The 144,179-nt window shown below is 35.6% G+C and overlaps 1 protein-coding gene across 12 annotated transcripts; it reads right to left on the reverse strand.

The window, feature by feature from the left end:
• Positions 1-24,139: 24,139 nt before the first annotated feature.
• On the reverse strand, positions 24,140-68,033 carry LOC104555016 (sodium channel protein type 2 subunit alpha-like). Of its 12 annotated transcripts, none has more exons than XM_062005221.1 (27): positions 67,764-68,033; positions 66,491-66,609; positions 66,008-66,097; positions 65,190-65,318; positions 64,468-64,559; positions 63,419-63,655; positions 61,722-61,785; positions 60,168-60,309; positions 59,117-59,323; positions 57,909-58,199; positions 57,360-57,552; positions 57,175-57,182; positions 55,833-55,965; positions 54,801-55,039; positions 52,949-53,122; positions 51,605-51,961; positions 49,360-49,812; positions 43,005-43,122; positions 40,257-40,411; positions 38,850-39,023; positions 33,640-33,762; positions 33,086-33,367; positions 30,680-30,737; positions 29,753-29,886; positions 26,933-27,037; positions 26,253-26,523; positions 24,140-25,907 (listed from the first exon to the last, which is right to left on the reverse strand). In XM_062005221.1, exons 1-27 carry the CDS (start codon positions 68,031-68,033, stop codon positions 24,724-24,726), a joined length of 5,802 nt encoding a protein of 1,933 aa, XP_061861205.1. In that variant the 3' UTR covers positions 24,140-24,723. The 12 variants fall into 12 exon arrangements, with proteins under 12 accessions (XP_061861205.1, XP_061861202.1, XP_061861203.1 ...); XM_062005218.1 differs by lacking the exon at positions 57,175-57,182 and having other exon boundaries at positions 24,140-24,886; positions 24,938-25,907; positions 29,753-29,890; positions 30,684-30,737; positions 57,208-57,552; XM_062005219.1 differs by lacking the exon at positions 64,468-64,559 and adding an exon at positions 64,659-64,750.
• Between the last annotated feature and the right edge of the window lie 76,146 nt (positions 68,034-144,179).

Consider the following 144,179-nt stretch of genomic DNA (forward strand, 5'->3'; position numbering starts at 1 on the left):
ACATATGAAGGAAAAGGTGGTTATCGAGGGAGTCAACATGGATTCACCAAGGGGAAATCCTATTTGACCAACCTGATAGCCTTCTATGAGTGCCTAACTGCCTAGCTAGATGAAGGGAGAGCAGCAGATGTCATCTACCTTGACTTCAGCAAGGCTTTTGACACTGTCTCACATAACATCCTCATCAGAAAGCTCAAGCAGTGTGGCTTGGATGAGTGGATGGTGAGATGGACCGAGAGCTGGCTGAATGACAGAGCCCAGAGGGTGGTGATCAATGGCACAAATCAAGTTAGAGGCCTGAGGCCAGTGGAGTTCCAAAAGGATCAGTTCTGGGGCCAATCTTGTTCAACACCTTCATCAACAACCTGGATGAGGGGACAGAGTGTACCCTCAGCAAGTTGGCTGATGACACCAAACTGGGAGGACTGGCTGATTCCCCAGAAGGCTGTGCTGCCATTCAGCGGGATCTTGACCAGCTTGAGAGCTGGTCAGAGAGGAAGCTCATGAGGTTCAATAAGGACAAGTGCAGAGTCCTGTATATGGGAAGGAACAATCCCATGCACCAGTACAGGCTGGGGGCCGAACTGCTGAAAAACAGCTCTGCAGAGAGATGCCTGGGAGTCCTGATTGATAATAAACTAACCATGAGCCAGCAATGTGCCCTTGTGGCCAAGACGGCCAATGGCATCCTGGATGTATCAAGAGTGTGGCCAGCAGGTCAAGGGAGGTTCTTCTCCCCCTCTACTCTGACCTGGTGAGGCCTCATCTGGAGTCCTGTGTCCAGTTCTGGGCTCCTCAGCTGAAGCGGGACAGACAACTAGAGAGAGTTCAGCACAGGGCCACCAAGGTGATCAGGGGACTGGAGCATCTTTCATATGAGGAAAGGCTGCATAGTAGCTAACAACAGGACAAGGGGTAATGAAATGAAGCTAGAACACAAAAAGTTCCATTTAAACATAAGAAAAAACTATTTTACTGGTCAGGTGAGGGAGCCCTGGCACAGGCTGCCCAGAGGGGTTGTGGAGTCTCCTTCCTTGGAGGTCTTCAAGACCCACCTGGACATTTTCCTGTGCAACCTGATCTAGGTTGACTTGTTCTGCAGGAGGGTTGGACTAGACGATCTCTAAAGGTCTCTTCCAACCTCATCATTCGATGATTCTATGATTATTTGCTCTGAATCTGAATTTAAAAGGCCCAGACTAGCAATATATCCATGGTCTTTTGTGTTAGGTCTTCCAACACATTTATAATAAACTGCATTTTACAAGGTGAACTCATATATTACCATGTCCTGGTTATAAAGTATTATTATCAACTATCAATCTGTATTAAAAAGAAAATGAAATAAAAATAATAAAACTAATTAATAGATAATAAATGAACTTAACTTAAAACTGTTCATTTTCTAATAAATGATTAATTATTAATATTATTCAATTGTCTCACATACTGGAAAGTCTCAGTGTAATATCTTCTCCAGCAATCATGTGTGCTTCTTAATTTTCTCTTCAGCAAGTTCAAAAGCTGAGTTCTCTAAGCCTGGTTTAAATATTATTGCTAGTCTCTCAAAATACCTTTGTGGCTTTCCCACAATCTGCTAGAAGAACTTCAAAATCTGAAAGGCAGAATATCCTAAAGAAACCTCAGCAGTGCAACGTGTCCTAAATCACCATACTCACGTCCCTACTTCTTGTTGCTCCCCATCCCAGTCATCACAGGATCATATTGGAATTCTTTCCCAGAACATTTGCTCTAAGGTGGTTTTGGCTTTTATATCTTTTATTCTTCTTTTGTTTGAGAATGAACATTCTTACCCTATATTCTCAAGTTGTGATTGTTGTACTTTGCATTTGACTGTATTCAAATACAGTGTTTTCAATTTGAATTTTTAAACCAGGCTATCCAGCTTGTTAACTTTATCCTTCTTTTATACAATCTACAAACTTTACTGCCAAAACCCTTACAGTATTGTTTGCATAAATGACCAAAATGCTAATTAAACTGAAGAAATTCAAAGAAAGCCCTCCCTAGAAATAATATCACTCAGTTAGATACATTCTACTATTAGCAATATTTTAAAATCCATCAGCTCAGGTTGTAGCTTACCTAATATATCGTCTGTTACTTCTAAATAAAGTGTTTAATAAATGCATGATATATAGTGTGTTATAAATCCAAACAACTATGCTTTTGCCTTTTTAAATAGATCTATGATCTTGTCAAAAAAAGAGAATAGTTTGACAAGATTTATTTTTGTGCTGATTACCATAATTACCTCTGTAGCCTCTCATTTTTTGTGTTTATCAAGTCCAAAGATCTTCAGTATTTTACTTGGAATTGACATCCATGTAGCTAATCATTAGTTCTTCAAAATGTCATTTTGAGTGTTTATAAATTTGGAGTAAGATTGGCAGTCCTCCAGTGTTCTGAATGTCACACTTTCTCAAGCTTGCTAATAGTTATGCTAACAATAAGGAACATTACTGTTGTTCATCAAGCCTTCACTGATAAATCTCATTTATTTAAACTTTTGACATACAATAATAAAATGGAGTCCATACCTGATATGTCAATAGAAGCATTCAAAATACCAAAAACTAAATTAGATATTGTTTCTCTCATTTTCTTCTCATTTGTGCTAATGATGTAATGCTTATCTTTCTTCTGCTATTCCAGTAAAATGCAGTCTATCCTTAACAGTCACAAGGACTACTGTGAATACTGTGCTGAAATATTGAATGTGTATGCACATGCTTACATTTGGACCATACTGAAAATTCTCACAAAATACTTCGAGGCTCTCAGACTTTTCTTATACTATAATTTGAGTACATATCTTTATAGAGAGAAACTTTTGGGAGTCACTGTCTCTGCTCACTGCATACTATCCCATTAAGAACAGTATTAACTATCTTACATGATCTTACATGAAATGTGGCAGTTTCTTAGGATGTTGACAGTAGGAAAATGTTTTCTGTACTTTTAGCAATCTTATAACTGTGATTTGAAAGGGGGAGCAAGAAGCAGCTACAGGCCCCTGCAGGTCATAATAAATCTTGATAATTTGTAGTTAAATTATTCTCTACTCTCCCAGTTGTATTTGTGTTGCTGTTTTGTTAATGTTTCAAATTTTTAAAATTGTCATTACAAATAAATCTCAACAGAAGAGTCCTTTTCTGATCTGTCGTGCTTTGGGTAAAATGTGCAAATATACTGTTCTAAAACGTATCACAAATGCCTAAAAATCAAAGGGTTTGGACACTGCCACCATAAGTAGTGCAAGGTGAAGTTTGTCAGTACAACTGAATTATAACTGAAGTGGTTTTTGGTGCATCCCAGGAGTTGTAGAAGAGCAGCAAGACTTTTTTTTCTAAATTTCTTCAAGTCCAACACACAGCCAGCAGGTGCCACAAAAAATCACAGAATGGTAGAATGGTAGGGGTTGGAAGGGACCTTTAGAGATCATCTAGTCCAACCCCCCTGCAGAAGCAGGGTCACCTAGATCAGGTCGCATAGGAACATGTCCAGGCGGGTCTTGAAGACCTCCAAGGAAGGAGACTCCACAACCCCTCTGGGCAGCCTGTGCACTGCTCCAATACCCCCACAGTGAAAGAGTTTTTTCTTATGTTTAAGTGGAACTTTTTGTGTTCCAGCTTCATCCCATTACCCCTTCTCCTGTTATTATCTACTATAGAAAAAAGGGATGCACCAACCTGATGACACCCACCCTTTAGATACTTATAAAAGTTAATAAGATCACCCTTCAGTCTCCTCCAGACTAAACAGCCCCAGTTCCCGCAGACACACAACACTTTGTAATTCTACTCAGAGCAGTAGAATCTTACAAAGCAGAACCTAAAAGGTAGATTCCTAGATGGCATCGCACTACAAAGCACAATTCCTCTAATAATTTAGAATGCATCAGTAATGTTTACCTTGATTCAAACATCTGCCTTGCTCTGCATACTTTATATTCAACAGGAGCCTGAAGTCTTGCAATCATCTATTTCTTTGGCTAGGAATAGCCACTAGAATACATTAAGCTTATGGAACACTTCCAAGATTCCTTCAGCATGCTTCCGGAAATAGCTTCCTCCTGAACTCAAATGTCTTTGCAGTCTATCTGTTATAAATATTTAACTACCAGAGAAAGAAGATTCACACAATCTCTGGATAAATGGTGAGTAACAGACAACTTAATGCAGGATTTTGTAGTGCTGAGAATCCATCATTTATATAGGTTATTTCTTGCTGGTAGAGACAAAGAGCTCTGCATAGCTATTGTGTGCCAAAAGGTATTGATCTTAATTTTTTTATTGAATAGAAACAGGAGAGAATAGAAATAATTATAAACATATAATGTGACAGTCTCCCAAAGGATCTTAGGCTTGTAACAATAACTAGAAAAATAATTAGCAATGATAGTTTAGATAGTTTTCAACCAAAAACCTGCAAGCAAAGTGCAAAATGAATGATTAAATCTATGAAAGAAAACAAAATAATGATCTTTAGAAAGATATGAAAACATGTAGTCTAAAACATTTAAACCCTTTCCAGTGCAGAAAAAATACATTCCCCAAATAATTTTTTTTAAAAAAAAGAAAGATGAATAAAATGCAGTTTATACTTTAGTACAAAATTTGAACATTTAAACTGTAGAGTTACATTGGTTTTGGTAAATTAAAATTCTTGAGTTTTTAATGAAAAAATATATAATTGCATAAAACTATGTACAACTTTTTCTGCATTCTCAAGCTGCAACTCCGTGAAGCTGCCTAGTGTTGCTGCTGTATTTAACTTTCTAGATTGCATTTCTGGGCCAACATCTGAAGCCATCTCTAGCATCATTTTAATATTATTATGCTTTTTCTACATTTTGGCAGAAAAGAGGACAACGATTTTCATTAATAAAAGTGATGGAAGTATACTTACTTGGTTAACAGTTCTTTCAACCAGTGCAGCTGGGCAGCTACTACGTTTGGGAGCAGACATTCCAAATTGAGGAAATTATTTTTTCACAAGGTTTTATCAAATAATAAGCTTCTGCAAAACCTTCTCCCGCCCCCCGCCCCATGCCACAGGTACTCACATCTAGATAGACATTACTCTGACACTTTATGCTCATACATAACAGTTTGGGATTACAAAACCTGATTTCCCTGCAGGTGCTGTAATATGGGAACGTAAGAACTGAGGAAGCATTTACTCTACCTTACCTCTTGGTGTTTCTTTGCCTGTACTCAAACAATTTGGAGATAAAACCTCTCTAAGCCTTATCCATATACAGCACAGAAGATATGCTGGGAATGGGAACTCTAATCATGAGAAATAAGAACTGATCAGAAATACAGAAATTCTGTGAACCTGCAATGAAGACATACATGTATGATTCTGTATAGGAGAGTATACTGAGGAAAGCATATACATGTGCTGTGTTATTTACCATAATAACCTCTTCATCTTTCAAATGGGCCTGGTATCTACATTTCTGTTTTCAAGTTTGAAGTATTATATATTCCAGTAATTTGAAAATCAAACCAAAGGGATTTCAGATGATCTTAGCTTTTGTTATTCAAAATCTCAGTCAGCCAATATGAAGTAACTGGTTTGTTGGATCATCATGTCCAAAGATGTTTTCTCTAACCATTTTGATATATAATTATCAGTGGAAAAAAAAACCCCATACATGTGTGTTGGAATGAAACCTAACCCTAATTTTACAAATTGTCACCTTTTAAAGAATTCAAAACTCTTTTTTCCCCATCATTCTGTAGATGTTGATTGCCTTTCAGTGCTCTGTCTAAATTATCACAAGTAAAGTAAGATTCGTTTACCTCAGTTTCCATTTATGGTGCTCATTTAAAATGGACTACACAGTCAAGACCTTCAAATATAAAGAATACTTTCAGTTGTCTGTGTTTCCATCATGAAATTGAAGTTGTCTTTAGTATTCAGCAACTAAGCTAGTTTTGCTTAAATTGGCTGATAAGTGTCTGAAATATCGATCCTAGTCCTCTTATTTGCTCCTGTGGTGTATTATAATGCACTTTCAGAGTTCACATGGGTTTTTAATTCAGTTATTCACCTTCCATTAGCCAAATTTTGAAAGACACTTTACTTGGATCAGCTTTGTGTTCTTCCTAGCCTATTCCGTAAATCAAATACAAATTTGTCAAGATCCTTTTGGACCACCATTATTGCAATGTATATGTTGATGTTTGTGATGCTTTTAGATTATTTAGAATAGATTATTGATACCTAGACTTGAATACCTCTCTGTAAAAGGGTCTGAATGTTACAGAAAATGTTGCAATGTCATTGAGAAATATCCCATACCTTGAATTGAAAAGTGAAATCATAGTGAGCTGAGTGGCTGCGTCTTAATTTGTCTGAATTTCTCTATCCAGTTCCAGTTGGGACTGGCATTTGTTGGTCTTCAGTTTGGGATTTTGATGAGTGGATGATGACTAGGCAATTCTGATTTAACAGAAGGAATAAGTTACCAACAGGGAAAATATTTAGAACAGTATACATGGAGCATCTGTTTGGCTAAAACTTATTATCGCAAGATGCTTTAAGTTCCTATATATTGAACAGGAGAAAGTTGAACAGCTCCAAACACCTATTGCCCTTCTTAGAAGACAGTCTCTGTGGGATGTGCAGAGAGCCAAGCCAGGAGTCTTCCATCTCGTTTGTGCTGACCTGGTACCTCAACTGCCGTCCAGTTAGGTGCCTCTTCCAGATCCCTTCCCCCCATCTCCCCCTACTATAATTGGCTATGCAATTAAAACAATCAACTCATTCCTTGACCAGCCTACTACAAGTAAAACACACAACTAAGAAACCGTTGCAGAGATGCTTCATGTTCGTCATGATTGGATCACATTTCTTCTTCTATCTCTCTATTTTTTTTTCAGAGCATTTTTTCCTTATTTCTCTGCATGCTTCAGGTCACCCCTTTCCTCTTGTCTGTTTTTTACTTCCCTTTTATCTTTTGTTTTTAGTTACAAATTCCCCCCTTATCCACCCACATCTACACATTTAGCATTTTGTTACTAGTTATGAAGCCTTCAAAAACTAGTGACTATGCTTGGGGTCCTGGAACAAATGAAGTGAAGCAAGCATAACTGAACAAATAAAACCAGTGTGCCATGTACTAATTTTTACCCTATGAAGACACATACAAGTAAAATTGTAACTCATTCTATTTATAATATGCAAAGCAGTGTAAATATTTTCTTTCTTCAAGGGAATGACACCTTTGCTTAACTTGTTAATTCCCCCTTTTTTTTTCTTCTTCAGCAAAACCATAAAACTTTCTTCCATATGGAGAAGGGAACACAGACTAGTCAGAGATCTTCTCAAGTAATATTATGCCTTTCCTGTGTGCATCAACTCTAGTTTGTCTTCCCACACAGAAATTTTTTCTTTCTCCTCCTGAGGACATCAATGTGAAATTTGATAGCTTTCAAAAATGGTTTGAAACCTCGAATAAAAAAGGAAAAGTAGTTGGGACCAATTGTTCACAACAGTGAAATCTGTCACACTACATATAGTGAAGTGTGCTCTGACAGTTCTTTCACTCTGAACTGGGTAATGTGAAAGTCAGTAAAGAAATCTTATGTAACCTGCCTTGAAGACCATATTATCTGAGTTTCAGAGAATTTGAACAAAACACAAAGGAAATGTTATTTGTTGTATAGGAAAAGAATGAGCTGGTTCTGCTTGTCATCTAAAGTCATATCCTCCAGGCAGGGACTACATCTTTGTACTTTTCACTACATCAAGTGTGCTGCAAGCACTTAACAATTAATAATGAATAGTAAGTAAATGCAAAGCTTGTGAGAGGTGCCAGACAGATCTCTCTAGAGATTTCTCCCATCTATTTATATAGAGAACAGGCAGAGCAGCAATGCAGGCTTGTTTACACTGCCCCACAAATCACTAATGCATTTGACATAGGCTGCTGAATGACCGTCAAATGGTAACTGCTCACAATCACTAAAATCCTAGAGAGATTTACAATGCTGGCTTCATATCCTTAAGGTAGAAGTGGGAGTTGTACATTGTTATCAATTAACAGAATGAAGTAGTGTCCCTTACCTTTAATTGGAATTACACTCATCTAGTCAATTAAAGTTTTGTTAGGTACACCAAAAAATATTGAAGTAGGATTAGAGGAACAGCTCTTTGCCAGATGTCTGTTTACATGCTATAAGTGAGTTAAAAGAAACTTGTTTGCATTTTAGTCCCACAACTTTTATTTTATGTGGAATGTCTTGTTATTTTCCACTGAAATGCTGGGGAACATTGGCATAGCATAACTGGCAGGAGTTAAAATTCTTACGTAATATATAATCATCCTCGTTGGACTTCCCTTTGAAGATGCCAATATAAAAAGCTTTTTAAAGAAAATCTGAACAAAGTAGAAAAATATTTAATTTGGTGTTGTACTTACCAGTAATTCTTTGGATGGCAGAATCAGGAGACAGGAGGAACTTCTTGATGCTGTATAGAATTTTTAAAAACAACAAAAAAAAGTTTAATCTGAAATTATTTCCCTGGTTCTGCATCATTCCACAGAACAACAGGTACACTTTTGCATCAGTTGCTTTGTAATTAGTAAAGCAGCAGCAAATCAGGCTTACCTCACAGCCATCAAACTCAAAACACTGTCCTTCTCATTAACCAAATAAAGTAAAGAATGGGAGTAATAGGGCAGCATCCTGTAAAGATACCCATCTGGGTTTGCATTGAGCCTAGGACAGGGATGGGGTTGAGGCAGAGTTAATAGTAACCTGACTGAAACAAATTCCTGCATACCTACTCCCACAGGTCTATGCTCTGAGTGTAATGAGTTCAGGCAGAAAATGGCACAAATGCATTTAGGTCTAACTATGTCACCAAATGCTAAAAGCACTTGGCTTGTCTATATACTGTGTTTTAGGGAAAGATGTTGCACTGCTTGCTACTTCCCATCCCATAGCAGGCACTTCTAGAGGAACAAGCCCTTATTTTTAACACAGAAGTGTTTGATTCAGGCTCTCTGAATCCTGTGTGCCTCACCCCTGATATGGCAGGTAGAAATTAACTCCTCTACAGTTGTTTTTCTATGCTGTTTTTGAAGACAATGTAATTTTAGCCAGTTCATACCTCAGTCTTCACAATGTAAATTTATGCTCATAAGCTTCTAAGGAACCAGGAGTTTACTGAATTTCTCAATCTTCTCTTAAAATGCATCAGCAAAATCAGTAGATTTCTGAAGCCACAAACTGCAAAAAGCTGCTGTTCTAACAACACCTGCAAACTGCTGCAGTGCATGCTGGCTGCCCGCTTCAGAAATTTAACTCCCTGCTCGGCAAGCACACTGCAGAATTAATCCAGTCTCTCTCTATTTCAGCCCCCAAAATCTTGGTATATTTACTGAAGCTGGCTTCCAAGTGAGTAATTTTTTCCATTTTATTAGCTTTTTTGTGGGAAGATAGGCAAGATTTAATTTTTAAGCCTTCAATCTAATCCTGTTGCCATACTGAAGCATCTTGGCAGTGAATCCATAGATGAAGGAGGATGATTCTATTCATTGGTAGAGGGGTACTGCTTTTACTAAATTATTTAAAGTTAAGAAAAATATTTTTACTCTCTAGCATATGTAATTTCTAGACACACATATGAAATAGGTTAATCAATTATTTTCAGATGCATGGCTTAGATATTCATATTGGAAAAAAACAGTTACTCAAAGAAGAAAATGTATGCATTTTTTGCTGCTAAAAGCTGAATTTCTTAAATTTAATGATAAAGATTTAGGAAGGGAGAATTTCTCACAGTTACTGATAAATGTGAGGTAACTCTATTAGGCTGACTTAAAAAAATCACCATCTGGGAATGCCTGCATTAAGTTTAGGTGCAATCTGCTTCTTGATGGCATGACTCGGGTTGGTAGGTTAAGGTAGCCAAAAGTGATAAAATGCCATTAGAGGTAGGGTGGCAAGGTGCTAAAAAGGAAAACATCCCATGGAACATTATGTCTTAATATTATTATCTATCAGGTCAGACATTAAGAGGTGATTTTGACTCTAAATACCTTAAGAACAATTAAAAGAAAAAAAAGGCAACTGCATGGTAAAAAATGTGTACACAGTTTACTTTATAAATAGTCATTGAGATATTTTGCTTCTTAAAAAAGTAAATCTCTCTAATTCAAAGATTAATCTTTAATTGAATAAAAACTCCTTTAAAAAAATCTCTTCTGATCCCTGGCAAACATAGCTATGGCAAAGACAGTTATACATGACACACTTTCAAGCTATGCAAATCCTGAAGACGAAATCATATTAATCCCCAGATTCTATACATTCTCGACTAATCATTTCTCAGGCACACTCAAAATCCAGAAAGGTATCTAGGGAAACGTATTTATTATTTTTTTTCACTTAGGTCTAAAAATTCACAGATCTTTATGGAATAAATAATACAGGGAGACACAATCAAAAGATGAAAGTCAACTTGAAAGTGAAAGTAAATCAACTGAATGGATGATATCTTGTCCCTGATCCTGGATTTTATACAACTATCACATACCAAAATTATCACCTCAGTTGCTCTCAGACATTTTGTAGCTGAGCTGCCATGATGGTTTCTCCTCCTACTTCATTAGGTCACTGCCTCTGCCTTAACCCACTCACCCTGCTCCCATCTCACTGCCTCCCTGCCAAGGTATATTTTCATGTCAGGCAAAAGTAGATATATATATATATATATATATATATATATACACACACACATTCCTCTGCTTGGAAAAGGAGGAAAGTCCTCGTCTAAAATGGAAGTAGACTGTGTTGGCTTTCTCTGTCTCTGCATCCCTTTAAACAGCCATTGTCAAAAAACAGTGTTTTTGAAAACCAGAGTAATCAGAATGAGCACATGATAAGAGGTGGCACTATGCAGTATTTATGGACTCCATTTTAGCCATACTTTTATCTGATTATTTATAGCAAGATTGGGTAAGGGGAAATAACTCCCAAGAAGGTTTAAAAATCACCAGTCAGGATTAAGTGGATCAGCTACACGTCTTTTGTCTCTTACAGGCAAATGAAATGACTGGCTGATTAATCAGCAGCTACATGTGCAGTAGTCTGCTTTGGAGGTGACAACTATAGGGACTACTATGACTAAAATGCTAAAAGAACAAGAAGGCAGTTTTCTAGCTAGATATACAGTAACAGACAATGGCACTTTAAAAATAATCTTAATGGAATAGAAATTGAAATAATAAACTGAAACTTGAAATATTAGGTGTACACAGACAAGTTGTTCATCAGTTATAAAGCATTAAAGTACTGGTACAACAGTGTTGGGTTTCTGAGTTTTCGTAAACTTCTATTGGGAGTTTTCTTTGTTTTTTTCTTTTCTTTTTTTTTGTGGTTTTTGTTTTCTTTTTCCTTTTTTTTTTTTTTAATGAGAATCAGTTTATAAGTTAGAAATGATGACAGAAATAAATCAGAAAAGTATAACAATACACTGCATTAGTTGATGTTTAATCTTCAAGTCAGCAGGCATTTGTTTGGAGGCAAGGAGAGCTGGATATTAAGTAACACACAGTAGTCCTGCTTCTGGGAATCACAGGATCATCAGAGGATGGTAAGGCAGGTGAACTAATGGTGCTTAACTTCTAGCCTCTGCTTATCTGTGGACTCAATGGGAGCTGCTGCATCACACCTTGGTAAAATCCTGCCGATGAGCAGCCTCTCGCTGCTTTAAGAGGCAGCACCTTCCAGAGCACATTCAGTTTCTCCTAGTGGATTTAACTAGGCACCATTTTCAATTAAAGAGCTCAAAATAACTTAATCATATGCCAATTTAAAAACAAATAACATTTTGAGAATTCTGATTAAATTATCTTTGTTGATATAAAAAATATCTGTTTTGGCAAAATAAATTTAATACACAAGGTGAAGTTTAGTTAAGATAAAAAAGGAACTTTCATCTGTATTACAAAAGTGAAAAGCTACTAGGTTTAGCTAAATTTTTAAAGAACAGACTATGGGAAGATTATAGAGTATTATAAACTGAACATGCACAGACTTGTGGTTGTGTTTGACCTACATTGCCACTTCAATATAACATGGGGTCTAAATCCTGATTTTTAATTCTCATAACATAAATATTTTTTAGTTCACTTTGTTATTTTATTTCTCTTCTAGTAGGGAAAGGCTTTAGCATTAAGACCATTAAGAGATATTAAAAACCATAGTTTCACAAATAACAAGTTACGAAAAAAGGGCATTGCTTGCTGACACCTCTCTTCTGTCTACCACAAGCATTTGTGTGGCTGTATAGCAAGTTAAATAGGAAAGTTATCTAGTTTAAAGACAGATTTTGTTCTCACTGAGTTTTTAGTCTGTTGTAGGGCAACAAAAACAGCTGTGGTAACCTAAGGAAAGGGAAGGGCACAGTTTCTTCTTTGACGTACACTGCCAGCTTATAGCAGTTAAATGTGTTTGTGAAACTATGGCCTAATTTAGACCTTCTACTTGACAATTAGTGAGGATGAAACACTTTCAGAGATGTCAGCTGTCAGAAGTGCTACTGAAACAAAAATCACAGTGAGTCACCAGCACCAGATCTTACTCATCAAAGAGCTCTCAAGAATTTTGAGGGAAAGAGAAAATCACAGATATATAAAATATACCACTTAAATGAAATGATCATTGTATGATAACCAGGTTTATAAAAGTTATGGTTGTCAGTGTTACTCATACTATGTGCAAATTGAATCAGGAGATTCTAGGAAGAAAACTAGAATACTTAGAAAAAAAATGATGCAAGACTATAAAATAAGAGCATAATCTTGTATTTATAATATGCAGAGAATTACATTTTCTTCTTAAATCACTCAACTTCAGGAAAATTCACTTATTTGGTAAGATTTGACCCTAAATTCTTTGTGTTCCCTTCATTGTCTAGCAGCTGTGCTAATAAATCTCTTACATAGACCTAACAGCACTGTAACAAATTTTTTTGACAAACATTTTGACAAGGCTTTCCCACACTGCCTTTAACAACTGTGTTCTAAAGAAACTGCTAAATTCACAGTGTATCCTAGAAGACCTCAGCCACCTATAATATTCATCAGTTACATGGAATATAAATGTCCCCATGTTTTAACCTGCTTTGAAACTTTAGAACAATTCTGGAGTTTCCAAAAATAATAAAGGACGGCACTGATAAAACCAATGAGATGATCCACCTCCTCTCCTAGCTACAAACAACATTAGGAAAAGGTAGTGATACAGAATGCTAACTGAAACACACTGCACTGAGAGTAATAATCATGACATGTCATTATATTTGACAGTAATAGATCTAAAGTATTTTAATTTGCAGTAATCTTTTAATACATAAACTGAACAGATGCAGCCCAGAAATTCTTGAGTAGGCATATTTTATAAATACAACGAAAGCTGTGCAATTGCTCAATACACCTTATCCTAAAGAATCCCCTCACTGAAATCAAGTTTAAAAATTTTCATATTTATAGTGGACTCGTGATTTTATTACATTATTTTTTCTTATGTGGATTGCCTACAATTCTATCATAAACCAGTTCAGCTAATTCAGTCTTTGACAATCTGGAACAGAAGTTACTGCTCAGTTTCATCTTGGTTGTGTTTATCCCTTCTTTGTCCACCTCCTCTTTAGCTTTCTGAAGAGAGTTGCTTTTCCTCTTCGTTTCCCTCTCTTCCTTTATTTCCCTCACCTCACACCCTCACAAACAATAAAGAGAGAAAGCTGATGAAGAAAAGCCACCTCATCCACTACAGGGTTTGCCAGTTTCACACTCAAGGATTTCAACACAGTGTGCGAGGTGGAGGAATAACTTGTTAACTGTTGTGCTTCCACAAACAAATATATTGAAGGATTAAGATGCTGTGCTCTTATTTGTGGCCTGCTGAGAGACAGAATTTTCTACCCGCTCAGTAACTATACTACTTATTCAGTGCATCTGCAATGAACAGGCTGGGAAGAATCAGAAAGCAATAGATTAATCAGTTGCTCAACCAGGGAATCAGCTAAGCCTTAGATTGGCTTGGTATTACATTTGGTAGCTTTTTGGTGCTAAAGGCGTCTCAAGGTTTCTCACCACAGGAATAACCAGCAGCTGGTTGCCCTTCAGGTTTTTCAGACTAGTATTTCAGCTGTGCTCAGACTAGAAATATTAGACTAGTCAGATTCTGCCTTTTTTCCCCTTCTTCTTAACATCCCTAGTGCTGTGTAGATTAGCAACGTTTTAGAAAAGTCATTAGGCATCAGGAAAAAACTTTTCAAGTGTTAGAGAAGTTCATAGCTGAAAGTGCCCTGATGTTTATATTCTTGAAACTGTTAAGAAAATGCAGTCAAACCAAAAGAAACTCTTTATTTATAAGCTCATGAATAAACCACATTCTTATTACTTTCATCAGATAGGACATGTTTTAGAAGGATAGAACCAATTTATCTACATGAAAAAAATATGTACCAGCAGGAAGTGAGTTGGTTATGTTTAAGTATGAACTATTACCTGCTTCTGCTTCCAGCTAAACAGGATATTTTAAGATAGAATTTTTGACATGTTTTAAAGTTCCTAAAAGCCACTTCTAGGGTGTTTCTTGTCTCCATGAGACAAGAATGAGTATTGTGCATCTTGTTTTTCAAAGAATACACAAAGCTATAGTTTTACATGGAATACATATAAAACCTAGAAGACCTCAACTTGTCTCTAATTTTTGTTTTCCAAACTACAAAGTGTTCTTTCTTTATTATTCTAATCGCTGATGAAGTCTATTTGCCAACGAGGTTACCTACCTACCATTTGCTGGTTGCTGTCATATGTAAAATAACTGCTACAACTGATGCAATCACTCTTCAGCTTCACTGTCTGAATCAGCAGCTGCAATAAACTGTTTTCTGGTAATCTTGCTTGAAAGGCAACTCTTCTCTCTTCCAGACTGGGAATGGAGAAGGAAAAGAGATGGAGACTGCATTACACTCTAGTCGAGGTACCTTAAAGTCAGAAGGGAAAAGAACTTATGTATAAAGGAACAGGTGTAGGCTCTTAGATGTGGCATTAAAGATAAATGTATTGACCCCTTCATAGCAAACAGGAGCTACATAAATTTTGAAATTGCTCAAAATTTTTCAGCTGTTAAGACATGCATGTCAAAAATTCAGTAATTCAGTGGAGAAGAGTATTCTCAGAATTAAGGAAGATAGAAAACTTACATTAAAGAATTTAATCCAACGTTTCATTCAGTTACAGTTGGATTTCTAATATGTATTTTCAATGGACTTGATATCCTAATATGAAAACTTGTGGACTAAGAAATAGGATCTGAGATGCAGCACAACTGCCTCTTGCTGCAAAAACACACTACTCACCAAGCATTTGTAAAAACAGTCCTGTGCCTTGTTCAACCAAAGCGACATGATTTCCAGTGCATTTCACAAACAGAAATTCAGAGCAAAATCTTTAAGAAAATTCATACTGAGAATGATGCACTTCAGCTTAAAAAATATGCATAACCCAAATGACTGCTCTTGGGTTTTGGTTTGAGGTATTAGGAACCTTACACCACCTATGCACATCTACTGCCCTTGACCTTATGGAGAAAGCCTTTCCATAATAGAATGAATTTCTGAGTTCTTAACTTTTAAAACTTGGCGTATGAGTAGACCTGAGCCTCTTGAGAAGCTTTATTAATCACTTGTGTTAGCACCTCCATGTCTCCTGATCTTTAATCAGATGGTTGCCCACAGAAAAATTCTACTATCCTGAGATAAAGGAGAGAGATAAGACAACAGACTCTGTTTTAACTTTTTTGGTTGTTGTTATCAAAAAAAAAAAAAGAAAAGTACATAGTCTTTCTCCAGATTATGAAAACACAGATATCAGGTCCTCAAAAGTATCTCAATATAGTTATTTTTCAGCTCTCTAACTAATCAAACCTTAGACCAGGCTTCCCAGACTTCAGGGGAATCTTTCTGAAACTTTCAGACATCTCCAGCATATATGAAATCACTGTAAATGACTAAAGGTCAGGTAGCTAGTCCAGACAGTAAAACCAGAATGTATGTTTAATCTGGTATTTTAACTAATGTTATGACAACACACACATTGTTTTAGTCTTAACCATAAGATCATCAACTCTGATCTTTAATTTAGCACTATAGCAAACCTATGGATTTTATTAAATTATGATCTTTCAGAAACTCACATTTTATATCCAAAACCAGGAAGCCCTAACACAAGATAAACTTTAGAGTCACTTTTTGTTTTACGGTAATCATATAATTGCTTAGATCAGAAGCTAAAATAAATTATCACAAAATTTGGCAGTTGACAATGACATTTGTTTTTAAATTTCTATTTGTTACACAGAGAATAGGCACAGTATTACTGTTATTAATATCATGCCAATGTCACGGTAATCTAACCTTAGTAGTCCAAGTGTAGGCTATTTCATTCTTGACTAATTGCTAATGGTCTTGATAGCAGTTAGAAGGGTTTATTTACATTCTTTTCATGCAGAAAGATCCAGTAAATATTATTAATATTTCACTAAAATGATGCCATTTCCAATAAGCTAATTTTCGTCTTTCAACAACTTCAACTATGAAGAGGACAAAAAACCCCATTAATCATCACATATAATATTAAATGAATTATAGTGACATGTTTAACCTTACGTGCAGGAAAAAACATCACAAAGATTTTCAAGATCAACTTTTTAAAATTAGAGAGATCTTTACATGCATTATTTGACTCTGAAATCCCTTCTACTCATTCTTCTACATGCCTGTCTCCCTTCCAGCGCCTTGAACCCTGGAGATTATGCAATACTGTATCACATCATTATTATTGTTACACTTACATAAATAATATTCCAGAGACTTGGCTCTTCAATATACATCTGATTAAATCTCTTAAATTAACTTTCTAATCTCTTCTACCTGCATGATTTACCTTGAAATTACAAGTCTAACGTATCTTTAGCAAAATAATAATGCTAAATTATTTTATATGTTTTATATCAAATATAAGGAGCAATGGCATTTGTTTGTCTTTGTCTGGCAAACATCCTTCCCCACTATGGTATGCCTTGTACTTTTCCATAGACAAGGCAATATGCAAGTGACCATTTTACTGTAAGGTAAAGACTGAGAGTCATTTTGTGTAGAATAGAGAGCTTGAAATCAGAAAGGATAAATACTTGTCTTTAAGAGATCCATAACTGGAAAACAGCTAAGTCAGTATGGCTTTGATTTAAGTTCTATGGAAAGCTGTTTTACAAACCCCATTATTTTCAGTAGTTTTCAATCTGGTTCTAATGTTTGAAGTGGTTATACTACAAAATTAGTTTTCTTTTTCAGGTATAATTGAAAATAAATGGATACTCCTGCTGACACAGCATACCATGGACACTACTTAGCCATTCTTTCTTCAGATTTCTGTAAGAACAATTAAGAAAAGAGTCAGATCTTTTGGCAGTTTATTTTCTTTTATTACACCGGCCCTATGAAGAAATACTGAGGATACCTTTCAAGTTCAGTTGCTTTCACTTAAGAGTCCAGAAACTTTTAGAGGCTAAGAAATTGCACAAGAGACTGGGTTTTGGACAATATCTTAATGAGAAGGCTAGGAAGGCCACCAAACTCAACCTTTCCCCGTCCTTCAGAAAGGAAAAATATTTTATTTTACTTAATGAATTTTTTTAAGGAGTTCACTCACTCACACCACTGCAGTCTGAACTGTCCTGTGAAATCTTCATGTCCTGCAAATGAATTGATACTGGAACAGGGAAAGAGGAACTGGAGTGTGAGTAGGTACCAGGTAATACAGAAAAGGTAAGTCTGCATGTCCTTCTATTACACCTTTCCCCCCCCCTTTTTTTTTTAAGAAAATTGAGATTTTTACATTCAAGAATTGTTAAAGAAATTTATGTAATTACAGACATTAATAATAAGGTACATACACATGGTTATGTTTTGGATATTAGTAGATGTATAAAGGGTTTTTGTTGATCCTAGGTTTTCGTATAAAGTTTTCTCTAATCACAGAACAAAATATACACTTGTGCCATGACAACTCTTTGTAATTGTACTCTGCTGCAGATTTTTCTCACTGTCATATTCTTCAGTACCTTAAGTTTTATAGTGCACCAATTTCCAATAAAGTTCTCCAAAAGATTTTTTTCTTAATAACCCTTCAGTGATATCTATACTGTAATTTTCCTTCCTGTCACCAGTTCTTCTATGTACCCTTTGAAATTTCCTGTGTTTGAAGCTATCTTTAGATGAGGTAGAACTGGGGGTAGAACTGAGTTGTGAAACAAAGGTTTTAATCCTAAAATACAAGTAGAAAAATAATGTTAACATGTATCTTTTCTTCATATCTGCCACTGGTTACTATCCTTTCAACACAGTCAATCTCACTTACTTTTTCTTTTAATTTTCCACACAAAAGTAACAAAATTCTACAAGATTGTTGCAACATAGTAGGTAAATGGAATTTCAAGTAAATCCTTTTGAAATAAATGAGAAAACAAGCACAGCAAAGCCGGTGACTTCACAATGCTCTTATGCGCCACTCTCAAAATAGTTCTTGGATGTACATACAGCTCTGGATAAAGGATGCATTTTTCTTCCCACCTATTAATCACCATATAAATCCTACCCTATTTCCAATTGTGTACAGTTAGAGCAGGAGCAGCTGCTTTCCATTTGTAGAAATAAATATACTGTATATATTTATAAATAAATATACTGTGTATACTGTGGCAATGCTGCATTAATCTTTATACATCCCATTTGACACCTGTCAAAGCCATCAAAAAATTAAGACAAGGTTACAGAGATTCACAACACATATTATTGGAGAGAATATTTTAACTTTTTGCCTGCCTAAGACCATTGCTGTCATAGTCCAGTTTGCCTTATGTGGTCAATGCAGATGCAGTTTTCATTAAACAGTATATGCAGACAGTATTGCAAGTACTGCTGCAGAATATGGGGATAAAGCTACTGTACAGTTTGTCAATCAAAAAGTACCACATGACAGAGGCTGCTATGGTATCTGCAAGCATAACATTTTTACAAAGCAGTACTGCAATAGCAATGCAGCATGTAATTCTCTGACCCTTTTTGAACATGGATGTTACAGATACTATTTAAAAAATAAAACCAGCTAATTATACTTGGCTCAGATATATATTTTCTAAAAACCAAATCATGGGGTTTTTTTTAATCAGCTATCAGATTCTACAAAGGTCAATGTGAAGACTGCCATTAAAGAGAAGGTATCATGCTTTAAAGACAATTGAAGATGCAACTGCAGAGCATGTCTGGCACTTCTGGCACTGCTAGTTTTGATTGTTATAAATCGTTTATGAAGTGTCATTCCTTATTGTCATCAAAAGCTTTTCTTGCAGCAGAGCTCATATGTGCTTCAGCATGCAATTTTTCCTCTCCAGAGGAAAGAAAATGTGCCGCAGTTTGCTTGGGTTACACTGCAGTACCTTTTTTTTTTTTTTAAGGCAAACACTCGAATGTGTCTGTTTCACTGTGCGACAACTCCCACTGAGCAGCAAGGAAAAACAAAATATACTAAGTAACAGAGACTGCATGCTGTATTACATAGGCAAAACCTAGCTGAGCTCAGAACAAAAGAGATGTGTACCATCCCCCAATGAAACTGATGCTGCTAATGCAGAGGTTTGTGAGTCATTAAATATTCCTACACTGCAGACATTTCTCATTTTTTCTCCTAATGCATTATAAAGCATATTTAGAAATATATATTTTTGAATACGTACTTTAGAATAAGTATCATATGAATTTTCTACGTTCCCCAAAACCACTGTGTTTTCAATAATACTTCACGTTTTTCATAAATGTTTGACATGAAAATGAGACATACTTTGAGATGTGATTCTTTTAGAAGGCTAAGGTTATTTCATAGGTGCATCACTGGATTAAATGAATAATATCTATTAATAAACGTGAAGCTAAAGCTATCTGTGGAATGCCCCAGTGCATCAATACCTTTCAGCTATATTTTAGTAAATTCAGATAACTGTGGCAGTTATTAACCAATGTGGTTCCAGCTCCAGATACAGCAGCCACACGTGCCCTATAAGGTACCAGAACTCTAATTAAAAAAACACCCCTCTAGTCATGAAAATATTACCAACACAGCTATCGTTACAAAACAAGCCAAATTATCGCATTGTAGCCTCATTAGTTCACTAGAACAAAAGAAGGATAAAAATCTATAAATCCTCTGGAATGCTACGAGGTATCCCCTCTGCCTGCAGTTCATAATTCTGCATTTTCTGTGGCTGAAGAGACCCATCTGTGGAGTTTCAGGCCCTCTACTGGATGCAGCCTGGTTTAACCATTCATCAGTCTTTTGATGCTAAGATGTACGGAGATGCCCTTTTATGGAATCTGGTGTACTCATGGTAGTCAGCAACATTTTTCCTTTAAAATAAAGCAAACAACTCCCACAACATATTTCATGCCTGTTTATAACAAAAAGTGCATGAGCAACAACCCATCTCTTCCCCCTGTCATCTTTCCCTTCTATATTTTTACAAAATAAGTAATTTTGTATGCTGTATACAGAAGCCTCATCCTTAGAAGTGAAATAGAGCTCTGTTGCAGAGCAAGGCCAAGTTATATAAAATTCTCTCCTTTTATGGTTTGGGGTGGGGTTGTTGGTGGTATCTTCATAAATCAAAACACATTTCTGAGTGGGAAAAGAAGGTACAGAAAGCTCATTTCTGAGAAAATTTTAAGGGAGCCCTTCTTATAAATTTTTTATTCTCTGTAAGCTAGGTGAGTAAGAGTGCAGTGTCCTCCTGTTCTAGGGATTTTGCGTAATGTTTTGCATTATGCTGAAACATCTCTCTTATATCAACATTAAAACATGGATATATTGAATATTTCCAGGTTAAAGAGGAAGGCTGCAAGTCAACTCTGTCTTCCATAAAGGCAAATAACTTCCAGGTATACTGGAATAATTTCAAAGAACTAAAAAAGGATACAATTTTACTCAAATATACAAACTTGAAATCTGCAAATATATTATTCTTTTTGCAAAGGACTAAAAAGTTCAGAATTGGAACCAACAAAAGTGTTGAGTGACTTCAGTTCGATTCTGGTTTCAGTAAACATAACTTTAACAATGATAAAAGTTTTATAGGGCCAAAAGATCCTATAAATGATCTCATGTACTTCTGCACACTGCCAAATTTGTAGAAAAACTATTATATATACATTTCATGCTTATTCCATAGAGAAGTTTTGTTAACTACATATCTGCCCAGCATTGACTTTAAACAAATTTATTTTTTAAACAGCAATTCAAGAGCATGGCCAAGATTTCCTAAAGCATTTACAATATGACTTTGTGTAATTATTCTTAGAAAGTAGGATGTTAAAACAAATAACTATTCTGTGGTTTGGTTTTCTTTTTTAATTCAAAACAGATAGTTACTAAAAACATCCACATTGCTCTTCAAAGCAGAGCGTTGAGGTTTTTTTCTCCTGTTAGCTATATTGGCCCAAGTACACTCTTCACAATAGAAATGAGAATGGGGAAAAGAATGTATTAATTACCCCATGCACAGGTTCAGCTGCACACAGCCTGCATGGTATCCTGCCACCTGTATGTAGCAACTTTCTTGCAAGGAACCATATCTGTTAGGCTCTATAAAGGCATCAGTTGCCTGAAGCCAGTTGTGGACTGGCCGTTAACACTTGTAATAGGTCTTTTCTCCTTTTAGCAAGAATGTATTTCTTGAGGGAGGAAGGAGATTAAAGTGACTCCCTTAAGCCCCTGTGGGGCTATTTTGGTAAAAGATACCAAACCCCTCATCCCAGAGTGAGCAGTGTCTGATGGATCTGCTACTCAGCAGGGCCATCAGAGGACACCAGAGGAACTCTTCCTGAGCAACTTGTAAAAATCTGACAAAAAAACACATAGGAATGGGATTATGTTTTGAATTTTAAAACTTCTCTGCTCAGGACAACATAAACATTTCAACTAGACAGTGACAAGCCAATTTTGAGCTAAGTCATAAAGCAGCATGTGATCTAGAAGTTTAAAACACATTGCCTCACTGCTAAAGTGGTTCCCCCTTAATTTTACCAAACATTACTTGATAATCCACATAAACTTCATACAATAAAACCACAAAGACCAAACCAAATGCCTAAAAAGGTTATCTTTATTCTTTTGGGTTGTTAGCAATGTAGTTATTTTTGGTAAAACAACTTCCTGCATGCAGTTCATCGGTACATTATGAGCCAATAGTTTCTATAAAAGCAGGAGTTCATCTATAGTCTAGTTCTTTTGTAAGAAATGCAAGGCATGGCACTGTCCATTGTACAAGTTAATTCTCATGAATAAAGATTTTTCATAATGAATTCTATTTAAAGCACTCCTGTTGCAGTGTGAATCAACGAGAAAAGCAGACAGTGTGAGACTAACATTGGGGAAAAGCAATGTTTCTAGGACTAAGATTACTCTGAAAATTGACAGACAGGATTATAATTCCACTTGAAACCCTTCTATCTTGTTTCACATACAAACATCTACCTATTGATCAGGAAAAGAACCGTACTATCTATTTCTTTTAAAATTATTCCTTACTAAAATATGTTTAATATAATTAGCAGAAACTTGCAAGTAGCGATTCACATTGTATCTTAGGTTTCCCAGCAGTAATGTGTCACAGATAGACAGCAATAAAAATTACTAACAATGTGAAGGTATGTGTAGTTTCTCACAATAAGTATAAAATACTATAAAATAAAACTGCTTTCAAAATAACAAGAATAGATCAATAGATATATATTATAAAAGTTTTTTTCTAGCCACACATTTTAAGCAACGTATTTGTCCTGTGTAGTTTGGTTATTTACTGCATATTTGCTGATTACAAAACTCAAACAAAATAAAATCTATAATAGCAGCAAACTATTGCTTACTGGTATGAGGAATGATGGTCTCATCAAACAGTTTTTTTTTTCTTTTTACCACATGTCTTCCTATCTTAGCCTTTAATAGCTGTAGTATAATAGCAGCAAGCATGCATCAGTTAAAGCTTTCCAATTATCTGGAGTATTACAGAATATATCATATTTTCTATTGAAATGTTATAAGCTACACTTACTAGGATATATATGTGATGCAATAAGTACAGTACTTAAGCTATTGTCTCTCCATTCAATCAGGTACCACTGTGCGAAACAATTGATGAAATAACAGAAGATATTTACTTACATATATAGCGTCAGCCTTGATGATAAAAAGTTACCTAAATGATAATGCAGGACAAAGCTGATTTAAGTACACCCTTTTGGTCATCTCGGCTTTCTATGGCAGATTGCATTACATACACTGGAAATCTGACTAAAGTGCCATGGGGTGTCAAAACCATCTCCAATGTATATATTTCATGTCTCTTTGGCCTGCCCAGGGAGGTGGTGGAGTCACCATCCTTGGAGGTGTTTAAGGGACAGTTGGATGTTGCACTTAGGGAAATGGTACAGTGGTTGATAGGGCTGGGACAAAGGCTGGACCCAATGATCTTAAAGGTCTCTTCCAGCTGAAACCATTCAGTGATTAAGATAGGACTTTTCCCAGAAGGTACTTTTCTACCTATTATTGTCCTAAGTGGGATACGATCATGTAAAATAACAAATAACAAATGAAATATGGAAGCTGCTCATGGAATTACAGGGTCTATTGTTAAAAATACAAAAAAGACTACCACTATATTTCAGTAATTCCCTGCAGGCACAATTTGGCATTCACAGCTCTTCTGTGAAAAGAACTGTTTAAATTTCTCAGGAATTATGAGATATCTTGGACTCTGACAATATATTTTCTTCATAGTTTCACACTTTTCAAAACAGGAGTTGTATGTTTAGCATTATTTGTTTAAATCACTGTTATCTGAAACAGACTGTATAATAAATTAAAAATTGCTAAAAAGTATTAAACAGAAGTATATTAAAACCAAGAGACTAAATTATCAACCTCTTTTCTGTGAAAATTATTTCTTGGTTCTGTTTTTTAATAAATTCTCTTCCTATATTTTGTTCTTTTATATAATTTATTGTTGAATTGATCTAAGACCTAAGGTTCAATAATCTGGAATCTTGGCTTCTGCTTTTAGAAATGGCTTGAATAGAAGTCTTCTTATATTACGATGTCTTAATTATGTACCCCTGACATCTGTGTTCCCCTGCAACAGTATTTGGGTTTTTTTACTCATCATAACAGAACTGTAAATGGTAGTATGTGAATTAAACCAAATGAGATCACAAAAAAAAATGACACATATATAAGATACATAGGAGGTGAAATGTACACAGTGGATACACTTATTCCACAAAAATATAGGCTTATTAAGACTCCATTAAGGGTTCCTACAGTCTCGTCTCCACTAGTGCCAGCTGATAATAAAAACCATTCTTCTGCAAGGTTGTTTCCCTGTTACTGAGTGAGAGTTTGCTTGTGAAGGGTCGTTGTCTTGTCATAGGCACTGACTGTAACAGTGGGAAAGTATGTAAAAAATCTGTCATTTTAGCATAATCCTCCAATAAGAGTGCTACTGATAAAAATGCCATCTTCTCAGGCTTGTGAACACTCATCGTGGATAGTCTCTTTGTCTTTTACTTTTTATTTCTCTTTCCATCTTTCCACTTGTCTTCTTTTTCCGATTTGTCATCTTCATATTTTTCTTTTTCTGGATTTGTTACACTATCATAAGAAGGTGGAGATGTGGTGGATGCAGAGATATCCATTTTGTCTGGAGGTGAGCTTTCACTTAGCTTACTAATAATCATATCTTTTTCAAAAAGCAGATCAACCCCATCTGTTCGATACATAAATGAAAGTTTCTTTACTGATTGTCTTAAAAGATAATGTCTGTAGGCACGTTGAATTATACTAGCGGACACCTCCTCCTGTTTTCGTTTCAATGTGGTTGTGATCGGTTCATAGGAGACTTTGGAAGGATTGGCTGCCATAAACCGATCTTCCATCTGTATTCTGAGGGCATCCATCTCCCCACTTTCCCCCAGAACACGCTTTGTGAAAGCAAACAAGATGTCAAGGCAGTGAATTCTGTCACCGCTTACCATGGGCAGATCCATTGCAATAAGCTGAATTGTGTTTGGTTTTGGTATGTTAAGAGGAGGATCTAACGAAGCTGCAAAATCAGACAATTTGCTATACTCTATGAACTGTGTTGCATCTGGATCATACTTTTCCCAAACCTCATAGAACATCTCAAAGTCATCCTCACTCAAGGGTTCAGCACTTTCTTCAGTAGCAACACTGAAGTTCTCCAAAATCACAGCAATGTACATGTTCACCACCACCAGGAATGATATGATAATGTAGCTGACAAAGAAGAAAATCCCAACGGAAGGGTTGCCACAGTCACCTTTCACAGAGCTCCCTGGATGGACTTTGTTAGGGTCACAGTCTGGCTCCCCACTGTTAAGAATTGGGGCGAGCAAACCATCCCAGCCAGCAGACGTGGTAATTTGAAATAGGCAGATCATGCTGTTGCCAAACGTTTCAAAGTTGAACATGTCATCTATACCAGCTTCCCTCTTCACATAGGCAAAGCTGGACATGCCAAATATCGCATAGATAAACATGACCAGGAAGAGCAGCAGGCCAATGTTGAACAAAGCAGGAAGAGACATCATCAGAGCAAAAAGCAGAGTGCGGATTCCCTTAGCGCCTTTAATGAGACGCAGGATTCGACCAATTCTGGCCAGTCGTACCACTCTGAACAAAGTGGGGGACACAAAGTACTTTTCAATCACCTCAGATAGAAACATACCTGTGAAACACAAAAATAAAATTAAATGGGCAACATTTTATCACAGATTATATTTTCCACAACAAAGTGGGAATAAAGAACAGCTTTACCTGTGGAATTGGTGGAAATTTTATCTGCTATGGGTAATTTTAGGGTTTTTTTTTCCCCAGCACTTTTAGAAAATAAAATAAGAGTATTAAAATTGATACAAAATTATTAAGAAAAGTACTACTCTAAAGTATGCTTTTTATTTCACAGACAACCAGGAGAAATTTAAATTATTTCCCCTAATCTGAAAAACTTGACAGACCTAAAGCATTAATACATGTCTTACTATATTTCTTCTTGAATATAAGAATTTCTTACCTACTATTGAAAGAATAACAACCACAAAATCAAATATATTCCAGCCAATGGTGAAGTAATAATAACGAAGTGAGAACAGTTTAAAGACACACTCTCCAGTGAAAAGGACAACAAAGACCAAGTTAATCCAGTATAAAATATCTTCCATCAGTTTACTCTGTTCATCTGTTTCTATCATCATGGTGACCATGTTGAGACAGATGAAAACCATAACGGTGATGTCAAATGCTTGTTTTGTTACAATATCAAACACCAGACCTTGCAATTTGTTCTGAGGGAAGAAAAAAGAAAAGGTGATAGTATCTCTTATGTAATGAGCTTTTTCCTCCCTCGTATTTTCTTCTTCCTCCCCCAAAATATGCAGCCAAGCGAAAGGATGGAAAATCTAAGAAAACCATTGTCTAATAATTTCTTTATTTACCAGATCTAAGTTTTGCCCTTAAACCTCTATAGGCTTCTATATTTTTAGACTCTTTGACTCTCTACATTCTCAGGCATAACAAATATTAGAGATTTTTCCTGCAGAACAGAGGTTTGTACATTTTGCAATTCAGAATGGAGGACTTACTTGAATTAAGCCTAAATCATTTCAGAGTTAAGGAAGAATTTTTTTGATAGTTTATATACTGCTGCTATTGTTTCCTACATGTAGATGATCCAAAAACAGCACACATTCTTACCGTAGGTCTAGGTATAGGTTTTTGTGGTTTCTTGGATCCCAGCTTCTTCATTGCATTGTAGTATTTCTTTTGTTCTTCTGTCATGAAAATGTCTTGACCTCCAAGGTAGAAAAATAAAACCAGAATTGATTATACCCAAGCCTTTAAATACATTAATTCACAACATTGCAGAATGGTGTTTTTTTTGTGATCCATGTATTCATTCTCATACATTTATAGCAAATCCAAATTGTAGTAATTATATAAAAGATTGTTAAACTACTCAACAAGTTTTTGATGAGAAAACAAAACAAATTAAGGAATGGAGAAAAATCCCAGACATTCTATGTATTTTTCATTAAAAACCTACATATTCAATTAATTGAATATATACAAAAAAATCCTTGTAAAAATATACATTCCCTTGATACAAATCTAAAATCATGAACTCCACACTGCAAATCAATCAACCAGAAATAATGAAGTTTCAAAGGTAGGAAGATTCACTGAGAGTTACATATCAGGATGCATGTTTTATCATTTGAGTACAGGTATCTCATTTCAGATTTCTCTTTTTGCCCATAATAATACTTCCACGGTGTATGTGAGGTTTCATATGTATGATCAATCCCATATATTGTAGAGAGGTCATCAGAAGCATGGGCTCACTCTGAGGTTTCTTGCAGAAATAGGAGGACAACAGTCTGAGTAAACAATAGTCTGAGTAAAAGGGTATCTAGACTGGTAGGTTTAATACACATTTGGGAAATCTTGTCAGAAATACAGTTTATGTTGGCACGTTGACTTTTTCATGCCTTTGTTTGTAAGTACATTCCAAGTGTGCATGACATCAAAACAGTGGCATCTGGAAATGAATTTGAGAGTCTCAAGTGGTTCTGTGACTTTTTCACCCCAGCTTTGTCTAATGTAGTGTCAATCTCACTGAGAAAGTAATGATGAAACTGGAAGAAGAAGTGCTTGGGTCTTTCAGCTGTGGCTACACATAAACATGAAGGCTTAGAATTCAAAGAAGATCCTGTTTAGCATGCTCTCCTCATAAGCCAAATATTCAAGTAAAATCCAGTTCTTGGAGAGTACAGACTTTAGAAGGAAAACAAATTAATTTGCAGATTATGGTGGAAATATGATGTGACTCAGGAGCTTTTACCCAGTGGAGAAAAAAAAGCACAAGTTATAAAGGAATTGGCATTGAACTGAGGATTTGTGCTGCTGCCTTACTGGCATAATAGCTATCGAGACTTAACAAGTCATCATTGTCTCAGCATGTTGTCCATAGAGAATAGTAGCCCCAAGGTGTGATACACCTTATATGCCTTTGAGGACCATAATTGTTAGGAATTTGACAGATAGTGGAAACTCTTTTTTCTCATGGGAACTAATATACACAGGGACCAAAGAAATGCACACAGTTTAACTACATGTGGATCATCTATCGCAACATGAGGTCTTTCCTATTCATATCCCAAGGACCATCTATTGCAACATGAGGTCTTTCCTATTCATACCTGAGCATCACACAAAATGCAATCTCACTAATGTGAAGGCAGAGCAAAACCAAGAAAAACACTGCTGGGTAGCCACACACTGCATGATCTGCGCACTTCTATGAACAGGGGTGTATCTATAAATTCGAAAGACAGGTGACTAACGTTTGCTGATTTGCAACATGAAACTGAAGTATAGCATGTAGAATTTCCCCCAGCCTAATTGTTGTCTGTTGTGATATCTCCAGCATTTGACTTTTTTGGTGACAGTAACAACTGCTATAAATATACAAGGCATGTATACCAAATTGCCAGAAAAATTACTTTACCAGGAATCCTTCTCTGCTTTCTGAGTCATAATGACTGTAGCAGACAACGTCTGCCAAGTGCACTAAACAGCATTTATAATTTCCTCATTATTGAGTAAGATCATCTTGTTACATACAGACTGCCAAAAATGGTGATAACATGTATATATGATCTTCCTCTCCAAGGATAAGAAATTGAACCACCTTCCTCTTAATTGTTGGAAACCCCTGATATTTATTCCAAGTGAGAGGCAAATATCTTTGAGGATGATGTCATCAGATTTGAACAACTCAGCCTTTCCATTATGTGGGTCTACAGATAAGAGACTCAAAGAATCTGAAGAAGCAACATATGAAGCTGCATACTCCAATCTCAAGAGGAAACATTTACTGGAAATTTCCACTGCAGTAAGTCTAGCAGTATCTTTTTTTCAGTACATGGAATCAAACTTGACAAAACATCTAGAATCACAAATGATGAAATTATGTAGCTATTACTTAGCTTGCTTTTTTAAAAAAACAGATCAGCATTCCAGTATAATTCATCTCCAAATACATATAGAAAAATAAGACTATTATAGACTTTAGACAGCATTTATAGTTTAAATAGCAAGTAGAATTTAATTTGCTGTCAATTTGCATTTTAATCTATTTAAATGCTCTTGGAGTCCTTGACACTATTCTGTGTTTGTTTGAGTAATAGAAACAATTTCAGCTGAAAAGAAAAACTACATATTTTCAAACATAAAAAATTTTCTTTCTCTTGCAAATTCACTACTAACTTATGATTAGGTTTCCCAGTCCTCTCTAATCTCAGAATACAGACCAGAAGTTCCAGCATTCACCCTGTCTGCATTAGTCTCTGCAACTGAGGCCTTAGTGGTACTGCTATACTTCATCTTGCTGATTACTTCTTTTTTCTTTCTATTACTATGAGAAATTTCAGACACTCAAATTTACCCATGCATACATTGGCCGAATGCTCAATAGTAATGAAGTGTTCTGAAAATGGAACATGTGATACTTATCTTCTTTTTTTGTTGGTTGAAGTTATCTATGATGACACCAATGAATAAATTTAGGGTAAAAAATGATCCAAAGATGATAAAGGCAACAAAGTAAATATACATGTACAGGTTGGCCTCATATTCAGGCTGCTTCTCTACCTATGTAACATAGAAAAACATCAATACATAACAAATAACAGTTAAATAACATAATAATGAGCAGGAACGGAAGTTGCATCCAGCTGGACAGCAACTCCTTCAAACAAGGGGATAAAACCAGTTTTTTTGGAGCATACTGTACACTTGCTTTATCTTTGGACTTAAAAATCTATTTAATTCGGGTGTCTGTAAATGCACATACAGGCCTACCATTCCTCTTCATTCTATCTGACGGTATCTTTCTAATGATATTTGATGTTTCATGCAATTACTACTAAATATGACACAACTGTGAAAATCTCAGTAATAATTCAGTTCTTAAGGACTTTATGCAAATCAGGAGATGGAGAGAGGAGAGATGCAAACAAGCAGAAAAACAGGTGAAATTCAGTCATTTAATTTTTTAAAATCATCAGAATGCAAGTCTGGCTTAGGCATTGCAGGTGATGTCACCTGATTATTTGGGTTATTTTTTGGAGGCACGGGAAAAAGTTGTTTCCCAATCTCTATGATCCCATAATAACTTAATAGGAAACCAGATTGCATTGGTTTTATAAATTTAAGAAGCCATCTGTAAATAACAATACTTAATGTAGATCTACTGTTATAATTTTTTTTTACCTATTAAAAGTATGTGCACTTGACTACTTTATAGTGCATAGATTTATGCAGAAACTTTATCAAGGCTTTACATTTTTATTCCTTATATTTTACTTTATTTCAATTGCTACTCAAGAAGCATTACATCAATCTTACTATTTTTTTCACTCAGGAAATTTTATATTGCACTCACTTCTCTGGAATCAACCGCAGCATACATGATATCCATCCATCCTTTAAACGTTGCCTAAAAACAAATTTTGTTAATATTTTCCATCAAAGTTCCAATTTTCTAAACATTCTAAATAAAACACTGTCTTCTGCAATGCATTTGTACCCACAAAAATAGAGGCATATTAAGAGTCAGTCTAGTAAGACACAAATGAAGTGTTCACAGGAAGTAATTTACCGTGAATATTTCTCTCTAATATTTAAACACTGGATAAATTCTATCCTTCATGCAAATTCATATAAATCAATTTCAGTTAAGTTGTAATCAATATCCAACAAAAAGACTGCAATTTATAACAAGGCTGTCAGTTTTAGCTTTCTGACTACCAAAACCACGGAGGACTCCAAAAATCTGCCACCCTTGGTTGGCATTTTTCAGATAGAATATGCAAAAATAGCCCCAGAAGAACCTCTAGAAGATAAATAGTCCCAAGAAAGAAAATACTATAATCATAGAATGGTTTGGCTTGGAAGTGACCTTTAGAGATTATCTAGTCCAAACCATCTTGCCACTGGCAGGAACATCTTTCACTACATCACACACTTTCAGTGATGGGGCATCCACAGCTTCTCTGGGTAATCTGGATAACCAGTGTCTCACCATCTTACAGGTTTTTTTTTTAAAAAAAAAAAAGATTAAAAAAGTCATTCTTGCATCTAATCTAAATCTACCCTCGTTCAGTTTAAAGTGTCGACCCTTGTCCTGTCACTACATGCCTTGGGAAAATAACTTCCCTCCATCTTTCTTATAAGCCACCTTTATATATTGAAAGGCCACAATTAAGTCTCTATCTTTCTTGCACTGGTAGAGTCTAATGAGAATGGAGTGGATGGGAAGAATCACATCCCTCAGTTTTAGTCACACTTCTTTTTCTGCAGTCCAGGATATGCTTGGCTTTCTGGGCAGGAAGCACACATTGATGGCTCATGTCCAATTTTTTGTCCACCAGTACCCCAAGTCCTTCTCTGCAGGACTGTTCTCAATCCATTCATCCTCTAGTCTGTACTGATACTCAAGATTGCCCTGACCCAGGTGCAGGACCTTGCATGTGGCCTTGTTGAGCTTCATGAGGTTCACATAGGCACACTACTCAAGCCTGCCAAGTCCCTCAGGAAGGCATCCCTTCCCTCTAAGTGTATACAAACTGCTGAGGGTGCACTCAATCCCACTACCTGTGTCACCGATGAAGTTACTAAATAGCAGTGGTCTCAGTGCAGACACTTGAGAGATGCTACTTGTTACTGGTTTCCACTTGGATGTTAAGCCGCTGACTGTAAGTCTTTGGACATAGACATCCAGCCAATTTCTTATTCATTCAGTGGGCCTTCTATCAAAACTAATCCTCTGAGCTACGCATGATATTAAGTAAAAATATGGGATGAATGGTATGTTTACTCGAAACATTACATAGACAAACCATCTGGGCGCATTCCTATGTGACCTGATCTAAGTGGACCTGCTTCAGCTAGATGATCTCTAAAGGTCCCTTCCAACCCCTTTCATTCTATGATTCTATGATACCATCCACGCAAGACTGGTAGTTTATGCAATTACCTACTGCTATTCAGCAATAGCTATTGTTACTCTTTACAGCAACCAGATGGTAGTGTAATATCCCAATTCTAACTACTAAATACTACCAGTTGGGAGATTTTTAAAGGCAGAATATTACCAAGTGCTTATTAATCACAAATATTTTCCCAGAAGCAGTTTGTCAAGGGAATCAAATTAGAAAAATACATTTCTGCCTCATTGGCTCCAGTTTATAGATGCTGCCTCTAAAAAAGGTTTGTCATTAGAAATTCAGTGTAACTGCTCATCTACAGTTTAAAAACAAACTAAAAATTAATCTCAAAAAACTCCATTTGGCAATAATAGACAATAAGTGGAGTTGGACTAGAAGTATAATAAAAAGGTGAAGAAGAGTAAGGACAAAGTGAATTTAAGAACTTTTTCTAAATCAATAGTGGACTCTCTTTTTGTTTGAAGATCAGATGAGCCCTAGAATGTATCTGTTTGACTACCACGGTAAAAACCTTAGTCAACATGCCATAACAAGTCAAACAAATGAAAGAAAATTAATCCGAGCTGCATTTTTATTTTTTACTAGATACGATATTTCTGTAGAACTTGAAAATGTACTAGCAGTTGTGTGCCAAGGAACTTTATATCCATCTAGTTAGATATTCTTTCTCTTCCAAAACGGCAACAGAATGTATAAGACTTTTACCATAAGCAATACTAATCAATTGAATATAATTATCAATCGTCTATTACTAACAACACTGAAAATTATAGAATTAAATGTTACTGCTACAAAACTTAAAGCTGGAAAAATAATTTATCAAAATTTACACACTTACTACTTGAAGTAGAGAAAGATAACCAGCTCCGACATTATCAAAGTTTACTTGCACATTTTTCCACCGAACATCTGCACCAGCCATCATAAGATCTTCACACATAGTTTTATTACTGACGTTCTTTGATGACAATTCCTCACCAGTTATGCTGTTAACACAGTGATAGAACTTGCCAGCAAACAAGTTTACTCCCATGATGCTAAAAATGAGCCAGAATGTAAGACAAACCAGAAGTACATTCATAATGGATGGGATTGCTCCAGTAAGTGCATTCACAACCACCTAGTAAATAAACACAGAAAAAACAAAAAACAAAAACAAAATTAAAACCAATATGTAAAGCAGTAAAAAGACTACTTTTTTGTTTTAAAGGTAGAAAAGTATTTAATCATTAAAAATGCATTAAAGTAATGAAAATAGAAAAGGAATAACACATGTAATACAATTAAACATGCTACTGTTGGCCTTGAAAACAGACAGGCATTTCAGTGTTCCTTTTTGATTATGATTAGGCATAGTTTTATCGATATTTTTACTATTATTGTTTTTCTTACCCTCATGCCTTCAAAGCGAGACAAAGCTCTTAGAGGTCTCAAAGCTCTTAACGTTCGGAGGGATTTGATAGCGCTGAGTTCTGACAAACCAAGGGCATGAGCTACCAAGCTAACCAAAGAGACCTAGAGGAAACAAAATAAAACAGAAAAACCATTAAAATTTTTTTAATATATCCTCACAATACAAATGCCTTGAGGAAGAAAATTTTGATCTGGATATCAGAAAAAAGTTCATAAAGAATCTAAGCAAGAACAAACAAATAATAAAAGAGAGACTTCAGTCTCTCAAATTTTCATCAAGGGTGCTAGTCAAAAGAATGAACAACGTACCTGCGCAAAATGAATGGCAATTTGGAGAAACAGATTGTGAATAAAAGCTCATTTTACCAATAAGCTCAAGTCAGAGCCTGACATGTACTGTAAACCTAATCGCATTCTTCACAACATGACAATACTAACCAGTGTCCTACAACAGATGAATTACTACAGTCATGAAAAAATGTGAGCCAAGAGCATTTGCTTCTGGTAATTTGTACTTAAAATAACTGGCACAATAATAGATATATGAATAACTAATAACTCATATTGCCTGCAGATGATGACAGGCTTGGAAGTGGTATATACTCAGTCAGATAGGACTCTGGTATTTCTTTGTGCTTGTTGGACAGTTAGGAGGCAAGAATGTCAAAGTCAACACAATTATCTAAAAGCAATGCACTCCAGTGCATAGAACAGTAGGCAGCACTTCTCCTGGGAAGCGGAGTTATGGCAGAATTAAACATTTAATTGTGAACTATAGCTCGTTTTGTCTCTTCAGACTACTGCAGTCTGGATATTTAAAAAAATCATAGTATCAAGTACTAGAAGAAAATCTATGTTTACTTCCATCTGGCATAAAGCACTGTTTCCAGTGTTTGAAGTTCAAAAGTGAAGTTAAAAAGTATAAGACTAAGAATGATCAAGAAGCTGGCAGATATGTTTGAGAGTTATCAGCCTTATATTACTGAAATCAGTTTAACAATGGTAAATTATAAAATACATAGAGAATGAGAAGAAACTGGCTAATTTTTTAAGTCTTTTAAACTTAAAACATGAAATGTTTTAATAAAACCAAGAGTGATTTTAAGAAAAATCAAGACATAACTTTTTTTTGTAAATCACACAAACTAGATGAAACCAATTTAACTCGAGGAGTTCAACATCTGTGCAATAAATGTCAGTGATCACTACAATGCCTTATCATGGATAAGCATTTACTTGTATTTATGAAATTACACATCTAAAACTTTGGATAATTCATCTGCTGAAGTAATTATAATTAGGCTATGTACTTTAAGAGAAGAAAATTTCCTTTAACAAAGGAAAAAATAAAACTGGAAGAAGATCCAGGTCCAGAAAAAGAGCACTTTCAGTGAGTGGGATGATCTTTGCTTATGTCACCAATCTGATTTCCTATACACAAATTATAATAGTGCCTTCAAATACTACTTAACATAGAAAACATTAATCTATATGAATCCATCAAAACCTTAAGATAATTACACTTTCCTTTTATAACTCTAGAGAAGATATAGAGAAAATCCATTTCAAGTGCTCCTTGTAGATATTGCATTAGTTATATTTGCATACTTGCACTGCAAGAAATCCTGTATCTGCAAGACTGGCACGTCTTTACTGATGCTATAATTTTATCTTTCTTTGGAAATTAATATATGATTTAACACATTATTTTTGTCTGATTTCTTTTTTTGGGGGGTAGAAAGAAGAAGGAGGATAGCTCATCTCATCCCACGGTACTGATGGTAAGTGAAGCTTAATTTTTCTGGTAACATCTGTGGATGCATGTGCATGCAAGCATTTTATTTTATTAATTTTCGGTTTAGTACATGATTTCCTATTATTCCTCATGTATGATGCTAGTTTGGATAATTGATACCAACTCTGAACTCCTTCCACATTTAAAAGTGCTGTTACGTTTTTGTGATGTAAAATTAGAAAATATTATTATATACTTTCACCAATACAGTAAATTCAACAATTTACCAGAAATAAAGGGAAGTGCAAAAAACACACTGTAATGATACATGTGAGACAGAATCCATCCTCATTTCAACTTTCTGTTCTTGTAACTACTAAATAGAGCATTTGCAGAAAATCACACTTAAGATGGAAACATTTTACTTTGAATTTATTAACTACTCATGTTTTGGACATTTAATGTTCCTTGAGATTTATTTCTTCCTTTAACATTATTACTCTTGGGAAAGAGAGGATTTAATCCACAAGAATTTTTTAAATCTTCAGTACAACTGTATTCACAGCTCAAAAGCTGACTACGCTTCTCTTTTCTGGTGAGAGTCAATGACTTCTGTCCCCATCGAGTTTTCCACTCCAAATAGCTGTCTCCTATTTCTTTTACACATGAGGATGCCTTATGCAGATTTCTTCTCTCTAAAGATAGTTCAAGTAAGCTCTTATACAACTCAATGTTTCTTCTTTGTTGTTATATCCTTTGAACTTGCACATGGAAGGCTGAGCAAAACCAGCATTTGTACTTGTTTTGAGGCTAACTATCCTTTTCAAGAAGCACTTGGAACATCACCACAGGTAAGAATTTCTGTTTGTATGCTGTAAGTTCTTTCCTAAGCAAGGGACAGTTGGAGAGTTTAGACCGATAGTTTGCCTAAAAAGATCCTGTAAAATGATGTTTCACTGTGGAACATTTAATTAAACTGGTACTGATATGGCAAATTTGTTCAATGATTATCTGGAGAAATGCATAGGGAAGGAAGATAAAGCAAAGAGAGATTCAAACAATTGAAGGCAGTATACTGCCTGTTAACTAAACCAATAGTTAAATTCCAGCAGTAAGACAAAGAGTTAAAGTTGCTTGCTAATAACTGAAAATAACAACAATAAAGTCAGAAAAAGCTAAGCAGACCACCATTGACTTTCAGAGGATAGGTGGGGGGAGTGGGTTTATGATACAGATGGTCAAATTCTTGAAAGAGGTCGTCAAGTAAGGTGGCAGGACATTCATTCAAAACTAGATATCTCCTTGAGCAGCCTAATCTAACCTTGAGGTTAGAGCTTATTTCTAAACCGCCCCTGCTTTCAAGGCAAGGAGCTAAACCAGAAAAACTCCAAAGGTGCTTTTCCAACCTGAATTACTCTGTCATCTGCTGCTATAAGGTCATAAGATGTAGACACTCCAAGCAACAAATGAAGATGGTTACATGAAAACAGTGAAAGTACTAAAAAAGGTGTAGCCCATATCTGTTCATATAGGGTTTTGGTATACTTTAGTAAGAAGAATTTATCTAAACAGAATGCAAGATCAGCCTTCCACAATACAGGCTTGTATGCAGATACTAATTCTGACTACTTCTTAAATAATAATACTTTTTAAAAAATATTTTAAACTTTCTTCCACTTCCATAAATGACAACTCTAATGGACAAACAGAAAGCAAATTTAAATATCACAAGGTTCTGAAAATATACTTGGAATCCTAACAGGCAATGAGACTAATGCATGCCATCAGCAATTTTAAACAAAGACAAGAAAATCTATCTGGATGATTGCTACAGATTTCCCATTAATTATAAAACTGTTATACTTTTAACATTTGAATTAAAATTTAAAAAGTCAGATCTCTATACCATCCATAAAGAGGATATCTATAAAACCCCATATATTCAGTCTCACACAAAGATAGTCTTAACTTTTTTCCCTTTGCCTTATTGAGGGTATCTTGTTTTGCAGGATTTAATCTTCAGGAAAGGGAGTCTTCAGGATCCACCTGGACATGTTCCTATGCGACCTGATCTAAGTGAACCTGCTTCTGCAGGGGGGTTGGACTAGATGATCTCTAAAGGTCCCTTCCAACTCCTACCATTCTATGAACCTCTTATATTTACTAGGTTTCTTAGAGGTCAATACATCTATTCTGGGAATACATGTTGACTTTATACTTCATATAAATATATATCAAGTGTTCAGAACTGAAGGAATGGAGAGGATGAGAAAGGAGTAAGTGGAAAATCTCATTTCCCAGAGAAAACATACGTAATGCCACCAAGTTAGCCCATCTGCTCAGAATGGGGACTCTGCACCCTAGCCCCATAACTGATGCTAAAAGAGAAGCACAGCTAAATGAGAAAGACAGGTAACAAACACTACTTGTGCCCTTCCCTCCAAAAAAAGTATTTTAAAAAGAGTATTAGGTAAGTTTAAATTCTATTAGTGAGTGACAAAGTTTCTGTCCTAGATTCTAGACTCCATCAGATTAATGAGTTTCCCCTGTTCATTTGTTGAATTTCCACTCAAATGTCAATGCCAACAGTAATAACTAATTTATATGCACATATCATTCCGTGTCACTAATTTCATTACTTTCTTTGGAGTGCAGTTTTTTTCGTTATTGTAATTGTTGAGAAATGTTAATTCTGTCACGTAAAATCTGGCTTTTTTTCTAAGAATTCAGAATTCTGAGAGGCAACAAGAAACATTCTCTATGATCAGACAAAGAAAACCAAAAGAATGTCAGTATCTAAAAAAACATCCTTAGAAAGTCATGTGTCAAAGAAAACTGGAAGAGTTGCACTGAAATTAGTCTTGCAGTCCAGTACACAGTGAGCACCATAACATCCAAAATTAGGATTGAGAATCAGTGATTCCCACATTTTTATATGAATACATAGGCCATCACTTTTTATTTTCCTCAGTTCTTTTCTTTACTCCAATTGCTGTGTCCTTGCCCCTAATTCCTGTTATTTTGTTGTCTTCTTGATTTCCTGATCCTATTTTCCCCTGCAGTTCTTTACCAGTGATTCTTTAAGCCCAGGATCAACTGTCCTAGCCCAATCCCATGTGCTACTTAAATTTCCCTTTCCTTTCTGTATCTGCTTCTTTGTTTTCTGCCACCTAATCCAGAAGATTAAATTTGAATCAGATGATAGTCCTCACTCACTGGCTGAGGCCCCACATGTAAACACAGACATAATACACATAGCCAATGATAGCATAAACATAATGTAGATTTAGTTACTCACTGAATAATTACAATAAAATCTTATTCGCCAGTATGTTATTTTCCATTCTTTTAAACCCTATATATAGTCTTCACTATATATGTAAGTATCAGATTGAAGTTACGTAAAAAGACCTGCCTAAATCATAACAGGCAACTTAGAAAGTATAGTACCTACATCAACAATCAGGAAGTCCAGCCAGCACCAAGCATTAGTGAAGTAAGTCTGAAAACCATAGGCCACCCATTTTAACACCATTTCCAGAATAAAGATGTAAGTGAAGATTTTATCAGCATATTCCAGTACAGTTTTTACAGTCTTGCGCTGTTCAATATATACATCTTCAAAAGCCTGTGATGAATGGGTTACATATAAGTTAGATACTTGTAAGTCTTTGCAAATTATAAATTAAGCCAAAAGGACTGAATTTAAAATGCCAAATCAAAATTACTGTCAGCATGTTTTACCTTGAAATATCAGCATGAGCAGAGATCACAATTGCATTCTTTACAAGTATTAGATTTTACCATTGCCTGGTAATGGAATTGAAATGTAAGGACTGAAGGTGCCAAAAAAGGTTTTTACAAATCTCAATAACAGTCAACACAAAAGTACAATTTATCACCCTGATAAACCCAATCAGGCTCAGTCAGAAGGCAGTCTCCCAATTATAATACATTCAACTAACAAATGAGAATAACAAGCTACGGTGACCAAATATAATGTTGCTGCTCATCTTTGCTGAATTCGGCTATCGAATGTTGGTGGCAAGGTTTTGGCAGCAGAGGTCTGCAGGAGTGACCACTGTAACATGGGGGCAAGGGGCTGACTATTGCTGACTCCACAATGAACCCACCACAGAATGCAGCTGAGCCTATTAGGGAAGCTGACAGGGCCTCTGAGAAAACATTTAAGAAATAGCAACATGCTGCATGGCAGTGCAAGGACTGAAGGAAAAAGAAAGTGAAAGAAGCTACCCTGCAAACACTAAGGCTGGAGATGAAGGAAAGGACATGGTGCTTCAGGTGTTGGAGCAGAGGTAATGAGAGTATATACTAAATCCTGTGTCAATTAACATTCAGAAAGAACCCAAGACACAGTAAGTCTATGAAGGACTAATTGTCACTAAGAATAATATAAAGGAGTATAAGGATTTCTATGTAACAGTCTAGAAGTACTGAAACTAAAGCAAAAAATTAACTGATAACATAACTAATTCAGTATCTGTACTGGTCTGGGGACAATTTTAATTTAGAGTAATTGTTCCACTTCTTGTATACAGTAAATTTTATATTATTTTTATAATTTCTTTAAAAAAGACTCTTGCATAATCCTTTTCATAAGCACCCATCCACACACGACTTTGTATTCAAAAATTCATCTGCAGAACGTTATTTGACAGCAGAATTTTAATTACTTATTTTATATGCACTATAGAAATATTATAGGAATTCAGATCCAAGCTCTCTTTCAAGCAAACTTTGTATTTTTTCATAATGAACACACAAGTGTTTTAATGCTCTCTATGATAAAATGTATTTTAGGATATTTTTATAAGTTTCTGTGGGTATAAGCTCCATTTACCAGAGCACCACTGCTGAGAAGAATCATGAAGACAATGAATGTTTCAAACCAGTTGTGTTCTACTATCTTGTAGCACGTTTTTCGAAGGTTCCACCAGATTCTTCCTGTTGTGCTTTCCATACTGCCTTTACAGCATTTAAACTTCCGTATACAGCCTAACAATACAAACAATGACAAACTGTTACACAGTATAATTTTCATCACCCTGAAAAAGCAAAACCAGTCTTTTATGGGTTCAAATTACTTCATTTTATGTTTCAAATTACTGCATGCTACTTCATCCTAGTAAGCTAAGCAACCTTATCTTCTTGCTTTGATATTTTGAATGCAAGAAAACTTGCACATACACAATTTTTCTACTGCCCTGAACCTACATCAAGCTTAGAACAAAAAAGTGCCATCTAATTGAGATAATTTTTATTTATAAACACATTTTAAAAATTATTCTTCATTATTTTTCAGATAATGAAACAGCATATGAAACCTGTAAGGGTGCAGAAACAGAGTATGAAAAAATAGCAACTTTCCATTGAACTAGCTCAAGAGGACAACAGCTTCCTCTTTTAAAAGTACTTTTGTCTCTCAGCTAATGTTCAAACAAATCATACAGATATAAACAACCTTTATTTTATTATACTGAGCAATGACCACTTCAAGGGCTGACTAAGGATACCCCTTTCATTACATAACTAACTGATTTAATTGGAAGTTACGAGAGCAGATTTGTGGCCACCATCACAGAATTCTTGCTCACCTTGGAGAGCATTCTACCTTATCATGAGGCCTCAAGGCATGGTTTTCAATGAACCAGTATTTGCCTGGTTAATAAGTCTCCATATGTCTCTAAAACTGATTATCCACACTTAAACATAACCAGGATTAAATTATTTTAAGGGGTCCGAAAGGCAATACTCTAGTTTTCCTTTGAGTGTCATCAAGTTCATATGTTACAAGTTACACTATATCTCATCAGCTCAGATAAAACAGTTACTGTCGTAAAAACTGTAATTTACCATATTTTCAACTTCTCAAAATGTGTAATTATGGAAAAATTAAGCTTATGCCCAAGGACTGACAGACGTCACATAATACATAGAATCATAGAATGGTAGGGTTGGAAGGGACCTTTAGAGATCATCTAGTCCAACCTGCCTGCAGAAGCAGGTTCACCTATATCAGGTCACATAGGAACATCTCCAGGCGGGTCTTGAAGACCTCTAATGAAGAAGACTCCACATTCCCTCTGGGCAGCCTGTGCCAGGGCTCCCTCACCTAAACAGTGAAATAGTTTTTTCTTATATTTAAGTGGAACTTTTTGTGTTTCAGCTTCATTCCATTACCCCTTGTCCTGTTGCTAGCTACTATAGAAAAAAGGGATGTTCCAACCTCCTGACACCCACCATTTAGATATTTGCAAATGTTAATGAGATCCCCCCTCAGTCTCCTCTTCTCTAGACTAAACAGCCCCAGTTCCACCAGCCTTTTCCTCATATGAAAGATGCTCCAGTCCCCTGATTTGGTGGCCCTGTGCTGGACTCTCTCCAGAAGTTCTCTGTCCCTCTTGAGCTGAGGAGCCCAGAACTGGACACAGGACTCCAGATGAGACCTCACCAGGGCAGAGTAGAGGGGAGAAGAACCTCTCTTGACCTGCCGGCCACACTCTTCTTGATGCATCTCAGGATGCCATTGGCCTTCTTGGCCACAAGGGCACATTGCTGGCTCATATTTAGTTTATTATCAATCAGAACTCCCAGGTCTCTCTCTGCAGAGCTGCTCTTCAGCAGTTCGACCCCTTGCCTGTTCTGGTGCATGGGATTGTTCCTTCCCAGATGCAGGACTCAGGAAGAATTGTAAGATCATGTTAATTTATAAGTGTGTGTTTGGTGTTTTTTTTAATCTAGAGCTTGATGTATTCAATACAGCCTCATATTCCAAAATAATTTAGTTTTCACTAAAGATGAGTGAAAGAATATTTCAAAGTGAAAGGTCAAGGCCTAAGTCAAAGATGTCTTCATAACAGTAAATCAAAAAGTATGGATAGGATAGGATAGGCTAGGCTAGGCTAGGCGAGTTAGTTCTGGAACATATTTTGGTTTGGGTGATTTTAATCATTACTTAAAAGGAAAGTAAAATATGTTATATCAAAAAAATGGGAAATACATTCTTATACAGTAAAGGACACAGTTATACAAACTAAATTAATCAGAACTTCTAAGGATATGCAAGTATGCTGTTTATGCTTCATTACTTGAATAGAAACACAGAATCTTGCACCCCACATTATATTTATGTACTTCCTCCCCTCATTAATGGTGTAATATCAAGATAATAACTATTGTTTGACACAAACTTTCCAAGAACTGAGTCATCCTTTGGATTGTTTTCTAGCAACATGAAGGAACCATGGGTAATCATATCATTCTGGTTTCAATTTTTCAGTGAAATGAACCTGTTGAAATCTTGCAGATCTCACTACTGAGAATCTCATTTACATCAGGATTACATATTGCTGATAATCAGTTTACACAATTGTGCCTAGTGCTTATTTTAAAAGTTCACATACACACATATTTAACTCTACATCACACAACTAGCTTCATGGACTTCAGTACAACTACCCACAACAGGCAATATTAGTCATAAAACTTGACAAAATTGGAACCAGGACTACTGTAGCAAATAGCTTCCCTGAAAGCTTGTTGCAAACAATCAAAATGTAACTGTTAACCCCAAATTTTATTTCCATACCTTCTGTAAAGCATGCCTGTATCTCTGATGCTTTTTCTGTTTCAGCTTCAGATTTTTCTTCTCCGAAGAGAGCTAAATTAACTGTACTTCCCTCAGATGAGCTGGAAAAATGTAGCTTCTGAAAATAAAATTCAGTAAGTTATACTTTACTAATATTTACATGTTTAAAACAGTAATTTACTTAAAGCATGCAACACTGTGTGCAACTAACAATAGGAACAATATTTGTCACCAGAAATACACACAAACATCCACACATAGCAGTCAATGCTGTTGAAATGTGCATAAGTAGATTGTAATATGTATAATGTAATCTTTCATGGAATTTCAGAATTTCTAGTCTAAATATAGCACAGTGGTATCAATCATACCAAGTAGATTTCCTCATACATACTTTGTTTTGTTTTCTACTATTATTTTCTTACTATAGTTTCTCTTGCTGCATTTTAAAACAATACCAGTTATACTATATGCTCTAAGATGGACTTCTAAAGACTGATTTTAATTCAGTCAGCATTATTAAAAATATAACATAAAGGAAACAGTTTATCAGTTCTTTTCCATTAGAATCTTAAACATCAGTATGATGCAAGTTAGCCATTTCTGGCTTATACGAAAATTTATAATAAAATTTGGTTACCTTTAACAGATAATGTATATTTTTTTCGTTTTAAGATCATTCTTATGATATAGATTGGAAGGTGATAAAGTAAAATCAGAATTAATATGAAACCTTTTTTCATATGTGAATTTGAATACTACCCTCAACAAATTAATAAAATAAATTAAGCCTATCCTATCTTAACCCATAATTACCACTATCATATGAACACTATGTTTTTTCATATTTACTGATAAGTTTCAAACAGAAAAAGTATGATAAATACATTTCAACTGGCATTAATTTCCATTCTTTTTTGACAATGCACTTATGTATTACATTGTGCATTTTGAAACTACCCGTTACTCTGGTACACATATCTGTACAGTTAACACCCAGAAAGAAAAGATATTTTCTAGCAGTTTAATAATTAAATTTATGTAAGTCACATTAGCATGAAAAAAATCTAATAAAATAATCTTTTTTTAATCTTAAGTTTTATTTTAAAATTTTATTTTGGTTTATGCTTCATTGCATATGTATTGCAAAAATCTATAGTCTGGAGATTTTAAAGGAAGACGTGGTGTCCTGTACACTTAATCTGAGTATGAGTACCAAACTAAGTCAAAGTAGTTCTGGTCACGCATTCTCTGACATTTTACAATGTTATTACCAAGAAGTATATAAATTCAGTAATAAATTAGCACAACTAAATGTCTGTAGGGAATGATGTAAGCACACTTTGTAAAATAGCCTCAGTTTTGCAGAATTAACAGCATTTTCATTAATTTAGCTAGACTTTCATGATTGAGATATTTCAGATATAAAAGCAGACAATTTACAGACACTATTCAATCAAGCTATATTTACACCTCAATTGTAACGTGAAAAGGCAAAATTATTTTAGGTATTAAACAATGTATTTGTTTTTTCTATATTTGTGAAAGGTAATTTATATAAGAAAAAGTAACAGTGTTCTGGATTAACTGATAATAATTCAATAATATTCCTACTGCTATTTTATATACTGATCATTTGGAATAGAACTCCCAAATTACTCATATTTACTGTAAATATCTCTTTTCATTTTTAGTAACAGTAATATTAGAATATCAGTATTCATGCCAAACATCTTTTCCTATCACAAAATTTACTAACTTGAGGATAGCTCTACATCCTTCCATCATTTTATTAATATGCTGCTTTCATCATTCCATGACATAGCATATATACTGCAAAAAGTTGCAGCTGTGCTAATAACTAATTGAACTATAAATGAAACAAATAATTTTAAAAATATAGGGGTTTTAAGTGAATGGAAGTTTTGTGTCATGTTAATAAATGTTAAAACCAACATGAAGTACCCTGGATCATTTCAGTAGTAAGCTACTTAGTACACCATTTGAGCAGATGACATGAGCTCAACTGAAAAAATATAGATTTTTATGAATTAACAACATTAAAATGTGAACAACCATAAAAAGAAAAGAAACTGAAAATCTATGTGCTTAGAATACGAAGTTATAGATCTCATTTAATACATGGTAGAATAATGAGAGATTAGAGTATTTTTTTTAATTTTTACTTAAGAAAGACAATTTTCAAATGAGAGGCTCAATGAGCTATTTGGACATAAAGAAGTAGTAGTCTGGTTTCCTCTTTCTTCTAAGGACAGCATAGGATACAATGTTGTGTTTTAAGAGTTACAGGATAATTAAACATTGGTTCTTTTTTAATGTGGGGAGCTCATATTTTTCAATAAGATTAAGAAACCCAGACGATAAAAAGCAGTATGCATAGAAGAGTTTCCTGTTCTAATTAAAAGTTCCATTACTTTATTTGATATGTGCAAAGTCTGCAGAGATCTAACATTTTGTGAATCACGCCAGGAACAGGATTTTTCAGGAAGACAGAAATGTTCATCCTTCACCTTCCAGGGCACTTAGCAGCTGCTCAAAGTTTACCAAACTAATAGAAGAAGGCCTGACTGTATTGCTTTCATATTTGCAAATTGGCAACTCAAATGTTTTCCTTAGAGAAAGCTTCTTTAATAAAACACGTTTTTCCTTTTTCAGTGTTGGCCAGGAATAGCCATTCCAATTTTGAACACATTAAATTTTTCAATACAAACGCCCACTGTACTGTTACAAGGCCAAAACTTGGGAGCTCATGATTTTTCTTTTATCCTGAAGGAGTAAAGGTATACTGGCACAAATTGTTGTCTTAGTTTTAGTCTTATCCTGGATTTTCTTAATTTTTATATTTCTTTCTTGCTTAAACTTTCGTATTTCTATAATTTTTAAAGATTCAGAATCCTGCAAAGAATTTTTACTTGAAATTACGTTTTATATATGTCTTTCTAAAAACAAAGCAACTGGATTAAGTTCACAAAGAAACAATTATCGATAAGAGCAACACTGATAGAAACGATTCCCTAACTTCCAATCTTGGACATACATAGACGTCCTGAGTAGAATATAATCAAATTATTACACCCATATCCAGAAGGACTATGCATAGGTATAAAAATTGTTTGATTGTTCCCGGGAGTGTATCTTTAATTGTATATTTTAGCTTCTTTCATATTAGACAACTAGAATGTAAACTATCAAAACATTGTGAACAAAAATGAAACAAGTTATACCAAAATATATAAACACTTTAGCATACAAGTGATTGTATATATGTAATTATACAAAGGCATTGGTCAAATGAACATGATCAGAAAATGTTTGTAATTACATGGCAGCTAAAAACATGAACAGATGAACAGAAAAAAAAAAAATCAAATGAAGAATACATTCTGTTTTAAAAAAAATCATATGTTAACCTCTTTTACACTTGAACAGTCTTGATGCTTAATAATTCAGTTAACAATAATAAAAATCTACCAAGCATGCAGGTTATGCGACGGAAGTAGTACAGAAAATACCAAAGATGTAACAAGAAGAGAGGAACATGTTGGGGTTGCCCTCAACCATGCTGTGACGTGAGTCATGGGACTCAGCTAACAGGGTGGCTGTGCATGTTTCCACTACATTACAATGGATGAGGAAACATATGTTGTGGTTGAGTAGCATGCAGGCCAATCCATCTCAAAAGTGATCATATATGTACGATTTGGTTAGGTAACCTGTATAAACATGCTGAAACGTTGCTCTGCCTGGTTAAAAAGCACCAGATCTGCATTCTTGACTGATCCAGCTTGATTTTACTCCTGTGAGAAGTAAGAACGGTACGCAATGAAGTTAAAACATGGTACCCTTTAGGTTCTTTTGAGTTTTGGAAACAGCAGTATGGATTCCTACTTATTGAAAAATATGTTTTCTAGATATGTCATACACTTTCAAAACATAATAATTATAATTGTTGATTAGGCCTTAAAGCATATCCAAAGACTTATTAAAAGAGTGAAAATTAGTAGAATACCTGAATTTCATAGCTGTATACTGGACTTGGACTTGAACTTAAGGAAACACCCACCATACCACAAAAATCCTCTCCATCCTGCCCTCCAATCCACCGACCCCTGGCCCTACCCCTATTGACAGACAGACACACCCACACTATGTATATTACAGCTTTAAATTGTAGTAATTAGACTTCTAAAATAATGGAAATATAATTTTTCCTTGCATTTCATTTTCAAGGTTATTCCTGGTCTTCACTAGATGATAAATATGTATCTAGGACACACTTTCAGAAAGAAGTAACAGGCAAAACACACAAAAACCAATCAAACAACAAAAATCAATCATACCAGCTGAAACATGAACATATTCGGGTAATCAATTTTTCCCAGCAGCATTAGCTTTTTTAACTCCATGACTTAAAAATAAGTTTCAAATAGTCTACGGTGCACTATGGTTTGTAACAGATACATAGCAATATAAAACTTAAAACCACAGCAATAAACCTGTTATCTCTTAAAGTACCTCACATGTATCTTTTATTAGTCTTCTGGCATTAATCTGATTTTGTTTCTCACCAATGACTGCTCAAAGGCTCATCAAATAATGTAGCTATCTATCTAATAACTCCAATATAAATTGCTCCAATTTAAAAGGGAAGTCTGAAAGAAAGAGTTGAAATAATATACAAAACAAAAGACAATTTCCTTACTTGCTATGAACTAGTGTACATTAAATGGTTTTTGTCTTAATTTATGTATCTCCTACAGTTGTCTTTCAGTTATGCCAATCCTTCTCCACTTTTCCACTTATAGTATGTTATAAATAGGTAATGCTTTTGTTTAATCTTGAATATTAGAGGTGAGATTACATAGATTTTGTTACCCTATTCTTAAATATAAAATAGCGAAGAACCGGGTGTCTTCAATTGCTGGATAGTCTTCAGGTAAGTGTTAGATTTAACACATTTATCAGAACATAAATAAGTTAACTGGATTCATCAGACCAGACCTGTTTTATTAAAACACACTGAGAAGACCAGTATCCTTTATTCAGATTGATAATAACATAAAAGATGTAACATCTGTTAGCAGACATTATAGCTTCCTTACAAAGCACAGTTAACACTTTAGAAGAAGTTATGGATATTATCTACTTTGCTTTTAAGAGACCTCTTTGTCATCTAAAGTCTTCTCAACTGAGAGGTCAATATACAGATTAACAGAACATCCAGAAAGCAGACAGAACAAAACAAATGTCAGGAAATGAGCTGCTGAAATAGCAAATGAGTGTAATGCTATCAAACAACGCACTCTACAATGAAAGAAACACCTAAAGAACCACTTTATCATACCTTACATTTGTAAGTCTGATTTTTCTAACCTAAAACCCCCACAAACAAACAAAAGAATGACAAAACACCAAAAGAAGTCTAAATGATCCAGACAAAGCAATCCAGGCTGGAGTATGGCTGTCTGCACATGCTGTGATATTCCATTAAGGTCCTTGTGTCCTCGGGTGCCAGGGCAGTTGATACCAGTCACAGTTTGTACTGGAGCCATAGTAATCGGAATTTTCAAAGTGTCTCTCAGGATCCTGCTGAAATCCACGATTTTGCTTTCCCCCTCAGTCTGCAGCTGCTGACAAGTAACTACTCTCCTAAAGTTGACTCAGTTTAAGGTCAGACAGTTGTCTTTGAAGTCAGTGCTTCAAAACTCCCACAAACAAGCAAGAAAATAGTATTTTTTTGTTCAGCAATTCTGTTTTTTTTCTTGACACATTCACCTTATAATACTAACATTATTCCTTCTACTTTCCTCCATCATTTTAACTTCAGAACTCAAAAACTGTCGTTATTGCTCCCATTAGCCTGAGTTAACCACCTGTTAGATTACTCAGTACAAATAATACAGATTACTATAGAATTCAATGAGCTTTTAAAAAAAGATGCAAAGTATGTCAATAGTCCTTATTAATATATCCTCTAACAATTTAAAACAACAGTTTACTTTCATCCTTAATGGATGGAAATTACAGTTTTAAAAAAATGTCTCTTGTCTTTGTTTATTCTGTACACACATACTGGTTTGTCTAGCCAAGGAAAACTTTGGCAAAGCTTATTTTTCAAACCTCTTTTATGAATGGGTTCATATATGTTTTTACAGTTCTGTGTGGATCTCCTACTCTCTCTAACCACTCTTCCATTTCAATTTATTCACTCACAGTACATTCCAACAATCTTGAACCATGATTGCTTTCTATTTCTAAGCAGTAAGAGCCATATCACAAAAGAATACAATTGGCACAATTCATTCATACAAAACATAAAATATTTAAATTTTACCTCCTTGCTTTCCTCCAAGTCTGAGTCACTGCTAAACTCCTCTGTATTTAGATGTTCAAAATCAGATTCTCCAACAGCTATCGGTACTGTAACAGTAAGGCTGGGGTTGTTAATGAACGAAGTATAATCACTACCACCTATAACAGTGGCCATTCCATTCTCATCTTTGTGATAATTTTTATCTATCCTTATTTCAGCGATGGTACGGTTGGAAATGCAAGGGTTTCTCTCATCAGTCAATTGATCTGTCGCTGTTCTTTGATTTACAACAGCCTGTTTCCCCCAACAAGACTTTTGGACACATTCACCTACTTTTTTCTTCACATAATCTATTCCCTTCTGAATTCTTGTAACAGCAATCTGTAAGTTGTTCATTTCATTGTCATTGTCTGTAGGAGAAAGACTGTCTGAACTAAATGAGCTCAGCAGCAAGGCCAGAAAAAGGTTCAATACCTGAAAAGAAAAAAAAAAGAAAAAGATAATTTCCTCAGTTTTTCATTCACATGACCCACTATGAACTTAGGCTTCATGTTTTCCTTTGCTGTATATGATATTACACAGCAAACAAAATGTAAATGCAATTTAAGCATAACACACACCCTATACTCCAAAGCAGGCTGGTTTTTTTGTGGTTTTGCATTACTGTAAAACTATGAAGACACTTGTAAATTGTTTTTGTGCTCATGTTTGTACAAGGCTAGAAATTAATGATTCCTTGATACTGACTGAACAGATCCCAAACTGTTTACTTCTCTGCCAGAGGGAAGCACTCTGCAACAGAAGACATAGGTGATCTGTGTGGAAAACAGCTCTCTTAAACACTGGTCCAAATTTACACAAATATTTTGCTTTATGCAATGTAAAATTTTGAAGCACACCTCGTCTTCCTAACTGTCAAGTCATGCTATTCACATTGCAAGACAAAACATAGAGTAGATATCAGTCATATCAGCCCAGATTGCTCAAATGGCACTAGACTAGACAAAGAAATGGATACCAGAGTGTTTTAGAGCCTTCAGATTAGCTCTTCTATGCAGCTTTGAAGACAACAGGGTGAAAATGTGTTCAGAACAGAAAGATAACTGGATGATGGAACCCTAAACATACAGCAGGGATGTCTGCTCATGTAAAAAATTCTACTAGAGCTATGGTATAAAAACAGAATACATTTAACTACTGTGGAGAAATTCACAGAGATTGATACTTCGTTCCACAAAGTTCTACCTTCTGTTTTAGAAAAGTAATTAAAGAGGTTGTTTTGTTTGATCAAATAATTCATGTTTCTCTTTGTTATAAGACAAAAGATTTCTAGAAAATCCTGGACCAAATGGTTGTACTACTAATAGTAATGCATGATTACTTTAAAGATAATTAGTTTGCTCCTGTCACTGGAAGCTTGATTTCTAAAGAATGCCTCCACGATGGCTAATTTAGAAACTCTTTTGCTATTGACAGCTGACTAAAGTAAAGAAGACTCAGTAGGCATTGAGAAAAGCAGAGCAAAAAGTGGAGCAATGAAGGTCTCAAATAGTTGTAAGTTAATAAATATAAACCTTATTTTAAAAGACAAATTTATACAAGGTCAAGTACAAACTCTTACAGATCTGATGCTTTCCTCTGAAAGAGAAGATATACTACAGACTGCTTAAAAAGTGTCTGTAAAAAAGCACTTAAAAATAGGAAGAAACAGGTAAAAAGGGGAAACAAAATGTTAATTATTTTAAGCCTTTTGTCTGCAGAAGCACTGCCTTTCACTTCAAGTTTCCTCACACCATTTGTGTAAAAAGTTGGCTGTGGAACACACAGGGCTCAACGTAGCTTAAACTTCAGAGTCTAGAAATGTTAAAAGAGTCTTTTAGACAGGAGAGAATGCTGGCTATGCATGATTGGAAGCAATGCCTCAGTCGGTTAGGGAGTACAGGCCCTGCTATGTCCTCTTTTGCAAACAGCAACCAACCATCCTGTGAGCCTGACACTTGGGATGCTCTCTCTCTCTCTCTCAGTAACCAGTAGCCACCCACAAAAACCTGAACATATCTCACTCATATAGTCTAACTGCATGCCAGACCCCTGAAGGGATGCATTCTTGTTGAGGATTCTATATCAGATCAGAAATCTAATAAATGAAAAATTCTATTTCAGAATCCATACTAATAACAAATTCAAAATCACAAATCAAATACACATTTAATAATGCTTTAAAACTTAACTACAGGTTCTGTCCCAAATTGTTTTGGCTACTTACCACTAGGTTTCCAATCACCATGACCATCATGAAGACAGTAAGGCACATGGGTTGGCCTGCAACCTCCATGCAGTCCCACATCGTTTCTATCCATTCTCCACACAGCACTCGGAATACGATCAAAAAAGAGTGGAAAAAGTCGTGCATGTGCCAGCGTGGAAGCACACAGTCACTGGAGATCTTGCAGACACATTCCTTGTAGCTCTTCCCAAACAGCTGCATCCCAACCACAGCGAAAATGAACACAATGATGGCCAGCACCAGGGTCAGATTCCCTAGAGCCCCCACTGAATTGCCAATAATCTTTATCAGCATATTTAGAGTTGGCCAAGATTTTGCCAATTTGAAAACTCGCAACTGAAAAAACAAAAATACAGAGGCATTAATTGCAGTACTTTACAAAAACAGTATAGAATTTAACAACAGATTACAAACTAGTGATTTTCAGCAATAATAAACTGCAACATGATTCCAAAAACTATAACTTACACAGGAAACAAAAGTTCATAAAATCCACACTTTCAAAGCTAAATAAATTTCAGAGTTTACTCTGTTCTTGTTAAATATATATGTAATTTTTTGTTCACGAAAGAAATGGCACACTGGTTGCACTTGTTCAAATAGTGAATTCTGAACATGACATACATCTTAACTGTTACGTACAGAAATGAATTAAAAAACCCAATAAAACTCAACAGGATTCTACTGAAGAAAAATAAAGGACTCTGAAATCCTTGAAGAATGAAGTCTTCCAAAAGAATATTGCTTCCAACAAATTTGAAAAGGATCAGACAGATCCTCAGTCTGGAAACAAAAGCTGAACACAAGTTAAACATTTCAATTTACAGTGGGAAAAAAGTATAATTCATACTCTTTCTTATCCATCCAAAATTTAAAAAAAAAAAAAAAAGAATTAAATGGTTTTGGCTTCAGATAAAAGCAAAACAGATATGCAAAATTTAAAAAAATAAATTTTATAATTCCTACATTTTAAAAGAACATTTTTAGTTTCTTTGCAGATATGGAAGGAAATGGAAGACTACAAACATGTTATTTATTTATTTATATTTCTCAAAATGCCCTAAATGGTACACTTCACTGTACCCATCTGTGTTAAAACAATTACAATAAAAATACAGTCCTTTCCCTTGAAAAAATAATTAGTTGCTTCTGAATCATAAAATGGCACACACTATTCAGTGATAACATAATTTTTTAAAACATACTTGCAGAGATATTCTGTGACAGCAAAATTATACATAAAATAATTAAAAAGTGTCTTATTTATGTGAGTACAGTTAAAATATAAATATAACCCATTATTATCATAGGTAATTTATTTACCAATCTGAATGATCGGAGAACGGATAATCCATCCACATTTGACAGAAAAAGCTCCACCAAACTAAGGGTAACTATAAAACTATCGAAAATATTCCAGCCAGCTTGGAAATAATAAAAAGGATGCATGGCAATTATCTTGAGAACCATTTCTGCTGCAAAAATTCCTGTAAAAACCTGAAGGAAGAACATGTATTTTTACTTTATAGGTGAGTACGAATAAATTGAACCAGAAGATAGACAACTCTTTTACAGCAGGATGTCGGTAAGGAAACTTATTACAAGCCAAACCTCAGAGATAAGGTAAGCAGCAACATCTAATGAGCTGTAGCACAACCCTCAATTTAAATACAAGATACATTGAGTGACTATTAAGGAATAAACTATGCCAACAGGCTTCCTGTTTGCTCATCGTATCTGCCATCCATCTAATTAAAGGGTCCTTTACTCAGCAAAATCATATCTTGTTTTTGCCACTATGCAAACTGCTTTAATAAAGGTGTGTGGATAAATCTGGATAAGTTCGATACATTGGATGGTGATAATTGTGGATAAGTTAGATAATTGTGGATGTGCTATTAAATGAAATCTTCACAAGAACTCACAGATACAGTAAGCATATCTTCTCCCTCTAGCTGTCAAAAAAAACAGGCCAATTATGCCCAGGCTCATGCCTGAAGTAAAACTCTGCCTCTTAATGTCTCTGACACCTTCAGAAGGCAAACACCACCTCTGAAATAAATTCACTGTATTTATTGTAGATGTGTGACAACCATTATCTACAGAACTACATAAACTATGATCTTTTACTAGAAAGAAAAGCAAACTTTAAAAATATCAGGAGCATTTAACGGCCTTTAAAAGACAGTGCTACGCAGTTCAAAAACACACAACTCAAAATTAGATTACTATTAAGCTACTTCATTACACATGAAAGGAAAAAAATGATTGCATTTCCTGGGTAAAACATGCAGTCATCATCAGGAGATAGCCCTCTACAACAGCTATTGATCCTCACGTCTTCATCTTCCCTGTCTTTCTCCTCAAATACATTCTGAAGCTATTTTAAACAGTGACATGACATGATTATCTACCACAGATAATGATCTCTGACTCCAGATTAAGGTGAAAACGTTGACTTATATCTATATTAGCTAAAAATATAAGCATACAATTTAAATGTTGACACATTAATGAATCTGGACTTAAACCTAAATACATCCCAAAATATACTAGAGTTTTGTATATTCTAATAACCAAATTATTTTATTATTTTGCTAGATCATAATCATCGGGATTACCACTTTAAAACAAGCATAGGTTAAGAAGTATAGCAGATAACACTATCTGTATTATAAAACAAACAAATCAAGCACTCCACTTGACCTACAGACTGTGTCCACTAGGGAACAAGGCCCAATTGTATCAACAGACACCCTTGGATTAAGTCACACATTCTTTGCCTTCCAAATTATTACAGACCAATCAAAGCAACATTCTTCACAGAAATTAAAAAAAAACCCACTAAAAATATGGTGCAAAATAATCCAAAATAACATCCAACTCTTGTGTTATCAATGATACAGTAGAAAGGATCTAACTTGTCTTTCATTTTCTTTGAACAACTCAGATTTCTTTTGGTTTCATGTCAAACTCTAGTTTTTGAAAACTCTACTTGCAGAAATTTTAATATAGAAATCAAACTCATATACAACATATGTCAAATTTTATTTTTAGACTATTTTTAGTACAATCAAACATAGGATAGTAATAAAAAGAAGGAAAAGTAATTCTATTTCAAAGAGAAATCAGGTTCCAGTTGTATGAAATTATATATTTCGATGGACGTACTTACCTGATTTCCTACTTTAAGTACATTTTCAAATGCGGGAGTCATTGGATAATGTTCCATGGCCATAAACAGCGTGTTTAAAATTATGCAAACAGTGACAGCCAGATCAACAAATGGATCCATTACAATAAATTCAACTACATTCTTTACTTTCAACCAAGGCTCCCAACAATCCCAAATTAAGAAAGTGTGGGCAAATTTATACCAGCAAGGTGGACACTTTTGTCTGGATTCTTCAAGTTCTGTGAAAAAAAAAAAGAAATATAAAGTGACCAAGTTTTGGAGAAAGTGAAGTTGGTTTTCTTCTGCTTTTTCAGGTTTTAATCCTTATCCTTGGAATCATTAAGGATGTTTGGAAGAACCTTCTCAGATTTCCAGGAACTTAGCTTATTGTTACTTTCTGAAAAGGTTTTAGAAGACTAGAAGAGAAATCTCAAGAGTTCAGAACTAATAATTGAAAAATTTGTCTACTTTTAAAATATGATCATGTTTTTTTTTTTTAAATAAAAAAAGTGCTTAATCAGTAAAACTTCCAATTTCACAGTCATCTCAAATATCTCTATATTTTTTTTGAGAAAAATAAGGTTAATTTCATCGTGAATGGGTTTTTGAAAACTATTTAAGCTTTTTCAAGAATTTCACTATTAGTAATTTCAACGTTCGAAATAATCCAACAACAAATTTCCTTCTCCTTATTAACTAGGGTTCGGTCTTTAATTTTCTCTATCAGTCTTACAGTATAGTTAGTGGAAGAAATTATCACAAGGCTTTTCTTCCAATAACTGTATTGCTAAGCATGAATAACTAATATAAAACACATGGGAATTACCAACTTTAATTGTGTTCCCTAGTTTAGCCTGCTTTTCAGATTGCTTCATTTCTTTTTTCACTATATACATGTACTTTTGTCCTATTATTCAGTTTATGTATTTGCAATAGGTACGTATGTTTTCTTTATTTGCACCGTGATATAACAACTTGAAACAAGTCTAAGACTATGTCAAGAAAGATCATGCAACTGCAGTTACAACACACCTTCCATTGTATTTGTGATAATACCAGCTATGCTCATGGCCCTTTGCCTTAAATTGGGATCCTCCAGCAACTCCACTGGTATTTGATATGAACTTGAACGCCTCTTTTTTATTTCTATTTCTGTAGTAGTGCTCTAAAAAACAAAATTAAAAACCAAAAAACCCCAAAGGGGCATGCATTAAATCCAACCTTGGTAATACTGCAAAACAGGTATCAGAAATCTGACTCTTCAGTTCTAATGAATTCATAATATATACAACTTTGAGTTACATTGTTGTTACATCACTTTTATTTTTCCATTATACACATAACATAAGCTATTTTCGTCTTACACTCCTGAATACTGTTAATACTTATAAAACAAGAAAGAAAGATTTTGATATTTAGTTACCAGATTACCACTGCATTAAAATTAACTATTATTAACTCTATACTAGACACAAAAAAACTCTGGAGGAGGCCATAGCTTATGAAACAAGCCAAGATTGTTGCAACACTGAGACGGGAGAAATTCCCAATCCTTATTTCAATGCTTACTCTACCAGTATTTCATCTTCTAAACTAGTTCAATCACAAGATACTCGTAATTGATTTGTACTAAGAAGTTCTCTGCAATAACAATTATTGTTGTAAACATAATAGTTTACAATTATTATTGTAAACATAATTTTAATAGATCATTCTTGATCTCTGTACCAATTCAAAACTAATTTAAAGGACATCTTTTACATTGAATAGTTGTGATCTCCAATTTATTTTACAAATTCTAACTTAAGAAACAAAGAAGTCCAATCTTTTGCCAAAAAAAAAAAACCCAAAAAAGTACTTTAAAAAAGTATATGATTAAAAATATCAAAAGCTGTGTTATAGCTCTATGATGGAACACATCTCAATTACAAAGACTTGTTTAATGTATAAGCATGGGTAGATTTCTTTTAAAGTAAATTAAATAAAAGCACTAAAATAAAAGTATAACAAATTGCAAGACAATTTGTAAAGAAACTGGCTGATTTACTTTCAGATACTGTGACCCATTTAAAAATTTTTGTTTGAATATAAGAATGTTTATGGGAAAAAACATGGAACAGCTCCCACTCTTCCATTCCTAAAGTAAACTGAGGGAAAAATCTGACCAGAGGGATAAAAGAATGGATTCACATGTACTTTTAAAAAAAAAAAAACAACTCTTTTATTATATCCTGATCCTAGGCAGTGAGAAATTCAGATCATCTTTGAGACAAAAAACATTCACAACTTCCCGACTATTTTCAAAGCATTTAATTAAAACATTGTAGAGTGCAGTAATGAAAGGTTATGTAACCTGGAGTAATTTAAAACTTACATTGTCATCTGTTGTTGGTTTATCTATTACCACCTCTGGCAGAACCTGTCCAGTAGGTGACAAGAGACCTGGTGGTCCATCCACTAAGGAAACCACCCCATTGCAATCCACAGTGCTGTGCATCTTCCCATTCACTGGAAACACTGTTAGCCTTGATGACTTACTGGCCTGACTAATGTTACTACTGCGCCGTTCAACATGCCTGCGTGGCAAAAAGAGAGAACCTCTTCTGCTCCCATTATCCTCGAATGTGCTATGCTCATCATCTGCAAAGTCATTTTCAGATCCTCTCTCTCTTCCATAGTCTCTAAAACTGAAAAGACTTGTTCTGCTACTACGTCTGGGAAAAAACAGGGAGCCACGAACACTCAGTAAAGACTGCAAAGGAAACAAACAAAATGATCAGCTGAATGTCTTAATTATATAAAATCCATGTCTATGTATTAAAAACAAATAATTTCTTTCCCAGGAATTTGTCAGTGTTATTTTTAGTAACGTAGGTAGAGATAAAAACTACACTAAAAACGAAAGTCATCAGAATGGGTAAATTTACAATATACCTAAAACAACTATTGGAGAGAAAAAAAGGAGCATGCATGAAGTCAAAATAGCTTCCATCTCTGTACAAAAGAGAAAAATCAAGACTTCTGTATATTCTAACAATCCATGTAGATCATGCATTACATTAAAAGACATCAGTACTGACAGTCTGCCAACTAAACCATTGACAATACCTGGTGGGGTGATGTGAAGGGCTTCCCATAAGCAAGTCTGTTCCCATCGAAAGAAAAACGGAAACCTTTCCGTCTAATACTGTCATCTGATTCAGATTTTGGAAGCTTTTCATCCTTCATATCATCCTCTTCTCCAGAGAGTGCCCTCTGCCTTCTTTTCTTCCTTCTATTTCTCCTTTCTTTGGCACTTTTTGAGCTAAGTTTGGATGCCTCTGAAGAACTATCTGAGGGTCCACCAATTCCACTTTCACCGCTGTACTCGGTCATCTCTGCTGCCGCTGCTGCTATTGCCTGCCACAGCAATTATGTAATGTGACGCTTTACAAATCACATCATATTTCAAAGAAAGATATAGTTCCTAAGATTTATTTAGTTCCTAAGATTTATATCACATTACTTGTAGATATTAGTGTGACAAAAGCCTTGATGGGCAAAACTTCAGATGGAATTTTGTAATACAAGTTAAAAGAAAATGGTAGTTAGGAAAGCTCCAGTTCAGAGTTCTATTTTGTACCCGTATCATGGAGTCAATCCATATTGTGTATATCATTCTGACAAAAAGTTCATTAGAAAATACTATTATATTAAGTAGAGTGAATTCCATTGAAAAAGTTCATTAGAAAATACTAATATATTAAGTAGAGTGAATTCTACTGAAAAACAGAAGACCTTATCTAGAACCATACTTCAATCTGTAATTTTGTAACCTAATTTTAACTGTTATTGTATATAATAGCTTCCTTAAACTGCTCTTAGAAAGCAACTTTGAGGTACTAATCCCAGTCTTTGATTCACTGGTAGTAATACAAGCAGAAAAAAATTGTCAGAAAATTATGGATGAAACCATTTTAAGCTCTAATCAAGGCTTGAGAAGTATTTCACAAGTATTGCTATTACTTCTTAGCTGAGAATTTGGAAAATCTTAATGATAGGTTACTAGATACTACTCATATGTAAGAGTATTTATTAAAAATCTTTTTTTTTTTTTTACTTTGGGGAGTACTTTTTGTTCTTGGTTCAGAAGTTCACGAACACTTTAGACATTATACATTTAAAATGTAATAAAAAACCATAGAGAAAGCAGTCCAAAATGCTTGTGAGGTACGTAAATGAATGTTGCTGGTTTTTAATATGTTAATTATTGATTTTGTTTTGAATGAATAGTATGCAAAACAATACATAAAGCTCAAACCCTTATAAAAAAATACCTGAGCTGCTTCTTGCTCCTTCCTCAGCTGTTCAAGCATCAATTGCAAGTCTGCCTCCCTCTGTTCTGCTTCAACCATAGTTGCTTGATTTTGTTCTTCATAGGCCATGGCTACCACAGCCAAAATCAAGTTAATCAAATAAAAGGAACCAATAAAAATGACCAAAACAAAATATATCATGTATGTTTTGCCAACTGCTCGTAGCGTCTATAGGAGAAAAAGAGAAATGATCCATTTGGTGAAGATGTGCATCAGTTCTGCAGTTCCTGGGGTATTACTGAATTTGAAAGGTGAAAAACTATTACAGAGTTATTACTCCATTTATAATAAGATCACACAAGCTTTCTGAATTACAAAGTAATCAAAATCAAGAAGCAAGTATTTGTGCATGTGTAACACATGTTTAAGGATCATGCTGCTTTGAGTCAAAACTCTTTTAATGCCTAATAATCTTGAAATTAATATGAGATCAGAGAACATTAAAGCTTGGATGCATAGTATGTTCTCTGATCTCATATTAGCATGCTTTTCCCTTGAAATAACCAAAAGAATTAAAGATGGCACAACTTAACAATGGTTAAATAATGAAAAGATAGTACTGTTATAATCAACAGATTTTCATACATCTTATAATGAACAGCTATGGTAAGAAAAAGTAATTTATATCAAGGCATGCATTCTTAATTATCAAAAATAGGATTCCAAGTACAGAAATTAAGATCCATAACTTGCTGTCATAAAGTATCTTTTGCAATTTTAAATCCATATTAAAAGTTTTCAAAAGTAGGATCTCATGAGGCACAAAATGAAAAATACACTGTAAAAAATAAAGGATCAAACAAACCTCATGCGCCTCTTCAGAAATCATGTCAGATTATGTTGTAAGTGTCCACGTCTGCTTAATTCTGCAACTGAATTTGCTTCCTTTCATAAATACTGTTCTTTTTTATTGCTAACAATAGCAGTGGTATGCAATGCAAATATGAATGGTCTTTCCAAGTTTGTTTTGGGTCCAGTAATACACTAACCATAATTTTTACTATCCACTCACCAGCTGATAAAGATTTTCCCAGTAGTCCTGTGTCATCAGTCGAAACAATGACAAGAAAGCCCAACTGAATGTGTCAAAGCTCGTATATCCATAGTTGGGGTTTCTACCAGCTTTCACACAGATAAACTCTTCTGGACATTTACTAGGAAGCAAAAAAAAAAAAAAGAGGAAAAAAATTGAAGTAACCTATATAAAAAAATCACATAACAGTAAAATTGGTTTTAAATTACTGTACCTTAAGTTTCTACTGAATATTCATTAGATCTAATCTGTAAAGGGAGCTGCTATTTGGGGGTAACAACATTCAAAATACTTGAGGAAATTAAAAGAGTGTTCTTTAAAAAGATTCCAGAAAAGAGCAAACTAGTAAATAAAAGTCTTCCTTCCTACCTTCTTTCACAATTTTACACAAAACAAAACTTATTCCCAACAATTTGGTACTACCTCTGCAGATATCTCTGCAATGAAAAAAAAAAAAAAGGATGTTTACTTAATGCAGAGATTCCATAAGGTGAATAATTTCCATTAAAAAAAAATAAAGTCAGTATATACATTTGATGCTGAATTTTGTCTGTCAGTAAGGTTCACATACCAGATTTCTTTCTTTGTGAATGAATCAAGTCAAATTAACAAATTCTACCAATTTCTCAACAGCAAATAACCATCATAACGAAAGTTTTATCTCCTGAAACTATACATATCAGTTTTGATAGCAGGTAATCCAATCTTGATATCAACTTTAGGCACTCTGCTTCAGTTATGATTCCAAAAACTCTATAGGAAAACACTATAAAGACTTCTTTTCATACATACGCTTTTATTTGCAGACACACAAACAAAATTATCTAATAGCTGCTTACACATGTACATACAAAACATTTACCAGAGAAGAATAAGTATACCTGTTTTATTATAGAATCATAGAATGGTAGGGGTTGGAAGGGACCTTTAGAGATCATCTAGTCCAACCTCCCTGCAGAAGCAGGGTCACCTAGCTCAGGTCGCATAGGAACATGTCCAGGTGGGTCTTGAAGAGCTCCAAAGAAGGAGACTCCACACCCTCCCTGGGCAGCCTGTGCCAGGGCTTCGTCACCCTCACAGTGAATGGATGGACTGACATATCACAAAAATATAGGATTATGTGACTTTGTTACAAAGAATTGTCACAAAGAAAGAACAAGACAGTGCCATGTATGCAGTCTGTAGACAGAAGAATCCTGAAGATGTCTTCCCAAAAGCTGGTCATAAGTTCTAGTGCCCCATGCCTATTTTAGACATGAGAAATGGCATGAAACCACTGTTAAAGAAGTATGCTTGTAAATTATTACTAATGCAGTATCTGCCTGCTGAAATTGAGTTTTTTAGTTATATAGAGTTTTTAAAAGAAATTTACAGTGTTTTCTCATTCTAACGTTTTCAGTCTTTCAAGTGTTTACTATGAATCATGACCAAATATTACTAATTGCAAAGTTAAGTAGCTAAATTAGTTTTTTTAGTTTGGAGTGGTAGTTTTACATTTTGTTTAGACAGCATGTAATTTTCAGTGTACCTTACCCTGCATCTGAGCTATTTCCACAAAGCAGATAATCCTTTTGTCCTTCTAAGCGATAGAAATGACCTAAAGAAAAAATAGGAAGTGATATGATTATAAAGAGGAGAGTTTGCTTTGCTTTGTTATTTTTTTGTTGTTGTTGTGAGGATGAACCCACATTCAAGTTGTCACGGTTTAAATGTTCATAATATCCCTCTCATGCTTTCCTAATAATGGGTTCAAATACCGGCATATGCATACTGGTAAGTAAAGTTGCAAAATGAAAGAATAAAATAAAAACACAATATAAAAATCCTATAACAATTATTAGAATAATATAAATTGCACATTCTCTTCTTGAGTCATAGCAAGCACTGAATAGCCTTGCAAAATTTGACTTTCAATGAATGAGAGAAAGAAAACACAAAGCTTAAAACTCCTTATGTTATTCCATAGGTAGATTGTAATCAGGTAATTAAAGTCTATCATATTTAAATGGAACTATTTACAATGGCTGGCTTACAGTTCTGAATTCAGAGCAACATCAACTAGCACATCCTGTAACTGAAAACATGAAGGTAACATTAAAAGGAAGACAGGTGTTCCAATGACAATGTTGCAACAGGTATTGTGCTACAAACAACTTTACAGAGCTTTCATTTAATTACAGGTTGGTAACCTTCAGAAATACAGGAATGTTTTTTGTTACTGATGATTAACAACTGTGCTGCTCTTATTAAAAAAAAAAAAAAAAAGACAGTAACAAAAATGGGGAAGAAGTTGGTATGAGTGAGGGCAGACCCTGCTCTCTAGGTAGGCTGCAAGAATGGGCTGATAGGGGATACTGGTGCATTTGCCCTGTGTGCCAAGAGAATTATAGACATAGGTGTAACTTGAAAAAGTTCTAACTTGAAAAGAGAGATTCTGACTGGATTTAATGAGAACCTTCTCATTGTTAATACAGCCAGGCACTGAGATCTGGAAAAAGAGACAGCGATCTTGAAAAAAACTCTTATCCTAACTAAACTAAACTTCTGTCATTCTCAATTAATATCCTCAAGGTACCTTTCAAGCTTATCTAGCACTTCTCTTATTTATAACCTAAATATACAAGGAGAGACTAGGAGAATAGTTTTCTTCAGCCTTGAGAAGGCTAAGGAGGCTAGGGTGAGGAGGGATCTTCACACTACCTACACTTATAACATGAAAGACTGTAATGAAGATGGAGTCTGATTCTTCTCAGAGGTGCACACTGGAGGGATAAGAGGTGACTAATAAAATTTGAGCATGGAAAATTCTGAATTGTTATTGAACAAAGCTACTGTAAGACTAGTAAAACATTGGTCCAGGCTGCCCAAAGAGCCTGTGGTACCTCCATCCTTAGAGATATTAAAAACTTGACTGGACATAGTATTCAGCAGTCTGCTCTAATTGGACCTGCAGTTAGGCAGCAGTTGGTCTGGACAAGTGTGAAGGTCAAGTTCAACCTGCCTGATCCTGTGCTTTAAACACAACCTAACTATAAATACATTTCTAAGTACAGTTAATGTAAAGAATAATAATGTCAGTGTGAGTTTGGGATGCAACATATTAAAATCTCCTTTCACTGTCATCCTATTTAATTGATTTTTATCTTTAACCTGCTGTATGAAACACTAATCTTGTGCTTGTGTGTGTTTACAGACAAAAAAATTTATCACATTATAACAGTATTTCTTACTTTCATTCTCAATGTATCCTGTCCAGTCAAACACTGTACCATTATAGTATGGAGCTACATATTTTTCAAAAGCTGTTGAATTTTTTGATGGCCATAACAAGCATTTATTCTTCAAATTGCCCATGAATAGCTGCAGTCCTATTAGTGCAAATACACTCAGGCAAAACACAGTCAAAATCATAACATCTGAGAGCTTCTTCACCGACTGAATTAGGGCTCCAACAATAGTCTTCAGGCCTGCAAACAGAGGCAGATTCTTATTATAATATTAAACAATTATCCAAGCTAAAACACAATGTGAACTACTCCAACACACTATTAGATATCATGCATAGCTTCACAAAAATAGTCTTAAAAAATTTTACAAATTAATTTGAAAATATGAATGGGAATGCATGTTACACATTCCGAAGCATCTGCTCTTCAAAGAAGCAGCTTTTTATTCATGCTCTCTATATATGTAAACTCCATGTAGAGAAAATTGTCCATTTTTTTTCTTCTCAATGCCTCTTGCTCCAACCCTTTGCCAGTGTTCTATTCCAATACACAATACATTGGTTCTATAACAGCAAACAAAACCAGAACACAATTGCATTGCGGTGGAAATCAATGATTGCATTCTACTGCATCTTAGTCAACTGGAAGTGGGGTTTGGTGAAGATAGGCATCTTAAGGTAATAAATACATCATGCAATTCCCATGCTACCCTTTATTATTCCTTTAGTGTTGTTAGGCATATAGCTTTCACAACAGACTAAAATTTTCAATCCCAAATGTCTTTGATAAACAGTAACATTCACATTGGTTAAGAGAAAAAGAACTAATTTTGACCCTTAATGTGGGAGAGAAAATTTGAAATGGAAATATATACAGCCTATGTAACTCAATTTTTCATGCAAGAATGCATTAAACTCTGAGGCTGAACATTTTGGGGAATTCTAAAGGGAATCAAATTGAAGTTAACACTAAAACCTGGATGCTTCTGTTAAAAATGTGAGTTCAGCTTCTGTGGCATTTCAGTCAGCCTCAGTGTTTAACCTCTCTCTCACCTGGAATGACTGATATTGTTTTCAAAGCTCGGAGAACTCTGAATGTTCTCAACGCTGAGACATTGCCCAGGTCCACAAATTCTGTCACATATCTGTAGTGAGGGATTCCACACACAAACACAATGACAGCACACACAAAATTAAACAGAGGTGATGTAGAGCTCCTACCATTTTACACGGTTACTTCTTACCTGGGATTACAGAAATAGTTTTCAAAGCTCTCAATACTCTGAAAGTTCGAAGAGCTGAAACATTGCCTAGGTTTACAAATTCTGTTATATACCTGTAGGATTAAATCACAGTTATTCAGAATTTAGGCAAAGTTTATGCTACTTACCTGGCCTTGTAATCAAGACTATTTCTTTTTCAATGGAGCAATTTGAAATTAAAGACTTGTTTTCATATTAGCCTGTTTGAAATAAGTTTTCCCTAAGAAACACATCCTTAAGTATTTCCACTGAGTGCAAATTAAAAAATGGATTTCCCTGATTTTATTGTTTAATTACCATTTAAATGTTATTGTTCAGTGGTAGCTTCTCTTTAATACTGTGGGACACTCCACAAATTCCGCTGTGTGCTACATTAATGTAAAGTATTGAAACGGAAAAAACTGAAACACAATTCAACTGCAATTCATTTTAAATGAGCTAAGATAACTCAAAAGGTTCAAAAAACAAGTGTTCTAACTGATATCTTACTTTAAGAGAAAATGATAAACTTACGCAAAGGAAATGACAACAAAATCAAGCCAGTTCCAGGGGTCACGAAGACAAGTAAAATCATTTATACAGAAGCCTCTTGCAAGGATTTTTACTACAAATTCAAAAGTATAAATTCCAGTGAAAGTGTACCTGTTAGAAGCAAAAGTTGAAGATTATTATTCCGTGATAAAACATCAAAAGTATAAAGGAAAGTCACTCAAAACCTGATAACATGCACTGTAATAGCTGTTACAAACTCAAATAAACTATGATCGTTTCTGTACCATTCTTCTGCATGATGATTGGATTTATATCTTTATCTGAAACATATTTTCGCAGCTTCTAGTACATAAGACTTTGAAATTTCAGCAGAAATGTGACTAACATGAAAACCTATTTTTTTCAAATAAAAATTTCAGCATGTTTGCCATGACAGAAGTAAAATCCACAGCTAAGTTAAACCTTGTGTTTAATAAAGTTACTTGATGGTTGACCAGGTAGTCTTGAGAAAGTCAAACAATAACGCTCAGTAGACATTTTTTCTTTCAATAAGGTGTGTGTCTCATTTTCAGATTTTGTTACAAAAAATAAGGGGCATAAAAAGCACCTACCACACTGAAAAGTAGTGGTTTCATTTTGAAAGATAACTCTTTGTTTTTGTTTTCTTTTTTTTTTTTAATAAATAATTTTAAAACAAAAATGGTAAAGGAATTCCAATCTCTAAAGGACAATACTAGTGTTACGTACAAGTGTAAATACAACTACATGGTTTATGTAGCTCTTAATTTAGCTTTTTGTTTTTAAACCACTTAAAAAATTGTTAATTTAAGTATACTTACTCTACATTCTTTGTCCAGTCTGGAAGGTTACTCCATGTCATAAATACACAGTTTGTCAAAATAGTGAGCATAATGAGCATGCTGAACAATGTTGACTGTAGTTAAGGAATATAGTCTTTTTTAAAGTTGAATATGTGTCACACACAACATGAGAAATTGACCAGGCTATTGAATACTGACAATATATATGATAGAAACAAGTTTACTATTACTACCAATGTAATAGTTAATTAATGCAATAATGCATTAGATGTTTTGCAATAATGATGGCTATACCACTAACTGTAATCTAGGTATACATGCTATGCATCTCTTCCTCTCAATTTAATCACAGGGTTATAGTGACTAATCTTAGATCTGATTTATTTTGAGAGAAAGAATGAAGGGCAGGAACACATTTAAACACTAAACCAAAAAACCCAGTGCTATGAAATATTAAAAAAGACCAGTAATAACTCTTAACAAACCACTTGCAAAGGATATGAATGAACCAAAATCTTAATAGCTATTCTTCTAACAATATTGAAAGGAGATAAAAGGTACAAGGCAGGTGTGGCACTGAACCTGAAGATTGTCTTCCCTTTATTCAATACTATAAATGTCTTTGGGAAATAAAACACAAGGAGGGGAAAAGCGGGGAAGGGGAATGGGAATTAGTAAATTAAGGATACGTTAGCAACCTTGCCATAAATAGAGGCTGCACTTACACAGACGTAAGTAGTCAAATTTATTTTCAGTGGAATCATATAAACAAATTTCAGATTTTAAATTTTCACATGAGCAATGAACACTGAACACTGTACATTCTTTTGTTCTCTGTGTTCTTAACCAAAACCTGCATTTCAACATTTTCCAGAATTATGTAATTACATTAAAAATACAATTCAAAAGTTTTCATTTTTAGCATTTTAAATTAGTCCTGCTACATTACTCGCACCTCAGATGTGTAGATGTGAAGTCACTAAGAGGAAAGATGCAGAGACTTTCAAGAGTATCCTTGCTCTGGAACACACTACTGTTGAGAGCACATGACCTCAAACTGTCTTACCATTCTACTGCCTTCACATTCATGATGGGGCACTGTGGGGAACAATTACTTGCTGGAGAACTGGTATTTAAAAATCATTCTGTTGATTAAAATAATCAGGAAAAACATAAGTGGCCTGAAAAATCAAATCCTTCCCATGAGACTCAGGACAGTTGCCATGCTCCTGAAGCAAACTCTAACATAACACACATACATCTGTAAGTAACACGAACTGCTATCAATCCACTGAAATAACATCAAATGAAGCTGTCAAAGTGTGGGGTTTTTTTAAACTTATGTCCTTCCCTCACCAAAATGAGTTAGCATTTAACTTTTTGTAAAACAAATATTTCTATGACACTTTAATGAATGTGATCACTCTGGCAGATGACTGAATGAGCACTTTGTCCAAAGACTACCCTACAGAACTAGATCTCAGGTACTGTCTCTTGTTTCCCAGAAACCCTAGCCAGACAAATAGGAAGTTTTCAAATGTTTCAGCATTCAATCAAATTTGAGGGGATTAAGAGACACCTAATGCAAAATCCACCAACTCAAAAAATCATCAGGAGACCTTAGATTTTAAAAGGAAAGCTCTTTTTCTTAAAAACAGCAACTTGAGAAGAAGAGTTATATTCATAGTGTATTCAAAATAATTAACATATCGCATACTGCACAATGCTTCAGCCAAGGCTTCTCTCTGATATACTCTTCATATAAAATACTTACTTTTTTATTGATATAATATGGATCCAGGTCCTCCAGGGGCTCGGACACCATTCCTGGAGGAATATCACCATAAATAAATGGCAGTGTCTTCCCCGCCTCCAAGTCATTACTTGGCTTTAGACTTCCCTCATGACCACCATCATCTTTATGCTCATCTTTGTCACCACAAGATGTTTCATCAGCAATACGTTTTTCAATCGCTGCAAGAGATTCTTTGGTGAAATAGCGGAAGCTTTCAGATTCTGGTGGTATCTGCATTTCATGTGCCATGTTTTCATTCTGCAAACTTTAAATGCTTTTAGGCTTTTATGCAAGAAGATCCTAGAACATAAGAAAAGAAGAAACAAAAAAATAGAGAGCAACAGCAACAAAAATCCCTAAATAAGAGCTTTTGGCATAGTCATCATCTGCTTATTTTCTAATTCTAAAGCACTGTAGCAACAAGTATTTTAATTACTTGTCAGATATTTAATAGAAAATCAGTTACCGGTAATGACACAGCACACAGAAACAACTTACAAGGTAAAGAGAAAAATGAAAAGAAGAAAATCCACTGTGCTTAAAGTTTGTCAACTCAAGTTAATACAAAAACATTCTCACTTGCCCTAGCCTAAATATTAAGTTAAAACACACCTTACTGTGAAAAAGTAAGAAATGTGTTAATACAGTTAAGTACTACAGCCAACAGTTAGAACTTCTAACACTGGGATTTATGCATCAAGTTGACACAGAACCTTAACAAACCCTTGCAACTTATATTTCAAAAGCAGAAAGAAAAACCATGCCTTTTCTGTTACTGTCCTCATTTCTGATGGCCACACTGCTCCATCTGGTGGCTTATACTATGCTTGCTAACCGAATGTTTGCGTTACACTATTAAGACAGATACTACATGAATGCATTCTGTATTTAAAGCCATAGGCACAAGGCAACTGTACCAAAGCTTAGTCTTTTCCTTTTTTGGTTTCCTAACTTGTATCTTCCTGAGTTTTGTTTGTAACTTGGATGGTATTAAGGCCCATAATCAACTTATGATAGACAACAGGATTTTGGATTTATACAAAATCCACAGCATATCTTCTTCACAGTTACAGTACTCTGAAGCCAGACATATTTTCATAAGACCTAAAAATAATAAATGTAATAATTACAATAAACAATAAGAGATCACTTCTTTCTAGGTTTCTATTTTCTGCAGTAAGAGCACGTTTAATACCCCTGGGCAAAATATCTTCAGAATAAATCAATTTTATGAACATGGACAAAATGGAATCCAGTCTTGCTTGCTGTCATTGTTAAGCATTGTAAACTTTGTCACCACAACACTGTGGTGGGGTGACCTTCGGCAGCTGCCGGACTCCCAGGCAGCTGCTCTCTCACTCGTGCACACAGAATCACAGAATAGTAGGGGTTGGAATATGATACAAAGATCATTTAGTCCAACCCCCTGCTCAAGCAGGTCCACCTAGATCAGGTCACACCAGCACACGTTTTAAAAACCTCAGGAGAAGGAGAGTCCTTGGGCAGTCTGTGCCAGAGCTCCCTCACTCTCACAGTAAAGAAGTTTTTCCTGGAGTGGAACTTTTTGTGTTACAACTTCTGTCCATTACCTCTAGTCTATCATTGGACACTACAGAAAAAAGCGTTGCCCCATCCTTTTGACATACACCTTTTAAATATTTCTAAGTATTAATGAGGTCCCTCGTGAGTCTCCTCCAGGCTGAAAAGTCCCACATCCCACAGACTTTCCCTTTAGGAAAGATGCTCCAGTCCCCTTGGTGGCCCTGTGCTGGACTCTCTCCAGAAGTTCCCTGTCCCTCTGGAGCTGGGGAGCCCAGAACTGGACACAAGACTCCAGATAAGGACTCACCAGGGCAGAGTAGATGGGGAGCAGAACCTCCCTCAACCTGCTGGCCATTCTTCTTGATGCATCCCAGGATGCCATTGGCCTTCTTGGCCACGAGGGCACATTGCTGGTTCATGGTTAGTTTTCTATCAACCAGGACTTCCAGGTCTCTCTCTGCAGAGCTGCTCTCCAGCAGGCCAACCCCCAGCCTGTACTGGTGCATGAGGTTGCTCCTCCTGAGATGCAGGACTCTGCCCTTGTCCTTGTTGAACCTCATGAGGTTCCTCTCTGCCCAACTCTCAAGCAGGTCGAGATCCCGCTGAATGGCAGCACAGCCTTCTGGGGAATCAGCCAGTCCTCCCAGTTTGGTGTCATCAGGGAACTTGCTGAGGGTACGCTCTGTCCACTCATCCAGGTTGTTGATGAAGATGTTGAACAAGACTGGCCCCAGAACCAATCCCTGTGGAACTCCACTGGCCACAGGCCTCCAAATTGATTCTGCACCACTGATCACCACCCGCTGGGGTCTGTCATTCAGCAGTGGGGTGGGGGAGAATGAAGTGGAAAAGCACACGTGTTGAGATCACTTACCAATTACTGTCATGGGCAAAACAGGCTGGACTTGAGGAAAAATAAGTTATTGCCAATTAAAACAGATTTGGATGCTGCAAGGACCAAAGACAATATGTAATGAACTTGCCCTGTCTTGCCTCTTTTTTCCAGGCCCAATTTCACTCCTTTCTCAGTTCTTGTATCTCCTCCCTTCCTGAGTGGTATGGTGAATCGGGGTCTGAGGTCAGACCACCACTATTCTTCTCTTTCACTCCTTTCTCCTCCCATTTTTTCTCATCTCCGTCAGCAGTCCTTCCCACAGGCTGCAAGGCTTCAGGATAAAGCTGCTCCAATGTGGGCATCTCCACATGCCACAGTTCCTTCAAAGAATACCCACCTACTCCAGCACAGTGTCCTCCACAGGCTGCACTGTGGATACCTGCTCCTCCATGGGCTTCAGGTAAATGCCTACTTCACCATGGCCTGTCCCACAGGCTTCCAGGAAATCTCAGCTCTAGTGCCTGCAGTTCCTTCTGCCCATTCTCCTTCACTGACCTTGGTGTCTGCAGGGCTGTTTTTCACTTTTTTCCTCACATTGACATGTGGCACTTTGCTCTTTTTTAGATGTGCCCTGTGGTTTGTCTGCTGGAGCCAGCTGGAATGTCTAGCGTGGGGCAGCTCTTGACTCTCCTCACAGAGGCTACCATAAAGCCTCCCACCCGCTGTATGTACTGTGAATACGGGTCAGGGTGCTTCAACGACTAGTTCCCAAGAGGAAAAAACCTGAAGCGGATTTAGATGAGTTGCTCCACTTTCTATAGGCTTCTGTCACCAAAACCATCACAGACAGTCTGTTCTACCTAGGAGCCAAGAGCTCGCTAAAAACAGAACTTTTTTTCTGATCACAGTGTGAGCTCAATAGCAGAGGTGTGCTGGGAATGAAAAGAATTGATGACAATACTTTTTCATGAAGTGTAATAGGTCCAAAGTCAATTAACACATGATACCATGAATCCCACGTATCTGCCACTTCTATGACAACTATTAGGTAAATCTTAGGCCAAATTAACATTAGTTGAGGAAGTTTTCTATTTTTAACACCTTACCAGCAGAAATTAAATTCTCATGGACATGTAGCCTAATGTTAACTGCTTTTCCACAAAATTATGGGTATGAATGGAATGAAAATCCCTGATTTTTCAGATGAGCTTCTGAATCCTTAGTAAATACTCTTTACCGTGATAAAAGATACAAAAAAGGTGTCACTGTACAAGCTAGTAAAGGGATGAGAACCTTCTTAATACATAATTATAGAAATCAGACATTTTTCATGTCAGTGACAAAGCACTTTAGGATAACATAGAAATATTTTTTTCTCTATAAGAGAAAGACCCAGAATGACAAGTTCCCTTATTTATTAAAAAATTAATCATGTAATCTGTGCCATCTTAAATGCATTCTCAAAAAAACCCTCATTCTTAAAGCTATTTTCAAGTGAAAGGCCTGATTGTTGTTTAGCTTTCTCCAGCAAACTCTTGTCAAATTCATAGCACCAATGACCCTGAAGATTTGCCTAGTCATTCTTGGTCTCAAAAGACACATTTCCTTCAGAAGCTGGGTAACATCTGTGGCTCTAAATATCCATAGAACATGCATCAGCAAAAAGACAGAGAGAGTTGTCTTAAAAAGGACATTTTTCCATAACCTTCATTTTTACCTAAGAATTAATATAATTAATGTAAGTAGCATATGGTACTCTTAGGTCATTTATTTAGCTTACAACTCTGTTCTTCAGAAGTAAAATTGGAGGAGGTGGTAGTGGAGTATTATCTGTTTTTTTTATTTGTAAGCTGAAAATTCACAAGGATTTCCTTAGTGCAATCAGCCCTGTCTCTTTATTTATTTAAAGTCAAGGAAAGTTCTTACTAGGAGGGGTTTTTCCCTACACTGAGATGGTAGCAGTATTAAGTTAAATAGTAGGCTTTCCACCAAAACTCCATTCCTATATGGGTATACTAAACTATAAGGTATGTCCTGTAATAGATTCTGAGGACTGTACTTGTATAAAATTTGCTTTTTCTGTAGTAAGTGCTGCAAACTACCATTAATATATATGCAGCTGTGTGCAATCAGTTTATACACACTCAGTTATTATCTGAAATGATTAGATGGTTGCACAAACTCTTTAAGAATATGAAGAGACATGAGAGCAAGATCTAAGGATATTAGAATCATAGAATGGTAGGGGTTGGAAGGGACCTTTAGAGATCATCTAGTCCAACCCCCCTGCAGAAGCAGGGTCACCTAGATCAGGTTGCATAGGAACATGTCCAGGTGGGTCTTGAAGACCTCCAGGGAAGGAGACTCCACAACCCCTCTGGGCAGCCTGTGCCAGGGCTCCCTCACCCTCACAGTGAAATAGTTTTTTCTTATGTTTAAGTGGAACTTTTTGTGTTCCAGCTTCATCCCATTACACCTTGTCCTGTTGCTAGCTGCTATAGAAAAAAGGGATGTTCCAACCTCCTGACACCCACCCTTTAGGTATTTATAAATGTTAATAAGATCCCCCCTCAATCTCCTCCAGACTAAACAGCCCCAGTTCCTGCGGCCTTTCCTCGTATGAAAGATGCTCCATACCCCTGATATTAGAATAACTTCTATCTTAAAATGAAATAAAGCAAGAGCTGTGCACATGATGCTGCCCTGTAACAGCCATGCTGGCCTTTATTGGCTAAATACAATACAGATTTTTCAGCACTTCCACACACCATTGACCATCACATCTACAATCAAGTAGCGGCGTACTTGGCAGCCTAAGAAACACCAATCCAACTTTGTGTTATGATGACTATCTTCAGAAACAAAACAGGTAGAAACAAGCGTAACAACACATTTGTATTACAATTACATATTTGTATTACAATTTATTACTACTCTCTCAGAGAATAAAACAAATATATATGATAATGTTCAGCCAGTCTTTTTGAGGACTTTCTCATTACTTGGAGAAAGACTTGAAAAAACTTTAAAAATAGATTGAGTCAATTTTATTAATATAGACCCAGAAGGTGATGAATACAATGCCTGCAGAGACTACTTGTTACCAAACATGTACATAAAAAATGTCACTGTTATGTCTGACTATGCATTTAGGCTAAATTTATTCTTTAGAAGCCTGTAATAAGTAAAGCTAAAAGTTCATGACTATCAATTTTGCCAAATATCATTATGTCCTTATGGCAGTTTTTCTAAGTTGTTATAGATACTATCAGAATGAAAACAGATCTTTCTGCTTGCCTATTCCTGTTCTCTTGGTTTATTCATCAAGGCTTAAGTGGAGTCCTTAGGGCTGAGATGAACTCCAGCACTTCTCTCTCGAGGCACCATAACCAATGACTGCAGCACATCTCTTGGTGTTAAAATTAACCAGAAAAAGGTTCTTTTCCAATACATAACAGGAATCTCTTTTATGAATGATTTATCCTAACAATCTAATAATAGTCCATGCTTGGAAAAAACCCACACATCTTGAGTTAGAGTTCAGTGACCATACTTTCTTGTCATGACTTTTTTAAAGTACTGCAAATATATAAACTCTGGAACACCATGGAGCAAACTGATGCCACTTAGATCAGTATCTCATGGAAATCAGTTTATCCAAGATAGAAATGGAGTGAAAAAAAAAATGAAGACAAGTGGATTAGATTAATGACTTCAATGTGCTCTGTTTTTTGCTGTCTTTATGGTTTCTGTATTATGAACTAAGAGGTAATAACTCAAATCAGAAAACTAGAAAGAATGTGAATCCTGAAGTAATTAAAACTGACATCTCCCCCCAATCCAAAAACCCCACAAAGTTTCCAGAAACCCCACAAACTTTTTAAAGTTTCCACTGCCACCTCCTTAGGAAAAAAAAACACAAAAAAACCCACTCAACACATTAAAAAAAATCCACCAACAGTAAAAAAAACACACCAAAACATAACCCCCTCCTGTTTTTTTCATCTTACTATTAAAAAACAGGCTTGTAATCCAACATAGCTATGTTATACATGTAAGCCTCATCTCATCTTACTACTCTACATTCCATAACAAGGAATATTACAATATTATTTTCCATGCTCTCTGTACTACGGTATATTTCATAGTGGTATTTGAACAACTTCATTCAAAGTTTTCAGTCTTCAGTATTAAGTCTCAATAACCACATAAGCCTTAGATACTTAAAAATTATTTAAAAATTAGAAGGTCATTGCTTTGTTCCTTTTTGTGTGCATGTGTATATAAGACTACAGATTTTTTTCTAGGGATACTGAATTTTACTATATAAATTAAGACTTACACTATTAACTACTTCATTTTCATTATTCAGTCATGCAGCCGTCAGACTGATGCTCTTTCTATGGAAGATAAACTGGGCTTATCCATGCCACTTCAATACTATTATTCTGCGATTGTTTGCAAGACAAGACATAGGCTGTAATACAAATCCAGAAAATTGTTAGAAAAAGAAGTTAATCTAGAAAGCACCTGCTTTAATCAACAATTAAAAATTTGTATTCTTCCTTCTCCTCTCAAATAATTTCCTGTGCCAATGCTAACAGTACATACACTACTTGTCCACTTATAATGCTAAACATCAATAAGAATTAAAACATTTCTGAATTATTAATTGCTCTGAGACTGAATAAATTAGAGCTATGGTACATTTCACCCCTGATATTTATCAGCAGAAGACTGTGGCAACACAACAGCAGTAAGTGGGACAACTCATTTCAAACAAAAGATTTTGCCATATGCTTAATTTATAAGTTGTTTTTTTCTCTACAGTTTGCTCATGAAAATAATTTTAAAGACTAAAACAAATGCTTATGGAAGACAGACTGAATTTCTGTTTGCTTCTAGGGATTCAAGTTCTTACATGCAACTAACTTCACATGATGTGTGTATTTTCTAAAATTATTCAAAACTAGCTGTTTTCAATTTAATAACCTCTGATGTCACTGTATGGCATTACAGTAATATTCAGAAGATATCTGAAGAATATTAATATTGAAGGAAAGAAAAATGTTTTAAAAGTAGAGGATGCTATAGCTGATTTTTAAGAAAGAAAATTTCTCTGACAAACATTTTTAGAATCTGCAATCGCTTAGGCAAACTGATTTGTCCCTTTCCTTTATGTCAGAAAATGTATTTATCCAGTGCAGGTTCAGGAAATTCAGTCCTCACAAATAAGTAATCCAATTACTGATGTATCAAATAGAAAATCTGGAATAGAGCTAACACATAGCAAATACAAAACCGTAGTGAAAACCATGATTTACATTGTCAGGATTGTGATATACACATACTCTAGCAAGTATGATATTTCTGTCATTCACGTGAGTGACTACTATGACATTTTTCCAGACCACAGACATAGTACTCAAAATTTCCATACTCTGCTTCTAATTAGGCCCAAATAAGTCCTGTAGCCAAGTTCCTGTATCACAGTCGTAATTTAAAGCTTCCTCAAACAGTTAATTGCTTTTACAACCTAAAGACTATTTTAGACCATATTTGCTCCTACATTAACAGTATTCTTGACTTCAATGGCCCACCAACCAGTGCCTTCTACTGTCATGTATTTATAGTAAAAATTCTCATCTCTTAAATTTCCTTCTGGTGATATTAGTTCAGTAAACCTGGTCTTTGAGTTAAATACATGATACCAGCCACTGAAACTTATTTTTACAATTTTTGTGTTTGTCACTTTGGGGGACATACTTGCTTCTGTAAATCTTGATGTTCAGCCTTGCAATGTTTCATTATCGATGTATTGCATTTTCTTTCTTCTCAGTTCTCCAGATTCTTTCTTCAATCTACTGCTGTATATACGTACCATGAAACCAGTGTATAGCAAAATAAGACTTCAAGTAGTTTCCAACACAAAGCACTGATAGTGTGTGCTGGGTGACTTTTACTCCAAACAACTTCTCTTTTATGACACCAAAGATGATATCAAGTTAATTATATTATGATCTAAGTTTGGATAATTTTTCTATATAAATTCATAGCAAAGACGGCCATCAAAGCTTTTAAATATTATTCCTGTCTGTGGATTTAAATAAATGTACATCTAACTCCTTGTGTTGATGCTTAAAAGGTAAGCAGAAAAATATCTCCATGGATAACATATAATAACATACTGTAGCCACTTAGAGATTAAGCTATGAAATAATTCTCTCTATAGCTATTTTTAAGAAATTAAGCTACTTGCAGTGTTCAGTATCCTTGTATTCACGAGCTGAAAGACTATGAAGGAAGGACAACCAATATATAGTATAAACTTATTTTCTTCACACATAGTACTTACCACCCAATAACTGTGGTGTTACAAAATGGAATATACCTCAAACTGACTTCAGCTATACGAACTCTTTAGGATATAACTGCCAGATTTGCTAAATGAGAGTCCAAAATGTATTTTATTCAGAAATGATATGGACTTGGTCTTGCGTCATTCAAATCCTGTAAGTTCTTGCACCAAGAGAAGTTAGTGAAAATACAGTGAAAAAACCCCTTTAATTCCTATTCAGTAGAAGAGAGAAGAAGAAGAGAAGTTAGTGAAAATACAGTGAAAAAAACCCTTTAATTCCTATTCAGTAGAGAAAATGAAGTTTTAGAAAGGGTAGATTTAGCACGATGTTTGGAAAGAAGCTGAAAACAGGAAGGTGTGCTTCCTTCAGCACCCAGATTTAAAAGAAGGAATAAACATGTTTTTAAAAAAGACAAAGCAAAATATAAATAAGGTATTTTCAGAACGACTTACTCTGGCCCACGTACAGAATAAGAACACAATTAAAAAAAAAACAAAAACAAAAAACAGTGATGATGACAACATTAGAACTTATTTTTCAGGGTTAGATTTCTCTCACATTACAGATTTGCTGCAGTCACTCCAAGAAGTCAATAAACGACACTTTCAGAAAAGAATAAAGTACTACAGTACTTCTAGATTAAATTTTCAGAAGCTTCCTGTCTCAGATTTTACCTTCACTGAATGAATGAGAGCTGAAAAAAGAAAAGTACATATCCTTAAAATGAAATTGTAAAGAAAAGAATTGTCACAGTAGGCAGAAGTCTTGCTTTAAAATGACCTGCCTGATTGCAGTCATGGAATTAACCATATGCTCACTTCACATTTTCTTGGGTAGTGTCATTTTAAAAATGAATTTTAAAACCCCAACTTTTTGTTTAAAAAGAACATTTTCCTAGCAATAATTCTCTTTTTGTGTGTGTGTGTGTGAAGTAGAAAGAAGCAAATAAAAATTAGTTTCATTGTTATTTCTTTTTTGTTTTTTTAATGGGATCCTGACAAAGCTCTGTGGTCTCTGTTTCACAAAATAAGAGCTTCATATTGACATATATATACAAAGAAATCCAGCAATTGCACTGTTAGAGATTACAAGTTCACAAGTTCATTTATCATCTGCCAAATCCTACATTACAACAAACTGAAGATCCAGAAGTAGGTCCAAGTTCTTAAGTTAAGAATTCTTATTTGATTTAGCATATATATGAGATTTAAAGCTTTTGACATGATGTCTAAAACTGATTATGCAGATCCTTCTTGCGTAATGGACCATTTATTGGAAGGTGCTCAGCTCCTCTGCTTCCTCGAACAGCAGAAGAATAAACATAATTGCATATAGCATTATGTTACATGAGTAATGTTAAATTAGTTTTATCCAAAGCCATTCTCAACTTCCATTAACATATGAAGGAGATTTTTAAAAACCTCAATTATGTTTAAAGTGGTTAAGGCCTCTCAAACATTTTTTTCTTACCAAGAGTGAACAATTCCAAAAAAACTACACTTGGAAATTACAAACTTTGAGACAATAAGCAGTACTTCTTTTCTAAATTAACGGGAGAATGATAACTTTCACAAGAAATTCATTTGCCTCGTATTACAGTTGCATATGAAAACAGGATAATATATTTTAACGTATTAGGTGACATACTCAAAGGACGTGTTTCACTATTTTTTTGTAAAATGAAAAGCAAAGTAAAAAACCAAAACCAAACCCACAGTTAGTGTACCATTCCTATGTCTAGCACTACATTATAGGAGAAAGTTTCTGCCTGGGACTCTGGAAGACAATCTAAATGTACTGATTGCTCAATCTCATCAATCATTAGATAACAAGATACTACACAGGAGGAGTTGGAACAGAAGCAAAATGCTTCAGATAAATTACTTATTCCATTAAGGGAGCTATTTGAGAAAGAATTTTTGAAGACATATGTCTAAGCCTCTGCATCAGCACCTGGGAGAACCTCCCTGCCCAATAATACTGCTGTCAATAGTTACTAGAATGCACCAAGACATGTACAAAACTTGTGGGTTTTGGAAGGCAACTCAGAATATAGCTGTTATAGCTAAATCAGTTACAGCTACAAAAGACTGAAAATATTTACTAGAGAAATAACTTACATCAAGCTTTTAAGAGAAAAATTAGGCAACCCAACAACAACTACAGATTCGATTCTCTCTCATAAAAATAAACTTCCCTTTGAAGATGTTTTCACTGCAAGTTAAAGAATTTAGTGCTGGGAGAAAGGAAAGAAATTTTGTTTCTTTCACCTTTTGTATTAAGTGCTGGACTTTTTCACAACGAATCCATTGCTGATATATTAAAATATATCCTCTCAAATTTCATTTGCTATCCAGAGAGTCTGTCTCAGCAGTAAATCAGAAGTGCTTCATAATTTGTTCAGACCTCCTAATTTAGTATTAATGAATTATTAATATAATACAGTAATAACTAAATTACATGCAGACAATATTACCAGGTACATCAGCACTACACACAGCAAAGAAATTGCACACATCTACATATGTGAGATTTTTCATTAGTTTGACTCTTATAAGTGAGGAAGCAAAAAGCCACATATATCAGAATGCTCCATATAAATTACTCAAAGTTTGCACATAATGCACAGAAATTGCAGAAACATCTCCAAGTGATTTATTCCAACTCATGCAGGTGTAGCACTTCCTTAATTTTTTTAGATTTCAGACTGTTACATGGTTCTGTTTCACTATCATCATTCTGGTAACTTTACTCCAAAATTGATTTAAAAATAAAAGTGTCTTAAATGTCTTACCTCTATCTGATTAAAGTCAAGGTATTGAGATTCCTCTGGCTGACTGTACAAAAACAATCTTTACACCAATGAAACTTTCATTAACGCAGAAAGTATCATTGTGAATTATCACTCATTTTATGAAAGTTAGACGAAAACACTGGATTTGCTTTTTCCATACAAGGAATATCTATGTCATGTCTGAAGTAGAAGATTTAGTTTATTTCAACCAAAGCTAGAGAAAAAAAAAAAAAAAAGTCAACTTCTGATATGATTTTTGGCACCGTATTTATAATCAGTTATGGAAAATAAGATTACAGAAATCAGAGAAAATAGTATTTTGAGAGGCACCTTTGGAAATGAGGCAATCCAAACTCCAGCTCAAATGAAAGCTACGTTTAACTACCTTGTATCTCCTACATTAATAACTCAGTAGTTTCCAGGGGTCTGCTGTTCCAGGTTGCCACCCCATGCCCCCCTACTGGGTGTCTCCAGGATCTCATAAAGTGCCTTAAGTAAATCCTCCACCCGTCATATTCCAATATGCTTCTCATTCAAGCCCAGACTTCTTTTACCAACCCTCTGTTAGCACTCAGCACCATCTGTCCCTCCAGCTTTCTGGTTTACGTTCTACCAGGCTGAGCTCTGGAATATTTGCTGCAGGTTTTTGCTGGTCTGTTATCAAACTCTCCTTTCTGATTTTCAGTTGAAGCATTGGACCATCACTGACACAAGTCACCACTGCAAAGCAATAGCAATAAACGACATCAAACCACAACAGCTCTCAAAAAAAATCTGCAGCTAAAATCTTCCCTCTTGAGCAATGAAAATTACTTAGGAACTGGACGAGAATGAGCTCTTCAGGCTACCTCAAATCAAGGTTTAAATATCAAAGAACTTTTTTACATTAGTAAAGTCTTATTGAATAACAACAGTAACAACTTTTAAGGTTATTTTTAAACAGAAGAGAAAACATAACAGAAACTAAAAATTAAAATAACATACTGCAGAACATGTTTCTATCTTGCACTGGATTTGAAACAGTAACAAAGTTCTAAAATCCTTAAAATGTACATGGATGTTGCTTTTATCTATGAGAACACTCAAAATGTTTTCTTTTAGGCCACAGCAGCAAAGCACATGTCTACCTATAATACAAGACAATTTTCCATTAACTGCTAAAATTCTGAAGTTTATTCACTGTCATAAATTACAATGTTATAAGATAATAAATGTGATAAGATATTCATTAGGTCTTTCTAATAACTATTTAAAAAATTGGAAGCTTTGTTGTGCTTTGATTTTCCTTGCAGCAAATGAGAAGTTCTATAAAATGGTCAGAGAGTGTAACTGAAGAGACATATAATTTGAAATATTTTTGAAAGCAAATGTGCTGTATTGGTGCTTTGTCACATGCTTTATAGCCTGCAAATACCAATTATGTCAGATTTTCTCCCTCAAATGTTGGATTTTTTTTTCCAATAAGAGAATATAGGAGAGAAGAAGGGGGAGAAAAGAGCAACTGCCTCCCTTTCCCCAGGTAAATATACAGAGGGGAAACTGGCTACAGAATGTAAAAGACACACAGCTATGAATACAGACCTCTTTCAGTTCTTCATTCTGGCCAGGCAGACTCCCTATACCTCATTTAATGGGCTCATTAGTGTAATTGGAGTCTACTTTCTGCGCCTGTCTAATTTCCTAGTGAGGCTCAGTTGCTGTTCTACAAATGGATACAGGCTGGGGGTGATCGGTAAAACCTGGCTAGGGTTACAGCAACAGGGAGGCAAAATTCCCAAATCCTTTCTACATCTTTGTGCAAATACACTGAAAATAGAAACTTCCGTCATCATATATCAGCACAGAGATGAATGGCAGGATGTTCTTATTGAAAGCGTTCACCTGTCAGGTTCAAAAAGATTTAGCACCTCCAATGTATTATTGATTTTTCATATGTATCAGAAAAAAACTGTTTACTCATGACATCCATTAAAAAGCCACAGAAGCAGAATAAGCCTTTAAAATGGAGATGAGAGTTCAATACCAATTACTGCTTTTAATTCAACTGTCTAAAATGCAGTGCTATGTTGCTACAAGAGATTTTGAGGCTGGCAACCACATTGGCAAAGTTCACTATCTACCCTCCAATAAACATGACAACATGATAAGGACAGAGAAATTACACTAGAATACTTGACACCATGATGGGAAGTCAAAGGAGATAAAGACCAAAGCAGACCAATGCAAGGGAAAACTCTCATGAGCAAGCTTTGCTAACCTACTTTCATCTAAAAGTTCTGTCCACACTAACAAAACATTTTGGAGTGACACTAATGCCACTTTACCTTCTAAATATCTGAATCTGCACTAAATGCAAACAAACAAAAAGCAAAACAACAAAATCAAATGCAGTTTTATTGCCAATTTTAATAATCCAGCACCAAGAAAATACAAACATACTGTAAGAGTTTCATACTCAATTATTCACAGATAAATGCCCTAATAATAGCCTTTATCCCTACGTAAAGTCCGAACACAGGAGCTGGATGGATATCTATCAAAGATGACGGTTTTGCTGATGTCCCACCTGGAGGTAACTGAGTTAGGAAAAGAACAGTGCTTGCCACCCAAACCTGAAGAATCTTGCCAATGCAGGCTCTTAGAAAGGAATGTAATGAAGGAAAAGCTTTCTTACTTGTGAATCTCTGTTACCATTTTTCCTTCCCCTTACCCACCAAGGTAGTATAAAGTCTGTTTATGTGAACTGCAGTATTTGTCCTCCTTAATTCTTTTTTTTTTCTTGGTGTTCTTTTTTACTTATCTCTATATTACGTGATAGGTCTGCATTAAATTGTATGGGACAGTACTTCCAGTTAGCAAGAATACATGAAGTCCTTCTCAACCTGCACAAAACCATATAAAATCCACACCACTGAAGACTATGAAGTACAGCTGGAAGCACATTTCTCATGTTTTCATTTACTTTTCTTATTTGTTTTCTATATTTTTTTAAAACATTCCTTCTATTCTAGATTATGTAAACAACAATTATGAACAACAACAACAAAAAAGTTAACTCTATTAGATTAAATGATTCTAAACTCAGCAAATCCCAGCCCTTCTGAGCAAATCCACCTGGGTATTTGGAATGGTTCAGGTCAGGTTGAACAGGGCTTAGCACAACCCGATCCAGTGAGAGACATACTTGTCTGTCTCTGATGACAGATCTGTCTCCCTGTCCCTATCTGAAAGGCAGAATCATAGAATCGTTTCAGTTGGAAAAGACCTTTAAGATAATTGAGTCCAACCAATAACCTCACACTGTCAAGCTCATCACTAAACCATGTCCACTAGCACTTCGTCCACGTATCTTTTAAATATCTCCAGGGATGGGGACTCAATCACTTTCCTGGGTGGCCTGTTCCAGCATTTAATAACACTTTCAGTGAAGAAATTCTTCATAATATCCAACCTAAACCTTCCCTAGCACACCATGAGGACATTTCCTCTTGTCTTATCACTTGTTACTTGGGAGAAGAGACTAATCCTCACCTGGCTACAACCTCCTTTCTGGTAGTTGTAGAGAGCAAGAAGGTCTCTCCTCAGCCTCCTCCTCTCCAGACTAAACAATTCCAGTCCCCTCAGCCACTCCCATAAAACATATTCTTCAGACTCTTCACCAGCTTCATTGTCCTTCTTTGGAAATGTGTTCATGAGGGGCCCAGAACTGGACACAGTATTTGAGGTGCAGCCTCACCAGTGATGAGTACAGGGTCATAATCCCTGGTCCTGCTGGCCATACTATTTCTAATACAAGCCAGAATACCATTGGCCTTCTTGGCTACCTGGGCACACTGCTGGCCAGCTGCCAATTAACATCCCCAGGTCCCTTTCTGCAGTACAGCTTTCCAGCCACTCTGCCCCAAACCTGTAGCATTACACGTGGTTGTTATGGACCAAGTGCACTTGGCTTTGTTAAATCTCATGCAACTGGCCTCAGCCCAATGGTCCAGTCTGTCCAGAACCATCTGAAGAGCTTTCCTGCCCTCATGCAGATTTATGCACCTGTCTAGCTTTGTGTCACCTGTGAACTTAGTGAGGTCTTACAGATGTCCCTATCTCCAAGATACAGAGGTAAATATCCTTTTGATCATTACAGGCCCCACCTCACACACATGAAAGCACTTCATAGAATCTCACTTTTACTAATACAGCATGATTAGTACAGGAAATGTCCAAATCGATTTCCCTGATAGTTAGCAGTGTTTGTTCATTATCAAATCTTGAGAAATTTAGGAATACTTCCAAAAACAACACTTGTTAATCATTTACTTTGCAGCACAAAGCACCAGATTCATATAAGCAACCTACAGGCAGACCTATGAAAAATATACCTACAGCAACTGTAACTAAAATTAGTCATCTGCATATAGAAGTCAGATATTCCTCCAATTTTTCCAACTCAGATTTGCAACTGAGGAATAAGGGTATATCACAATATGCCTTTAAAAATTCAATGATTTAGAGGTACATAAAATTATACTCCAGGTAACTGGAATACTGGTAAAATAACAGGCAGCTTATTCCATAATAGTGGATCAAATTCATTTCTTCATGCAATTTTGTCATTTGAAGGGAGGCTCTGGAATCACCTTAAGGTAAATATGCATTTGACTGAAAGGGTCTTGCTATAGAACCTGTAGTAAATGTGGAGTAAAACAGCAGTTTGAAGGCTTTTTTGCAACATTTGAAGGAATGAGAAGGGCTTGAGAGGCTGTATCTCCTCCCCAACCCATACATCAATGCTGAGAGAACATGGGGCAAAACGTTTATAAACAAAAGCTATTCGGTAGATTCAAACAGGAAATCTAAAGGAAACTATTAGAAATCACCAGACTATCCTTTCTTCATGTGAAAATATTCTTAAAATTAAAAACTGTCATTATAAACAGCTTTTACAAACTTACTGTGAAGATTTCAAACATACACTTCAGAAAGTTCAGTGACATACCATTTGCCATCATGCATCTTGACAACAAAGTACTGTATTATTGGCTAAAGCTTTCTGTGTTGACTACCATTGCTTAACTCATATGCACATTTGGAACTTTTGTGTGCAACAGAAAATAAACAGTGTTGAATTCAGAATGAGAAGTACCACAACTTTAACCCACAGTTCTCTGCTGCCTAGTGGACTGAAGACATTTTCTTAGATATTCATTAAAAAAAAAAAAACAACAAGACCCCAGCAAACAATAAAACAAACATTCAAACAAAAACCAACAAAGGGTAATTTGGCACATCTATTGTTCTTTGAGGTAGGCAAACAAGTTTTCCTAGTACCCATGCAGAAGTACATACTTCCCTAGAAACAAAGGAGTCTGCCCAGAAGTGCTACCTCACTGCAGAAAGCAGCGATTATATCACACAACTCCAACACAACAAAAACAGAACTGCGAGACATTCACGGGAAAAAAAAAAATTAAAAGGCACTATATAAAATGTAGCACTTTGTTTAAAAATTATTACTTTTTTTTTTTTTACTTAATTCATCACCATTCTCGTTTTCAGGCAAAAAGAAAGCAGCTGTTTCAGACCAGACCACCAGAGCCACTGCACTTTATCAGCACTGCATAATGACACTTAGCTTCCAAACCTTCCATGTTCCTTCCTTCCCAGTCATACAGTAGGAATAAATAATTTAATCAAGTATTCATCAGGAGAGGAGAATAGCCTATTAGTCTGTGCCTGCATTCCTTCCCCCTCACCTCCTTGCATCTCTTAGAACACCAGACAAGGTGGAAGGGTATGTTTTTTTTATCTGTGTATTTTATAGCTTACCCAAAAAACCCCAGCTCTATGAACTTAAAAAAAGAAATTTGGGAGCATGTTCAAATTCACACAGAGGTTTCTAAAATTAAAAATGAGAACCAATATAAACAAAATTTTATTTTTTGCAAAAGAATCAGAAATTTCCCTCTGCACAAGAAACCAGAAGAATGGCATTAAAACAATACCAGTTTTGGAAAATCAGTTACCAGAGACTTCTTTAATCCCCAAAATTCAACACTCATCTCCTTCTAAAAGATATCTGTGAGCACACAACTCTGTTATACAAGCCATGAAAAAGGCAGTGGCTTTTGTGGCCAGCTCATTTGCTGGTAAACGCTAAATTTATTAAATTACTTAGAAAGTACCAAGCTACTGTCATTTAATACATTCATCCAAAGATAGGAGGAACATTGTCATCTGGCTAACCGGCAGCAGATTCTAAAAAGAAAAACTTTAAAATCACCCGTATTTACTATTTCCATTTGAGCTGGACTGGAATCCTTGTGAAAAACAAATAAAAATTGCAGCTACTGTCCTTGTCAGATACTCTTCTGGAGTTTTAATATCATTATTTTAACAATGTAAAAGCTTGAGAAAAAGATATCCGTACTGCTCTCAAACATACAATATACCTGTGTCTGGCCCTAGAAATGAAGGCATTGCTTAAAAGAATTGGATTTGCTGCCTCTTTGATTCAGTTGCCACACTGCCAATTATTTCTCTAAACAAGAAAAACAAACAATCACTCCCCTACAAACTAGAAATTTACATATTTACATTTTCTTACCATGAAAGCTGATGGTATGGTATGGAGGCTATAAAATCGAAAAACAAACTCATAAAAACCCCACACCCCAAAACACAAACCCTAAAAAAGGCTTTATAATGTAAAAACTTGAGATTCAGCTCTAGAATAGAGTGACTTTGGTTTCAGTGCAGAACATTCTACTTCTTTGTCTATGTCCCTCAGCAAAACGAGGAGACAATTATTCAGCGTATCCATGCAGTACTATTTAATTCAGAAATAGTTCCTATTATTTGACATCTAAGATCTGTCAAAACTCTTTTTGACAAAGGCATCCTCTGCATGCCTTTGAACTTTTAGGTATTTGTTTGAATCCTCTGGGTCACTGGTTCATTTATTCCTGTGTTCAACTCAATTCCCAAAAAGTAAGCAAAGCATTATGCATTAAAAAGTGCACAATTTACAGTCATCTAGAAAAACGGTATTTCTGAAAGTGTCTGGAAAAAATCTGGAATCCACAAACCAAAAAGGTGGAAAAGCACAAGGCTACAGTAATTTCTGTACTTTCTTTTCATGATCAACAAAACTCAGAAAGAAAGTGTCTGAAGATTTCTCAAGAATGCAATCAACTTTCTACAGCAGAAACCAAGAGAAGTCTTAGCTTTGTAGTGCCTCACCAAAGTCCATTTCAAGCTTCTGGAGTTCTCTAAAATATCATCTCAGATACACTGGTGTGCGTGTCTCATTAGGACAATACGCATCTTACCTCTAAATACAAAATCACTATGATTATTTAGAAATAAAATAAACACGAATATTTTTGCTCATAAGCGTAGGCCATCACAAATCCAAACTCTGTTTACTTAGTGCAGCAAAGCCTCTGGAAGTCATTATTTTATTCATTTTCATCATCCATGAAGTAGTACATCATCACTACATGAAAGGAAAGAATTCTGCTTGTATTCAGTAGGAGGACAAAGACAAAGTAAGATGAAAATAAAATATGCCTCTAAGGAATTGGGAAACAGAAGGACAACAAAGGAAAGAAAGACAAAATAATTGATCATGGCTACTAGGTGTTGCAGACAAATAGACTCTTCTTTCATTCAAATTATTAAATGTAATTAACAAAATAATTTTTTTAAGCCATAGAAACTGTTACAAAATATCATTAAATACAAAGTCTGAAACATCATTAACTATTAACCACAAGTATCTACACCTCAAAAGCTTTCAAGTCTTTATGACAGTTTTCACCTTACAAAGAGGAAATGAAAACTGATAAATCTATTATATGTCTTTCAAATGATGTAAGTGTTTAAGACTATAAAGGTAAACAAACATAACAACTCCTGTTGTTTTTACTCACATATAAATTCTTTAAAAGTCCTCCAAGGTGTAACTCTAATTCTCAAATACTTTTTCCCATGTAAAACTGACAGTCATGTTATTAATTAAGTGCATAACTTGAGAGGAAGTTGAGATCTCTTTTTCTAAAAAGAACTGTATACTCTTTAACATGGGAAAATACGATAAACCGTTCTCAAAAATTCATCAGTCTGAAAATAGAAAAATAAGCTTCTGAGAATTAGGATCTATAATTGAATCCAAATGTAAGCTAACCAACATATTTCCTAACAGACGTAGTGTAAAACATAGAGCTCAAAATTACTAACACAATGATCAGCTATGCCATGCAGTTATATCTTTTGAAATCTCATGCACAGGCTACAGAAGAAATACAGGCTGTGTTGATCAAGAATTTTGAATTCAACAGTAGAGGACTGACTGCAGGTAGAGATCAAGCAAGCTACTACCTTATATCCTCTAAGGCAGACTATGAGACCAGCAGACGTTCAACAGAACCCATCACCACCAGCGCTCCACACAGAAGCTAGAGTCCAAGTCCCAAGACAGAAATATTGTAACAGAAAAGGAATTATAGCTTTTCACTGTGAAAATTGGTGTCTCCTACCCAGTAAGTGGCTCTATTCCTGGACAAGATCTCTCTGCTGAATCTGATGTCTCAATTTTATACTAAGACCTTCCATGCTTTGATGGACTGCTAAGGAAAGCAGTCACCTTCCTGGTGCACGTAACACGAGATGACTCCAAATTTGAAGTCTCCTCATCCCCCCTGCTCTTTCTACATACACATTTACCTAAGCAGTGCCTCCACATATTATTTTCCTCAATAAGTATCAACTCGTTGTGACTGTTTAAAGAGTCTCACTCTCTCCTCTCTCTTGTTTTGCTTGTATTCAAAGACAGACAATGCTAGAAGCACTCTATCCAGTAACTTCAGATCCTGGATAATGACCCTCCCCTTCCCCCAACAACTATCTAGTTAGGAAAAAAAAAAATTAAAAACATCAGATAAATAATTTCAGTAAAACTTGTAGCAAATGACTTTTTTACCAATGAAATGCTGTAAAGCCTTCATAAACACACTGTAGCTACACAATAGGTTTTAACTGCTCTCCTCTGCCTTTGACTGTACCAATTAATCTGGCTATAGATATTAAGAACACTGAAGGTATTGCATATCTTCAAATAATTACATTTCTCTCAATTCCTTCAAGGTTTTTTGCTTGAATGTAAATCTTGCTGTAAGAGAAGGGTTCCCAGATAGAATCAGGATGGAGACGCAAGAGCTGAGTAAGCACAGAACAATATAACACTTGCTGGCCAATCAAAAGCTCAATGCTGATGAAATGTGCTGCTCCCAGCAGGTACCAGGGAGCCACTGATGGATTTAAGGCAAAGAAGAACAAGTTTCTATTAGGTGGCAGACCTCCAAAACAAACATTTCCTCACTGGCTGGCCAGCTTTTCAGAAGGCACTTTTCTTCCTATCATAAAATATTGGCATGTTAGTTGATCAAGCTAGATGGCCAAGAAGTATACACACATTAATTACGCATTTGGGTACTTGAAACTTCCTGGTTGATAATCAAATGTCAGACATTACCTCTACAAATACAGTTGAACAGTATGAGAACTGGACAATCGTGTCTAACCTGGGAAGGCATCAACACAGCAGGTGGAGAAGCATGACAGTAAGTCAGGAGGGAAGAGTGGAGACACAAGGGTGGCTACAGTAATAAAGATGAGATGTGAAAACATCAAGAACTGCTGGTCAAGAGAAAAGAAATGCAGTAAATGCAGGAGGAAGAGGAAGATGTAGTCTTTGTACAATCTGTAGTAGTCCATCCAGTGATCTAGAAGCTATATTTTAGCAAAATGCTTCACAGGGATGTTGTAAATATTCCAAGACATACATTATACATTCAGGAAACCTGGAGATGTATTAATGAATGCAGTGGGATTTCAAATTGCATACTTAAGGCACACAAAAGTCCTTTCCAATGACATTGTGGCAATGTATATCAGTATCTCTAAAAGTATTGCAATATTATATGCACCTTAAATGGGATCAAAGTGGGTTCCAAGATTGTGTTTGCTGTTTGGTTATTTTTCCTCTGTAATTCCTTCTCCTGGATGATCTACTTATTTTCATAACAGGACAACTTGTACAGTAAATCAAGGTTGTCTAGTGCCTAACAGCGAGTCAAATGCAAAGGACTTGCCTGGCTTTTTCCAGGAACTCAGACAGCAAGCCCTGTCAGTCCCTCACGAGGACTCACAAGGCAGACCACAGCCAGAGGCAACCAGCCTGCTGCTGCTTTGCGTGCAGCACAAATGGCATCATATCTCTATACGCTGACAAGTACATATGGCAGCCCAGCGCTGCTGGCCCCCAGATGCTGGGAACAGCCACTAGAGAATATGTGCTCCAGCAAATTGGCAGAAACAGGTATCACTGCAAGTGTACAGAGGTACACTTGATGTCTCTTGGCTACCCAGGCCACTCTAAGATACAGGGATTTTTAAACAAGAATTTTATGTCCAAAAGCTCAGAATAATAATTCTGCAAATGCATCACTTGAGAAAGATACCATTTCAGGAGAAAAGAAAAAAAGCCAGATCTGTGTGCCAATAATCTTGTCAATAGACTACTAATCCACAAAGATCACCTAAATGGGTAGATACAGGAGGGACTCCCATTTTATATGTCGCAAATATGTCACAAAAGTGTATATTCTCAAAGATACTTGCTGGGCATTGTTCTTGTCTTCCCTTATTTAAACTTGTTGAACTCCAAGAGGGAAAATGTCATGGTTTGACTTTGAAAGAGAGACACCAACCTTGACAGAGAACTTGACAGAATTTCTATGACAATAACTATATTAAACTTACCTGTTCACATATGAAAATATAGTCAAATTTCTGTTGTGGATTTTTGGGGTTTTCTTCCAGAATGCAACAACTGCATGCAAGATAGTTTAGGATTTTTTTCCTAAACCTGCTTTGCTACTGAATTTCTGCAGTGGATTTTTTCAAAGATTTCTTCAAAGCTTTCTTTAAGGAATCTGTTTATGCTGGACTTATATATTACATGGGAAAATAACACCTGCATTTAGAAATGTGAGAAGGTGTTTATCTCCTATCTGTAAAACAACTAGTTAACGACAAAATCCCCAACAATAGGAGTAAGACAATTAATGGGAAATCTTCACTGGTAGCATGCCAACATGTTTCGGACACAAGTGCTTCAACAGGCAGAACCACTCAATGTTTAGAATGACTCAATTCTCCCTAAGGAGCGTGACATCTGTGATTCTGATTGATAAATACATCCTCATCCTGGGCTGAATTTACAGTTTATATCAACAGAAGGGAAGAATCTTTTTGAAGATCAAATTACACCAGTTTTCTCTCCATGTGTTGTGGATTGTATGCACATCTGCAGTGCCAAAAGACATGCTGCAAAATGCATGCTATTTACTATCCCTGTAAAAAAAACCCCACATATCTGCTTAAAGGATTGGTTCCAGGGATAGTATGTTTCATTCGACTCAAATAAGATGGAATTTCTTCTACATGCTTTCCCTGCTTATTAGTAGTAAATATGTATTAACAATAAATTAGATTTGCTTATATGAAGAAAAGTAAACTATTTATCTTCCCAGCACTACCTCAAAGCTTCAAATAAGAAAAATGAGTTTTAAAATAAAACACTGAATGCAAAAGCTGTCCATATCAGTACTATACTACTGATAATAAAACCTTAGATTAACAAAACCTGTTTAAAAGCCCAGGAATAAGTTTACACCTCCTACTATTTATCTGCACTTTGCATTTCTTTTTATGTGTGTAATTTTAAAATCAACAATCTGTTTCACTTCCATTTCTCTACTGAACTTTAGCTGCAAACACTGAATTATGTTTTAAATATTAAAAGGGCAATGCTCGCTTTTGTGTCTCTTAGGAATAATTTAAAAGTGTCTATCAATGTCTAAGATTTACACAAGTCTTGTATTTTCATCACGTCTGTGTTGGTATGAACTTCGGCTAAATACACCTTTAGAAGATAATTTGAAATACATGGTATTTTTACAAATATGTAAGAAAGAAGGAAAAATATAAGAGCCTAGATGAAACTATCCTCTTTAATCCCTAGCACAGGTGACATTAAAGATGACATTGAAGATGACATTAAAGTTCTTGGACTGGCAGATGGCCAACTGACCCTTGACAAATTTTGCAGCCCCCTGTGCCCACCTCTAACTGCCCCGAACGTCAGCACGCAAGGCACAGAGCAGAGCTCCGCCTCCCCACCCTGACACACCCTTTTCCACCAGGACTGGCCAAGCAGCAGCTCTGTTTCTTACAGAGAGATCAGAGCCACGGTGCAGGATGGAGTCTTCCTATTTGCCTGCAACAGCTGTATTTGGCAAACAATGAGGCAGCAATTGATCAGATCCTAATAAAAAGCCAATTTTCAGTCTACTGAGAAGCTAGGAGTTGTTTCCCCAACACACACACTACAGACATGAAACTGAAAGTGTCAGAACTGCTGCTCATTCCATATGGAAATTCACACCTCAGTAGTGCTATGGTCTTATACATCAAAGAGTAAACATGTCATTTCAGTAATTATCTTACCAAATACTACAGTTTTAGGTTTGGGTTTTTTTTGTGGCTCACACATATATTTGCTCTAAAACAAGCTTTTCAACTGAGAAAAAACTCTCCAACAAATTTTCTACTTACTTAATTTTGCTTTTTGCATCCCACTCAATCTATAAGTCTTTCTAATATATTCCAGAAACTATGAGATATTTTGGTAATAAGAAAGCATCACCTAGATTGGGGTCCTCAAGTTCAATGGCAGAAATCTAAATTTTAATAAATAAGGGGAAAAGTGTACCGAAATTTGTTTTCTTGACAAAAACCTTTTCCCTGCTTGAGTTTTCACATATCAACCATACACTTTTGTTCCCATCATTTATTTTCCTACCAATCTTTTTCAGGTAGAAGCAGTACCGCCCATGTGGAAAGCACAAAGTGCACTTTTTCTAAATGACCACTCTTTGTATACAAGTCACAACAAACCAATTCAGATAAACAAAACAACTTTTCTCTACCTTGAGTAAAACGTGAAATGTGAGAAGTTTAGAGTTAAGGTAACAGGACACATATGAACAATTGGTGCATTGGGTACTTATTTTCTATATAAATGCCCAGCAGATAAGGCTGCCTGAGACCAGAACATGCTGTTCTTCCCAGCTCTTCCTGTTGCTCTCTCTCCTCTGTGTGCTTCTTACATCTTTCTACAGATGTGGTCACCACTGCTTAGCAACCAAGGGGACATGATGGCACAGAGGAAAATTCTCCACGTAGAGCTCATCCCTGCTCCACCGCCACAGCTGCAAACTAATGGCAAATTATGATGAATATGTTTTCTTCATTGCCTAAGAGAGAACAAGTGGGACCTCAGAGGTAGCTTGGTGTGAGATGAATTTTCTTTCATCGGTGGATGAACGGGCAGAATTTAACAAGTTAAAGATTAAGAGAACCTGAGACTTGATGAAAAACACCCTTCCCGGTCCTAACGCAAATTAACAAACAAATAAACAAAACAGAAATCAAAACAAACAAAAAGAACCTCAAAAGAAAAAGAAAGAAAAAAAGTACGCCAGATGGCACGGTGCTGGGGAGGAGAAAAGCACTAGAAAGACAAGGGAATCAAGAGAACACACTACCTACATTTACTCAGTGCTCCAGCCACCCTCTGGGGCGAGGCGGAGATAGAGAGACTCGCGAGCGGCAGCAAAGTCCGACCATACTCTGCAAACCAGAGGCAGGAAAGGAAACGCTCACCTCTCCCATCGCACAGGTGTGAGCCGTCTCCACGGTGCCGTCGCTGTCGCCGACCCTCAGCTCCGCGCCGCGCCGCCGCCGCCCGGGAGCCCCGCCCGGCCCCGCCAGGGAACCGGCCGCGCCCGCCACGGCGCCCCCTCGCGGAGGCTGCGTGCCGGCCGGGGCGGGGCCGGCGGCAGGGCGGGGAAGCGGCGGCGGGGGAGCGGGGCAGGCAGCGCCGGTGCGAGCGCCCGTCCCACCGGGGGTGGAGAGGATACTCACCGCCGCCGGGCCCTGCGGGATGGGGGCGGTCGGAGACGGCGGCCCCGAGGGAGCTGCCTCTGCTCGCAGCTCCGCTCGCCCCCATATTTCTTCGTGTTTGGAGGCGTGGGCTGCTTCTCATCCCTTCGCGTACGTGGGTGGTTTCATGTGAAGGAAAAGCCGGAGTGGTTCTCCATTGCCTGTCTCTTCTGCTGTTCTTCACTGATGTTCAGTGCTAAACGGGGTTCTGGGGAGAAGTCATTCCTTCATGTCCTTAGGCTGCAAGACTATACATTTGCCTAATGAGCTTTTTAAAATATTTAAGTACATCTTTTTTCTACTGACGGCTAATGGTGCAGACGGTGGAAGATCTCCTGAGATGCAAACAGTGAAAAATAGTCTGCAGCTCAGTGTGAAGAGAGGTGTTTTATATGTTATTTTTCTAAACGAGGTGCCGCAAAGTAATTATGTGTTGCTCAGACAGTAAAAACATCTTTTTTGCTTGTGGACGTGGACAACAGAGCAATTCTCTGTGGATTTTAGAGGCACCTGCAGAGCACAACTGTAAAGCCTCATGTGTATCTAAACCCAGCCATCCGGGCTCCCCAGCACTTTCATCATCAGTGCTTCATATTCCTGAAGGCCTCCTACTCTGGGCTGGGTGCATTGTCTGCACCAGTTCTCCATTTTGATGTTCTTAGAAACTCAGTGGATCTGGAAGGCTGTATAAATCAGTCACATCTGCAGCTTTTGTTTGTGGTCATAGCATAAACCATGAAATGTCACTGGAAATACCTTGAATTCCCTGCTGCTTCAGAGGAGGGAAGGGCAGCATAGAACAGTTTTGATGTCAGAGTAGGAAAACTCAGCATACACCTGTCACAACAGAATAATCATCTAAGTAATAGCAATTGGGGTTTTTTCATCTTTAGAAGGAAATCTTCACCTTCAGAACTATGAAATACACATTAGCAATACTCACAAACAAAAATTTAAATTGTTATGGGATCTGTGTTCTGTGCTCAAGTTTGCTTCCCTGAAATCTGCCATTTCTCCTGATACAAACCATGGCAGGGAGAAAGGGGTGCTGAGAGGGTGTTTTCTTGGGAATTGGACTAGATGCTCTTTCAAGGTCCTATCCAACCCTTAAGGTTTTGGGATGCTGTGATTTTTTTTCACTTCTATAGTTTTAGCACAGGTTAAGCATGTCACATATTTCTGCAGCACACTTAATGGTTTCCTGTTTGCTACCAGCCCTCAGCCCCATGGAGCCTCCATGAAACGGTACTCATATTGTCCTGTTTGACTGTCAGAAACCAACTTCTAGGTTGTGTCTAGTTTTCTTATTTTAAATAAAAATAAATAAAATGACATTTATTCCCTGCAGTATAGTAATGGTATTTGACTGTGTGTTTGGTTGTGCTCAACAACATATAGTCTAAGAAGCTGTAATTTAACATAGGAGACAGTGTTAGCCCACTTTGATGATTACTAATTTAGATTTCTGTGGCACTTGAATGTTAAAGTGGAAGAGATCATATGCAAATGGAACATTTTCTTTTATTTTTTCTCCTTTTCTCTTAAAACACAACCCAAGTAAAGGATGTTGTCTCCTTTTACTATATTCTTTGCAGTTCTTTTCCATTTTACCCCCTTTTCCTTATCATTTTGATGTTTTAGTGCTGATGCACATTTACTTTCTGAATGCTTTGTCTATGTTGAAATCTGTAGTATTTCAGTAGCCAATGTTACTCAAATAATCACGTTTGTCTTAGGGACCAGACTGGCCTGTGATATTCCAGATAATGACGATTATGTAGCCGGCTAACAAAGACAGTGCTTTTGAAAAATACTGTGCATTACACAACTAATATTAATTAAGTAATTTCTTGCATTAAGTTGAAGTAGGTAATTCAAAAGCATCTCCACACAACTGTGGTGCTTTTCATCTGTTTATATAACATCATGTACTGCCATGAGGTCTGGATTCATTACTAGGCTGTGATTACTCACTGCAAGAGTTGCACAGACACTGAGTACAAACTGCAGCTAATTTACTTATTTGATCCCTGTTTTTGCACAAAGGCTTAGTCATGTACTATAATAATAAAGCCATTATTAATATTTCATACAAATAATAGGATCATGACTGTAATTGCTAATTAATAAGTAAAAAGTTATGGAGTTTATCAGGTGGTTCGACCTGTTTTCAAGGGAAGGCTAGTGAATTGCAATAGTTAATATTATAGCACCACTCTGTGTTCAAAGTGGGTATAGCCCCAGAATTAGTACACTTAACAGCTACATTGTCATCTGAAGAAACACAGAGATGGTACTGTTTATAATCTCATCAATCCTATACCTTTAGCAATGTGCAACTTACTTTAGGTACACCATGTATGAGCCTAAGCACTGATCAAATGTGTGCTGAATATAAAAATAGCAGAAAAATGTCTGGTACCTATCTTGATAGAAATGAGCCAAATGGGAGTGTTAACAGAATAGAAATCATTTTGGTTTGTTACTAGCATTTTTTTTCTCCAACAGCTAAGAAAGATTTTTTTTACCCATTTAGTCTCTGAATTCCTTACCTACTTTCCTACTTTTAACAGATCATCCTGAAGAACAGAACAGACTTGCTCTCTGCCCACGCTTCCTGTCAAATAACATTATACCATATAATGCATTGGTAAAGAGCTGCTAAATAGTTGTCTTCAGAAAGTCTAGCCTCTTGCATCATATTTCCAGCTTGGCTTGGGCCATGCTAAAGTCACAGTGCTTGTATTATTGTGGCTGTTTCCTCATAATTATTAGATATATTTGAAATTCAAATGAACCTATTTTCTTGTCCAGGAATCCTTGTTTCTGTCAGTTACAAAATATCGCTCTCTCAGGAACTGCTTCACTGGTGTCTCTGCAAAAAACCAAGATCAGCAACCTCCTCGATATCTGTCAACACTCAGAAACAATTTTTGTTTGGATTTTGTGTCTTTTAATGTGTACTTACGTTAATCTTCCTTTCCTCCCTGGCAATAATTGTCATTTTTCTTTAAAAATCATACCATCAGACTTCATTACTTACACTGTCCAGTTAGGTCTTCTTTTCTGGCATTACCTTCTGGCTTTTCTTTCCTATATTCCTCCTGTATTTTAAGATAAGCCATTCAGATGGATAGCACCCTGGAGGAGAAATGTGGTATGTGTGAACTTGTTCTGCCATCACAGTTATCTATGAATTCAACATCTGTTTTAGTGTAAGATGATTTTTAATGGCATATTAGCATAGAAAATATGCCTGCTAAAATATAAAGCATGTAAATGAGCAGTAGTGAAGCCAAAAGTACCATGTCACGAGACGTTGCTGCAGCAGCCCTATGAACAACAGGTCTAACTTCAGCTGACTCTGAAGTGCTGTTACATCAAACTGATTACTAATTGTAGAAGATGATGTGTCGGTAACTCTGTGGTTCCTCTGCTCTTCCACAGTATATCTGCCATTGGCTTGTACTGCAAAACTAGTGGACTGCTATCACTGAGGTATTAAGATCTTTCAAAATCTGCTAATGAACTTGAATATGCCTATGAAATTATCTAACTTTAAAAGATATCGGAAAAGTAAACAGCAGTCAAAATTTGCAGTTAGGACTTTTCCTGTAGTACATCCATTTCATTTTAAGAAAAAATTAATTTCTTGCTATGCAAAGCAACCTACAAGAAATATCTAAAAGGTCTTGCTGAGATGCAGTGTCAGTGGGCTCAGAGACTATACAGAAGACACTGCTTCAACTTAATTCAGCTTAAGGGAATTAATGTACTGTTTTTACTCTTTCACCCTCTTTCAACAGCTCACTAACAGTTGTCTCCTACTTCTTGCTGAAGACTTGCATATTGGGGAGTTTTCTCTTATTTTAGTGGAATTGCCATCCACAAATGCAATTCAGTTATAGAAGGTTGAATTCAACTTCTTGTTGACTATAAGGAGTTTTAAAGAAAAATGGTATTTTTAAAGCACTGAGACAATATTGTAGAGAGATAAAACTAAGGATTTAGTGCAAAAACTTATTGGATTGCTCAAGTCCTGAAACACTGGATTGTCAGTTTTGCATTGGAAACACATTCTTTTGCCATTTCAGTATAAATAACAGAACAGGTGAAGTGGGTGAAAAAATGTGTTTTGGTGTCGTAACTTGCACTTAGCCAGGTATTTGAAGACTGGATCTCACTCTGCCTGTTCAAAGTGGAGGCCTTGTCATCAATAACATTAATACCTGTAGACCAGTTCAACATACAGTTCTTTAGCCTCTTACCATCAGATGTATTTTTCAGATTTCAAATTATTTGTTCTATTCTTTTCTTACTCCCAATTTCCTAATTCTTTCAGTTATGATGCAAGTAGAACCCTTCTCCACAAACGGTCTCACTAAAACTGCATGTTTGTTAGAGTAGCTCTGACTGTAGCTTTCTATTCCCCTTCTTATAGAACAAAAGGTAAAATGTGCTACACAGTGATAAGCAACAAAAAAGACAACATCAGTGATTCAAAGAGCTCTTTGGGCAATTCCTTTTCCTCTAGGACACAAGCTATTTAGATCTTTAGACACTAAATAGATAGAAGCTTACTTTCAGTGTTAAGTACTTCCAATGTTACTAATGAATACAGATATGTAAAGATGTTTAAGCCTTGGTTAGGCAAGTAATTAGCACACTAACATCTAAACCATTCTGCTTAATTTTCAATAATAATCAAATATTAATATAGTATCTCTGTTTCATAACTGATTAGTTTGGCCTGGATCAAATCTCACCTGGATATGGCTTGGATTTTGCATAAATCTTTCCAATATTTGCAAGAGAAAAACTTCTGCATTGAGGCATATGCTGCTATACCTTTAAGGATGGGATGTGAAAGACTGGAAAGGTGTGGATAGCTGAAAAATACTACTAGTATTTTTTCATTTTAAAAGCACTTTGAAGTAGGAAAAAATTGAAGTATATTTTAACAATAAAGACTTTTTTTTTTCAGTAGCAAATGGACAAAAGTGTCCTGTGAAGAAACTAAGGCTTATTTCAAAGAAATTCTCCACTTTCCAAATTACATTTTCTTACTTGTCCACCTACTGTAGTTTATTGATTATCCATTGTGTTGATTTCTAAAGAAAACCGTGTTTAATAAACGCATTCAAAAAATCCTGGCAACTGTAGCAAAGCCCTTTTGCTTGCACTCTCCAGAAGAGGGCACCTGCATCTAACAGCTGAATTCCATTCAAGAAAGAAAATACAAAAAAAAAACCCACCCTACCCCTTTATAAAACCTTTAGGAGGCAAGAAAACCCTGTGGAGAGTTTAGTGGGAGACAAAGCTATTAATTGATCTTAATTGTAGTTTTAGTGCTAATACGGCAAGTCTAACTTAATGCATGCATTAACTCTATGTTGATATTCTCTTAAAACAACTTTATTGACATTTCCTCATAGTCCAAAAGTTAAAATAATGTAATTAGGTCATGTGGTTTTAACACTTTCATAGAATAGGGTTATTTAACCAAGACAGATCTGCTAGCAGGAGCAATGAAGTCTAGCTAATACATCCTCAAGCAAGAAGAACATTTTGCTGCCCTCTTTGTTTTGTATTCTATCTTTGTATTCTATCACAATGTCCATCTCAAGAGAGTAAAACATGACCTGTTCTGACTTGGGAAATTTCTACTGATTGATTAAAAGTATATACCAGCATTTCCTATACAGAATACTGAAGACAAGTTGTACCATTCCTTCTTACCAAACTAATTAACAAATTGACAAACCCATTGTATATTAAGTCATACCTAATTTTATGTACAAACATACACTTGTTTCCCCTGATTTTTCAAATCTATAATTACATACGCTGTTCTCTGTGCCCAATGCATTTCTCCATCCTTAAAATGAAGTCTGATCTGCAGCCATGGTTCTGTATATCTCCTTCTACACTCAGATTCCAATCTTAGTTACAGATGTAGCTGCACTGAACAGTACCTTATTACTCCTGATTTATGTAATATAACTAAATTTGAAGAACAGACTTCAACTATTCCTGTGAGGTACCAAGGGAACCTCTCTAAATATGAATCACTCCCTTAACCACCTTTGTTGAATAGTAGTAGTTCAAAGAAAAACAAAGCTGATTTAAGAACAAGATTAAAAAAAACCCTACATTCATTTCTGTGCCTGAAGTCACAGATATAATCCACAAGAGAGAAAACTTGAGACATTCTATGTGATTAGAATAGTAAATGTATTGAAATTTGGTTTTAAATGAGAATGAGGGTAAAACTGGATTACTTGATCTTGAATTGTAAATTAATATTTAATCATAATTTTTAGAGTCATAATTATGTATTTCTTTTCAGAAGATGCAGGTTGTTTCTACTGAATTTTAGGAATAAAATTACAGATTTCCAAAGGAAAATGGTTTTCATTCAGGCTAATGTCTTACTTAAGGATTATTCATTCCAATAGCTGCAATTTACTGTCAGTAAATCTGTCAAATGAAAGGAACTTCATCTCCCTGCTGTGTTGAGCCAAACAACAGTTTCTTACCTTTTCTCACTTAAAAAGATTGATAAAATAAAGAAGGGTATTATTAAGTACTTTTTTCTGTCTCAAACTTTACTTGGCCTGATTTCCTTTTCACATTCTGCTCTCATTAGACTAAGATGCACATCAGTTATTTTAAAAGTCTTAAATACAACAGAAGTGAAAATTGGAACCATTCAACTCACAACTCTTTTTGGTAGAGAAAACTGACACTAATACTTATGTGTGGGTATTTGTTCCCTTAATTCTAAGAATATGACCTTTTCTAGGCTGGTTGACAAGTTTTCTCTCTCTGCACATGCAAGGATAATATACAAGCCAGGACTGTTCTTTTAGCATTAAAAATAAGAAAGTTTTAGGGAATCATAAAGAACGGACAGCCAAGACTGGAGAATCAGTAGTAGCTGACATACTGGTTTTTGTTCTCTTCTGTATATTTTATTTCTATCACTTTCCTTATTACACTTTTATGAAAAAAATATGACTCAATAGCTGATAGACAACCATATGTGTAATACAGTATTTATGTTAGTAGGACATAAATTCTAATAGTCTAAAAAGTTTTCCACTAGTAGTACTGTAAGTATGAAACAAATTATTTATTACATACAAATGATTTGTTTTTTGTTTCACTTTCATTCAGGAAGAAAGAATCCAGAAGATGTAAAACACCCAAATACCAACAATACCAATAAACAGCAATTGATGATCTACTTCTTGTACTTTTACTCCACACAGCTTTTTGTAGTCATGAAAAGCATTGAGCTGTTTTTCTTGGAGATAGAAAACTGGTTTATAGCAAAGTAGGCTTTCCTTGTCTCCAAGTTAAAGGATAAAGGGGAACCTTGGGTAGGCATATAGTTCAGTCTCGATGCAAACTCATTCTAACCAGAGATCAAAAATATAAATGATTATGGTACTCTTCATGTCCTCTTGAAACTGATTCACATTGTAAAAGTAGTGCCACCACATTTCTCAATGCAACAGCAGGTTGCAGTGATTATCCCATCTATCTTTGATGTCACCTTGAGTGCTTCCATGTACACAGTACAGCTGACAAGAGTACAAGAGTAGAGCCGTATCAATATGTCAATAATCGTGAAAAATCAAATTAGACCTACTTACCCAGAGATGAGTAGCATCCTATTTTCAAGCAGCAGAAATGGATGACACACCTTATCTACACAAGCAAGACCAAGAAAAATAACAGGAACTTGACAGGTGAGTAGAAAAGACTGCTATAACGTTTGAATTGGGAGGAAGGTGAGAGAATGAAGACAGTCAAGAGGTAACCTCTCCCTTGGCTTATGACTTTCCTATCTCCAATATTGAACATTCAAAATTCTCACTTTGTTTCACTCGATCCAGGCAGTAGGTCAGGAAGCTGTATGTCAGGCTGACTGGCTAAATAGTGCTTGTGAGCCTTTACTGAACTAAAACATCTGCCAAATGTGAACTTCATCTTCCCTTATGTACCTGTCAGGTATATTATATTACATATTTGACAAGACTATTCTTATCACAGCACTAAATACCCATTGATGGCTTAACCCTTCTGGTTCTAACAAGGTTAATGTACAACTGTCATATTATTGTTTGTTGCACTAATTATTCCAGCTTATTCAATATTATCAAGATAAATTATATACACTGTCATATAACAGATCTAAGATTTCATCTGTACAGCATCACTCCTTGTTTTTAGGAATTCTCAGCAACAGAAATGCTGACAAGTTTACTCATTTACTATTTACCTGGTTTTACACTTTCAGAGAGGAGCATACAAATAGATGAAGAGCTGAATCACAGGTCAGGAGACAAAGAGGGTTATCACATTAAAGAAACCAAGAGCAACCAAGTCTGTCTCATAAAAGAATTATGCTTTCAGAGGCCTAAGTGTAGGAGTGTTGGGAGCTGGTTTGAGTTTTCTGCTAGTAAAGGCAAGATGAAAGTCTCCAGGAAACTTAATGAGACACTATTATTTAGCAGTTGTTCTTCAGTATGAATTTTTTTTTTCAGCAAGGGATTTCTTGTCTAGCTTTTGTTTCTGAGGCTGAAATCAAACAGGAAAAAAATGGAGCATTTGTGCTGTGAATATAAGGACAATTAGATATTCAAAGCAGATTGCTGTGTTGCTGGAGAACCAGTCTTTTACCTGAGCATCCAGATTAATATCAAAGGATTATTATTACTGAGATACAGTTAGCTGAAATGAGATCTTTAGTTTTGTTTTGCTTTCTTGTGCAGAAAGTACATTCAAGCATTCTGGACAGAACAGTATTAATCTTTGATCTGTTTTGTGGACTTCTGTCACACACAGACTGTAGGCTTCCCTTACTGGTACGAGATGATAAATTCTTCTGATCAGTGAAATCATGTTATTTTCACAGAGAGAACTACACACATTTGTAAGAACACAAAGCTAAACAATACAGTATGAAAATTGTTTACATCATGAAAGAAAAAACAAGTTGCAGTAGTTTGTCAGAAGGCAAACTGTATAGCAAAAAATTGAGGTGACAAATCTGAAAGAAAATTGGAGAGAAAAGGAAAGAGTAATACACATGAAAATTTTGTGTAGGAAACAGAAGACATGAGAAACAAATGTCTAAAAAAATCCATGCAATTAGGAGCCTATTTGAGAGCATACTTAAAGATGAGTTAAAAACAGATATGATTAGACTTTAAAAATTTAATTCTGCTGGGCAAGTTTCCATTCTGAATCAAAGGGAAAATCTAGAAATTGTGAAGCTTCCCATATGTAGGAAATGTAGGCTGTCTTGTTTCAGTCCAGTTCATTGCATTCCATCCTATTCCATCCCATCTTTGGAGCTCCTTCTATTGATTTGATTCCTGGCACCCATGAAAATCTACCAGTACAGTTTCTGATCCTGGAAAAAATGCAATATTGAGCACTTAGTGTGCCCATGATCCCTAATCTGCAGAATACTGCATCTAGAATTATAACAACATTACAAACAAGAGTGCTCTAGAAGACAGTCTAGAAATGGAGAACAAAGATTAAGACAAGGCTAAGATGCAAGAGTTGTTCACTCTAAATTCATGACAAGAGGCATCCTCCAAGCACTAGAAGTTCTGGTTCAGTTCTGTGCTGGAAAATTTCTTCTGTTTTTGCAGTAACTTTAGGTAGTGGTACATGCAGAATCTACTAAGCAGACAGAATCCAAAACTACATACAGATTTACCGAATAAGATCTGGAACTTAAGAAAAGTCCTGAATTTCTGCAGAAAATAGTATCATTTTATTCATTCTCAATGTCTCTGATAAATGGAATATAACTGGATTAACCAGTTTCTTATGAGCCGTATTATTTAGCATCACATTTTGATTATGAGATTCCCTCCTCCCACCCCCAGCAATTCAGGCTGCATAATATCCACTGTCCATTTAACCAAAATGGAATATCTGTTGATGGATACTTTTTAACTGAGTTAAATTGACTGTGCAGCTGTCTAAACACTGAAAGCACTCAAGCGACTGCATATGCCATTATTGCCAGAGGTACTGCACTCTGAGTCAAACTCTAACTAGGAAATAAGTTGTGTGTTTCACATAAATACCACGAAACATCCATAGTGAGACAGAGTTATAGCATAAGTACCTCTATAAATATATTTTGTAGAAAAGATATTTTAATAATATACATTTCAAATCTCTTTTGCAGAACAACTTTTCCCTGGGTTTCCAGGTCTCTCTTGTGAATTTTTCATAATGCCTATATTTGAAATTTAAGGAACGTGGTCTACTTGGAAAGAAAAAAGAAATAAATTAAGCAATGTACTGGTTTAACTGCAACTGGCAACTGATGAGCAGGCATCATCTGCCTCACCTACAGCCAATTCCCTCACAGTTTATATATAGGGCATGATGTTCTATGGTATAGGATCTCCCTGTGGCTAGTTGAGGTCAGCTCTCCTGGCCATGCTCCCTCCCAGCTTCTTGTGCATCACCTCACTGTCAGAGCATGGGAAACTGAAAAGTCCTTCACTTAGGATAAGTATTATTTATCAAAAACTAAAACATCAGTGTATCATCAACTTTATCCTCATACTAAATCGAAAACACAGCCCTGTATCAGCTACTAGCTCTCGTCTAGCTGAAACCAGGACAAGCAACAACAAAACCACTAGATTTTACCCTAATTATGATGTGACCTTCTAAAACAGCAATGGGCAATTGCTTTGAAATTTTTGTGTTATTTTCAGAAAGCAAAACTGTTGTGAAGCAAAACGAATTTTCACTGAAAAGCATTCATGCTGGTTGACATTTCTCATGAAAAAAAAAAATCCAAGTTAGAAAAATCTGTTTAGTTTTCTTAAAGCATAAGGAACAGAATTATGAAAAATTTCAGCACAAACCTATCAGCATTTCTAATGTTTTGAACTTCATGCTGAAAATTTTAGATGTAATTTCTGATCTTTCCTTTTTCTTGTTTTTCTTTTTGTTTGGTTGGTTTTTTGGTTGGTTGGTTTGGGTTTTTTAAGCCAATTGCTGTCCAGATTGAATTACCTGGGATTATATTCAAATATCTTGTGGAGGAAGGCTGCTAAAGTAGCTTTTACTCTCCTTTCTCCTCACAAAAAATTTTCATTATGCTTTACATTGCAGGACCACTTCTGTCATATCACTTGGCATGTAATGAAATAACCTGACAAGGGAATCTTGCAAGAGAATGAAGAAACTAGGAAGACCATTCTCTTTTGAGGTCAGAACTCAAATTACAGCTGGCTAAGAAAACAGCCTGTGTATTAAGTTTTGTAATAGTATTAACACCACATATTCTTCAAAATAACTCAGAAAAAAATCTGGTTTTATTACATTCATATTGCTCACAGGAACATAATGATACAGAATTCATTCCCCTGCTCCCTGATATAAAAGATGACCCTCTGTTAATCACACAGGTTTACAAATGTTTTTGCATGGGTAAAATGCACAACGCTGTTTCTCTCGGAAAATTATAGTTTAAATAATAATGAACCAGCATTTTAGAAAATATATATTCTCTTGATTTGTTTTATTTTCATGAAATGGCTGACTACATGGAAAATATATGCACTATTTGTCAAATTACTTTCGTGTTTCAAAAAAATGTGACTGTAATTCTTTCTGATTATTCCAATAATAAATATCTTTGCTTTTAATCAGAAGGGGTTATCTGGAGTTTAGCTATAAGAACAATAAATAGGCATTTAGAAATCAATTTTCTGAAACAGCTTTATAAATGTTTGGTATTTGAATAACACCTTTTTTAGATGAAATAGTTTGGAATATAAATGAAAATCTCTAATATGACATTTGGATAAAAACTAGTATTCAAATACATGTCCTTATTTCTTTCTTTTTTGAGACTTGGGTTCACTAAAACACAGTGCAATAATAAGTGATGAATATTACAGACAACACTGACAATTTTCAGTTTGAAATTGACAAATTTTAAAATGTTTCAAGTTGTCATTTTTTTTTCTTATTGGTGGCATCATCAAATGGGTGTGATGTGATATGTACAATGTACTTTGCATTCATCATGTACTTGATCATGTACCGAAACTTCAAATGGACAAAGTGCCACCTTAGGAAGACTGAAATATTAAGATCTGCAATGAAAATTGAATCCACTTATTAAAAATACAGTGCCAGTCTCATCATATTATGAGAAAATAATAAATTAATATTTTGCCATTTATTTCTCTCCTTGCAATATTTGCCACAATAATGAGGTGCAATAGTGTTTAATATACAGAATTGGAAGGATGCTAGTCAGTCTCAATTCAGTCTCAGAGGCTTTTATGAAAACTGAGGTAAGAAAAAGCTTATCATGGGCTTTGGCTTGAATTAGCATTTTGAGATCTCATATAAAATGTTGAAATATGGTTGTACCTTGTCACAATAATAGTTGTAAGATCGACATATCACAGATAACACTAATTTGGTTCTTCTTGCATTCTGTAAAGATGATAAGAATGGCATTGTTTTGGGGAGCAAAGAAAAAAGAACCTCTTTATAGATGTCAAACCTTTCAGCCTTACAGTCTGCTTTCCCATGCAGTGCCAAGGCAGACAAAAAGAAACCGCTCTGATATGAGGTAAATAGTACACCAGAAGCCTTAAAAGCTTTTCAGAAACACACAAAACAGATGAAATTTGGTACATAAAACTAATGGTGCACTATTGATTCCCAGCTGAAGAGCAGACAGATGGCAGCATACAGCCATGAATTTGTGAAATGAAGTAGAATTTCAACACTGACCTTCTTAACCAGGATCCCAGGGGCTCACAGAAATTCCATACAAGTTTGACAGGATGACTCGCCACAGCTTCATGGCCTGTTTATGGATTTAAAAGAAAAAAAAGAAAAAGGGCTATTCCTTGTCTTTATTGGTATCCTTAGAGATGTCATGGGTTTGTGTGGAGCCATTTTTTTGCTCGGTAATAACAGGAAGGGGTTGCAGTGCTGCCACCATAAACAGTTCTTGAAAATTTCCCCTGAATCTGAGTCAGACCCACCTCCAGCCCAGCCGGGCTAATACAGCACCTCTACAAACGGAACATAAGAAGGGAAATCTGCAGTGGAAGAGGAGGTGGAGGAGTGGTACAAGATGGAGCCAGCCATGTGGACCCCACAGTCAGAGGAGGAAGGAAGAAACACCAGACCAGAGACTGCCCTGCAGCTAGCAGCAAGAAAGTAAGCTGCCCGCCTGTGACCCATGGAGGGCAATAGCAGGACTGAGAGCCACCAGCAGCTCCAGCTGAGTATGCCTGGATGGGTAGGAGACTGTGTGAGTAGGCAGCCATGGTGCAGGCCATGATGGAGAGCCTGCAGGCTGCAGAGACCCACACAGGAGGCAGAGAGGAGCTGCAGCCCTCAGAATGAATGCACTTTGGAGCAGCCTGTGCAGGGCTGCCCAGCGTGTGAGGGACCCCGTGCTCGAGCAGGGAGGGACCTGTGGCAAGTCCACCTGCATTGAGGTGAGACAAGTGGGAAAAGCCACAAAAGACTGACTGAAACTCCCATTCCCTGCCACACTGAGCCACGCCAGGAGGGAAGAGCTAAAGACACTGGGATCAGGGCTCTGGAGCCTGGAAAGAAGGGAGGAGTGGAGGGAAGGTGATCTAAAAGGGCTGGTTGTGCTCTTCGTCATCATACCACTCTGTATTGTTTTCTGTTTGTTATGTTTTTACTTGTTAGTGGATTAAAGTAATTTTTGTTTTCTTCCCCAAGTTGAGTAATCTTGTCTGTTCTGCCTGGGACATTAAGTGGCAATTGAAGTCTCCCTGTCCTTAGGGGATTCCAAAGGCTCTTGGTACTTACGACTGATCATGGTCCTTTGTTCCTAGATAAGAATAAAAACATAGGTAACTGGAGAACAGATTGCAAGAATGAATGATAAACCTCACATAAAGCAAAAATGCTGTTTATATTGCCTCATATATATAAGCACAAAGATAAATTTGTGGGTTTGGGTTTTTTCTTAAGTCAGATATCTGTCTGTGAACGGCCTTATGAAAAAGTTACAAATATAGACTACCATATGGTTTCAGTTTGAATTCATACATTTAAAGGGTTATTTTATTTTAAAACTTTTGAGTGTTGATACTCATACATATGCAAATTTCCAGTAGTGCATCACACATCTAGAACAGGAATCATATTCATGCTAGTGACCTTCCAAACATGCAGGACATGTGCAAGCATGTTTAGGAACATCACACAAGACTATTTGTCTCCAGTAGAATTTTGTCAGGAACTTGCTACAGAAACCATTGGTTAATCCTATATGAGCAGAAACAGCACTTTATGGAAAAAACAAACAAAACAAAACCACATTTTCATTCTGATAGCAAAACCCCCATTATCAAGAAATTAGTTGAATACGTGAGGTTTATAGCATAGATGAATAGTAAAAAGTCAAAATAACTAAATTTATGTCATTGTCTACATCTACCAAAGAAATATATCATGTGAAGAAATACATCACCACTTAACTGGAAGATTCCTCGCTTCGTGGTCTTCCTAAGAAGAACGTTCATGCTGATATAACTAGACAGGAAGGATGTCTATGGCAAGAATTTCCCAGAAGAACCTGTAAGGTATAGGTGGGGCAAGGAGGGAGCTCTAGTTCTGAGGTTGAAGTGGAAATAGTTATCCTCTGTTGTCAAAAGAATGGGATTCTGTGACTATCAACTGACTGGAGAATTAGGGCTAGCATTGCTGGATTCTTGTCTCTATATTACTATCTAAGTCCAGTCTAACAAAACCCATGCAGGAACATGGAAGAAAAGGATAAAAATAAGTTTTAGAAAAACCCAGGTGTTGTTTGTTTTGTGCAGAAAGTTTCCTTCATATGCCCAGATAACTTTGGTTCAATATGACCTAGTTTCACAGACCCAAGGGTGTTATTTCTGTCTAGTATAGGAAAGCATTCTGTAAACTGCAGCACAATATAATATTTGCTTCAGTGAACGTGTACACAGAAGTTGTTCCTCTAAGGAACACAAGGAGTCTTCACATTGTAGTCCTCTTGTTCGTCACCATCTAACCCAGCATTCAGTCTCTCCTCCAATTTAGTCTAGGAATAGGTAGAAAAATGAATTCCATCTCCTTTCTTCAAGGGAGTCCTTGTCTTTGGTAGGACAAGTAATATGGGGAATTTGCACAACTTTGCAACATTTTGAAAGACCACAAAGACTCTTTGTCTTCATAGTAGTCAACAACAAATATTTAAAAGTATCACTTTCTTCCTCCTGCAGCTGTTAGCAAGATTACTGGAGGAATCTTCACAAAAAGAAAGACAAGAAACATTCTTTTCTATTCCATCTCCCATCAGTTCTGGTTTCTGCCCAGTGACCTGGCTATCTCTTTAGGCACATAAGTCATCACTGTAAACATATTCTGGCTTATTAGGCACAGAAGAAAAGAGCACAAAGACTATATGACCTGTTGCTACAGCTGTGTAACAATTAAAAGAAAGAAAATTTGGTTTCAAATGCACAGACTACTGTGGTTTACAGCTGCTGTGCTGTTTAGGAGATTGTCTTTGGGAACAGATCTGTTCCATGTTTTTGGATGTCAGGATGAAATTACTTTTATTGCTTTGGGAATCTTTATCCTTCAAAGTTGTGCAACTGTTTCACACTTGCATAAGGTTTGGAATAAGTCCTGGGCTAATTAATCATCATGGAGTCATTTAAACTATCCAATTGAATTCAGTGCTCACTAAAGGCTTTGCCAATCTGTTTGCCAGAATGCAGGTGAAACACAGGTAGCAATGTCAGCAGCTGGGTTACTGTATCTTGTTTGTTAATGGGTTGGTTATATTTTTAAGGTCTTTTTTTTTTTTTTTTCCATTTACATTGTAGGAATCAAAAGTCAGTTCATAAAGTACTTTGCTTTCCAGTTCTGCTATTCAAGTTGCCTTTCTGAAGTCACATTTTTGAAAGGTAACTGCTATTGCCTTCTGCTTCCCACAGATATGTAGCATAGCTGGTTAGCTTTTCAAAGCTTTTCCAGCAGAGCATGGGGTTCTGAAAGCTCTTTATAAAATGTCACTGTAGTGTTTCTCAGGCTGCCCACTCCTACTGACCGGAGCGTGCTTAGAAGAATCAGTCTTTGTGGCTCCCTTGATTTCCAAATTGGACATGGGTGGACAGTTCTATTCAAACACACTTCTGAATGAGGGATAGAAGAACGGTCAGATTTTCTACCACAAGGCTTGTATATTTGCTTCTCAAATGCCCTTTCTTGGGGCCAGTTGCACCAACACAGCAGGGAGGAGGGGCCTTTGTTTTCCTTTGCAGAAAAGGAAACATGGAATTGGTCAAGGTGACACTTTGAGTAGCACTGGAATTTTTTAGCATACATCTGATAAAGTACACAGTATTAGAAAACAATTTCAATGTCATTTCTCAGCTGGCTGCTAAATTATTTCTGCCAATCAGACTAATGAATGCACTGGGTTACATTTGTAGCCCTTGTTTATATAGTTAGATTTAGAATCCCCCTCATAATCCTCCTTTAAATTAATCCCCATTTATGTCCTCATTTTAATTGCATATCTCACAGATGCTTATTTTGTATTTGAGAGCAATCCAAAAATGAACCATCAAGGAAGCAACAGCACAGAAATAACATTTCACAAGAGACTATTTCAAAACATAGTAGTGAAAAAACAGAAAAGTTTTCTTTTTCATGGTGCAGCTATCATGCTGCAATTCATATATGAATGTAAGATGGAAACAGACTCTATGTGCTCTGTTATTGTGAGCTACCCCAATTCTCTTACGAGAGCAATGCTTTGGTTCAGAATGATAACACTGCAATTGCTTCTTATAGTCACCCATAAAAATGTTTAAATAATAAAGTAGATTTAAAATTAATTGTGATGATGTGTCAGAAGAGGATAATATTACATAAGAACTGTACCAAGTCTCTGAAGCTGGCTCTGAAGCCAACAGAATTTCAAATATCACAGGCCTTTTCCTTGAGTTTGATGCTCATGGCTCCAGTGGCAGTTGTGCAGTGGCAGGATACAGCAGCCGTCATCATCATGGCAACAAGCACCTTTTTTTAAAGCAGCAACATACCTATTTACATATACAGAAAAGATCTTTTGTCCCACTGGTCATTTTGAGAACTTTGATATACCTTATTTGCCTCTTACTATTTCTACTTGATGGCATTTCCTTATTTGTCTGGCCGTACTGACACACTACTGCTACCCTTTGAAATTCTCTTGACTGTTGGAATCTTACTCTATGGGTTCATAATCAAAGCATTTTCTACTTGAGACAGTAGCAATTGTCATACATCTATACTTGTGAATGAAGTCATGATGAAGTAATATCTGTGCAACTGTTTTGTTTGTAGCATAAATGTTAGCATGTAAACTATAGGACAAAGAGAAAAATTTAAAATCAAAAAAAGGACTAGATTATTTGTATAGTTACAGGACATATTACTGCCTTAAGGCTGTGGGGCAGAAGGAAGAAGGCTGCTTTCCTTCCTTTGATGTTGGGAACTGTACCTAATAATATTTCAATTTTAAAATGGTAGCATCACTCAGAAAGTTTTGTTCTTCTGGCTGTGTCATGTTTTTCAGTGCTTGGCCCTGAAAGCTACATTTACAAGGTGTTTATGTGAAGAGGCTAAGTGATGAAGTCTGTGGACGAATCTGAACACATAGTAACAGCCAAATATGTTTTTCCTGACTGTGTAGTCACATATAGGATTTGGTTATATTTTACTTGACCCTTAAAGAGTTTCACATAGATATATTGGATTTTTTTTTTTCCTGGCTGCTTGATTAGAATAAGTTGACACAGCTTCTCATGTTCTTTGGTATTTTGGCACAATTCAAAGTGACCTGAAAGTCTCAAGATATATTAAATATATATATACACACACATATATGTATGTATATATAAATATACATTTCACTTTTTTTTTATTTTACTTGAATCTTTTTTCAGTGACTATTATGTAGAAATGTTATAAAAAAATTAGAATACTATAAATAGTCACAACTGGGTAAAGAAGAATTTCCTTTTAAATGCCCAGTATACTTATTCCATCTCGGTTTAATAGGAGAAATATTTTCTGCAGGATATATTTTTTTAGCCTGCAAAGTATAATTTGAGAATTTATCTTATTTTACATTTGTAAACAAACAGTACTATGTCAGCTAGCCTCATCTTTCAAATTTACTCTATCATTCTGGATAATTATGTCATTCAGATTATCATGCTATCTAAGGATCTGTTTAATAGTAAAAGCAATTCTAGACTACTCATTTGAAATATAGTATATTAAAAGTTCACTTAGAAAAACTAGTGAGATACAAACTCCCTTAATTTCCCATTGATTTATTTTTTAAATTATTATCACCCTAGCTTTACAGTTTGGCAGTTACAGAAATACTGTAATTACTGTCAGCGCTCAATAAAGTATATTAAAGTACTTTCTATAAACTGAAAATCTTGTAGTTTGTACCTCAAAAATTTGAAAAATAAAAAGAAAAAAAGATGAAGAATGAACCCAATGATTCAGAAGTTATTTAATATTCACTTGTGATATTTTGGCTATCAGCAGGAAATGCTTTGAAATTACTAAGGGCATTTCACAGTTCTTTTGCAAAAGTGCACACTTGAGATTTTAAAGATTGAACATATTTGTGAATAGTGGTAATTTAAAATAACCTTTCTGTTCAAATCATCCATATTAATTTTATATCTAGTGTTGCATGTATCTTAACCTTGAAGTAATGGCTGTTGATAGCTGTAGGACATCTAAAGAAAATGTAAAGTCATCAGGGGAATGTTTTTAGGCTCAGACTTAGGCTGTGCTTCATAACTATATTTCTCTCAAAAAAGAAAAGCAGCAAGTACTTCTTGCTGCAATCAGCATATATTTTCCATCTTGAATAAGACGCCCCATTTGAATTTCATTTTTGTGTGAGTGCTATCACTAACACCCTCCCCTGGGTACAGAGAAAACAATATTGTTTTGTATCAGAATTTAATGTACAGCTTTGTATTAATGTAACTCTACATGGTTATGATTAATGACCTATCTCTCCAGAAGTTCCCTGTCCCTCTTGAGCTGGGAACAGGACAACTGGACACAGGACGCCAGATGAGCCCTCACCAGGGCAGAGTAGAGGGTGAGGAGACCTTTCCTCGACCTGCTGGACACACTTTTTGATGCATCCCAGAATGCCACTGGCCTCAAAAATAGTTTTCAATTCTTAAACAAATAATGATTCAATCACTTTTCTGCATCAAGTATGTAATCTAAATCTAAGTAAACGTAAATCTAATTCTAAGTAATAATAAAAAGGGTAAGACATTTAAAGGGGACAGAAAAGGCTTTTCAGCATGTTCTTTCTCTTGGCCTATTGGACAGTCTCAGCATTGCAGAACCAGAATCATTTTGGTTGGAAAAGACCTTAAAGATACCTACCACTGTCAACCCTCATTTATGTGTCTTAAGTATCTTCAGGGATGGCAACTCCACCTCCCTGGACAGCCTGTTCCAATGCTTAACAACCCTCTTTGTGAAAAAAAATCTCCCTTGTGTTCAATCTAAACCTCCCCTGGTGCAACTTAAGCCTATTTCCTCAAGTCCTATCATTCACTACTGGGGAGAAGAGATTGACTCCCACTTTGCTACAACCCCCTTTCAGGTAGTTGTAGAGAGTGATCATGTCTCCCCTCAGCCTCCTCTTCTCAGGCTAAAGATCCCCAGCTCCCTCAGCTGCTCCTCATAATACTTGTTCTTCAAACCCTTCACCAGCTTCATTGCCTAGCTCTGGACATACTCAAGCACCTCAATGTCCTTCTCATTGTGAGTGGCCCAGAACTGAGCACAGTAACCAAGTTTGTGGCCTCACCAGCACTGAAGCAGGGCTGTACGGACAGAGTTGCTTTCTCTGGCAGTAGTATTTCTTCTTGCATGGTTGTATCATTCACTATCTGTGTCAATGTGAGCACCAAATTATGAAAATAAATACCAACTCAAATTTGAATCAACATTACTATCTGATATTCTGTATCCATGGAAGTTCCTTGTCTTCAGCTGTTTCTGTGCTATTGGATCCTTATACTCCTATTTACCTCCATTAACTATACTGGGTTTCAGAGTGATTCAGTTAATGTGGCAGTGTGTCCTACCTACTAAAATACCTTATTACAAAAAAGATTGTAAAATATGGAAAAAACAAAAACCAAAACCCAAATAAATGCTAAAAAACTAAGGACAAGTTCTATGCTTAAGATGAGCTCTGTGACTTCATTTTCCTATGTGTAAAACCAGCATTTATACGCAAACTTATTACTAAGATGTTTTGTGAGACTCAATATCTCAATATCTTGGGTGGAAGGGGATATAGAGTTATCATAAGACAATATTAATACAACTATATAAGTTATTACACTAGTAATAATTTCAAAAGTATAATTCTGTATTAGGTTGTGTTTTAATCATCTAAGGAAAAAATTAAATACAAGCAATTAGGATTAAACTTTGATGCCATGGAGAAGACTCTGACTGATCCTAAATTATACTATAATTTAAAACAAGTGCTCAGTTGTATCGGAACAACAATAAATCCCTGCTGTTTGGCTACATTGAACCTCTATTTCTGTTTGCAGTGCATCAGTCATGGTTGGTTCAGTGCTGCCATCAGAGGAAATGTACCAGAGCTGCAAAAAATATTTTTGCCAGAACAGCCTGTTTATATCAGGATTTGAATTCCCGTTTGTCCCAATGAAATGTTGGATTTGTCAGGAGAGGATCGTATCAAATGCTGAGCAGAAATGTGTATATATACCCGTGCAGTTGACCTAGAATAGAAAAACATATAAACAATAATTTGTAACTGTAACTATCACATAGAGTAGGTTAGCAGCTGGAACTGTAAAAAAGCATACTGGAACCCTGACAGTAGTCTTAGAGAAGATATCCAATGAGGTTTTCAGAATCCAATTTTATGCTTTTACTTGCAAAATTACAAACACAGAGATAAAAAGCTGGCATGTTTCATCTTCCCTCTAACCCTATCAGGTCCAATGGAATTCTGGCTATCAATAAAACAAAAGGATGATTGACTTTTACCACTCTTCTTGTAAGAATGAGTAATAAACCAGAAAACCTTCATCTTTGACCATGCTCCAAGAGAAACTTTCCCTGCATTTTACATTACATTAATATTTGATGCCTTTGCATTTAAAAATTGGTGAAAACTTCATTTCAATATGATTAGATGTGCTTCAGTTTATTGTCATATTCGTTAACTACATTCACTGCAGTGGGAGTGTAACACTAATCTGTTTATTTGGATTAATTTCCCACAGTCAATCAACTGGGAAGAAACTGAGTGCTCTTTCTGAGTTTTATAGATATGTAACTTGAGGAAACCTACTTCTGAATCAAAAGTGTGAACTTGAGATTATTGTCCCTACTGTTAGCATTGGTATAAAAAACCATTAAGTTCCATCAAAGTGCCAGGCTGATGGTACTTACCATTACTTATCACGAATCACAAATTGATTTTCTGGCCTTACATATCTTTAAAAACCAGTTGGGCTTTTTAAATAATGTGATTTTTCATAAGCTGATGAGTAAGTCTGGGATTCAGAGCCTCCCAGCAAACATTCCTGCCATGATCCAATTCTCAAAAGACAACATTTACAATATGAACTCAATTTTGTTTTTCTGGTTTGTATTGTTTGTGAAAACCCTCAAGACTCCCAAGAGCATTCTTTTCCTGTATTTCTATATTTACACAAAGATTCTCACCCTTCAGCATTTATTTTTTTTAGTTAAAATATGGGTAAAACTGATCACAGGATAACTTTATCCTGTCCTTTTGAGATCTTCTGCCTTAATTTGTCTCCATTCAAAATGCAGACAGACATGAAAATGAAGATAAATATTTTAGGTGTCTGTAGACCCATCTATGGCTGTCACTACTGCATATATAGGATTGAAATACCACATGTCTGCATGTGGTATTAAGGAGAAATTCATGTGCTTCAATATCTTATGATCTTAAATGCCCAACTCAAAAACCTATTAGAAAAACAGTACCTTCCCAGTCAGAATTAGTCATGGTCATATCAGAGGGTCATTCTGAATGGCTCTCAAAACTAGAGTCACCCTTTAAATGTCAGTTACCATGAACGTAGGCATTTGTGTATTTGCACTGAGAAAAAATAGCACAGAAAATAGACGTCTTGATAACAAGATAAAATGTTTACAAAAAAAACTTGAGGAACATAAAAAACATTCTTGTGATTTCTCACTCAAACAGGAATTATTGCTGAACTGGAAAGAAGGAATTAAAATTTTATGGAAATTATTTTAAGAACAAAATGCTGATAAGACAGTCTAATTTTAGAAAAAAATAAGATCAAATAGAAAACAGTGGTAATTTGTCTATTGATAGCTTATGTTCTGTTTACAAATTTAATTTACCAGTCAAAGAGCACTATGGGCTCTTACTATTTTTATGACAAAGCACCACCTACATAAACTCTTTTTACAGGCATATGCACTTACTCAGCCACCAACTGCCACGAGATGTCCTCAACAATTATTTCCTAATAGAGCCAGAGCACTTACCTTTCAAATGTATTTTTTTTCATTAAATTACAATCTCAATCTCTAAATTTAAGGGACTCTTTTTCCTCTACTATACTGTCATGGTTTTGTCTGGAGCTGTTTGTTGTAATGAGGAAGGGGCTGCAAAGATGGCTCCTGGAAGAAGTTTCTGAAAACTCTCCGCAGCTCTGAGCCAGACCCACTTCTGGAGCTGAGCCAATTCGGTGCCTTCACTTTTTAAGAACAAGAAGACAGGAGAGAAGGATTCTTCTTGTTCTTGTGTATCTGAGAGAGCAGACTGAGAATGGAGAGATCATTCACTACAAGAAAGACAATGAGCTGCTGTAGCTTGTCCAGAGATGGGCAACAAAGCTGGTGAAGAGTGTAGGTCCAATGATTTGTAGCATTATCTTTCAAATTACAGAAATTTAAGCTTTGAGATATAGCATTTCCTTCACAGTCGTTAAGAGGTGTGTGCGGTTTGAGTTTAAACTGTAAAGTGTTTAACCTAGGAAAAAAGTCATTAATTTTTTCCCTCTGTCAAGGGACAATGCTAAAACATTTTCTTAGGCTTTCTGTGTATTGAATTTTCTAGAGTGCAAAATGGAGATTAGTACCTAATGTTGTAAACGGATCTTGCAATGCTAAGTGGCAAAACAGGAAACTGAGAGACTTTAAGGTCATGAACTGTGTTGCATAGTACAGTCACTGACACCATGGTTACTACACTGTTACTACAAAAGTCAGAACTATCCTGCATGTCAAGATCAGTCTTCTACCCAGACTTGGAAAATTATGTTTGGCTTCATAAATGATCTGAACAGCAGCCACACAGCTTATTAGAGAGTGGAAGGAGGTATCTAAATCCAGCAGTTCATCCGTTGCATCATTTGTCTATATGTAGATAGACTACAAAGATAGTTCCTTAAAAAATGAAGACAATATCTTTTAGTCAGATATAGATCTTTGCTACTGTGCTTTGCTTTACAAGTTTGTTTCAACCAACATCAAGCTGTGCTTCATTCTATTGATTTGTGAATATCAGGCTGAAGTATTAACATGTGGAAAAGTCAAACCTTCAAGAAAAAAATGAAGTATATTGAAGTCTCTTGACTCGTGTCACATTATTGGTTATTCTGTATCTTACAAAACAGTGTCTCTTTGTCGAACATTTTGTGTTGCTTTTTATGTCTGCATCTTAAAAATATTAAAGACAGTTGAATTGTAATATGTAGTGATCAGATAGACATCTGTCAAGCCCAGACATACCAGAAGCAATGATTTCCTGTGGCTGGTTTGAGACAGGATGATTGATCAGATATTCCCTTTTCTTGTGACCTGCTGGAGAAGTCACAAGCAGGGTTTTTGCAGACTACATCAGCTTATTCATCCTAAGCCAAATTCAGATCTCTCAAAATTCAAACCAGTCCTACATGCAAAACAGAGAAAGCTACCATAGTAATGCAGATCCTGTGAAGAATATCCATCTTTTTGTAGCAACAATATCACAAGTACATTGTAAAATAATTCCAACTTTTGAGCCAATATTATATCATTAAGCATCAAGTGTAGCATTTTCAATTCTTCCTCACTGTCAAAGCTTTAAAAGTTTTATCTAACATATCTCATTGTGTCAAATTTTTTTTACCATCTTTTTCTCCTTGCTAACATGGTTGAAATATGAATCGTAACATGTGTTCACATAGTATTGGGCTTTTGGTTTTGGTGGTTTTTTTCATGCAAGGTGGAATCAAATGTTTTAATCAAAAAAAAAAAAACCTATTAAAAATGTGACTCACTAAATTCTAAAGTTCTTAAGCACTACCAAATTAGCTCATATACTACTTTGGACAGTATTTGGAGATTATGGACATTTTTTGTAATTTAGTACTACTGTGTAAGATGTCTAATACTGAATGAAAGTGAGTCTAGCCTACTATCCTCACTGAAGCTGTTATTCAGCTATTCATTTGGGCATACCTCTGATTTTGAACATAGATTCATTGAGCCCAACTCTTGCTTGAAGATAGCACTGTAATTCAGGAACTTCCTGGGTCAGAATTCAAGAGTTTCAGTTCAATCTGCATGGTCTGCAATTAGAGAGACTCTAGTTTAAACCACTTACAAATAAGAATTTAAACATATTAACATCACTTCTGTACTTCTTGCACCTAGACAGAAATGATTGGCAAGATATAGGCTCCAGCATACTGGAGCCCAAAACATTAGCTGATTTGCCCATGTCACAATTCAATTTAGTGGCAGAAAGGAAAGAACGTGGTGAAGCTGTGAAATATACCATCTCCTTTTCTATTATCCATCCCCTTCATTTCTGTTCTTTCCTGTTACTCCCTCCCACCCCTTACTCCTGCAAAAAGATTAAATAAAAAATGTACAGAAAGGTCAAGGACAGAGTTTTGTTACCAACACATAGAAGAGGTTTACAGTTCAGTGCTGACAAGTACAGTCAGGAGTCATTCAGCTGTATTCTCATGCCTGAGAAAGATAAACCATCCACTAGCAAATGCATGCTATAGCCTTACTATATCCCATCAGTGATAGGCTATTGAAACAGCAATGTAATATACAACCCTTTACTGCTATCGTTTGTCTCACTAAACATTTGTTTCACATCTATCAAACCATTCAGGATGACTTTCTGTTTTACATCATACTTAATATTCCTGGTAAAAAAATAATTTATTGCTCATTGCTATGGCATATGGAACAGTCAATAAAAAAACCCACAGTTTCTGGATATTTTGCTTCTTTATGGGTATGTTTGCCTCTTTCTGTAGCTCTGCTCACAGACTTTATACTCAAATCATCATGACTGCTGCATTTACAGTGTTGATCTCTAGATGACTTTCTGGATTCTTTAATGGAACTGATTGATCAGTTAATTAATTCAGGCATACCTTGTCTATACTTCTGCAATTCCTTAGTGTGTACTGAAATTTGAAAATATCTACATCAAAATCAATCCCTAAACATGTAAATTTGGATCTAAAAATATCCAACTTTCTTGTTGGAACCCCACATACACTTTCAAATTAATATTATTGTTCAGTCATACTATAAAGGAAATTTAAGGGAGGATTGTGGATGAAAAAAGGATCAAATTTTCACATTCTCCACAAGTACTTCCTGATTCTGCCTAAACACAAAATCGTATTTGATAAAACTTCCCTCTTAATCAGGCAATTATCTGGGAAAAAAAGGGAACTGTTAGCAAACTGAGCAGGCTTTGTCCAGGTTTAAAAAAAGAAAGAAAAATTTCAGGATGTTCTAGTTGTCCTAGTAGCCTCAAACTCTGCAATCGTCAAGCAATAACCTTCTGTGTCACAGAAGTATCATAGAATCATAGGATGGTAGGGGTTGGAAGGGACCTTCAGAGATCATCTAGTCCAACCCCCCTGCAGAAGCAGGTTCACCTAGGTCAGGTCACAGGATCCAGGCACTTGACACTGGGAATTGTTGCCTGGTTTTGACCAGTGCAGTCTTGATCCAATATCATTTGAGATTTACAGTCAAAACACCATTTCTTTTAATGCTAAAGGAAATCCTCCAAAACTCAGTCTATTAAAGAAAACATAAGTGTTCCAAAAATGTACATATGTATCACTTTACTGTTCCCTTAGACATCCAAAGGTATGATTTCATATAATATATAACATATAGTCTTAATAAAATATGTTAAATATTTATTATACAAATGCACGTTACATTAAATAAAGCCATGATACATAACTGGTTGGATGTTTCATCTTTATTAAGCTGTGGATTTCATTACAAATCTACTCAAATTTACCTTATTTGATGGATTTGCAATGTTTGTCCATTTTTAAATAAGAATTTTCCTCCAATCTTTCAATATCCTGTTGTGAAGAACTTTACATCATCATTCAATAATTTCATAAACATAGCTTTTTTTTTTTTCTTTTTTTGAGGAGATTTAAACACTGAAAAGACTATCAGAGGCATTCTAATTAACCCTGAAAGCATGAAAATGGGTGGTGAAACACTTTGAACCACTTGTAAAAGCAGAGTGTAATCAGATCTTTTTTTAAAGCTCGGATGTCATCTGTGGAAGTTTCCTCCTTCAGACTGCTTGTCTGAAGAAATTCTCTGTCTTGTACTTTTTTATTTACAAATGCTGTCAATGGAGAGCATAGCTGTTTGAATAATACTGTAGACTTACTGAATATGAAATTGCTCTCTCACTGGAGAAAATGGGAGTAATTATGGCAAGACATAAAAATCATGTCGTTTCAAATAAGTTTAAGGGCATATGCAGAGCAATATAGAGGTTTTTTTAATTAGGCTCTCAATGCTATAAATAAATAATAAGATGATAAATCTTAAATTTACTATAAGGCAGATTATGCCTGTTCTAAAAAATTAATTAATTGAGCACAAATTGTGGCACAGTTGAGAAATTTGGGAAGGAATGATGCCTTGCGCTGATGGCATGGACTGAGCCTTGAATGATCTTGGATCCATTCCCAGCTCTGCCCTTGGCTTCGCCTAGAGCCTCACATGCTTCCTTAGTTAACAGTTGCAAAGTTATTTAAATATTTGAAGATGCAGAGAAGTGTCTACTAAGTTTTAAAAACACTTAAATACACCAGGCAATAATAACCTCTTGACTTTGAATTAGAAACGTGGTCTCAAATGCAGCCTGTACACAAGTGATAAATAGTGTAAAGTCGTTTTTCAGACAGTATCTTATCTAAGACTCAAATTGATCATCACACCTCAGCAATTGAATCAAAAAGTTAAGTCAACACCTCCACACTTCAGGGGACAGTTCAGTTTCGGTAACTGACAGAATCTGAGTTGCTGTGACTTAGGGCACAGTTAGTCATCCATAGGTCTTCTGAAGATTTCATTCCCCTCCACTTCCCATGGTAACTAAATAGAGAATTTTAAACAGATATACGCCCTTTGCTTACCAGAATAAATTCCATCATTTAATTATGGATATCAATCCCTGGTTTAGGTTTCTTCAACCCTTTTTTTTTTCACCTTCAGTATTGCTAGAGGATAAATGTATTAATGTCCTCTGAAGAGATTTGAAGTGGATCAGACAGTTTCATAAGAAAATCGCAAGCAGAGTCATTTGTCAGGCTAAGGCTAAATGTATTCTAAAAGAAAACAGAATACAGTTTCTTCTCTGTATAAATAATTAGGAATTCAGAATCATTTTCATTTTATTGTTTACTCACATAAAGATTCTAATTAGTGCAAATCACTGAAGCCCATGATCATCTCACATAATTTGGAAAATCCACTGACAATAAGTCTTTCAACTTCCTTAACCCTTTCTGGTTAAACAGTTTTAGATCAATCTAAGTGACGGAATAGATAAGACTTACAATCTAACCTAAAGTCTGTTAAGCAATAAAATTTAAGGTCCAGAAGGGGGAGTAATTTAGTGGGAATAATGTATAAATTTATCTTCAGAACAAGTGTGATAGCTTGTGCAAGGTATCTTAGCTGCTTCAGTTAAAGACTTATGTAGGCAATGGGCTGGTCTATACCTTGAAGTAAAAGAGAAGAGGGTGAGAATAGTAGAAGACAGAAACTACAGCTATTGACATGATAAGCTCAGGATGGCTAACTCCATTTGCCCAATACTCTGTGTATGTTAATATCCTTAGTGTTTTCCAAGAATGGTGCAAAACAGAGTGCCCTTTTAGCCCTGAAATAACACAATAATAATAGCACAGCCTGAAGTCCTCAGGCACAGAATAAAATTGTTTGGGAACTAACAGATAGTCATGGGTAAAGAAACAGGGGACATGAAATCTTTAAGCTGCTTTGTTCACTAAAAGTCTCTGGCTTTCAGTTACATATGAAAAGTCTCACTACTGTCCTTGCAGAAGTCATAAAAGAATCCCCATATGCAAAGGACCAGCTGAGCTGGTTTTCCAACATCTTTGCAGATAAAATCCTTGACCTTCAAGTGCTCCTCAGATCACAATGTGATTTCTCCCTTAACAAACTTAATTGCTAAGTATTCTTGATAACAGTTTCATGAGTCACAGCAGTGGAGTACAGATACAGGCCCTAAAACACTCACCGAATACTCATAAGCATCCAGTACTATTTACAAGATAACAAGCTCACCAAACTCCCCATGGTGTCTACCATCAACAACATAGTATGCTGTGATTGTCAATAGGGAAAGAAGAAATAGTTTCCTGCTAGGGGTAATGGAAGTAAAGCGTGCATTTTATTCCCAGGGTTTTCAAAACACATGCATATATAATTGTAAATTTTTAGAAAGATATAAAAAGGATGGAAAAACAAATGTTTCCACTGCTGGATATGTTTCAGTCATTTTTAGGCACACTGCTAACATAACATTGTTACAAATTCTTTCACAATGCAATGGGACAGTTTGTGGGAGTAGAACTATCACTGAATAGTCATTAACTCAAAATACAGTTTGAACAGAAAAATATGATGTCTCTAAGTATCACAACAGAAGCAGGCTGTAGAGATAGCAGCTAAAAATTGAATTTATGTTATCATATATTGTTCATGAGGCAAGGGAATGTAGTAGAATGTAGTAGAAGACGGTTTGAAGAATTTCAGAAATAGTTTCTGACTCTGGAGACAGAGACATTGGAAGGAAGTTCATTCAAACTGAATGGTAAAATGGGAAAGAGAATATAGCATGTTTCAAATGTGAATAAATTTGGTATTTTGATGGAATACATACTTAAGTTGCATGTATATTTTATCAACATAGCTTGGAAAAAATATCATGTTTGTGGAAGTCAAATTGCTGGATTGTTTTGATATGTGTGAAATTTAAGAAATTAATCCATCAAGTTGATCCCTTGGTATTTCAAAAGTCAAATCCCATCAGGCATGATAAAACTGAACTGTACTAAAATACTGTGAATTTGGTAATATAAATGAATACTGTGTGCTTAGACTTTTTTATCTGGACAGAAATCATTCTTGTTAAAATTTAAACTGTGCTGAAACTATCTGCTCTCTGATACCTACTGCCCAAGTACAATCTACTGACTTTCTCTAGGGATTCAAGTCATATGTGGCACCCAAAACTTCTGCTATAAAAGGAAGAAAATGCTTTCTCAGAACCATTGGATGTACATCACAACAGATGTAGTAAAATGAAAGCAGATGAAGACAATGAATAAGGTCTTATTATTTCATTAAAAGTTTATAATAAAAAGTTTTATTACTCCAGATTAATGAGAAGAAAGTCTGCAGTTTACTGCAAGTTTGTTTATGCCTAATGGCTTGCTCATAGAACATTGCAAAAATGTGGAAATACTCATAGGAACCTCCGATAAAAAAGTGGAAAAGGAGAATATATGTGCATTTACCTCATGTTTTCCTTTAGAGAAAAAAAAAAAAAGGCCAGTCTGAAATCAGAACTTTCTTTGTACAGTTAGAAGATCTGGTTCCCCTCTTGTGAACAGGTAGCTGATAAGCACCAATCACTATTCAATAGGCATTAACAATCACTTTGATCCGATTTTTACTTTCACACCATTTGTCAATATATCCCTACTCTGTAAAGATGAATCCCAATTTGAGAGTGATATTCATAGTAGCATAAATCAGGGGAAAAGCCATTTCAAACATCTACCGTATCTAGGATAACAGGACCGCATAACCCTGAGGAGTCCCACTGTTGCCAAGCCCATTGCCACATCTAAATACGACAAAGTGGGATAAATTGCTGTAGCCATAATAAATCCTTAATGGAGAAGGATGCCCTAGGGAGAGTACAGTAATATGTTGAGGTGACATATCACTGCATTCTGGGAAGCAGTTACCAAAATATCATATAGTCAAGGAACTTGTTTGTTTCTAAATACTGTACAAATCATCCCAAATGTTGGGATGATACTTTCATACAAACATATTCATTCTGTCTGTGTACAAAATAAATGAATAATTAAAATACGTAAAGAAAACAGACTAAGCTGGTTGTTTTGCTATTTAAAAACAACAGGCTTATACAGTGCAATGAAATATTTATTCACCATGTTTTCCTTTTGCTGATGTATTTTTCTGGATTGATTACCTCTGAAAGCTTTCCTGACATGAGCTTTTGTACACTGACAAAAGAGTGGTGAAGTGAAGCATCTTGATTAGCTACAATGCAGATCAGCTTTTAGACAAGCTTACCAGACCAGGAAGAAGAGAGAGCATGTACTCAGAAGACTGTGTTTATCATAAGTTATGTTTTATGGAGAAGAGTAATCTCACCCTGACATTTTCACAGAAAGCAGAAAAACTAGCTGCTAGTATTTACAACTGAGATTTAAAATGGCTGGCACAGGTAATTTAAGAAATGGTAACAGAAAAAGTGTCTAGATTCAATTGTCATGCAAGTTTTTGTTATCATGACTATTAATGTGTTGCCTCTTAATGTGTGTGTTTCAAACAAAAGCCATACCTTGAGTGATGCCTGGACTCCTAATATCACCTGCCATTAGCAAACTTTGATTACACTCAACTGCAGCTATAGTAATGCACATTGTCTACTCAAGTATCCCTGAAAAAGCATACTTTTTTAACAAAAACTGATAGTAATTTTTTTATTACTATCTTCAGAACTTACAAGGCAAATAGACTGCCTGAACTGTTTCTGCACAGTGTATTAACACCCCCAAAAGCAGCATAATGTTCATTCTTCTCATATATGAGGAAAACATGTATCTGTAACAGCCGCAACTGTTATGCTGCTATTTTAACTAGCACTAACCAGGTGCTTTATCTGTTTGTCACTAGTTTGCCTTCCAGTTGAGTTCTCTTAATTTTTAGTAATTATTCTGACAAAGGTGATCATAATTAGTTTTGTGTTATCTGTCAATTAAATAAATAGGACCTCTTTATTTCCATGTCAAGTTAGGCTATGATTCGATAAACTTAGCCCAAAGTACCGTTACAGATTTATTCTATATGTTATCGTAATCCAACTACAAGTCTCTTAGGATTTGTAATTGATTCTTTTTCTGCTTTGTAGGGAAAATGTAGTGAAAGCAGTATTTTCTAAGAAATAACTCTTTACTGAAATTGTAGTTTAATAGGTTTTCTATTTCCAAATTTATGCAGAAAATGTACAAGTACTATTAAGAATTATCATTAAATGGTCAAAGAAGTCTACACTGGCTCCCAACAATATGCTTCATTAGTAGCTGTGTTATTCAAGGAAAGAAAAAAGAACAAAAGCACAAAAGCCCAAACCAAAACATGACACATTTGCATATATATTGCAAAGATCACCATTCTATATATGAAAAGATCACCATTAAAATTATAATCCTTTGTAACTACAGAGTCTGTATATGTAAGTGCCAGCTAATTACTGAACCACTTAGGACAGACCTGGAGAGGTTTTTAGGCCTGATCAGTCTCTACAGTGATCATCATTTCTTTTGTGCAGGCCACAAATCATGTAATTTAGGTGCCTTACAGTCAGTCAAATTTATACTCGGACATGGAGGATGACACAGCCCAAACACAGAAAGGTAAAAGTAAAAGGGTGACAGGATTAATTTTATCACCTTGTTCTAATACTCCTCAACTGTGATTAAAATTGTAATCAAGCAGTGACTTGATTCCTCCTAAACAAACTGTTGTTCTTGGAACATACTATGTCCTGTCATAAAACCCTTAAATAGTTCTTATTTACTACAGAAATGGAAATCCTATCCTAACTTTAACCCTGTTTACAGTTACCTACGTAACAACATACATTGAATGAATTACAAAATATGGCTGTGAATGAAACAAAATGCTAGACTTGTACTGATGCACGGTAAAAAAAGGAAATTGGATTATATACCATAGGATTTGTATAATATGTGCAGTAATTTCTTCCCTTCACAAACTCCCCGCAAATGCCACATATGACTGATTAGCCCTTCTACATTGGTTGTGTTTCAATCAACACATCATTTTTATGTTGAGTTTGGGTTTTGTTGTTTGGGGTTTCTTTCTTAATTGGAATAAAAATGCTTTTCTATATTATACCTCCCTGGGCCACTTACTTGGGAAGAAAAAAACGTGGGGAGGCCAGAGAGCTCCGAACAGTTTGCACAAAGGCCATTTCCTACCATCCAATAAAAAATAAGTATCATTATTCTAGTTGTGACTGTCTCTCCACATAACTACAAACATTGTGTCCTCTTTATTACAGCATTCATGAAGATATGGACCTTGAGAATTCAGTGTCTGACATCTGCTCCAATTTTGCTAAACTGAAAAGATGATTTGAACATTCTCTTGCCAGCATCAGTCATCTCAAATTTGTGTAGTCTAGTACTATAAGCCTTGCAAATAACTGCTCCTTTGCTGTAGAGTAAGCAATTGTTATCAGGTACATAAAATTATTTAATAAAGACTTTATGAAATCCTTACCTTTTTTATTACATTTTACTTATTATTTCATAATTATAACAATAGAGAATATAATGATAAATTATAAAATTGTATCAGTAATAATTTAATGTATCACTATATTTTTATTTTAATTGTTTTTATTATAATCTTTCTTTTTATTACACACTGTTTAATTTGAAAAAAAAACAGATAATGAATTAACTCTTAACAGTATTAATAGCAGAAGTTTAAAAGGAACAGCAAACTCTTGTAATTCCTAACAGAATTAATTAAATGTCAAGTAAAAAGTTGCTAGTTTTTACTTTTTGACAATTACCTTTTTCACTATTAATTTCAGATCTATAGGTATTTCAGCTAAATGAATGTGTACTCTCTGCTTGATATCTTTGACCGCTTGCATTATGCAAAATGTATCAAAAAAGGTTTATTACATGCAAGACAGATGGATTTTCTCATTTTTCCTTTCTATATCCTTAGGATAAATGCAAAATTGAGAGTTTAAGAGATGTGCAGCACAGGGTAAGGATGAGGTTGACTATGATATCAGATTTGTCAAAGCAGCAGTGGAAGGGTCACAAGAGTCATCTAAGCTCTTCCACCAAAGCACCTAATTCAAATTCCTGTCCTCATATAAGTCATAGTCTATTATTCCATTCATGTTTCTATATTACAGTCCCTTGTACGTAAACATTTGTCTTCAAAGTTTCCCACTAAGGTGAAGAGGGAAAATGCACACCTGACCTGATCCTATTGCAGTTTGTGGCTGAAAATAAAGCATCTCAGCAAACCACTTATGATATGTGTATTTAACATTTCTGTTAATGCTGCTTTGCCATTAGTAATGTTTAGCACTTAATCATTAACAATTGGAATAGCTTCTTTTAGATTAAGTTCCTTACCTCTGGTAAAACAACCTAAAACACAGGTCGACTGCTTTTGTCATCAATACATCAGTTCCATTTGCCTGTGTGCAACGCCACAAGCAGAAAGGACAGATGCCTGAAGGTCAAAGAGTATGGGGAAGCCCAAAGGAAGTATCATATCAAATTTTATCCATGCTTTTACAAAGATAAAAGATTACAGTCTGAATAATGATATCTTGTTACCACATTCTGAACAGTGGCAAATAGTATACATAAAAAGCTACACACGTGTAACTCTTGCAATTGCTTTTCAAAGTGATAATTTCAATTTATGATCTCTAGTGAAAAGCAGCTAATTCTCTAAAAGATTTTTTTAGTGAAAAAAAATCAGTTTGCAGTAAGACCTTTATATAGACATCTATCTGCACACATCCTTAAGGCCACAAGTTGTTTTCACGCTTTTTGGTGTTCAATGTATTTCACAGAAGTAAAGGGACACTGCAGCTACATAATGTTTTCACTAATAACAGAATCTAAGAGAAAAAGCCAAGAAATGAGACAATAAAAAATATTTTATTGTCTCAATGAGATGCAAATACTAAGATTATCCCCAAACATTCAAAATGTTTCCTTAGCAAGCTGTGAGCGAAATAAAATCTGCTTTGGAAAGTAATGTTACATATGGGTAGGGAAAGTTTATCTCTTGAGTGGAAAGATAACCAGACTCTATTTTATGTTTTATAGTTACTGTTCTGTCCCTCTCCTGTAAAACATACAGTAACAAAACATCCCACACATATTCAATATCATCATAGTACAAATATAACACATGAGAGTAAATAGCCCTCACACACCTGTCTTAGAACTTGCGACTTTATCAGAAAGAATCTAGAATAAGAGCAGAAATTTACACTTACACGTCAACACAGCCCATTTAATGTCTTTGCATATCACCTTATTTTATATAAAGATTTAATCTTCTGGAAGAACTTGTGTAAAAGATAACACAAAGACCTTGTATTAATTACAAAATTAGGCAGTATTGTATGTTACATCCTTTTTGAAAGCTGTACTGCTGAGATAAAGAACGCTATTAGAATGCTTTATAGTTTTGCTGTTATGAATGAGTTAAAGCTTCACATGTAGAGCTCACAATGACATTTTTTCTATACCAAAATCTAATTTAAGGGGGATATATTGTATTTTAATAAAATATCTTGCATATTTCAAGTGTATTTTTATGGTTCACTAGAGAAAATGGAGCAAATTGTATTTTACATCCTCTGAAATTCTCTTGCTGATGCATTAAGAGATATTTTCTGGTTTTATTTGAGAGTTGTAGTATTTACATTTTCAAATTATCTACCAAACTATATTATGATTCTTTCCACTTTTTACCATATGTTCACTGCTGCTCAATTGTTAAAGGTACTTTGAAATGCATTCTATAACTGAGTTTCTAATACAGGAAGGAGTTATGTGTTGATATGTTCCCTGATCATGTTAGGGAAAAAATAGATTATTGATTAGATAACTTTCCACACTGCATAAATATTATATAGCTTGCTTTAGCCTGATATTTTATAACTGGTTTATACCGACAAACTATTTGTATGTAGAAGTCTCATTAGATTAACTAATGTGTTTTCCTGTCAGGGAAGACATCTAACATTACTTTCTAACTTACAGTTATGAACCAGGAAATGGGTATGACAAAACAAGATTAATATCCAACTATTTAACTGAAACTCCAAAATCCAGGAAACAGTTCACTGCATGAGACAGAATGATGGGTTGTTTTTCTGTACTAATTTTCTCTATTGACTTGACATAGAACAGTATACTTAGAAGTATATAGTAAACTATAGATAAATAAATTCCATAAACATTACAGTAAAAAAAATCACATTCAACTCACTGAAATCATAATCTGAAGGTAAGATAAATTTCTTGAGTCACCTCAGCTTTACCATCCTCAACATGTCAATAATGAGAAATTTTATTATTACTGCATTTGAAAACAGGGAGAGAGGAGGAAAGGGGAGGACAAGGAAAAAACCTCAAACACCTGTAAAATCAATAATAATAATTCCATATTTACTTGATGTAAGATCTCTTGTATGATATTGTGCCAATTTCTCTTTATCCTTGACAGTCCTTCTGACATTGCAGTTTACCTCCAAAAATTATGGCCCAGATAATTTAGCTCTTTCAGGCAAATTGTGCCAAAGCACCCGTCTGACAAGTTCTCTGTATGGTTGTTAATAATTCATACATTAAAGAAACAACAACAAAAAAAGTTCATAAGGATGAAAATAAGATAATTTCATGTCAATGCTGAGATAGATAGAACTGTTCTAAATAATTTTAACAGTTTAATGGTGCTCAAGTAGAAAGCATGCCTGGACATTCTTTCACTGGTCTTATGTCCAAGTCTGGACATTCTTTCACTGGTCTTATGGAGTCTTTCCTCTGACAAATAAATGGAGTTTTGGTGTTCTTAAAGGATATTACCCAGCATGAGAACATCACTACTAAGAGTAACAAAAATTTTTTAACGGATTTTTAATTTTTTTTTCTATTAGTATATATTTAGTATGGATGTTTTTAGTATTATTATTCACAATTTCATAATTTCATTTTATATTGTTGTCTCAACATATTCAGATATTCAGTAAAATGAAAGCTATATTTTAATAACTAATAGTTTTGAAATATAATTTCTGACAGATACATAGAATACCTCACAATTACTCTGCATTGCTTTGTTTAGGGATATTGGTCTTAGGTTACCTAGGATATGCTAGGTACTAGAGAAATGGCAAGTGAGGCAGCCTTCTTTGCAGAGCTGCTTGTCTACAATTCCGACCAAATGAAATGAATGCTAAAGTGATTGCAAAAATGTGTATATCTGCAAACATTTGCAATGCTAGATCAGGGCAGAAACAGCCACAAGTCTCATGGGCATGGTGTAAAGATATACCAGTTGTGAATGGAAACACAAACTCTTTCGAAAAAATTCTTTTTGAAGATCATTTGCTTCTACTAACAAAGCAAATGCATTCTGGAGCTAAGATAGCTGCATTGCAATGAAATACACATTTCTATTTGACAAGAACAAAACGTGTCTTATACCAGTTGTATACCTTATTTGGCATCTCTCAACAGTTCCAACCATTGCTTTTAAGTAGCTGAATTTTCTAAAAGATGTAATACGTGACTTCAGTGTTGCTTATTGGCAACTAGAAAAAACTTCTGTAACAAATTCTTCAATTTTGTTTTTAAAGTTTCCTTTTTTCTTTTCAATAAATGTGTGTTACTGCTCCAATTTAAATATGAGGTGAGATGTACTGCAGAATCAGTAACAGTGCAGGAAAAATCTAGATGATGATCCAAAACATCCTAAAGTTAACAGGAGGGCTCCCTTGTGCTCAGCTGTAAACGTATGTGCATGTCAAAATTTAGACTGACTTGGTGGCATGTGAGTGACTATTTTGCTACTGATGTTGCATTTACAACTTTAGGCACTTAAAGACTATATTACCACTGAAATTGTGTTGCATTTCAACATACTAGAGTGAGCTGCTGAACTCAGAATTCCTACTGAACAAAGAATGAAAGTTTATGACTGTTTACCAAACCTAAAGATACACAATTAAATATACATTAAGTGCAATTGACTAATTAACTGGTATGCTTGCAGCATAAAATATTTATTATATTTAAGTAAAAGGGAATATTTTACCTGTCTTGATGAGGTGGTTTGGCTATTTTTTTCTCTGAAGAACACATGTGCACTAACAAGTTCCCATGGTAGACTTCAGGTATTGTTGAGGGTTAACTGAAGAACAGAGAAGAGTATCTCTAAAAACAGGGTCTAGTAGAAAATATATTCTGCCTGGCTGTCAATGGAACTCAGAAGTAACTACATAGCCCAAGTGGTACATTAAGAAGTACTTCAAATTGGATGGACTGAAGAAATTAACAGAATATTTTAAAAGAATACACAGCAGGAAAACACTTGCAGAAAAGCAACACAAGCAGAAAAATGTACTGTAAGAAAAGCTATATAGAAATACGCTAACTGCAGATGAGACAGATTTATTTCAGTCTGCAAGAAAAAAAAAGGAAATAAAATATATCAGGCAAAGTACTCGGAGATGAAGTTGATATAAACTGATGTACGTTAAGCAATTAACAGCAGTGATCAAATTTTTGTGTTGTGATCTCTCATCAGAAACAGATAAAAACAGAGATTCAGAGAAGAATTCAGTTGACTAATATGGCTCATGGATTCTGCTGGAAAGGAATGTGTAACATAAGAGCACTTAGGAGATGCACAGACAAGAGTGCTGTGTGAACATGAGAAATCGATGGTTTGTTGTCTGCACCAGAACACTATCTTGTTTGTCCAGTGAAAAATCCAGTGGAAATTAAGTATCATGGAGCAGATTAAGCTGCAGAGGGAGACTTTGCTTTACGACATTCACAATTATGTCATTCGACTTAGGGCAGCACATAAAAACAGTATCTAAGTTAGACTAAACATGTATGAAAAGAAAATAAAGTGCATTACTGTGTCTACAGAAAAGAAACAGACCTTGCAAACAGAAACAAATAAAGAAAAGTATTAAATAATTCATATAGCTGAGCACTTTGCAAAAAAAGGCTCACTGTGAATTGCATAGAGATATTTGGTTTTATGACTGGAAAACTGATTTTGAAACTCTAGAAAAAAAATCATGTCATTAATTTTAAATTCAAAGCAGTATTGAAAAGAATTGTATGAAGATCAATAAACAACTATAATTATTGAGGAAAGCTCTGAATAAAACATTAAATTGCAGGCTGTAAACGTCTAGGCACTTTGCACCATTAAATATATTTCTATTTTTATACTCATATCTCTCTGAAAAAAGGAAGAAAATGAAGAATTTTAAAAGAAAATGCTGATTCTTTTACTGAAAGAAAAAGAACTTTGAACTTCTTCTTTGTTATGACTTAAAATTACACTGACATGAAAGTCAGATTCCAATACCATGTTATTTAGGTAGAAAAGAGTAGAAACTTTAAAAAGATAGAAATTGTACGGTAGACTATTTCCAATATAGCATGTACATTTTTAAGCACAATACATATATTCTGATATATCAAGTTTTTTGAACGTTGGCATACAAAAGTATATCTCAAGAAGGTAAAAATTATTTCTAGAGATTCAACTGAAGCAGCATTTACAACCGCTATTTTTCTGTTCTTCTTGCTGGGAACTCATGGTCCCTTGAAAAATGATAACACATGAAAGTCTGCTTCTGTATCTATGAAAGTTAATGATATGCCTATACTGAATTTAACAGACTTCCTAATTGGTGATAAATGACAAAGAAAACTACTGGTTTTGTTTCACAAATGAGACACTCTTCTATGTTTATTTACCAATAGAAAGTTGACTGCACCCTTATTAACCAAAAATACTGACTGTATGACATAAATGCAAAAATATCCATCCTTCAAAAGGCCAGTTAGACACTACTTACTTGTAACTTGTTAGGATCAACATGCCAAGCTGGAAATGTTTTCAGTTCAGCCCTTGAAATACAAAACGGGTACTACAAATGTTGGACAAGATTATCATTAAACCCCTTCTCACTTCATGCACAATATGCGTTACATGTGTTGCCAACATCCAATGAGTAAAGTAACACTGAAAACAGCTCCACGGAACTGCTATCCCTGCTTTATCAAGTAACAAGCAGTGTTACTTCTTTTCCTATTTCTACATTCACACTAAGCTGTCATCAAAAATTTAGCAATGCTGGTACACCTCTAGGAATCACTGCTCATAATCTCCATCCCTGCTTCCAATATGTAGTAAAAGGCCATTTCTGTATATTTCTTGTGCTCAAAAGAATTTTTGTCTTGTAAAAGAAATTCCTGTACTCCAGATTGCTCAAGAGTTTTACTTGTGCATGACTGCAAGCTGCACAGGGAGGTGGCACATGGTTTACCCTGCATACCTCCTTTCAGGCGAGGCACACAGTGAGGATGCAAAGTAACTTGAATTCTAATGTGTTACCTTATTAAAAAAAATCCAAAAGTTCATTTTCAAAGCATTTTTTTCTGGATTTGAAACATCTTCCTAGGTGTTTATGCTATAACTCCAGGAAAGCAGAAATTGAGGGTACCTTTTGTCGTCTTCTTTGATGCCATCTCCATCAATATTGTTTATGACAGCATGTCATATAGGTCTCTGCCTGCAAATGATTTAATTTTGCTATTTCGGATTTCAAATCAAAGTGTCCATTCCAAATTTCTGCAGGTTAATTGTAGTATTTGCTTTATAACTGTTTGCCAAATCATTGTGCTTTCCTTCTTCTGTAGAAAAATCTGAGAAAACACTTCTCTCCTTTTAAGGCTTGTTGATTAAAGAAACCATATGAATTATGTTTCTTCATCAGTTAGAGTCAGCGAGTGTGCTGGCCATCTGGAATCCTTGAGCTTTGTTTCTGAGTTAACAGATATTATAATGATAATACATAATTTTGAGCTCCACGTCGCTGAAAAGAAAAGAAACCAGAAACCCAAAGTATGGCTTGTCTCCAAAATAAAATTCGTATATACAATGGCTCAAATGAAGTAATTTCTATTTACAAACATAACTCATTAGCAAAACTGCATATTAAAATGCATGTTGATTAACAGAGATCAATTACTCACCTAATCTGCAGTACATTTCAAAAGGAATATTTTAGAGATGTTAAGACTCATGTTTGAGTACTTCATACTTGTTACGAGTCACTCAGCAGATCCTTATTTGATTTAATAATTGTGATTTGTGTTTGTCTTCAAAGACAAAAGATAATACTTGTAAAACTATTGGTAGTTTTTTTTGTAATGGCAACTTCCTATAACTGTCCTGTCTAAAGTCAAATTTCATTAATATTCATTCATAAATAACTTAACTGGGTTCCAAAGAAGTGTTACAAAGGCCCTTTATTCTCTTTTTTCACAGAATTACACAGAAATACAGAATGGTAGGGGTTGGAAGGGATCTCTAAACATCATCTTGTCCAACCCCCCAACTAAAGCAGGCCCACCTAGATCAGGTCACACAGGAACATGTCCAGGAGGGTTTTGAAAACCTCCAGAGAAGGAGACTCCACACTCTCCCTGGGCCGCCCGTGCCAGGACTCCATCACTTTGACAGTAAAATAGTTTACCTTACATTTAAATGGAACTTTTTGTGTTCCAACTTCTTCCTATTACCCCTTGTCCTGTCACTAGATAAAGCAGAAAAAAAAGGGATATCCCAACCTCCTGACATCCACCATTTAGATATTTGTAAATATTAATGAGGTCCCTCCTCAATCTCCTCCAGACTAAACAGCCCCAATTCCCGCAGCCTTCCCTCATAAGGAAGATGTTCCAGTCCCCTGATCATCTTGGTGACCCTGAGCTGGACTTTCTCCAGACGTTCCCTGTCCCTCTTAAGCTGGAGAGCCCAAAACTGGACCAGGACACCAGATGAAGACTCACTAGGGCAAAGTAGAGGGGAAGGAGAACCTCCTTTGACCTGCTGGCCACATTGTTCTTAATACATCTCCGAATGCCACTGGCCTTCCTGGCCATGGGGGCACACTGCTCACTCAATTGCTTTCTGCCACAAGACAAAGGGAAAAAAGATCATGGAAGAAACTTGGAAAACAGGTTGCTTGAATGTGAAGTTTTAGCAAATATTACGGTGAGACTAGGATGATAATCACAGGTCTATTTCACAGTTACATAAACCCTGCATTTGTTACGTGTGCTCTGGTTTGCTCATTTTGTTCAGGGATGGGGTTCTTTTTAAAATATTTTTCTTTATTTCCTTCTTCCCTTTATTTTTTTTTTTCTTTCAGAGGCTAAAGATGAAACCTATTAGACATACTTGTGAGTAAAAAAAAATAATAAAATATATTTGAACCTGAATTTAACCTCTCAGGATCATTATTAATGATATCACACATCAACAGTGTTAGACAGATTGAACACAAGTTTATTCAGAAACTGCAGGAAGAATTTAAATTGTTGATAAAATATGGAAGACAATATTAATTTATCCACTAGTAGTGAGAGAAGGAAAACATCTACAAACATGAACCAATCTTAGTTTGAATGGATATGCAAACATTTTGCACACTTAATTTTTATAGATGCAAATAGAAAAGTAAGCAATCCCCTTTCCATCAGATTTTTATGCATGGTACTTTCAGGATGTCTCCTACTGTGCCCCAGTTTCTATTATTACTGAACACGAGAATATGGGAATCCTACACATAAAATGTTTCAACAACACTTAGAAAAACTGAATTCCAGGCTTAGCTTTACTCTGACAAATGTCTGTGTTCTTTACAGATGAGCTCCAATGTGATATGTCCCTGGTGTATAACTCCTGCTGTAAGACCTCAGTGAAAATAGGTGAGTCACAATGTCTTCATTGCTCTCTAATCCCATTATCCATCTGTATCTCTTCTACCTACCTAAGCAGCTTTATTACTCTTCTGATAGATTCACATAGAAGCAGGAAATCAGCCTAGGGATCAGCACAACTATAACAAATATCTTATAACTTATCAACTACCTGGCTTGTAGTAATTTTTTTGGAAATTTCCAAAGTAATAGCTTCATATCTTGGTGAATTTTAAGCAGGTAAGTGGAATAAATCCAAACTTTTACTTCCTCCTCAATGAATTTCACCTTGTATTTCCTATAGATACATCATGTCATCTACTACCCTTTGCTTTTTTAAAATTTCCTAAAATGTTCTGCTTTTATACATGAAGCATACAGGAACATATGCATGTACATACATATATGTACATGAGTATCAAATTTTCATTTTATTTAGATAAATATTTGTGTGAGTTCTTTTCACACACAGAGATGCATGTGCAATATTAAACTTTCATCATTTTGTTTTGTCAGATGCATTTTGATGGAATACATAACTTGTTCTTACAGAGGTCAGACTGAACTTACATCTTTCTTTTTATTTACAACAGCAGCAGAAGAATTTTCCTGGAAGAGTTCTTGACCCAAGCCAATAGTTTATGTGCAAGAAGTGGCATTTTTCCATAGATATCCATTGACTCTCTCCTATACTGCCTTCAGCTCAGACCACAAGATCTTCCAATGTCACGTGCAACTTATTCTCTCTTGCTACACATGGCAGATATTGAAACAATAAATTATTTCTGTTCATATTTCTAGCAGTTGTGGCGTTCTTTTGTTTTGGAGGATTTGCTTTCATATTTTGGTTGGTTGGTTGTATTTGGGGTTTTTTTACAATTTTTTACAACTAGAAAATTGGCAATTTTATTTACCAGAGAATAAAATTGTTCTGCGTTTCTAGAATTTTTCAGTCTTCCCTTTAATACCATTTCTTATTCAAAATCATCACGTGGTTAAAATATACAATTTTTAATTTAACTTGTAGATGGACAATTTTATGTATGAAGGATTGCTCACTTTAGCATTTTTCCAGAACAGAAAAAGAACTGAAAAATTTACTTTATCAGGACACCTCATGAGAGTCAGAGCTACACGTATTTAAAAAAAGAGAGAGTTTTTAATTATTTTGACCCAATAGACAAAGAAGAATTAAGCTAATTATCCAAGACACTTCAGTTTGTGAGCAGTAATTGGAGGACAAACAGCATGCTAAAAAGCAGTACTTGGACTTTAACAATGAGCACCATGAAGCAGGGAATTTATGACAAATTCTCCATATGTGAAATAATTGGAGTCTGATATGTGCCTATAAAAAAATGATATCCTAACCAGAAAGTGTCAAAATTTCAGATGAAGAATTAGAGAAAGGTGTCTCTTGTCCCTGTTATCAGAATGCATATTTAATACCTGTTTCAGCTTTAAAATAATAATTAAATGAAGAATTGTTTTGTGATGTTGGCTGTCGTAGACGGAGAAAAGCAAGAGGAACAAGGAAAAAGAGGTGGCATACAAAAGCTAATCCACAGACAGGTCGTCATATTCAGTGTTTCTTGTTTGTTATAGCTTCCTTGACAGCAGAAATACTTTGTATACCAACTTTTGATTAGCATGAGTCAAAATATAGCATTAATTCCCAGAGGGCTGTTCAACATTCAAGAAGAGTAGGTGACAGATCATATAAACAGCAGCAGATAATATATTAATAAATCAGCAGATCTCCAAGTATTTCTATGAGTGCCAAGTGATACTTGGCAAGTGACATTGTATCCAACTTGAAAACATACCTCTTACTGATGTTTTTGCATTGCCAAAACCAAGCAATAGTATTTCCTACTTTAATAGATTCTTACAGTACTACTGTAGACAACTGAAACCACACTTTGTCTTAAATACACCACAGTTGTCCAAGATTTCCACTATATCTTGTAAAAATACCTTTACTTTGCATTATGATCCTTTTGATATTGAAGTAGTACCTATCTACAATAAATAACACTGGAGCTCAAAACATCCTTAAATACAACAGAAACAGTGTGCATATTTTCTCAGACAACATGACTGCAATTGACACTGAGTTTACAGAACACCATAAGTGATGAAAAAGCTGTTGCTGCTTAAGAAATAGCTAAGTATAAAGCCTTGCCCAAATGACTGGAGAACAGATTCACTAAGGTCATTTATATCAGATAACATGGGTGTCAAGTCATGTAAAAATGGTTCTTGGCAACCACCACGCAGATGATGTTTTGTCTCTCTTGGGGTCCAAAAGGATAGGGAACAATACAACTTGCAGCAGCCCTACGATGTCTACAAAACACACTAGGGAGTAGAGAGGAAGAAGGAGAAAAGGCAGTCACTTGTAGCCACAGAACTAGTGCAAAGTCTTCATCACTTTTGTTTTTGCTTATAGACTCAGTGCCAGAATAGGTAGGGACCAAAAAGAAAAGCTGTGGTATAAAAGTCTTTGATTCTTTTTTCCTACTAGGAATCTAAATTGGTAGTCAGAACAGCAATGCTGCTAAGTTGTAGGAACTACAGAGGCATCACATCAGTCAAAATAAATCCACTATGTTTTGACAGGCTGCATAAATTATGTCCTCTTATGCACTACCATAGATGGATGATAAAGAAAAGCATGTTAAACCTGAAGCCAGGTCTCTAATACCTCTGGAGTACATCACAACTTTGTCCCACTTGGCCTATTCACCAAAGACATGAGAGAAATCTCCACAGTGATCTAATACAGCTGTTCACTTGACACTTTTAAAGTCAGTTCCTGAAGATAAGTTAAATTTGTGTCCTTGCCACTGCAAGCCTGGAGGCTGCTCTAGTAACAAGTGGTTTCAGAGACAACTTGAGGCTCAGTTAAATGATAATGTCTTGATCAATCAAAACTTTGGTCCAACAAATAAACTGGTACATTCCTCTAAAGACAACCATATGGTTCAGCCTGACATCCCCACCAATTAATTTGTCAATAACTCATAAAATATTACACAGCATTAAGCAAGCTGCTGGAGCTGTGGCAGTGAAGTTGTGTCAGACCAGCTCCTTTCTGTACATGTCTGGATTTACTTTCAGACAAGAGAGCACAAAATGCATCAAATATCTACACAAAAGGCCCAGTCTCTCCAGTTTGTCTGGACCCTTGTGTTGCTCTGGCCATCGGGAGACCAGAAAGCAACTCAGCCTCCCCAGCCAGGGACTTGTATGACTGCTGAACTGGTGGAGGGCCCCTCTGGCAGACACAAAGATGGCACTTACTCCAGCTCCCAGTACCAGAAGGACAAGGGGCACTGCTGGTTTTCTCCTCTTTTGGCAGGCAGCCAGTTGGCAGACTTGAGAATATCTCCAGGACTGCTCTAAACTATAATGGCTTGTCATCAAAGCAGTCTGGGAATAAAATGGGATTGCAAATCTCAAATGTTCCTTTTTTTTGGATCAGTCTTGCCCCATTACTTATCATGTTTCCTACTTTTTGCTTCTTCAGTTTCTTTTCCTGCTGCAATTTCCAGGATTTTTCAAGTCAGTATCTTTCTGAGAATAGGAGAATGTGATACTGGAATTGTAGTAGTTTGACTCTGGCTGGATGCCAGGTGCCCACCACATCGCTCTATCACCCACCTCCTCAGCAAAACAGGGTAGGGGAGAAAATGAGAGTCTCGTGGGTTGAGATAAAAGCAGTTTAATAAAGAAGCAGTAAAGCCACTCACACGAGAAGCAAAGCAAAAGCAAATAAAGCTGTTACTCTCTACTTCCCATCAGCAGCGATGTCTGACCACCTCCCGAGAAGCAGGGCTCAGGGCTTCAGTACACCTAACGGTTGCTTTTGGAAGGCCAAAAATGAATCTTGTCCTCCCCTTCCTGCTCCTCTCCCCCAGTTTATATTACTGAGCTGACGTCATATGGTATGGAATATCTCCTTGATCAGCCTGGGTCAGCTGTTCTGGCCGCGGTCCCTCCCAAGATGGTGCCCACCCACAGCTACTGGTGAAGGTGGGGGAAGGAATGCTGGAGGGACAGCCCTGATGTGGTGCAAGCAGTAGTCATAATATTGATACCAACAGTAAGCACAGCACTGCAAGAGCTGCTGTGGAAAATCACTGCCATCCCAGACCCACTACAGGAATTAATACAAAAGGTCTTAATTACTGTTAATTTTTAAGTTACTATCATTCAAAGGAGAAACATTAATAAGGAAAATCAGTGGCCCCATTAGTTACTCTGTTTGAGCTCCAAACAAACTTGGAGAAAACTTTCTTTAGCTAGCTTTTATAACCTTTATATCTTTTCTAAATTTTTATCTGTACAAGCTGAACTCTTCCCATTCTTTCTGCTGGAAGACTGCTTGGCTTGGAGACTGGTAATTATGTATAATAATTATGGTCTGTACTGCATTTTTTCATTTTTCAAATAGATGCTTACTTTCTTTTTTAACACCTTAATGGAGTGATGGTTTTAGCCCTGTCTGAGTCCAGATGCCCACCAAGTTCTTCTATCAACTACTAAACTGTAAGAGACATGCTTTTGAGTGTCTTATTTCAAAATCTATGTAGTTATTACCCAGAAAAAGTTATGTGGATGGCAAAACCAAATTCCAAAATCCCAGAACCCTTGTAAGAGGGTTAAAGTAAATAGGGATCATGTAAACAAGATCAGGCCATCAAATACTTATTTGCTGACATGAAGGATGATTAAAAAAGAGTAAAATATGTAAAATAAATAATATTTGAAATATCTACCCAAGCAGAATTCTTACTTTACAGATGACCTGAAACAAAAGAATAGCAAGAAAAAATACCCTTTAAGACATTATTAATGCTACCTAATCACACTGATTCATACTAGACAGACAAATCCATTAGAAATACTTAATAAGGATAGATAAAATTAGTTTCTTCTATACTTAATTCCATACACGTATTTAAGGCTGCCCTAAGCCCTTCATGAAACTTAATGGTGTCTTTTAGCCCTTTTCTATTTAATTTATTTAAAATTTGAGAGCTTAAATGTGAAAATCTGTATTAATGATACATTAAGACTGCAGAGTTATATGAAATAAATCAGAAATACTTACTTCTCAAATATACACTCTGATGATCTTGACATGACATTACTTTTTGCTGTGTGATACAACTCTATCTTTACATATGTAATAATATTACTATCCTAAGAAACATACATTTTTAACTTTCTGTCTTTCAAAGGCAATCAGAATTCTCATCACTGCATTAATATAGACTTTAGACTCCCATATCTTTTTTACAGCAGAATGAAGGAAAATATATTGATCCGTGTTTAAAAACAGAGATTTTTTGCTGAAGGCTTTTACATGATTTCTGTTTTCAGAGGATAGTTAAAATACACTCAAAGTAAACTCTGAAGAGTCATTATTACAGAAGCAAAGACTAGAGAAGAGCCATTCAGCTCGATCTCAGCAAAGGTAAAATGCAACTAGACCTGGACAGGAAGGTTTTATATTCAACAGTAGGTAGAGAGGAATATCTGGAAGGAGAAAAGACTATGTAATAATTCCCACGTTGTTTTTCCTAGGCAATGGGTATCATAGCTAACAAGTCTGAACTGCAGCAAGACCAGCAGAAGCTGTCTGCAGAAGCCATGATTCCTAGAATACTGACAGTAACATTCTGCTAGAGGTATTTCTGTAATTTAGTTTGTGTCTTTGGAGGGAATGGGAAGAAAAACAACAATGAAGGAATATTTTATCTGTACTGGAAAATGTATTCAACTTTACAGACAGGCATATACTTTAGCCCTACCACAAGAAAGCTAGCAGCTGAGAGAAATCATAGAATCTCACAGAACCAACAGCTGCCTATCTCTTAACTGATTAATAGACTTTCTCATCTCAGTCCCTATTCTCCGTAACTGAACAGTTTCTATTGTCCTTTTTCCTCTTTGTTGAACTGTATTTTCATAACTGACTTATTTTTCTTCACCTAGCATCATTTTTTCAGACAAGATGGTTTTACGTTGCTTTTTGTATTACAAAGAAAACACTTTCCTTGTTGATGCGAGACAGGTCCAGAGCTGATGTCTCTATTGATGAACTAAGGACAATTAAAGCTGACCAAAAGAGAGAATGTTTTCCTCTTATGCCCCTGAAATTATACCAGGCGCTGTGTGGATAAATAGATAATTAAAATTTCAATAGAAACACACTCATTTTTTCTAAATCCAGTTGGCTTTTCAGTATTATCTACATGCATACATGAGGTGAACTTTTTCCTTTTTTGAGTTCTTCATAAAGCAAGGACACAATTAAAAAACTTTCCTAAAAGACAAGTTTTTCGATAATGTAATACTGGATATGGTGGAGGGTTCAACTTTATTATCCACATGAGATCCATAACCTATGAATACAGCACTGTTAAATAATGCCACTCTTCTCATAAAGTATATCTTTTCCAGCTGGATGCAAGTTAAAATAGTTCGATATTTATGTTCTTGTAAGACTAAAGTGCAGACAGACATAAAATTTGTCATAGAGCCCAGAAAAAAAAGAAGTCTCCAGGTGACTTTTTTCTACCACAGTAGTCACATACAATTCAATATGTGCTCCAGAGAATTTAGTTCTTCTAAAAACAGTGTCAGCAAAATTTCTTGGTATTTCTCATTAATATTTTTCAAATGTTAATCTTCCTGAAACATGAATGTTCTTTAGCAAGAAGGCTGTATCTCACCACCAAAGGATTAGCTAGTGAAGAACACACCAGCACAGAGCTTTAGATAAGTAGATTCTAGCAATAGTTTTATGGCATACATAATTGGATCAGCATTTTACTAATGGAGTTATAATTCAAGCACTCAAGGAGCCTCAAAGCCCTGACATTTTGATGTTTCACACAGAAAATATACACACTGTTGACATCTCAAGTGCTCTGCTGATGGTAGAGCTTCAGGACTCTATCAGAAATGTGTACTACAGTATTGCTGACTGAAGGATGTCTCTTGCTTTCAACAACTCTGGGAGCTATTTTAGAGAATTCCTGGTCTCTGAAAAATGAGAAATTTCACAAAAAAGAAAGCACTGTAATTTAGGGAAAAAAAATGCAGTTTTACTTTAAAAGTACTTGTTACATCTCATCTATTTTACATAAACCATCTGCTAAGGATGTTGACAAGTCCAGCACACAGCAAGCACACAAGCAGTGGAACTTATGCACAGAACAGAATGTATGATATGCATTACTCTACCAGACCAGTATAATATTCTACTTCGTATCACTGTACAGCAGCTACTAATGTCAACAACGGCAATATTATTAAAAAATGTTGCTGTGCAACCCAGAATCTTATAATCCCTATTTTTTAACTTAAAAATCCTCTTCTCCTCAGTGTCTTTTTTCCCTGAGGCTTATTAAAATCAAATTTTTATTTATGCCATGCTGTCCTTCTCACCTGCTAAATTATCGAAATACAGGAGCTCAAATTAAGAATACTTTTTTTTAAAAAAGGCTACAAAGAAGGGGTTTCAGTTTTTCTCTTTTATATAAGAATTTTCCTAATGTGACAAACTTGAAAAAAAATGGACACTACTTATCCTTTGATAAAATGGAAAGCATATATTGCATCTTTTTTTCTGTTTGTGCATCTCTCATATGAAACTAATACAATTTTTTTTTAGCATTCACGTCAACATATTTACTTTATGAACAGTAGGTTGAGTAACAATGCCCATAAAAGACTGGTCCACAGATTTCACATTTCATCAGTCTCATTTTATGTTTTTATTTTTTCGTGAAAAAAAACCCCAAACCATCAGTAAATCCCAGAAACTCCAAGGAGACTTATAGCACTTCTGCATCGGGCTCATTACAAACATTACAGAAAAACAATCTCCAGGGCAGAGTACTTATAATCAAACAGTGCTCCTACAGGATTTGGGCACACACACTGTAAGCAGCCCAACGGCTGTCAAGCCTGGAAAGCAAAGTACTTATTCAGATAGACATAAATGAATTTCATTACAGTTCCACTGAACTAACTTAAACCACTCAAACTCTCTGCATTTAAAAGCAGAGAAGTTCTGGGCCAACAGAAATCCCAGTTTCCTAACAGCTTTGCAGATGTGGATCTTTTGAACGTCATTTGAGCAGAATAACTTGAGCATGAGGCACTGAGGACTATACACATGGGAGGGGATGAAGTGTTCTATTCCCAGAGGTTTTGTAGTTTAGTTCTCATAAGGCAGGAAATGTCATTTATACCAAAACCAAATTATAACCAAATACCAAATCAGTCTCCATACCAGTCTGGATGTATAATGTACATTAAAAACTGAACAAACAATTTTTACAGAAAAAGCCTTCTGCACCACTCAAAGCCACATGGGGAACGATGTGTTAAAAGTGACAGCCACCCTGTACACTGAGAATG

The sequence above is a fragment of the Colius striatus genome, chromosome 11, assembly GCF_028858725.1.
Source record: "Colius striatus isolate bColStr4 chromosome 11, bColStr4.1.hap1, whole genome shotgun sequence".
In the NCBI taxonomy this organism is placed as follows: domain Eukaryota; kingdom Metazoa; phylum Chordata; class Aves; order Coliiformes; family Coliidae; genus Colius; species Colius striatus.

What these genes read in the sequence shown, in the direction of transcription:
- LOC104555016 (XM_062005211.1), bottom strand. Translation starts at nt 68,033, where the DNA reads ATGGCACATGAAATGCAGATACCACCAGAATCTGAAAGCTTCCGCTAT. An exon ending in TGGACTTCCTGATTGTTGAT is followed by an intron (nt 33,763 to 38,849) that starts GTAGGTACTATA and finishes TGTTTCCTCTAG; the next exon opens with GTCTCTTTGGTTAGCTTGGT. An exon ending in CTGCGGTTGATTCCAGAGAA is followed by an intron (nt 29,891 to 30,683) that starts GTGAGTGCAATA and finishes TATGTTACATAG; the next exon opens with GTAGAGAAGCAGCCTGAATA.